A 124,415-nucleotide genomic window follows, 5' to 3' on the forward strand; every position below is an offset into this window, starting at 1 on the left:
TAAAAAAACCAATTACTACAATCCTCAAGATTCTTTAGGGGGAGAAATAATGTGCTTTCGGGACACAGTGTGTTCGCAGCTTGAACAGAAAAACTGAAACCCGGAAAAGGGCGCTGATGGCTAAAATTTGAATCTCGAGATGGAGACGAGTGCGTTCAGACCACGAGGTGGCGCACTTTGTTTACACTCTTATCTAGCAGGGGATTAAATGGGGATTTGATTTAGGCCGAGGCAGCTGTGTTTTAAATCCGAGCTGCCAAGATCTCCAGTTCACTTTAGGGCAGGAAACGAGTTTAGGGGCTCCCGGGTAGGCGGTCACACGTCTCTCTCTGCTCCCCAGAAGTGGCTGCTTAACGGTAGGGCTGATTCCTAATTGCTTATTCATGTCCATGTTGGACTCCCTCCTCCCTTTCATTTCAGTTAAAAACTATCAGAATGGTTTCTAAAACAATTAGCAAACTAAATTTTTAATGAGTTAAAAAACAAACAAACAACAACAACCCATGCAACAGCCTGACCACATAAACCTCCTAATCAGGAATCAAAATCTAACAGACGTCAGAAAATAAAAAATGTTTTCTTCTAGCACCAAAACAGATTACAAACTCGGCTTCCGTTTAGCAGATTTCCATAGCTGGGACAGCATTCTAGAAAAAAGGGTGTGTCTGTCCAGTCAGTAATATGCATCCTCAAGCGATCCTAGCTCGTAAAAAAGATATCAGACGTGTTTGTAATTTTTAAGTATTAAATGTACTTTAGGAGATCATAACTTGTTTGTTATGCCAGGAGCGAAACCTTCTTGACCAGTTACCCCTGATTCCCACGAAAGCATGTGCCACAATAGAGGCGTGGCCTTCAAGGTATCACAGGTCTCTCGTTTTTCTTAATGAAAAAGAGGAACTCCAGGTTTAGGCTAATTGTACACAAAGACAGGAATTGGCGCAGGATCCCTAAACAACTCTTCCGCCCTTAACAAAGATGGCTAACACACCAGCCGGAAATGCCTCCCATCTCATTTAGGTCCGCCTATGAAAGCACAGGCTGGTGGGCACGTGATGTTGAGTGACCACCAGATACGAAGATACATGCACGGTTCAAGAAGGAAAACAGAAATGGATTTTTATTTACAGTACTGTATTTTTAAGAGGCATTTCCAGCACTTCCTATGCCGGATCCCTTTAAAACTAGAAATGCAAGGAACAGGATAGCATGCATCCTGTCACTGAACTGTAGAGATAATAGGATCTCTCCCATTGAAAGGTACTTTGTTTTCGTCAGGTGGTTTGTCAGAGCTTGGTTTGCTTGAAATCCAATTCATTGTCTTCTTGGCTGTAAAAGTGGAGTTGCATGATTGCTCTCTCCAGCTTATATTGATACAGGAATCACTACCTCCAAGCCCTGAAGCCTGTTAGATGGACAAAACTAATAGTAAAGAGCACATGCATGCATTTATATTTTAAAGAAATGAGTATTTCATTTGTAAATATTTTGTTCAGGAACAATGAGCATAAAACAACATATTTGGACGTCAGAAAGAAGTATCACACATTTTCTCCATGGTGGGTAGACCAAGTCAAAGAGCAAATACTTCAGAACTAGGGTCTGCTTCCTCAGCTTGCTGCGACAGCCAACACCCTTACCCTTTTGCCCCAAGCCCCACAACCTTTGAAAGGAGGGGAAGGCACTTGCTAAGCTGCTGCATGAAGATCCTCCCTCCCTCTGTTAAACCTCACTGGGGCAGCCTGCCATTCCCTCATGCGTGACGACCGCTTACATTTTTATGTATATAAGGGAGAAAGTGGGAAAGTACGGCAATCCATCTTCAGTACAGAGTAGTACTTCTGCCTTTCCAGAATGCTCGGAAAAATCACATTTTCGATAAAACTTGCCATGCCGTGTCACTGGCTGAGCTACTGTGTGTTGCCTTCTCAGCTAAAGCAATGCTCCAGACCAGCCTTTGCCAGCCCATCAGACATTTTGAACTACAGCTTCCATCAGCTACAACCAGTTCAAAACATTTGGGGGGCGGGGTTCCTTAAGTTGGCCAAGGCTGCTCCAACATCCCATGTACTAGCCTTGCAATGAGAACCTAGAGGATGTTTCTAGCTTTTAGGAATCTTTAGCAGCTGCTAAGAGAAATGTTATCAGATCTTTGCGCTTTACACCCACAAACGTGTGTGCGTGTGTGTGTGTGTGCGTGAGAGAGAGAGAGAGAGAGAGAGAGAGAGAGAGAGAGAGAGAGAGAGAGAGACTGCAGATACTGAGGATCTCTAAGTCCCAACAGAGGGTTTTGTTTTGTTTTTGAATTGCCTGTTGTGTAATTTGCAAATACGCCTATCACGTCTATTTTGGTTCCTCTTATTTCCTCAAGCTGAGTTCTCCATATTTCCACATCCACATGCATTTGCATTTTTATTTTTAGCCCTCATGAGAATTCCTCAACCTTTCAGAGCCTTTTACCACTTAATATATACCTGTTCATATGCAATTTTGCCTAATATATACAATTTTGTAAATCCACTTCCCCTCATATTTGTATGCCATTTTCACTAAGAGATGCATTTGCACACACTGTACCCACTGTACCCTTTTGCACAAGTTACTTGACTGAAGACTTACATTACAAAATTCAGAGAAGTGCAAATTTCAAAGAATGGCTGTTTCCATTCTGGAAAATGTGGATTTGGTAGATACACCTTAAAACATGAACTGAATTGCATTTCTCCCTCCTCCCCAACACACGTGGGCACTGCACCCTATACTGTATGAGTTAGAGCTTCCTGGTTTTATGTGTTATGGTTTTAGTGCATTTTCATTAGGGGGGGAGAGATATATAAGTGCTAAAGATACAGGGATCCCTAAATCTAACTCCCAGTTATAAATATATTGGTAGTGACAGGTAAGTAGCTGGGTAGCGAAAACGCAGATGGAAAATGCATTGTCTGGTTGGCAAATTGTGAACCTGCTCAACCAGTTTCTGCACCCTATGGATCTGCTATGTTTCTATCTGGCTAGCATTTCTGAGTCCAGTGTTAATGTCAGCCAATTTAAGGTAAGGGACCCCTGACCATTAGGTCCAGTCGTGACCGACTCTGGGGTTGCACGCTCATCTCGCATTATTGGCCGAGGGGGCCGGCGTATAGCTTCCAGGTCATGTGGCCAGCATGACAAAGCTGCTTCTGGCAAACCAGAGCAGCACATGGAACGCCGTTTACCTTCCCGCTGTAGCGGTTCCTATTTATCTACTTGCATTTTGACGTGCTTTCGAACTGCTAGGTTGGCAGGAGCTGAGACCAAGCAACGGGAGCTCACCCTGTCAGAGGGATTCAAACCGCCGACCTTCTGATCAGCAAGCCCTAGGCTCTGTGGTTTAACCCACAGCACCACCTGGGTCCCTGTCAGCAATTTAAACAACAGATTTTTAGTAGCGTCTGCTCAACTTCCCATCTGGGACACCAAGCAGTCGCATTGAGGCCGTCCCATCCACTTAGAACAGAGGTCTTTAGTCTCTCCAAGCACAGCTTCGGCCACCCAACTCAGTAGGATTTATTGTATACACCTCTCTCTCCTCCTAAACAAGAATATGGAAATGAGATTGCAGAAGGCAGCTGGTCATCAGAACTTGTAACCAATAACTCATACCTGAGCTTGCATATTTTTAGTTCCCTCCCCGTTTATTTTTCCTTTTGTGCCGTGTATGTATGTATGTATGTATGTATGTATGTTTGTTTAAGATTGCAAGACAGAAAGTAAGAAATGCCTTTTTTCAGTGATCTGTAAGCCATGATGGGAGGCTTTTCCCCCTTCCAGCTGATGAGTGGGATAAAAATTATTTAAATAAATTGGCTAGCACTTTTCTGGACTGTACCACTTTATGCTACATTTAGGGGAGTACACTTTTGAACATTCCACCCTCTATTTTCTTTTTCAAGGAAAGACATGCCACCTGCGTCCCTCTATTAACTTCCTTAGGCCAGATAAATAAGTCAACATAGGGCATGATTCCTCAGGAAGTTCTACACTATTGATTATCTATTTTGTGGTTTTATATTTTGATTTTGTTCTGTGAACTGCCCTGAGACCTCCAGATATAGGGCAGTATATAAATTTGATGAGGATGAGGATGATTATACCCCACAAGCCCCACTGTAACAAATAACTCAAGTGCTGAACATGTGCTTGAGTTTGCTTGTTTTCCTCATCCTTCCTCATCCCCCCTTCCTTTCATGATGCATCTTGTGCATGGTAAGCTTGCGGAACAGGGATTGTCTTGTTCTTAATCAATCTTTTCTGCAAGGTCCTTTCTTGATTCCCTCCGCAGCCCCGAAAAACCCTGCCATGAACAGACGTAGCTATGCATACCAACTCAGATGTTTATTAACATTTCTCATCTTCAAGGTACAGTAACTGAAAAACTAAAATTGAGGTGGGGGTGGGAGGGAGGGAATCAAAAGTGCTGTTTCTGGACACTTGGGTGTCCGAGACTTGGGTTTAGCTGCGAGCCAACGGTGAACATGTCCATCGGGAAAGTTTTATTTCCTTGGGCCTCCAGTTTTCCAGCGCTGACCACGCACCCAAGAATTTCGACGGAGAAGTTCATAAGCAAAGAGATAGGCAGGGAAGAAGTGGCCTTTTCCTAAGCTTTCCCCTCCCTCTCTGAAAATGTGCCGCAGGTACAACTTGAAACCCACTTGCTGAGCATAGATCCCACAACCAAAAAAAAACTGAGGTGAGAACCTACCCTGTAAACTGTTTTTTTTTTTAAAAAAAAATGTGCAGGATTTTCAGACATTCAGGACCAATGCCATGCAGGCATCCAGGGCCAATGCAATGTCCACCTCACCTGTCACAGGTGCGTGGAATGTAAACGAGGCAGGTGGATTTAAGGCAATCCATTAATGGAAGCAAGCATTGCGTGGAGAGAGCCACTCCGACTTGCCCCCCCCCCAATACATTTTTTGCTGAAACCTTGCCAGAGGTTGAGAGGTGCCTGCTGTTCTTGGGAACAGTCAGAACTAGGAGAGCGGAAAAGTACACGGTTCCAGTACACGGCTGGTGGCAGCCGCTTCCGACGGATGGGTCCCAGGCGACGCAGGCCTGGTCTTGAAGGGAAGGATTCTGCACCGTGCTCTGTGCACTTGTGGAATTCACCGCAGAGGGCAGTGATGGGCGGTAAACTAAGGTGGCTTTTTTTTTAAAGGAAGCGGAGGAAGGCTTAAACACATCCACAGAGCAGGCGTGGCTAACCTGCGGCCCTGCAGATGTTGTTGGATTCTCAGCACCCACCAGCCCCATCTGGGAGCACGGCCGATGGTCAGGAATGATGGGAGTTGTAGTCCAGCAACATCCGGAGGGCCCCAGGTTCACTCTATAACAGCCAGAAAGGGATTTGTTATTTTGGTAAAAGGCATACCAGAGCAGGGGCTTCAGCTGTTTTCGTGGACTACAGTTCCCACCATCCCTGACTGCTGGTCCAGCTGGCTAGGGATGATGGGAGTTGTAGTCCAAAAAAAACACCACCAACAGCTGGAGACCCCAGTTTGGGAAATCCTGTACTAAATAAATGTGGACGTGTTGGGTCAGGGCTGATGGGAGTTGTAGTCCAAAGCACCTGGAGGGCACTCAGTCTGATCCGGCAAGGAGTCCCGAAACTTCCCCCTGCTCTTTCAACCCTGCGCCTGCTGCAGGGGTGGGGGAATTCTGCTCTGAGGGCCACAGGCGGCCTAATTTCAGAAGCTACCTGCACGCAACCATTTCAGACCTCTGGCATGAGTGATCCGTTGTGGTCCTAGCAGCCGGGGGGGGGGAGAGGAAGAGAAAGAAGCGGTGGGGGGAGAAAACGGGGGTATCCCTGCCCACCACTGGTCCGTGGCCTGTGACTTGAAGAAATGCAGCGCCACGAGGGAAGGAAAAAAGGTTCGCTATGCCCGCCGGGTCTCAGGGGCCATGTAAACATGGAGGCCGGGCTACAGAGCTTGAGAGACAGAAAAAGCAGCTCTCCTCTGCCCATTAGCATCGCCAAATCAATCCCCATTACCCTAAAAAAAAAGCTGCTGGTCCGTGGCCTGTGACTTGAAGAAATGCAGCGCCACGAGGGAAGGAAAAAAGGTTCGCTATGCCCGCCGGGTCTCAGGGGCCATGTAAACATGGAGGCCGGGCTACAGAGCTTGAGAGACAGAAAAAGCAGCTCTCCTCTGCCCATTAGCATCGCCAAATCAATCCCCATTACCCTAAAAAAAAAGCTGCTGGTGGGCAATGTCCCACAGCAGGGACAGGAAGAGACCAATAGGTCCAACTGCAAAAATAATCCACTCCACCGCCCCAAATCAAATCCCCCCACCATCCTTGGGAATGTTCCTTCCACTCTTCTGCCCAATAAACCCACCCCTCCCAAGGATTTTAGGATTGCCACCTTGGTGTGTGTGGGGGGGGGGGGGTTGCGGGTTGGAGGGGAGAGAAAGCTCCATCAGGCGTGGTTTATCTTCAGCTCTTTCGTCTGCTCCTCCACCTTTTGGAAGTCTTCTTCCACTTTCTTGTCCGGAAGTAGCACTTCGACGGTGTAACTGATTTTCTTGGCGTGGATGTAGCTGTACGTGTTGTCAAACCGCAGGACGTCTGCGTGGGCAGTGGAAAAAGGACAGCAAGTGTCATGTCAGGGCTGCCGTCGCCCCTTTCCGAAACCCCCGGGAGCCCAGAGTGCCACCCAGCAAGTACAGTCGTACCTTGGATCCCAAACGCTTTGCAACTCGGATGAAAACCTGGAAGTGAGTGTCCCAGTTTTCAAACGTTCTTTGGAAGCCAAACATCTGACGCAGCTTCCGATTGGCTGCAGGAGCTTCCTGCAGCCAATCGGAAGCCGCACTTTGGTTTCCGAAAGTTTTGGAAGTCGAACGGACTTATAATAATAATATTATTATAATAATTTATTATTTACACCCTGCCCATCTGGCTGGGTTTCCCCAGCTACTCTGGGCGGCTTCCAACAGAAATATTAAAATACACTAATTTCTTAAAGATTAAAAGCTTCCCTAAACAGGGCTGCCTTCAGATGTCCTCTAAAAGTCTGGTAGTTGGTTTTCTTTTTGACATCTGGTGGGAGGGCGTTCCACAGGGTGGGTGCCACTACCGAGAAGGCTCTCTTCCTGGTTCCCTGCAACTTGGCTTCTCGCAGCGAGGGAACCGCCAGAAGGCCCTCGGCGCTGGACCTCAGTGTCCGGGCAGAACGATGGAGGTGGAGACGCTCCTTCAGGTATATTGGACCGAGGCCATTTAGGGCTTTAAAGGTCAGCACCAACACTTTGAATTGTGCTTGGAAACGTACTGGGAGCCAATGTAGGTCTTTCAAGACCGGTGTTATGTGGTCTCGGCGGCTGCTCCCAGTCACCAGTCTAGCTGCCGCATTCTGGATTAGTTGTAGTTTCCGAGTCACCTTCAAAGGTAGCCCCACAGATTCCGTTCCACTTCCAAGGTACGACTGTACTGAGCTCCACCCTAGCCGGAGGAAGGAAGCCTTTTGAACAGCCAAACTCTGTCCCTTTGCAGGAAGCGCAGCCAGCTCTACGATTAGGCAGCTGGTAAAGACGGGACTACAGGCTTACAGGCCTTAAGGATGTCAGAAGAGCCTGCTGGGATCAGGCCAATGGCTCATCTCGCCCAGCATCCTGTTTGCACAGTGGCCAAACAGGTGCCTAAGGGAAACTTGCAAACAGTGCCTGAGAGCTCTTCCCCTCCAGGGTTTCCAACAACCGATATTCAGAAGCATTACTGCCTCCAGCTGAGGAGGCAAAGCAGAATCACCATGGCTAGTATCCATCAATGGCCTTCTCCTCCATGAATATGTCAAATCCTTTTTTTAAAGCCTTTCAAGTCTGCGGCCATTACTGCCTCTGCGGCAGTGAGTTCCACAGTTCAAAAGAAGTCCTTTCTTTCATCTCCCAACACTCAGCTTCAATACTGGATGTCCAGAGGGAGGAAAACTTTCCTTTATCTACTTTCTCTGTGCCATGCATCATTCCTACGAGTTTCCTGAGGTACGGTTAAGGATATTGCCCCATTGCTAGGTGCTGAAGTAAGATTCAACTCCCCCCCCCCCAAGGAAGAAAGACTTTGAAAAGCAGAACAGAAAAGCAAGACACGGTGTCCTTCAGCCGCCAGATTTTTTCCACAGAATAAAAATGCAACTTTAGGAATGGCCCAGTTTGCTGTTTTAGGAGCTAAAAACCTAAGTCAAGACATTGGTCACACGCACACCATACGTTTATAGCAATAGGGTATCACTTTAAAACTGCCGTGGCTTCTCCCAAAGGATTCTGGGAGCTGTAGTTTGTTAAGGGTGCTAAGAGTTGTTAAGAGACCCTATTCCCCCCACCCCCACCCGCTTCATAGAGCTACAATTCTAGAGCGGTTTAACAGCCAATCCCTTTCCACAGGGAATTGGAGGTCTTTGAGGTCCGCCACCCCAGAAAATTCTATTGTTTTATACTTTTTCTAAACTGCTTTGATTTTTTGTTACAATCAAGTGGTATATTAATCTTCTGAAATAAATAAGATAAACAAAAAAACAAACCCAAACAGCAGTAGCCCAATATGTAGTTTACACACAGACACACAGACACAGACACACACACACACACACACACACACACACACACTGTACATATATAACATATATGTTATATTGTATTGAAGTATTGTATTGAAGCTGAGTGTTGTATTGAAGCTGAGTGTTGGGAGATGAAAGAAAGGACTTCTTTTGAACTGTGGAACTCACTGCCGCAGAGGCAGTAATGGTTTTCGAATGGTTTCAGGAGTCGAACGGACTCCCGGAACCGATTAAGTTCAAGAACCAAGGTACCACTGTAATATAATATGTATAATATTATCTGGTTCCTGCATTGCAGGGGGTTGGACTAGATGACCCACAAGGTCCCTTCCAGCTCTACAATTCTATGTAAGAAATGATACACTGGGGAGGGGGGTGCTATATTGCATAAGAGCATTATTACAGCGCATGCTACATGCAGGGGGGCAGGTTGGAATTCCCCACGAAATTCTATGCAAAATAAAGTACATCCCTACAGATGAACTCAAGTCCATTCAGGAAGGATGGGGGGGGGGAGCTGGAAAGTGAGAGATCTGAGTACCACTTACAGATCCCTGGATCCGCACAGGTGACTGAGCCGTCTTCGGGCACCATGTGAGCGTTGTAGCGCTGGTTGGGATGCACTTCCTCCATTTCGCTGGCATGCTGGCGCGCCCCAACTTTGGTCTTCAGGTAGACACCAAAGCCTATATCGGCCCCGTCCGACATGAACTGCCACCTATAAGCAGGGATATCAGAGGAGAGTGGGGAGAAGTGAAGGAAGGTTAGGAATTGTGAGAAGCATTCATTCCTCCGCATTCTGAAGTGGTACAGACTCTGCCCCATTTTGCCTGATGATGCCCCCATCCCCATGATGGTTGTGCAGAGTGCATATTGTCCAGCAAAGGTCCCCTGCATCTTTGATTAAAAGCTTACTGCTGGAACAATACAGTGGTACCTCGACTTACCAACGACTCGAAAACTGAATTTTTCGACTTATGAATGGGGGTAATGGCCGCGCGCTTACGAATGTCTCGATACATCCGAAAGGAAATCGCGGCGCTTTTAGATAGGGATTTTTCGACTTACGGATTTTTAGGTAGGGTTGCTTCGACTTACGGATTTTTCCGTTTCCAATGCATTCCTATGGGAAATCGCGTTTCCAATGGCGTTTTTCGACTTACGAATTTTTCGACTGGCGAAGGTGCCTTCGGAACGGATTAAATTCGTAAGTCGAGGCACCACTGTAATGGGATTAATGATGAAATAGCCTGTTGCCTTTTAATGTCAGTTCTCGTTTGGGGAGGTGATGCCTGGGTTAGATTGCTGGAGTGGAGCGTGTCCCCTTGCCCAAAGCTGCTGAACTCCAACTCCCATCGGCCCCAGCCAGCGTGGCCAACGGCCAGGGATGATGGGAGTTGTAGTTCAGTATGGTGGAGTGGCCAGAGCGTTCAATTTGGCCCTGGAAGGCCAGAGATCGCATCCCCCACCCAGCCGTGAAACCCACCGGGTGACCTTGGGCCACAGTCAGTCACTCTGGGCCTAAGCTACCAGGCAGCATTGTCCTGTGGGTGAAATGGGATGAGAGAACCGCACATCGCCCTGAGCTCCTTGAAGGGTGGGCCAGGAAAATATTAAAATAGGTGAGCTGCCAGAATTCCACTTTCCTCAGCTCACTGCCCACGGTTTGCACCTGCCTCGGCTTACCTCAGGACACAGCCCGGGAAGAGGATCTCGTATTCCAGCTGCTGCGAGGAGCCCCGATTCACTATCACTGAATGCTCATACTGCTGCTTCAGCTGGTCTCGCACGTAGTATTTCTTGGGGACTTCTCCACCATGGTTAAGCTGCGCACAAGATCACATTGGTGATGAGCTCAGAGACTGAAAGAGCTGCTTCCCCCTATATTGATATAAGCCTGGTTGCTTGGCAGGTGGTGATGTCTGCCAGGCATTGATTTTGCATCTAGAAGCCTCCGCCTCAGCTTTCTGAGCAGCCTGGAAAAAGTCTAAGGCCTTTTTGGGTCTGGACAGCCATAGCCCTAGACCTGGCCTATGCTCCAGGGGTAGCCCATGCAGGTGCCCTACAACTCCCAACATCCCTTGATGGCAGCTCCATTAGGGCAAATGGGGTACTGCCCCTCAGCCAGCCCCCACCTGCATGGGGCAATGGTGGTGGGTGCCCTTCCTTAGTGTTGCGCTGGTAGAACTCAGAAAGGAAGAGAAAGATGGGGACAAATCTTTCTACCAGTTTGCTCCATCTGCCAGTGGCTCTGGCACCACCTACTGTTCATCTCCCGGGCTTCCGCCCTATCGGTCCAAATGGGCACCCACCACCATTGTCGCCCCACCCTGGGAAGAGGGATTGATTGTTAAGCCACTCTGGGAATTGTAGCTCTGGGTGAGGAATAGGGGTCTCCTCAGGATACTCTCGGTATCCTGAACAAACTACAGCTCCCAGGATTCTTAGGGGAAAGCCATGGAAGTGGTGCCATAATGCTTTCAACAAATGGTGTGAATGTGGCCCAACGTCTTAATTCTGTAAAAACCATTCTACTCAGAGCCAAAGTAATTGTCTCTGAATTGCTAGCTTTCTAGTGGTCTGTCTTAGTACAAGAGGTTACAGCCTAGAAAATCTTGAGGAATTGATAATTAACCTAGCAGTCAAAGAAGCTCTCCCATAAACAAAAAATATTTGCTTGTTGTTTAGATGTTGACTGGATTGTGATCAGCTCACACCAAGTTCTCTAGCTAGTGTGTGCAAAGCAGTAACATGCTTTTGAGAATTTAAAGGTGGGCCACAAGCCTTGGAAACCAGGAGGAGGCAGAGTTAGCATCCCCTCTGCATGGCTGTCTGGGTCCAGCTCTTTCCAGCTGCTTCCTGCCTTGCAATCTTGTGTCTCGTTCCTCTATCCAGGCTCCAGTCTTTTCTGCCTCCTCCAAACTTAGGCCAGCAAACTTCCCTAGCTTCTGAGGATAGACCCCGGCCCAAGGGCTAAGGACCCCTGAATGCTATCCAATGAGTGTCCATACCATAGTCTTGCATTTGGGGTCTCCATCTGGGTCTGTGAGGGTTCCCCCATATTCCTTGGGGATCTGTGAGGGGTCGATGTGCTTTTGCAAAACCTCCTTCCAGTTAGCTGGGAGAAAAGCGAGAGGGTTCGTTTATTGGACAGAAATTGATTTCCAACCGACTCAATACAACCGGCAAGCAATTTGTCTAAGGCAGGGGCCGGCAAAGTTTTTGTGGCTTGGGCCGGTTCACGGTCCCGCAGACACCGCGGTGGGCTGGAGTGCGCACGCACGCACACATGCGCAAATGCTATTTCCGGTGCTCCTTCCAGTGCAGAGGAGGCATGCGCAGCTTGCCATTGGCTGCAGGAACTTCCTGCAGCCAATGGAAAACCAGCCAGTGTCGCGCAAGGCGGTCCCTGCTCTGCTCTGCGCTGGTTTAGCGCGGCACACGGGAGCCGACCGAGCGGGCGGCGGGGATCCATGGGCCGGTTAAACGACCCCCATGGTCCGCTTGTGGCCCATGGGCCTTAGGTTGCCGACCCCTGGTCTAAGGGGATTATGAAAAAGCTGGAGAGTAACCAGCAAAGGTTAATATTCTCCAGAGCTGACATTTACTCTTCAAATATCTGAAGGGCTGTCATGTGGGAAATGGAGCAAGCTTGTTCTCTGCTGCTCCAGAGGTTAGGGCCAGAAGCGATGGATTTAAATTACAAGAAAGGAGATTCCAACAGCCTCAGGAAGAACTTTTTTTGGTGGTAAGAGCCTTTCAGCAGTGGAAGGCTTTTAAATAGAGGCTGGAAGGCTGTCTGTCAGGCAGTCTTCAACTGCCATTCCTGCATTGCAGGGGGTTGGACTAGATCAGGCATAGGCAACCCTGGCTCTCCAGATGTTTTGGAACTACAACTCCCATGATTCCTAGCTAACAGGGCCAGCTAACAGGGATCATGGGAGTTGTAGTTCCAAAACATCTGGAGAGCCAAGGTTGCCTATCCCTGGACTAGAATTGGTGTACCATTCAACTCTACAATTCTATGATTCCGCAAGCCAGTCCATTTCTCTCTCATCCCTCCTGCACCCTGCTGTTGAGAACGCAGTGGCTGAACAGGTCAGCAACCTCGCAGCCACTTTTCAGGGAACATTCCTCGGTCGCTGGCCCAGGTAGGCCTCTGAGGGCAAACATCAATCTCACTAAACAGGTAAGCAAAAGTCCCTGGAGTCCACAGTCCACCCCCCCCCCCCAAAAAATTTCCCCTTCTCCAATCTGCCAGGTTTTGTACAAGCCGCTAGCTGTCTGTGTCTTATCCTGGCCAGCATCTCGACACAAAGCCTTGGCAAGATTTGGGGTGCATTTGGGGAGTTTTGTGTTAATTAGTTTTTTTTATTTTAATACCGTAATTGTTTTGTTAATCAAAAAAGAAGAAGAAGCAAATATAACAAGAAAACAAAAAAAAAAACCAAAAAAATTAAACTACAAAGCATCGTAGTTTGGAAAGACAAATGTACACAGATTACGAAGTACTGTAGTAATGCATACAAAGATTCCCTTTATAGAGCTTTATAAAAACAAAAATATTCAACACTTGTATAAGAAAAAAAAATCAAGTCATATACAGTATTTAAAAAACAGCCATTCGAACTCTGCCCATTAGATACTTTTAGCTTTCCTAATTATAACATCAGTATGGCTTTCTAATGTTCCTTTCGCACTGTAAATACAATGTCTGTTTGTAACTGTGGCTTTTTAAATAATATACTGGCACGTTGTTCAATCACACTTGCGGGTGTCATGTGACACTGTGGTGAATGTCAACACCACTACCCCGACCCTTTTCACACACAGACGGGCTTCAGTTCGCTTTCTAACCATCCCCACCTCCAAAACAACAATACATGCTCTGTGCATGTTTTTATATTTGGTATTGACAATATTATCAGCCCTCCTCTCCCTTAACTAGCACCTGTCAACATCCATTCCATCAGCTCTGCCAAAAGACCAGCTTCATCGGGCACTTCCTACCCAGGAACTGTTTCTATTACAGTATTTTCATTTATTAAATTTATATTCCGCCCTTCATCCGAAGATCACAGAGTGGTTCACAACATAAAAGAGCAGCTGGCCGCTATACGAACAACTGTTTAAGAACTGGTGGCCTGAGTTTGCTTTTTTCCCTCTTCCCTCCCCATCCCTTTTGTGTCGTGGGCGGAGACTGTCTTGTTCTAAGACTAAGTGACTGGATGTGAGCCACTCCAAGAGCTCTCCCCCCCCTTTGGCTGAAGAGCGGGCCGCAAATGGCTCTAAATAAATAAAGAGGTGAACACCAAGCCTTTCCCGAAGCTGGTGTTGTTCAGATGTTTTTGGACCACAGCTCGCAGCCATCCCTGTACCTTTGCAGTGATTGGCCAGAATTGCTGTGCAACTGGGGCAACAATGCTGTTGTTGTTTAGTCATTTAGTCGTGTCCGACTCTTCGTGACCCCATGGACCATAGCACGCCAGGCACTCCTGTCTTCCACTGCCTCCCGCAGTTTGGTCAAACTCATGTTCGTAGCTTCGAGAACACTGTCCAACCATCTCGTCCTCTGTCGTCCCCTTCTCCTAGTGCCCTCCATCTTTCCCAACATCAAGGTCTTTTCCAAGGATTCTTCTCTTCTCATGAGGTGGCCAAAGTATTGGAGCCTCAGCTTCACGATCTGTCCTTCCAGGGAGCACTCAGGGCTGATTTCCTTAAGAATGGATAGGTTTGATACCCTTCATGGATCAATGCCTTGTCATGGCGAAGGGGCTTGAATAACTCAGAGAAGCTATGAGCTATGCCATGCAGGGCCACCCAAGATGGACATGTCATAGTGGAGAGTTTTGACTAAACGTGATCCACCTGGAGAAGGAACTGGCAAGCCACTCCAGTATCCCTGCCAAGAAAACTCCATGGACAAAGACAGCAGCGATGCTGCTTGTGTGCATTTGCTGTTTTACATTGCCAGAAGTTAAAAGAAGATAGGGATATGGCATATTTACTTTTAAAAGGGAAGCTACCATAAATGTTCAGCAAAAAAAAAAATGAGGCAGTGGTGGGTGAGTAGAATAATTGCTCTGTCTTCCTGTGGCTAACAGCTCTGCTCCTGTATATGACCAGGGGCATAGCCAGGATGAAAATCAGGGGGGGCAAGGGGCGGGGAGCAAGGGGCGGGGTCAAGGGGCGGGGGCGGGGCCACATCGGAACAGCCCGAAATCGGGCTGCTCCGACTCCCTCCTTCCCCTCCGCGATAGGAAGGGACGAGGGGGAGCCAGGATCAGCCCGAAATCGGGATGCTCCGACTCCCTCCTCCCCCTCCGCGATCGGAAGGGACGAGGGGAGCCAGGATCAGCCCGAAATCGGGCTGCTCCGACTCCCTCCTCCCCCTCCGCGATAGGAAGGGACGAGGGGGAGCCAGGATCAGCCCAAAATCGGGCTGCTCCGACTCCCTCCTCCCCCTCCGCGATAGGAAGGGACGAGGGGGAGCCAGGATCAGCCCGAAATCGGGCTGCTCCGACTCCCTCCTCCCCCTCCGCGATAGGAACGGACGAGGGGGAGCCAGGATCAGCCCGAAATCGGGCTGCTCCGACTCCCTCCTCCCCCTCCACGATCGGAAGGGACGAGGGGGAGCCAGGATCAGCCCGAAATCGGGCTGCTCCGATCCCCTCCTCCCCCTCTGCAATCGCTGGGGCAGGTGGAGGGAAAGCCCCAGAGCCGCGCAAAGCGGTTGCCTGGCTTTCCCTCCGCCCGCCCCACAGCCAGCCGGCTAGAAGGGACGTCTCCCTTCTCCCTTGCTGGCTGTGGGGCGGAGGGAGGGAAAGCCAGCCAAACGCTTTGCGCGGCTCTGGTGCTTTCCCGCCGCCCGCCCCACAGCCAGCCAGGGAGAAGGGAGACGGCACCGGGCGGGCAGTGGGGCAGGCTGGCCAGTGGCCCTGCTTCTAGGGGGGGCAATTGCCCCCTCCTGCCCCCCCTGCCTACGCCCATTTATATGACTATGGAGTGGAGTTTTAAACAGCTAAGGGCAGGTTTTCTGAATGGATTAATTCATTCATTTCTGCTGCCCAGAATACAGGGAAGCTTTATGATGTCTGCTGCAGGGTAAAAACAAGGGACTTGGAAAAAGACATACCTAGCCAGGCAGCAGCAGGAGGGGCCTCAGGCAATCTGCTTTAAATCTCCCTTCAGCCATACAGAGGAAGGATAGGTCCCGGAGAAAGGAGGAGGAACCTTTTCCTCCCAGCTTGGGACTTCAGGGTGGTGATTTACAGAGCTTCAGGGTGGTGATTTACAGAGAACTGTTTCTAAGAAGAGACGTCATGTCCAGAAAGACACAGAGCCTTGGCTGAAATCCAGAGGAACCAAATTCCCAAACAAATACCAAATAAGCTTGGCTCACGTGGGTAGCACTGAGCAGATGCCAGGCCTGCGGGATCAACTTTGTTTTGCTTTACTAGAGTAGAATCCCCCAGATCCGCGAATAGGAACCAGGAGCAAACGACAGTCAGATTTAGAAGAAGAGAAGTCCAAGCACAGAAGTTTTGCTTTTGAGCAGTAGAGCTGGGTGCGCACAAATCCATTTCTAGTCTCCCACTTGCTTTGATTCAACAGTATAATTGTCAGAGACCAGGCTGAGGAGTGCTGCTCTGATGAGGAATGGTGGAAGCTGCCCAGGAGCAGTGGAGCAGTATAGATTTGGAACAGTGGTTTGCAGAGGGGCATAGTTTTGAAGACAAAAGTTGGGAAGAACTGGGGGGTGAAGAGCAAAGTGGAGAAGAACTGGAAGAGACAGAGCTAACAGACTCTCTCTCTCGCTGGAAAGTGTCCAGCCTATCAGTCCAAGGTCACGTAGAGCGGATAAGGTGGCTACACAAAAAGCACGGTGGTTGCGAGATCAGGTTGTAAGATGCGGAAATGACTGGGGGCAAGTGGGTGGAAACCTTAATTGGGAACACCTTCATTCCGAGAAAGGATGCTTTGCTCTTTTGCTGTGATCATTAAAAGACTCTTTAAATAAGAGACTTTTTTCCACTTTGTCCTGCTTATCAACGGCCAAAGGGGGAGGGGGGAGGAAGCCAAGTCCCCGAAGCCTGACAATAATTTAGGGTGGGCGTGGGAATTCTTGTTGCTGTTTTCAAACATCTGGGAGTCACAAATCTTTGCCGATGGCCTTCAATCCATCTAAATATCAACTGGCAGTTCCCAATTTAGCTTCTTCTTACAGCTGTCGTGGGACGCAGGTGGCACTGTGGTCTAAATAAACCACTGAGCCTAGGGTTTGCTGATCAGAAGGTCGGCGGTTCGAATCCCCGCGACGGGGTGAGCTCCCGTTGCTCGGTCCCAGCTCCTGCCCACCTAGCAATTCGAAAGCACGTCAAAGTGCAAGTAGATAAATAGGGACCGCTCCAGCGGGACGGTAAACAGTGCTCTGTGCGCTGCTCTGGTTCACCACATGACCCGGAAGCTGTACGCCGGCTCCCTCGGCCAGTAATGCGAGATGAGCGCTGCAACCCCAGAGTCATCCGTGACTGGACCTAACAGTCAGGGGTCCCTTTACCTTTATAGCTGTTGTAGGAGAAGGGCTCATGGCTCAGTGGCAGAGCATCCGTCTTGCATGCAGAAGGTCCCAGCTTCAATCCCCAAAGGCAGTATCTCCAGTTTGGGCTGGGAGAGACTGCCTGCCTGAAACCCTGGAGAGCTGCTGCCAGTCAGTGCAGACAATACTGAGCTGGATGGACCAATGATCCAAGCCTGTAGAAGGCAGTTTCCTATGTTCCTATGTTTTCCATGGGCTGTGTACACTACCAGGGGAAAAAGGGTGATATGCACCCAAGGAGAAAGCTAGCAAGGTATTAAATGCAGAGTCCAAAGTGCAGGGGCTTAACACCCATTTGTATTTGCTTCGCTTGCCACATTTTATCGGGGGTGCGGGGTGCAGGTTGGTCTTTTGGGGGGAGGGGGAGTACTCGGCTTGCCCTCTGTTGTGTTTCCCGTTTCCTAGAAATGTTGGAACCAGCAAAGGCAGATCCTACTCACCTCCTAAGACCACAATCTTCTTCCGAGTGTCTTCGCTCAGAAAGTGCTTCACCAAGTTGTAAGCCACGGGGAAGAGCCTGGGAGCTGTAACAGAGGCAAAGAAATACAGTGATGCCTCGCAAGACGAATTTGATTCGTTCCGCGAGTCAATTTGTTTTGCGAAAAATTTGTCTTGCGAATCGCGGTTTCCCATAGGAATGCACTGAAATTTCTTTTTTTGCCCATAGGAACGCATTAATTAAATTTCAATGCATTCCGATGGGATGACGCGATTTGCGAAAAATTCGTCTTGCAGGACATTCGTCTTGCGAGGTACCACTGTAGACTGAGTGGCATGTGGCCCCCAGAGATTTCCCTTGAGGTCCTCAGGCTTTAAAGGGGTTTTCCACCCCAAGTTTTGCTTCCAAGGCTCACCTTTTATAACGTAGACTTGTTTAAGGGACTCAGGATAGTTCTCTTCAAACATGGCAAGAAGCTGAAAGGGTAGGAGGGGAAATGAGTCAGGAAAACATTTCAGAGGTGCTTTATATGCCAAATTATGAAGCAATTAATGTATCTAGATTCCCTAACATTTAAAGGGAAAGGGAAAGGACCAGGACCCCTGACAGTTAAGTCCAGTCGCAGATGACTCTGAGGTTCCGCCGCTCATCTCGCATTACAGGCCGAGGGAGTCGGCGTTTGTCCGCAGACAGTTTTTCCGGGTCATGTGGCCAGCATGACTAAGCCGCTTCTGGCGCAACCAGATCAGCGCACGGAAATGCCGTTTACTTTCCCGTCGGAGCGGTACCTATTTATCTACTTGCACTTTGACGTGCTATCAAACTGCTAGGTTGGCAGGAGTTGGGACCGAGCAACGGGAGCTCACCCCGTCGCGGGGATTCAAACCGCCAACCTTCTGATTGGCAAGCCCAAGAGGCTCAGTGGTTTAGACCACAGCCGCGTCCCTTTCTCTAACATTTACCTTCCGATAAAAAAATCCCCAGTTCCATCTAGAGCAGGGTTTCCCAAACATGGGTCTTCAGCTGTTTTTGAATGACAATTCCTATCATCTCTGACAACTGGTCCTGCTAGCTAGGGAGGGTGGGAGTTGTAGTCCAAAAACAGCTGCAGACCCAAGTTTGGGAAACACCGGAGAGAAAAATTTGTCTGAGCTTACTTCCCCCTTCTTTCATGGGGTGTTTGTAGCTCTGAGGTTAGCTTATTTTTTATTTTAATTCATTCTGAAGTTTTTTGATGGTTGTTTCTAACTGGGTTTTTTAAAGATACTGATTATTCCATAGTTTTATTCTTTCTGTAAGAACAGCACATTTCTTTATTGCGTTCACATCCCACTGTTTTCCCCCAATGAGCCCAAGGCTCATGGCTTTCTCCCTCCTCTTCAATCCCCACAACAACCCTGCGAGGTAGGTTAGGCTGAGAGGTAGCGACTGGCCCAAGGTTCACCCAGTGAGCTTCATGGCCGAGTGAGGATTTGAACCCTGCTCTCCCAGATCCAGAGTCCAACACTCTAACCACTACACATCAGTCAAACGGTATTAAAAATACAAAATACAGACATAAAAATAAATCAATCCATTTTATTGTGAATACTAACACTGCTCGTAATATTTATTTGATTAATTACCTGCCCTTCACACATCACAACATATTTTTTTAAAAAAAACAATATTAAAAACAGCTCAAGATGGATTACAGTCACAAGAATAAGTTGGGTCCTTAAAAAATACACATCTCAGGGGTCCAAGGCAAGGACAAAGAGATGTGTCTCCACAAAGGGGAGGTGGGAAGTCAAGGGGATTTGAGGGAATCCTACAGTGGTACCTCGACTTACAAAGGTGATCTGTTCCACGGCGCTCGTCGTAAGTCGAAACCTTCGGTTGTCAAAGCGTCCATTGTGCGCATGCACGAAGCGCAATTTTGCGCTTCTGCGCAGGCGCAGAACGCGCACACGGCGAAAAGGCTTCCGGGTTTTCCAACTTTGTAAGTCGAAACCTTCGGAAGTCGAGGCATTCGGATGTTGAGGTACCACTGTAATATGGTATGTGATGAATGTAAATTTGAATATTGAAAATCAAATAAATATATTTGGGGGTGGGGAGATGTGTCTCCGGCATATGACATACTGAAGGTGCCACACACAATTCTGTTGTGTGGAGGGAATTCTTGGGACAAATATACAGTGGTACCTCGGGTTAAGAACTTAATTCGTTCTGGAGGTCCGTTCTTAACCTGAAACTTTTCTTAACCTGAGGTACCACTTTAGCTAATGGGGCCTCCCGCTGCTGCCGCCATGCATTTTCTGTTCTCATCCTGAAGCAAAGTTCTTAACTCGAGGTACTATTTCTGGGTTAGCGGAGTCTGTAAACTGAAGCATCTGTAACCCGAGGTACCGCTGTACAGGACTAAAACTGCACTCCAGACAGCAGATACATTCATTCAGCGATGCAATGGGGTGGGTTCCCTGCCATTCTCACCTCAGAATAGGCATCCACAGCTGGCTTCCAGAGATGCTTCAGGCCCAGCCCTTCAAAATCGTAAATCATCATGACAGTTTCAATTCTCCTCCCCAGCTTTAAAGAGGGAGGGCGGGAGGGAGGGAGGGAGAGAGAGAGAGAGAGAGAAGACAAAACATGGTTTAGACAAAAACATCTACAACCATTCCTCCCCCTACCTTTTGCCACGTTGGTGTCCTCCATATGTTTATATAGAATCATAGAATTGTAGAGTGGGAAGGGACCACAAGGGTCATCTAGTCGAACCCTCTGCAACCAGGAATCCATTTTGGACAATGTGATAAAGCTGTCCTGGCTAGGGTGAAATTACAGTCCCAAAACATCCGGGTCGGCACCAGGTTGGCTATTCTTTACATTTAGCAGTTGAGATCGGATACCCCACCATCCCATGGCCAGAATGTTGGTGGGTGACTGTGCTGAAGAATTCCACACAAAATTCATAGCTGCCAAGTCTCCTGTTTTTCCACGGCAAGCCCCCGTATTTTGTTACCGTTTCCCGCTGTCATCCCGAATTGATTAATATTCCGTAAGTCCCCCGGATTTAGCTCCTGCCGGTGGCCATGTCCCGGCTCCCGGCTGTCTGCCCATGTCTGGACATGCGCAGAAGCGCTTTCTGTTGCCCAGACATGCAGACACGGGCAGCCCGGCACTGGAAGTCGCTTCTGCGCATGTCTGGACATGCGTAGAAGCGACTTCCGGTGCCGCGCCGCTGCTGATCCCGGATTTTTCAATCCGGGAGTTGGAGGGTATGACACAAAAATTCATAGCCAATGTAACAGGTGACCACAGGCAGAAGACGATGTTTTAAAGGAGAGCCTCTTAAGAACATTAAGACAAGCCTGCCAGAACTGTGGTTTGTTAAGTGCGCTTAAGAGCTGTGGGAGCTGTAGTTTGTTACGGGGGCTGAAAGTAGTTAGGAGAGACCTCGATATTCCTCCTCGCAGAGCTACCGTTCCTGGAGTTCCCTGCAAAGAGGGAAAGCTTGCCCAATACTTCTGGGAACTGTAGCTTTGTGAGGAGGTGGGGAAGAAAAAAAATGACTGTTTAAAGTCGTATCGTGGTGCTTTAAAAGTATAGGCCATCTCCGATTTGCGTCAGGGTTGTGTTCCAGGTCATCATGTGCAACGGTGGCGCATGCATAAGCCCATTATGCCCCTGCCTTGTTACGCCCCCTTTTCCGGCCACTTCTGGGCCACCATGGTGCATGCACGCACACCCTCCAAGCGTCCCTGTTTCCCAGGGACAGTCCCAGATTTACAGAAGCAGGAGTCCCGGTTTCTGATTTGATCCCGGAATGTCTCGTTTTTCCTTAGGACGCCCCTATTTTCATTGGAGAAATGTTGGAGGGTATGGAGTTATGCAACCCCTGAGCCAAGGAGATAAGGATACAACCTTCAGCAGACATCTGAAGGCAGCCCTGTAATAGCAAACTCTTTAAATGTTTAATATTTTATTATGCTTTTATATATGTTGGAAGCTGGCCAGAGTGGCTAGGGCAAGCCAGCCATGGATGTCCCTATTTTCATCAGAGAAATGTTGGATGCGCATGTGCGATCATGCATCAATTGAACGCATGTAAAATTGGTTGCTGCCTGTAGGACATGAATGTGGCAGACATAAAATCAGGCATTCTAGGCCGGGTACCAAGGCCTTACCTTCTCACTTTGCTCCACACACAGATGCCGTAGAAGCTCACAGTCCTGGAACTTTTTTTTAAGCAAATCTTGTTTCGAAGCTGAGAAGAGGATCCCTTTGGCGTCGAGAGGTCCAATGATCTCGTACCAGATGGGGCAGCCTTCCCGGTCAAAACCGCATCTTCCCCCGGCCATGTACTTCGTAATGACCTGTGGGGGTCAATATACAAGCAGGTGAGCAGGCCGAGGGTAAAGAGGCAGCTGGTTATGCGTAAGAGGAAAATTTGGGGCAGGATCAGACATATGGACAAAGCCAATAAATTAGGAACGCACCTCTGGGGCCTTCCAATCCAGGATATGATCTGCATCCATGTGCTTCCGGCATTCAATGTGCTGTTTGGGGGGGAACCAAAAAAGGGAAAGCTATTAGTGAAGAAGACAAATGGTAGGTCAGACACGAGATAGGGCTGCCCTTGAAGACAACACAGAAATGGCAGCTGGCCCAAAATGCAGCAGCCAGATTATGGGCTGGCGTTAACCTTAGAGCTCATACAACCGCTGTTCTCAAACAGCAGCACCGGCTGCGGGTTTGTTTTCAGGCCCAATTCAAGGTGTTTATAAAGTCCTAAATTCTTATGGCCCCGTTTCCAGAAAGGCCACCTCCTTCCCTACAGACACTCCTGGGTGTGAAGATCAGCACTCAAAAGTTCAGGGGGTGGGTGGGAGCCCAGGGGAGGGCCTTCTCTGTGGCAGCCCCTAAGTTGTTATATATGCAAACTAGGCCACTTTTACAAAGCCTTTTGGGAACCAATGTATTCTGTGATATGCTGGGCCTGCTGGGATGCATTATCCTCAAACCCCCCCCCCAAAATGAGGGTCTTGATGGACCACTTAATGATTTTTCTGCCTGTTGTGGACGTGGTGCGACGTTATACTAGGGGCTGCGTGATTTTTAATTGTATTTTTATTGCTTTCTCATATATAGTGCATTTTGCTGTATTACAATTCCAGAGAATGCAAAAATAAAAATAAAAATGGTATTTTATACAATAACATAAAATGCAAGGTAAAGAAAGACAAGCATTAAAAATGCAATTAAAAATCAATATGAATATGTAACACAACAGCCATGCGCTCTCCTGCTTTCAGTTGCAAATCCACAGCCACACTGCAAACTACTTGAATGAAGTGGCACTTAGACCACTGTTTTTGAACCACTGCGTTATACAAATTATCAATGTGAAGTTTATGATTTTCATGGATCTGTTTTGATAATTATAATAATAATCCTCTTACCTTCCGGAGCATGGCTTCAGACTTCTGCAAGTCAAAACACCGAGCTGCAAAGAAGATCATGAAGGGTTAGAGACCAACCTGCAAAATACCTGTGCTAAAAGGTAACAACACCTATATGTACCCAGCTCTTTTGGCTTGCGCCCTATTTGCACACATTTCCAGATGTGCTTCTGTTTGAAGGGCAAATCCTTCCAATAAACAAGCAAGGTCGCTACATTTCAAAAACGGATTCCCCACAGCTGCCATTTGTGGTAAACAAAGACTCGCCCAACTTAAAAGCGACACGCTGAGCGAGCGTCATTTGGCCCCAGGGTCTCCACTTTTATTTATTCCTGCTTTCCCATCACTCCTTCTCACATCAAACGTGACCGTTTCATCGTCAGGTATCTGAAGGGCTGTCACGGGGAAGATGGAGCAAGTTTGTTTTCTGCTGCTCGAGAGGGTTGAACCCGAACTAACAGATTCAAATGACAAGAAAGGAGATTCTCTGTCTAAATGTTAGGAATGATGCCAAGAGCATTTTAACAGTGGAATTCTTCAGCCAGTGGAATTCTTCAGCTGCAATTCCTGCATTGCATCAGGGTTGGAGGTCGGCAAACTAAGGCCTGCGGGCCAGATCAGGCCCAATTGCCTTCCGGATCTGGCCCGTGGACAGTCCGGGAATCGCCATGCGGATCGGCAGCATGCACATTCTTTCCCTCTCCCTCACACAGCGGTGGCGCCGCCTCCTCCTCCCTCCCTCCCTCCCTCCCTCCTGGCTTCTCCCTGCCCTGCCTAGAGAAGGAAGGGGGCTGGGCTTTGTTGGTGCCAGCAGCAGCAACGCTTGAGCAGCCACCGTTTTAAGCAGCCCCTCTCTGTAACCCTTTTGTGCGCCACTCATCGTCCCTCCGTCGCCGCTGCCAGCCCCTACTGCTCGCAAGACACAGGTAAGCAGCCACCGGGGCTTATCCGGTGCTGTGGGGAAGGGAGGAGAGAGTCGGGGGGTGGCTTATAGTCCGGCGTCCCGCAAGGTGTGAAGGACAGTGGACCGGCCCCCTGCTGAAAAAGTTTGCTGACCCCTGAACTAGATGAACCTTGAGGTTCATTCCAGCTCTACTGTTCTATAACCATTGATGTTTGCAAAACCATTACAAAATCCTGCAGCAGAGGTTACCATTTCACCTCTGACTTCCTTATAAATATCAGTTGTACAATTGTTTGTGCGACAAGCAGGTAGCCGGTCACTATACATTACCGCAGGAGCTGGTGCAACCTGTTAATTAGACCCCAGGGTGTAGGTGTCTGATGGGGAGTGCCTGATCCTGTTTTTATTCTCAGTGGAACATAATCAGGGATTAGGAGGGCGGCTCTTCACAGCTAGCGCCTTCAAGGATTAATTACACCTTGACAACATCTCCCTTTTCAGGATCACACCCAAGAAATGCCACTGAACCAGGGGGCAGTAGCTTGCGAGAACCAAGTTTATTTTGAAGGTGAGGATCCATCTTAAGGAGAGAGAGAAGGGGTGGGGGTGGGGGAGGGAGATGTTCTGGCCAGGTCAAGTCAGAGGCTTCCCAGCCAGAGGCAACCCCTTCCGGCAGATTTCAGGTGACAGGCAGAGCACCTGAATCTGATCTATGGACTCTTATCCTTTGGCAGGTTTCCCCCTGATTAAAACAAGACCAAAAGGGCAAGTAGGCCAGGTGGCAAGGCCTGGAACAGGTTCAGAAAAAGGCAGCCAAAAAGGATCCAGGAGCCAACCTCTGGAATTTGTTCCCCCAAGAGATAGTGGCAGCCAATTTGGATGGCTTTAAAAGGGATATTCAGGCCAATTCATGGATGAGGACCAACCTCGACGGCCACATTTCGCCTCCACTGTCGGAGAAGGAAACGCTTCTGAATCTCATGGGCCAGGAGTCTGTTTCGCCTGCTGAACAGCAACTCGAAGGGGAGAAGGCAGACTGACTCCAGCCGCAGCCAATCAGCCTCAAGGGCACAGAGGAGAAGGTGCTGATGAAAACCTTCTTAAGCAGGGTTTCCAGCAGCAGTCAGCGGTTATAAACAATACTTGTAGTTCCTTGCTGTTTTCTGCTCATCTTGACCCTTGACCCCACCTGATCATCGGATTCCCTGCCCCCTGGACCATCTGACCACATGGGTTGCTGTTTGGCTGACCCTAGGACTGGACCTGACTTTGGATGAGGACATCTGACAGTAAGAGCTGTTCGGCAGTGGAATTTGTTACCAAGGAGTGTGGTGGAGTCTCCTTCTTTGGAGGTCTTTAAGCAGAGGCTTGACAGGCATATGTCAAGAATGCTTTGATGGTGTTTCCTGCTCGGCAGGGGGTTGGACTGGATGGCCCTTGTGGTCTCTTCCAACTCTACGATTCTATGATTCTATGATCTCAGCGACACCTTCTAGTTGGCTGGTCTCCCACTCCACTAAGCTCCGCAGGCTGTTGCTCAACAATGAGACTACGAGTTGGCCACTGTGGAAACAGGATGTTGGACCACATGGGTCTTTGGCTTGATCCAGCAGGGCTCGCCTGAGGGCCTTAAACACACATTTTCACAAATATATGATGATGATGATGATGATGATGATGATGATGATGATGATGATTTAGTGGGAAGGATCATAGCTCAGCAGTAGTGCATCTGCCTTGGTCCCAGGTTCATTCCCTGGCATCTCCACTTAGGGCTGAGAGAGATCCCCGCCTTGACACCCCAAAGAGCTTGCTGCCAGTCTGTGTAGACAGTACTGAGCTAGGTGGACCTTTGGTTTGACTCGGCATAAGGCAGCTCCATACACTCCTAATAATACTAATACATACATGTCAGGGGGCCCTGGGTGGGGAGCGAGTTTGCCCAGGGACAGGAACTAAGGGGACCAGCCGAGCAAGAGGAGGGCTGGCTGGAGCACGAGCCGGAAGGCGGTGCAAGGGCTCTGAGCGAGGCGGAGGGGTCTAGGGATGCTTCCGATACACGCGCGGAAGAGGAGGTGTCCAAAGGTACTGCAGCAGGGGAGGTATCGGAAGTTGGGGAATCGAGACTGTTGAGCAGTTCGGAGGAGAGGTCTGGCCCCGCTCCCTCCCCCTGAGGTCCATAGATGGGGAAAGCGTCAGGAGCAAAGAAGGAAACGAGGCGGGCCGAGGTTGTTTTGCTGGCGTAGATCGAGACGTGCGCCAGTTCCGGATTCTGACTCGGAATAGGCGGTCATGTCTTTCTGAACTCTGAACTGTACATGTGTATATAGTATTAAAATCTGAGAAGCCATCACGGAGCCTTGGTGGTCTTTGGTTGTGGGAAGCCGTACACCAGCCCTGACAATACGTTATTAGCATCACCATTTGAGGAAGGGGCACAGCTCCGTGGTATGTTCACTAGGGTATCAGCTGAGAAAGATGGGGAATGGCTACCTATGCCTAATGGTAGGGCCGGCCCCTTGTGTTGCAACATCTCTCCATTGCAACACAGGGCTAATAGGACTTCGGGGAATATCAGGGGCCAGGGAAAGGGAGATAAGGCTGCGATAACAGCCAGATAATGTTTAATCTCGCACTGGAGAGCCTTATCTTCCCAACAGGAAGAAACTCCAGGGCAGAGTCTCAAGTGGCAGAACTGGTTGAAATAAGAGTCTGGCGGACTTGAAGAAGAAACTCTGTGGGTTTAATTGCACTTATTGCGAAGCTCTTCCCTGGCACACAGGTCAGCCCTAACCTACTTCACAGGTGTGTTGTGGGGATAAAGTGGGGAGGAGTGAAACCATGTGTGCCACTTGGAGCTACTTGGAGTAAAGCTGGCATATAAATGTAATAAAACAGAGACAGCAATGTGGTGAGCCATCATGGAGAAGGAAAGAGAGATTTTTTAAAAAAATCCAGCTTATTTTGATTATGAGTCGCCTAATAAAAATATGTTCCAAGTTTGCCCATTCCCCAACCTGGTGCCCTCCAGATGTTTTGGACTACGACTCCCATTGCCTCTGCCCACTTTGCCAGGCTGGCTGGGGCTGCTGGGAATTGTAGTCCAACAACGTCTGGCGTTCACCGCATTGACTAGCCTTGATGTAGAGCAGGCATCCCCAAACTTCGGCCCTCCAGATGTTTTGGACTACAATTCCCATCTTCCCCGACCACTGGTCCTGTTAGTTAGGGATCATGGGAGTTGTAGGCCAAAACATCTGGAGGGCCGCAGTTTGGAGATGCCTGATCTAGAGTGACAGGAAATTTCCTGAAGCGAGTGGAAAGATTCCCAAATCAGGTTAACAACCCCCCCCCCAAAAAAACTATCTGCTCCCATCAGCCCCAGTGAGAAGAACAAATGGTCAGGGATGATGGGGGCTGTAGTCTAAAGCATCTGGCATTGTGCTTCTTAACCAGGAGGGTGTATGAAGATCTCAGGGTGGGAGGGGTGAGTATTTTTTTAAAATCGTACCACTAGGGACTGCTGCCCCTGCTCAATCCACTCAACAACCCACCTGCTCCTTTGCTAGACGCTCTCCACTCAATTTACACCTCACCCACCCCCTCACCTATCTCCCCCCCCAGCTTGATCCAAGGCCCTTTCCCCTTTTAAATGACTGGGGAGCCACTTCACAAAGTGCCTCACTAAACCACTGTGTGGAGCGCCCCTGCTCCACCCCGTTCACTCGCTTGCCGGCCTGCCATTCCTCCTGTGGGACTTGGCAGCCGCACAAACTGCATTGTGGCAACAGCCTTACGTTTTTAAGTATATAGGCAGATATAAGTTTTTTTAAAAAAATCACAAAACTTCAATCCATTGTAAAAGTTAAATAAAATAATTAGAGGAACCAGGCTTAAAGGAGGAGTGTGGGATTTTTATGTTAGCTAAAAGTGGGTATGGGCTGGAAGAGGTGGGGAAATGCTGACCTGGAGCATATTAGGTTGGTGTCTCCGTTTTAAAAAGAACAGGGAAATCTGTACCAAGTTTGCGTGACCATGGCTAGCCACACACATTGTTATCTGGATTGAGCACTCAGTCACCTGGGCCCGGCCTTGGAATTCTGAACAAGATCCGCCTCTTTGTGAACCCGCTGTGTTTAATGCAAAGCCCGTGCCTGGGACGTTCTGGTTTTTGGACTTTACCAAACAGAGAAAGTGCAAGCAAAGGAATCTTGGGTGATAAAAAAAACGACTCTCTCCGTTCATCCCAGTTAGGGAAGATAAACACACACACACACACACACACACACACACACACATTCCTCTTGTTCCTGCAAAGGCCTGTCTGGCTCTCCATACCAGCTTCCAGGCCGCAGCCGATATATTTACACTTGGGAGCACTTGCAGGCAAGTCTACAAAAACCACCAAAGAACCAGAGAAAAGGTTCTTTTCTGCTCATGCAGAAAATCCCAGTTTCAATCCCCAGCATCTCCAGGTAGGGCTGGGAGAGAAAGGACCCCTGGATGGTTAAGTCCAGTCAAAGGCGACTATGGGGTTGCGGCACTCATCTCGCTTTCAGGTTGAGGGAGCCAGCATTTGTCCACAGGCAGCTTTCCGGGTCATGTGGCCAGCAGGACTGAACCGCTTCTGGCGCAACGGGACACCGTGACGGAAACCAGAGTGCACGGAAACGCCGTTTACCTTCCCGCCACAGTGGTACCTATTTATCTACTTGCACTGGCGTGCTTTTGAACTGCTAGGTTGGCAGGAGCTGGGACAGAGCAACGGGAGCTCACCCCGTTGCGGGGATTCGAACCACTGACCTTCTGATCGGCAAGCCCTAGGCTCAGTGGTTTAACCCACAGTGCCACCCGCGTCTTGCATCCTTCTTGGTACCAGCCCAAGAGGCTCAGTGGTTTTAGCCCAAAGGGCCACCTGAAATCCTAGAGAGTCACTGCCAGTTGGTGCAGATGCTATTGAGCTAACCACTACATCAAGTGTTCCCTGGCACAAAGCAAACAACCCCCAGGCCTTCTTACCTCGGAGCCATTTCAAGAGATAGTAGTCCTCTGTGAGAGGCATCAGAGGAAAGATATCCTGGATGTTCTCGCGGAACTGAGGAGAAAAATGAAAAACATGGATGTGTAAAGATTTAGGATCCCGTTACGGGAAGATTTAAGTCCTGTTGAATACTGTGGGACTTATTTCCAAATAAAATAGCTCTCTCCACTATACATTTTAAGCAGCATCGTACCACTTTAAACAACCATTGGCTTTCCCCAAATCCTAGGAATTAGTTTGTTAAGGGTGCTGAGAGCTGCAGTTCCCAGAGTGGCTTAACAATCAATTCCTCTCCCCAGCAAACTCTGGGAATTGTAGTTCCATGAGGGGGGTATTTTTGTTTGTTTGTTTGTTTATACCCCGCCATAGCTGCCAAGTACCCCGTTTTCCCCGGGAAACCCCCCGTATTTTCTTACCGTTTCCCGCAGGTGTCCTGAATGGCAAAATACCCCGGATTCCCCCGGATTACGGAGCTCCTGCCAGCGGCCATGTTTTTTTGGTGCCGCGCCGGCACCGGAAGTCGCTTCTATGCACTTCCGGACATGCGTAGAAGCGACTTCTGGCACTGTGGACATTTTGGAAATGGGCACAGCGGCATCGGAAGTCGCTTCTACGCATGTAGAAGTGACTTGCGGTGCCGCGGTGCTGCTGATCCCGGATTTTTCAATCCGGAACTTGGCACCTATGTACCCCGCCTTTCCCCCTAACATGACTCAAGGCGACTTACAGATAAAAACAAGAATCACTAAAAATATAGAAAACAACAATTAAACATTATTAGAATTAAAACTCTATACATATATAAAATTGGTTTAAGACACACAAATAATTGCAATAATGTAATTATTGTTCATGGGTGTCAGACACCCTAAGTTCCTGAAACCAGTAGTGTTAGAATTTAATCAATGTTTGGACTGTTAAAACTGGGTAAACAGACCCAGTGTGTGCTAGACACTGATGATGCTTTAATTAAGGCAAGTGTCAAGTGCGAATTAAGGCAGGCTGAGCTTCTGTGTTGGGCAATAGCCTAGGGATGTGCTATTAGGACAGGGGTTGTCAACCTGGTTCCTACCGCCCACTAGCAGGGGTTCAGGATCCTAGGTGGGTGGTAGGGGGTTCTACGGCACAAGCTGAATCCTCCTTCCATCAGGCACTGGTGGGCGGTAAGGAAATTTTACCATCAAGAAAGATGCATTAGTGGGCGGTAGGTATAAAAAGGTTGACTACTCCTGTATTAGGACAGCACAATGAATCGGCTGATGTCTGATTGGACTGTGCTGATGGAACTGGGAAGACCTTCTTTGAGTGTAACACTGAGAACCCCTGCATTGCAGGCTCAGGTTGTATATACCGTACTTTTTCATGTATAAGATTTTTTTCCCCCATTCATAAAAGTGGGGGTCGCCTTACACATGGGCAGTACATAGGGTGGGCATTTGATTGGTTGCTGCTGTGGCTGTCAGCGGCTATTGTGCGGTGTTATTGGTTGCTGCGTCAATGGGTGGTGTTGATTAGCTGATGCTCTGGCAGTTGGGCGGGTGATTGGCAGCTTCTGCCGGCGGTGACATATGGGACATATGGGAGGTGGATCTTGTGACAGGGGCGGGTGAGTGATTTTCTGCAATTCCCCCCCCCCCTAAAAAAAGCTCAACAACTCTGTTCCAACTCCCCCCATTTTCTTAAATTTGAGTCTTATTCCATCTATCCTACCGGTATAGATGGAAAAGTACGGTATGTTTAAATAAACCATGGACCCTTGGAAATTGAGCCAGGAACCCCTGGAATCTCTCACCGCTCGGAGATAGGAGCGGCTTGCAACACTAAAAACAGCACGACATCAGCCCATTCATTAAGAGCAGTCTGTTCCCCAAAGCCTGGTGGAACAAGGAGGTCTTCACAGCAAGGAGGGAGCCAGTCTAGCTTCTCTAGGGAGGGAGTTCCAAAGTCTGGGAGCAGCCACCGAGAAGGCCCTCTCCCGCGTCCCTGTGAGGGTGCCTGTGAGGGTGGCAGGACCGAGGGAAGGGCTTCCCCCAAAGATCTCAGAACCCAGGCAGTTTCGTATGAGGGAATGAGATCTTTCAGATCGCTTGGGTGTAAGCCATGTAAGGGCTTTATAGGTCATTATCAGCACTAATGTGGCAGCTAGACTGGTGACTCGGAGTGGCCGCTGAGACCATATAACACCAGTCCTGAAAGACCTGCATTGGATCCCAGTACGTTTCCAAGCACAATTCAAAGTGTTGGTGCTGACCTTCAAAGCCCTAAACGGCCTCGGTCCAGTGTACCTGAAGGTGTGTCTCCACTGTTCAGCCCGGACACTGAGGTCCAGCTCCGAGGGACATCTGGCGGTTCCATCTCTGCGAGAAGTGAGGTTGCAGGGAACCAGGCAGAGGGCCTTCTAGGTAGTGGCGCCCGCCCTGTGGAACGCCCTCCCATCAGATGTCAAGGCAATAAACAACCATCTGACTTTTAGAAGACATCTAAAGGCAGCCCTGTTTAGGGAAGTTTTTAATGTTTGATGTTTTATCGTGTTTTTAATATTCTGTTGGGAGTGGCTTGGGAAACCTAGCCAAATGGGTGGGGTATGTATAAATAAATAAACAAACAAATACATACTTCGCATTGTGCCTTGGAAACAGACAAATAGCTGGTGGAGCCATAGCCTAAAGCAGCCCCAGTCAGCTCTCTGTCTGCAGCTCTTTTGAGCCAGTTGAAGTTTCTGAGCACTTTTCAAAGGCAGCCCCATGCAGAGCTGATCCAAACAGGATGTAACTGAGGCATGTGTCACTGTGGCCAAACCAGACATCTCAAGGAACAGGCACAGCTGACGTAACCGGGGTCTCCTAACAGCACGCAGCACCCTTAACAAACTCTAGTTCAGTACTGCCACACAATACAACTTCCTGCCCCTCTAGTTGCCAGGATCCTTTGAGAGAAGCCCGGACTGTTTAACGTGGTACAATGCTACTTCAAGTGTTTGGTGTAAGTGGAAACCTAATTATATTGGTTTAATTTTTAAGTGAGTTACAAAGTTTTTGAATAAAAATCTCCAAGACAATATATCGAAAACAAGCATCTGAAACCATTATATACAGTATATAAAAATGTAGGCATTGTGTGCGCAGAGGTCACAGCCTTTCTCCGTAACCGCTGAACTGTAATGTAACGAATTTGGCCACAACATTCCATGCCCATCAGTGAGGGATCTGGCATAATTTTTTTGTCCCAAAAAAGGAAACCTTTCATACCTAAAATAATGATTAAACACAAAAAAGTGGCGCCCAAATTAGACATCACCAGCAGAAGCTCTGAAGACTCCAGTGGCATCCAATAGAAAGGCAGATCGCCCCACTGCTGCCTCGAAAGCCGCGCCACCAGGTGACACCACAAAATTCCACAGCAACCAACTGAAAACAGGCCTTTTACAGCAACAAGGGCCAAAATTGCCAAGTGGAGGTAGGGGCCTGCCTGGGGGGGGGATGGGGGGCCTGAATAGGGGGCAGGGATAGGTAATGGGTCAGAACAGGATGGGGGAAGACACAGGGATGAAACCTGCCCTCTCCACAGTATCTCGCCTTGGCTTTGCAGACTAGGCTGAGTGGATTTAGGGGCTTGCCTGCATGGGGGATGGGGGGGCGAATAGGCCGCAGCATAGAATCAACTGAATATGGGCCTTTTACAGGGCCGTGCCTTTGGGTAGAATAAATGTTATTTCACATAACACACGTGGGTAGGAGAGTCAGGGTTGGGACAGGGCAAAATCTTACAGAACACGCACATTGGGGAAATGATTGCGTGCAAAATGAACGGGTCACAGGAATAACCGGGGGTGGTGGTGGTGGTTGGACAGAGGAGAGGAGGGAAATCACAGGGGTAAGTGGGGTGGGGGGAAGAGGGGGCATAATAGGTCATGGATCAGGACAGAGTTGGGGGATTCACAGGGATGAGGGAGGGGGACGAGGGGGGAATTACAGGGATAAGCCGGGGGGGGTGAGAGGAGGAGTGGGGGAATCACAGGGATACATCATGGATCAGCACAGGGTAGGGGAAATCAGACAAATAACCCACAGCTAGTATTATATAAAACAGAAACCAAAATGATCAAATGCAGGGTCCAGCTTCAACAACCATATTCAGTGGTGAGGAACAGCCTGGGCAAATAAAATGCTTCGGACATGCTCGATTCCTCTCTGCACAAATGAGCGGGAGGCTCAAGGTGAGGAAGTGGCATCATGTCACGTTCTCTCTGTGGTGGTCCCATTCTGACATGCGAACCATTACAGTGGTACCTTGACTCTCAAACTTAATCCGTTTGGGAAGTCTGTTCCAAAACCAAGGCACGCTTTCCCATAGAAAGTAATGCAAAGCGGATTAATCCGTTCCAGACTTTTAAAAACAACCCCTAAAACAGCAACTTAACATGAATTTTACTATCTAACGAGACCATTGATCTATAAACTGAAAACAATAAACAATGTACAGTACTGCAGTCACACAATCAATCAATCAGTATCTGGACTGGGTTCCACACAGTCACAAAAAAAAGAGCTACAAAAAAGGGCAAAATAGAAAAAACAGACAGACTTCAGTGTAACATTCAAAACGGAAGTGTGGCACTCAAATCGGAAACATAACACTCAAAACGGAGCACGTTCGGCTTCCGGAAATAGTTCCCAGACCTTACTTCCTTACTTCCGAATTTGCAGTGTTTGGGTTCCAAGTTGTTTGAGTACCAAGGCGTTTGAGAACCAAGGTACCACTGTACTGGATGTTGTTACCAAATATCAACATATGTGAACCAACCCCTACCGGGCCAAGGAACTCCCTGCGATGGAGCCAGTAAAACTGAATTGCCAAATGCTCTTAATTACAAGATCTGGTCATGCCCATTGTGCAAAGGGCCACCTCTTTCCAAGGCAAACAACACTTTTCTGCGTCAGATGTCTCTTCTGCTAGGTAGACCTCTCGGGTTCAGTCTTATTGCCACATAATTCAACATTTGCAAGAATCACACATGATAGCAACCTCTGCGGTACATCGTTTTGAACACGGCATTATGCTTTGATACTACCATGACACACACACACACACACACACACACACACACACACACACACACACACACACCTGGTCCCCTTCTAGCTCTAGCGTGAATGCTGTTAATTTATATTGGGCAGGATGAAGAGATTGTAAACAATGAAAATAATGAACCCGCACACTCCAGCAGGAAATGAACCTATCCCAGCATACACAATCGATCCAGCGCTTGGAGAGATGCCAGCCAGCTTCCAGAGGTCTGCACAACTCCATGGTGCAAAGAGAGACATCGAGAAACACAACATTATGCTGGAGGCCCCCCTCTTCTTAATGAAGCTAATTAGATTATTGCAGCCAGAACTGGGTCATAATCAGCCCAGCCACTGCCAGCTGTATCGTTAGGAACAGCCAGCATGGAAGGGTTGTGCAAAGAGGAAAAAGGGAAAGGAAGTTGGGAGAATTTTGCAGAGATTTATACCACCGGCACATGCAAAAGGCATCCCTCTAGCTACAGGCCTTATCTGAGTTGGAACGAGGCTCCAGATCTATAAGCCGTACAAGACTCGGAAGCTAATCCACTTGGCAGTGTGGAAAGGTCAGTGACCCGACATATATTCTTTGCAGTCAACAAAACCTGGAGGCAAAATTCAAGGTGATGAACTACTGGAAGTATAAAATAACCGAGAGGAAGTTTTAAAACGTATGAAAGAGGCTGGTGCAATTTAAGAACCCTTTTCAAAGCTTCCGATTTGCCCTACGCAAGTTTTCCCAAACTTGTGAGAATCACGTAAAGGTAGAGGACCCCTGAATGGTTAAGTCCAGTCAAAGGTGACTATGGGGTTGCGGCGCTCAACTCGCTTTCAGGACAAGGGAGCCGGCGTTTGTCCACAGACAGCTTTCCGGGTCATGCGGCCAGCATGACTAAACCGCTTCTGGCACAACAGGACACCATGACGGAAACCAGAACACACAGAAACGCCGTTTACCGGTACCTTCCCGCTGCAGCGGTACCTATTTATCTACTTTCACTGGTGTGCTTTTGAACTGCTACGATAGATTGGCAGGAGCTGGGATTGTCACGCGGATTCAAACTGCCAACCTTCTGATCGGCAAGCCCAAGAGGCTCAGTGGTTTAGACCACAGCAGGGGCACATGTACCACACTTTGGGAAAAGCCATGCTAGCGCTGCTTCCGAAAGCAAAGATCCGGAACCCCCAAACCTGGAAAGAAAAACTTGGAAGTGCTCATAAGAAAAAAGTTGGAAAAGAAACTGGGTTACAGATGTCAGAAATTAAAGATGCTTGGCAATACACCTTGGTCTGCAGCTTCCCAGCATGTTCTCACAGGCAACACCTATAGTTTTTTTTAATGTTCTATGCCATGAGGTGGAACATTGTTCTTATCAGGTACAGCATGTTTCCCTGCAGAAGTTCACTGTAGTTTGCCAAAATTTCTATTCCACCTAACAGGATCCCAAAGAAATTACAAATGGTATCCAATGCAGATTATGGTAGATATCCTTTCCTCCCTGCCTTTAAGGTTTCTAGCTCCCATGTTTGCAGAGGAAAAAATAAAAGTGCCTGGTTGCTAGGGATGAATATTTTTTCTATGGCGTTCAATCAAAGATTTTATTGTACATGCAGCTGGGGGGTTCCTGGCGCTCTTAATTAATTTTTCAGGTACAAGGCGTTTTTTAATTGGCTTGTGTTTTGAACTGCTATATTTTAATGTTTGCTTTCAAATGGGATTTACATATTTGTTTCCAGCTGGGGAAAGTTGTTGAAAAGCAGCTTGGAAATATTATTTTATGTATTTTTAGATAGCAGAATTTGTATACCACTTAACTGGGTGGGCAAGGTAGGGGGGGGCGCTAAGCTGTTTACATAAAATGTACACTAAAACAATAAATAAAGAGTCTGAAGTTAAAAACAGGCAGACTTAAAAGAACAACAACACCAAAATATAAATAAAATTGACAGTTAGGAACATGCATTATTTTTAAAAAGGCATATGAAAATGCATGCCAGCTTTACATACCTGGGGAGGCTTGCCTGGACAAAAAAAATGACATTAACAAATACCAAAAATGATACAGCAAAGACACACGCCTAAGGTCAAGGTGCAGGGAGTTCCCAAGTGTAACTTCGTTCCCAAATGCCGAAAACCCGGAAGTAAGTGTTCCGGTTTTCGAACGTTTTTCGGAAGCTGAACGTCTGATGTGGCTGTCGGCTATTGTTTCCAGGGTGCCTGCACCAATCAGAAGCCGCGCCTTGGTTTTCAAACATTTCAGAAGTCAAACGGACTTCCGGAACAGATTAAGTTTGGCGCTTTTGTTTTTGCTATTTATTTTGTGTTTTTGTTTTTGCGGCTTTTCGGTTAATTTGTTTTTGTGACTGTGAGGAACCCGGTTCAGCTACTGATTGATTGATTGATTGTGTGACTGTGGAAATGGATAAAAGCCCTCCATCCAAACAATGACTACAGTATCATCAGTGCCGGTAAGAATAAAAAATTAATTTTAATTTTTATCATCTACAATACTTACCGGTATTTATGTTTTAATACAGGAAATTGATTATTGCTTTCATTTTATGGATCAATGGTCTCGTTAGATAGTAAAATTCATGTTAAATTGCAGTTTTAGGGATTGTTTTTAAAAAGTCTGGAACGGATTTATGCGTTTTGCATTACTTTCTATGGGAAAGCGAGCCTTGGTTTTGGAACGGATTAAGTTTGAGAACCAAGGTACCACTGCATTTGCTGCCTCACTGAAGGGTCTTCACAACGACCTTGTGCAGGAGGTCAAGCTAAAAGATGGTGACTGGCCCACAGTGAGTTTCACAGTTGTGTGAGAATTTGAAAGCTCTAGGCATGTAACTGGCATGGGCATACCCAGCGAGGGGCGGGGGGCAGCTGCCCCCCCAGAAGCAAAAAAAAAAAGTATTTTACGGACCATAACCCGCACTTTTCCCCTCCGAAAACTGAAGGGGAAAAGTCGTTGCGGGTTATGGAAATCGGGCTGTTTTCGCCCCCTCCGCGGCTGCAGCCAGCGACAGGAACATGGGAGGGGGGAGGAGCAGCCTGAGTTGGGGGGGGGGCGGACGGGAGCTCCATCCTTCCTTCCATCCTTCCTTCCCCCCTCTTTCTTTCTTCCTTTTTCTCTCTCTCTCACCCCTTCCTTCCTTCCTTCCTTCCTTCCTTCCTTCCTTCCTTCTCTCTCTCTTCCCCTCTCCCCCCCCCCCCGTTTTGATCCTGGGTACGCCCCTGGTAACTGGTACTCCACATATTTTTAAAAAAGAAAGAAAGAAATATTTATTGAATAAAGGTAAAGGAAAAAGGACCCCTGACCATTAGGTCCAGTCGTGACCGACTCTGGGGTTACACGCTCATCTCACGTTATTGGCCCAGGGAGCCGGCGTACGGCTTCCAGGTCATGTGGCCAGCATGACAAAGCCGCTTCTGGCGAACCAGAGCAGCACACGGAAATGCCGTTTACCTTCCCGCCGGAGTGGTCCCTATTTATCTACTTGCACTTTGACGTGCTTTCGAACTGCTAGGTTGGCAGGAGCTGGGGACTGAGCAACGGGAGCTCACCCTGTCGCGGGGATTCGAACCGCCGACTTTCTGATCAGCAAGCCCAAGAGGCTCAGTGGTTTAACCCACAGCGCCACCCATTTATTGAATAAGGAAGGTGTATTCCGGTTGCTAGGCAACTGCAACACAGCTGGCTGGCTGTGAGAATTGGATCCTGCCGTGAATATTTGGGAGAGGTTACACTTAGGTGCAGAGTTGCTCAGTGGCCCCTACAGTGGGGGCCACTGACCTGAGGGCCTCTAAATGTTTTGGACCACAACTCCTATCAACCTCAGCATCATACACCCACACTGGCTGGGGCTAATGGGAGTTCAAATCATTCGATGGGCCCCTATGCGACCAGTTCAGTAGCCCGTGTGACAAGTGTGACATTATTGTATGACATCTGGAGCTGATTTAGTGACATGGCAGCTCAGAGCTAACTGTGGCCAATTTACAGCAGCTTATTCCAGAAGTTGCTGGAAAGCCCCAGTGGCAACACAAATGCAATGATACAGCTTCTCTTAAAAAGACAGATTTCAGTATTCAAAACGCAGAGGTACGCAGAGGGAGAACTATAGCTTCAGGGATATATTTCATAAAACAGTAGCCTCAACTATTATGGGGGGGGGATTTATATTGGACTGAAGGCAGCAAGAAAGCCAGAAGACGCATCGTGGCTAAAGAAGAGGTTACCCTTGCTTCAGCCTTGAAAGAGGCCACCGCCACGGAGAATTATGAAAGAGAGGAGCTTGATGCCAGTCGCAAGGCCACTAAGCCACAGATAGAAGTTGCGCATGCCATGGACGAGCTAGAGGCTACTCCGAGCCAGAGCCCAGTCCGTGGGGTCGAGTCGGTGCGTCAGGCCTGCACAGTGCACAGAGATCGCCGAGGCAGTTGCCCAGGTTGTGGCGGAAACCATGAAAGGAAGAGTTGTCGTTTCAGGGATGCTATCTGCCGGACGTGCGGAAAGACGGGTCACATCGCCAGGGTCTGTAGATCGGCGGCGGCGGGAGCGACAGGAGCACCTAGACTGGAGCATCGCAGACCGCCCACAGCAACTCGTTTTCTAAAGGACTGCCACTACGTAACGGAGATCAACGGGAGGGCCGTGCAGTTTCCAGCGCAAGGCAAGGCACACGTCAAGGTGAAGATTGAGGGTCAGCAGTGCGACATGGAGGTGGACTCCGGATCCGCATTCACCATCGTGTCGGACCAGACCGCGAAGACATTCTTCCCCAGGGGTAAGTTGCCCCCTCTGGAGCCCTTTCCGGCAACCTTGCAGTCGTACTCAGCAGGCCGCATCCATGTTATGGGAATGTGTGCCGTGAGAGTACAGTTCCGGGACAAACAGGCTGTACTCAAACTGGTGATTGCGAAGGGCAGTCGCCCCAGTCTCCTGGGCACTGACTGGTTCCCTGCCCTGGGACTGAGTATCTCAGGGCTTAATTCAATCCAAACCTGCCCTGAGATGAGTGAGGTATTATGCAAGGAATTTGCTGGTCTCTTTAATGGAAAACTGGGTTGTTATAAAGGGCCCCCAGTTGACTTCGAGTTGGACCCCGGGGTGGCTCCAATCCGACTCAAACCAAGGCGAGTGCCATTTGCACTGCAACCCAAGATCGAGGCAGAGCTGGATAAATTGGTCAAGCAGGGAGTTCTCTCACCCGTGGACTCTGCTAAGTGGGAGACTCCAATCGTCACACCCCTTAAAGCAAATGGGGAAGTCAGGATATGTGCAGATTACAAATGTACTATCAATAAGGCACTCAGGGGAAACTCATACCCCATTCCAGTCGTATCACATCTGTTGGCTAAACTGGCTGGGGGCAAGGTGTTCGCCAAAATTGACCTGGCACAAGCTTACCAACAGCTGCCAGTAACCCCACAATCAGCGGAAGCACAGACTATTGTCACACATAAAGGGGCGTTCAGAGTTAACAGATTACAGTTCGGAGTTTGTGTGGCCCCAGGGATTTTTCAAGGGCTCATGGAACGCCTGTTAAGAGGTCTGCCGGGGGTCTTGCCATTTTTTGATGATGTTTTGATTGCTGGAAAAGACCCACAGGAACTGGTTGCGCGTGTCCGTGCAGTGTTGCTCAAGTTCAAGGAGGTGGGGTTGCAACTGAAAAAAGAAAAATGCAGTTTTGGGGTGCCAACTGTGGATTTCTTGGGGTTTAAAATTGATGCATCAGGCATCCACCCCACAGATGCTAAGATTAAGGCCATCATCGAGGCACCACGACCACAGAACAAGACGGAGTTGCAGTCATTCCTGGGACTTATTAACTTTTATCATTCGTTCTTACCCCAGAAAGCTTCGGTAGCTGAACCATTACATAGACTATTGCAGAAAAAGAATGTGTGGCGATGGGGGCGGGAGCAGCAGAAGGCTTTTGACTCCTTGCGAGGAATGCTGAGTAGCAGGAGCGTCCTTGCTCATTATGATGAGTCAAAGCCGCTGGTCCTGGCATGTGATGCCTCTCAATACGGTCTGGGGGCTGTGCTGAGTCATAGGGAACCGGATGGGTCGGAAAAGCCCATCTCTTTCTATTCCCGTACGTTGTCGCCCACAGAGCGCAACTATGCTCAAATTGATAAAGAGGCACTGGCTATTGTGTCCGGAATCAAAAGGTTCTATGATTATTTGTACGGTCGCCATTTCTCCATTGAAACGGACCACAAACCACTGTTAGGGTTGTTCAACCCAAACAAACAAACGCCACAAATTCTCTCCCCCAGAATGTTGCGTTGGTCAATATTCCTGAATGGGTTCCAGTACACCTTGACCCATGTGCCGGGGAAACAGTTGTGCCATGCTGATGCGCTGAGTCGATTGCCCCTTCCTGGCGGGAGCAATGAGGATCCTGCTCCGGCGGAGCACATTATGATGCTAGAAACACTTCCGGGGGCTCCTGTAACAGCTACGGATATAGCTGAGAAAACTAGGAAAGATGCTGTTCTCTCCCGTGTGCTCACTTGGGTGGGGAGGGGGTGGCCAGGTGGTCCGCATGAAGAAAAATGCAGGCCTTATGCGACAAGGCAGCACGAATTGTCCATGCATAAGGGTTGTCTCCTATGGGGAGATAGGGTGATAATCCCAGCACCACTGAGAAACAGGGTTCTTGAGACGCTTCACATGGGACACCCGGGAATGGTCAGGATGAAGTCGCTAGCCCGATGTTATGTGTGGTGGCCTGGAATGGACCAGAACATAGAACAATGGGTACGAACATGCAAGGCATGCCAAGAGGTGCGGCCAGAAGTGGCCAGAGCACCAGTCCACTGGTGGGAGCAGTCCAGGACTCCCTGGAGCCGGCTGCACATAGATTTTGCTGGGCCATTCCAAGGGAAGGTCTTTTTGGTTATCGTTGATGCATATTCCAAATGGTTAGAAGTGGTGATGGTCCCTAGCATGGCATCAGCTGCCGTAATCAAGGTGTTGAGGCAGCTGTTTGCTACCCACGGGTTACCTGAGACCATTGTATCAGATAATGGGGCAGCTTTTGTATCCCAAGAATTCAGGGCATTCTTGGCTGATAACTTTATAAGAGGGGTCACATCCGCGCCCTTTCACCCATTCTCCAATGGGCAGGCTGAGCGCATGGTAAGAACAGCCAAAGAATCCATTGCGCGCTTAATGGAGGGTAACTGGTCGGCTCGCATTGCGCGAATGTTATTTTTGCAGCATGCGACGCCGTGTACTGCGACGGGCAAGTCGCCAGCCGAGCTGCTCTTAGGTAGAAGACTGGTAACGGTGCTGGATTATGTCCACCCAGATAAAATGCCAAACCGTAATTCAAGAGCAACCCCCCAGGCTGAGACTGACACAACAAGGTATCTCGCCCCTGAAGATCTGGTCTGGGTGAGGAACTATTCACGAGGTCCGCGGTGGGTGGCCGGTGTGATCACCCGGGCTAGTGGACCTGTGTCCTATTATGTGACCTTGGAAAATGGGCAAGTTTGGAAGAGACATATAGATCAGCTGAGGCGCCGGGCGCTCAGCAGGGAGGAGTCAGATAATTCATCCCTGGCTAATGACGCACAGCTGCAAGACCAGAGTGAAAATGGTCCAGAGGTACAGTCACCAGGGGCTTCAGCAAATGAACCAGGGTCTGCTAGTCCTCATGATGACGAGGTACAGGTCGGGGACCCTGAGATGTCTGGGACTCCATCTGTTCCTGATGAAACCCCTATAGCAGCCCCTCCACCACAGGTAACACCCAATCCAGAACCTGCAACACCTGTTGTCAGGAGATCAGGTAGAAGTTGTAGGACCCCACAGTACCTGAGGGATTACGTCTGCTGTGCTCACTAGGGGGGGAGGGGTGTTGTGTATTGAGTCAAAGGATTTTATATCTGTATTATTATTGTCTGTATTTGCATTAGGATAAAGTAACTGCCTTTTGGTTCCAGAGGGTACAGCTACTATTGGTTCATTTAAGCTGCTGTATTTGGATCCTCTGTCTTATTGGTTTCCTCCAAAAGGCAGCACTGTGATTGCTTGATATTGTTCCCTCCAAAATGTATCCCTTCCTAGCTAGTCCCCTGTCCCTATAAATGTAGCTTTCCTCTCCTCAGTCTTCAGTCTTGTTCACTTTAATAAAGAGCTGTTACTAGAGAACTGTCTCCAGCATGTTTTGTCAAGAGAGCTGAAATCACAAACCCCACGTCACAACATGTGGCACATTTGGAAACCTAAGGAAATTGTTGTGGATACCAGAAAACACCCATTTCACAGAAGAAAAACTGATAATATTAGAACAGGCAAATCACCTACCCCCATAAAGAAACAGTCCAAAAAAGCAGCGTCCCGTCCCCCCGACATTGTAACATTGGGGATTCCAGATACATGGGATATGAATGTGCAAACAGTTTTGGCAAAGAAAGTAAAATGTCATATCGTTATCCCCATACTGCAGATGGGAATACTGAGGTTGGGAGGATAATGCCTAGCCTGAGCAAGGCTTGAATTGAGCACTTCCTGGCTTACTTTCTGGCCTCTACGAGTCCGAACCTCCCAGGTAGAAAAGGGGCTTGACAAAGGTGAGTGTAAGCGAAGCAAGGAGTGCCCGTTCTAAGTTCTGAATTCACTATGGCCGCAAAATACCGAGCACCGTGAAAAGAGCCTGTGCAGTTTCCCCAGTGCCCAAACCTCGTGAATGCAGCACTCTGTATGCCACCCCTTCTGCCAGTCTCCAAGCAACCACATTCCCCTGGCAAAAGTGCCAGCTCCTCCACCCTGTGGAACACCCCGCAGAGCGATGCATCGATTGCAGCCTGGTGGCGAAGGGAACCTGCCCTCGTCTGTTTAAGCGTTGCAGGAGATCATTTAAAAAAAAAAGAAAAAGAAAAAGTGGGGAGTTGCGTTAATAAATCAAACCTGCTGCCACAAGACTCTTTGTTATTTCAGAAATGCAAGCTGAGCATTGCCAATTATGCAAAAGAATGCATGAGAATGTTGCACGAGTCTTCCTGAACTTGTTCGAGGCCTACAAAAGAGAGAGCAATTAATCTGTTTTTAATTACTACTGCAATTGTTCGTCCTCCGCTCTTTGAAGCCAATCCAATAAACTTTGTGTCTAGAAATCTGGAGGCAGCCCTGTTCAGGGAAGATTTTAATGGTTGATGATTTTTTGTGTTTTTAATCTTTTGTTGGGAACTGCCCAAAGTGGCTGGGTCATATTATTATTATTATTATTATTATTATTATTTGCAACCTTTCAGGGCAGAGCAAGACCCACTTTGTAGTGGTACACATTCTGTGAAATGCTGTCTCACAAGCTACCCGCTTGGGACCATCACTTACTATTTTCCCCAGTGTCAGTCATAAACATTTTCCATCTTCCAAAGCGTTGGGGGAGAGCTTTGGCTCCGTGGTTAGAGCATCTGTCCCAGATTCAATCGCCAAGGTTATCTCCGGGCAGGGCAAGGAGAGAGGCTCCTTACCCCAAACCCTGGAGAGCCTCTGCCAGTCAGAGCACACACTACTGAGCTAGACGGACCAATCGTCTGACTCAGTATAAGGCAGCTTCCTATGTGCGTACTGGCTGGCTGTGCTCCCATTGTAAGACGCCCACTGATGCTGGAATCATAGAAGCATAGTGTTGGAACAGACCCGGTCCACCCCCTTGCGATGCTGGAATCCTGCCCACAGCCATCTCTAGGTGGGCTCGAACCACCAACCTTCTGGTTAACAGCCAGACACGCCGACCCATTGTGCCACACATTCAGGACAGACTTCTTCATGCATCACATAAACTATGGAACTCACTCCTGCAGGAAGCAGCGATGGCTTTAAAAGAGGGTTGGACAAAATCATGGAGGAGGGGGCTATCGATGGCTACTAGCCATGATGGCTAGATGGACCAATGACCTGATTTGGTCCAGGGCGGCTGCCTGTGTTTTCCAAGGCAAAGGCTGCAAGGCTTTATGCCTCTCTGCAGATGATGGCAATACCGGTAGATGCCCCAGAGTCTTGGCCTTTCCCCAATGACTTTCTTCCTCTTCAGGTCTTTAAGGGAGAAAAATGGCCTTTTCCAGGTCCTCTGTTCCTTGCATTTACAGAAACGCTTACAACAAGAAAAAAAGGAGAGAATTTGAGAGAATAGGTACAAGCCTATTTGTTACTTGGAAGTAAATTCCATTGTTTTCAGTAGGGCTTGCTCCTTAGGGCAGCGTCCCCCAACCGGCACCCTCCAAATGTTTTGGACCACCACGGGCTGGGGAGTGTAGTAATCCAAAAGATCTGGAGGTCACCTGGGTGGTGAAAGTTGCCCTAGACAAGGGAAAGTTTTCAGCCTTAAAATTCCTGTTGCCTACAAGCTTCCCGTGAGTTGGCTATATCTGTATTTTTCCATGTTCATTGAACATACATGATTATTCTTTTTTTTTGAGATGCTTTCCCACTTAGTAGCTGAGCAATCTAAGTATGAAAGACCACCTAGCATAAAAAGAAATTCTAAGCCCCAAACCCCTATTTATTTATTTTTAAAAAAAATGCCACAGGGTGGGTCAATGGAGTGCCATTGGCTCAGTTCTGTGCAAGCCTCTGCCCTCAGGTCTATTCACAACGTCCCCCTACGTTGGCCTGTTGGTATTTGGTTTTAATTTATTTCTTGCTTTTAACGTCTTTGTAACTTTTTATGATGTTATTGCTTGGTTTCATGTTTTTATATTGTTGTAAATTGCTGTGATATATTTTTTATGATGCAGCGGTAGAGAAACATTTTTAATAACTAAATACAATAAATAAAAAGGCCCACACCCAAACCAAGACCACATATATACAGTATACAAATGAGGTCCCCCATGGAATCCTGGGAAGTGTAGTTTACGGGCGCTAGGAATACTAGCTCCGCAAGGAGTCAACTACAGCTCCCAGAATTCTACGGGGGAACCAGTCTGCAGTGTGGATGAGACTTTAAACACAGCCTACTTGAGCAGTGTTTCAAAACCATCCTCTTCAGAAAATAAGAAGAGCATGCTGGATCAGGCCAATGGCCCATCTGGTTTAGCATCCTTGGACTGAGTCAGACCATTGGTCCATCTGAATCATTACTGTCTATCTACTCTCTCTGGCAGTGGCTCTGCCAAGGACTGGACCTCAGACTTTCTGAATGCAAAGCGCTTGCTCTACCAGTAAACCATAGACCTTTGCTGTAGGAAATGTTTCTGCAGGTCCGAAGGACGCCAGGCGCCAACGAAATCTATTGCCTTCATGTCCTGCCAAGTGAGTTTCTCAAGAGGACATCTGTGACGATACACCATGCTTTTTATGGGAAACAGGTGCCAGACTAGAGATCATCATTCAGCCTGCTCTCCTTATGCACGTGCATTTTTATTTTTTACAAAATCTGCAGCCTTTTTACAACTGATCAAAGGTGCAGCATCAGTGGAAAAGACCAAACTTCAAGACCAGAATCATTTGGGGAAGGGCCATAACTCACTGGCAGAGCAGCTGCTTTGCACGCAGAAGGTCCCAGGTTCAATCCTCAGCATCTCCAGGAAGGTCCTCTGCCTGACACCCTAGAGCAGGCACCCCCAAACTTCGGCCCTCCAGATGTTTTGGACATCATGCCTGACCACTGGTCCTGTTAGCTAGGAATCATGAGAGTTGTAGGCCAAAACATCTGGAGGGCCGCAGTTTGGGGATGCCTGCCCTAGAGAGAGTCACTGCCAGTCAGTGCAGCAATGCTGAGCTAGATGAACTCAGTAGAACACAGCTTCCTGGGTTCCTGTGAATTAAGGGAAGGATCACAACACAGAGGCGGAACACCTGCTTTCCATGCAGAAGGTCCCAAAGTTCAATCCCTGGCATTACCAGGAAGAACAGGGAGTATCCCTTGCCCGAAACCTCAGAGAGCTGCTGCCAGTCAGTGCAGACAATACTGAGCTGGATGGATGAATGGTCTGGCTTGGCATCTTCTTATGTTCCTAGGAAGGGGATTTGCTTTTGGGGGGGGTTTAGAGGAAACAATAAAAACAAAACAGTAGATACGGTTTGCAAAATTTGCAGCCAGAAGATATGGCAACAGGCACTAGGTTTAAAACAACTGAAGGATGAAGATTTGCAGGGCCAAGAGGTCAATTAGCCAGGAGCACAACAGCAGAGCCAAAACTCTGTGTTCACACAGGCAGAATCGCCTTAATTCACTCCAATAGCATATTCAGGTGGTGAGTGCCAGCTGGAGATGTTGAGAAAAAAACGAGGCCATTGAGAAACAAAAGAGGGAGCGACCTGAATGCACTGGCAGTCCCTGAGAGTTTGCAAAAGTGGAGAAGCAATTAAGAGACACTCAAGTGAGGAGGACCTAGCCGAGCTTCTTGCGCAAAACGTTAAGCCTGCTGGAGGAGAACTGGCTGGTTTGCACCCTGAATAGGAGCACTAAGTTCTGGGGAAAGGTAAGAATAGATTGCAGCATTTCGTTGCACTGTCCATTTTGTCCCTCTAAGAGCAAACCCAGGCAGCTGAGTGCCGATCACATCGGAAGCAAAAAACAAAACAAAACAGGACCGTCCCTAAATAAGGTAGAAGCTTCTACAGTATATACAAAGGGGACTCTTCTTGCATCCAAACCAGGACACAAACGTACACAAGTTTGCAAATTAACATGGAGGATCCCCTCTGTTTTTAGAATCCCAAAATTGTCCAGCAAAGGACCTTCTGAGCTTACACAAGCAGAAAAAAGTGGAGTCAGGTAAGGGGGTTCTAGAGCAGGCTACTTTTTTCTGGCTGTGCCCCCCCCCAGGTTCTATAAACTCATCCCCAGTGTCCCCTAGCTCACCCACTAAGAAAGACCGTATTGCAATGATCAAAATCCAATGAAAACTATTTAGTTTAATTAATTAATTCAAGAAACATGAGGAACTTGGGCCGGGGAATCCAGCAAGTCTGATAAAAATTCACGCCTCCTGTGCTCCCTGCCTGCCAGTTTCTTGCACAAGGTGACCCCACCGCCCCCCAGGTGGCAGCAGCGGTGGACCTACATTTGGGGGGCCCTGAACTGTTACGGAGAGGCCCCTTCGCCACCAGCAGCGAGGTCTGAGTGACTACCATTATCTTCTTCAGAAGGGTTCTTCCATGACAGATCACCATAATTTATTTTTTAAATTAACTACTACATGTCAGATTTTGATTAAAATCGCCATACTGGATTATCTCACATGTCGGAGATACTGGTGTGAATAATAAAAAAATCCTATGCTGGATAGTTTTTGAGTTATGGTATGTGTGTGTGTGAAAATTAGGGAAATGTTATTTACATGCAGGATGCACTTTTCAAAGCAGTTTTTTTAAAAAACATGTGGCTGAAAGTCACTTCTGGGACGCCTCCAGGGTCCCGAAGCTTTCATAGTAGAAATGAAATGGGGGCCATATCACCCGCTTTGAAAACCACTGGTGCAGAGGAACTAGAAGCTGGGCAAAATGAGCTAGCCTGCAGTTGAACATAGCAGGCAAGGGGACCCCAAACAAGGCTTCTTTTAACAGTTGATGGAGGCCTGAAGAGGAGTGCCATTTGTGGCAGGACTTACTTGCACCTCTAAGTCTCAGGTGCTGGGGGTGCGAACCACTAGTGGGAAGCGAGGGGGACAGGAGATGCTGTGATTTCCTCCCCTGCTGACAAACTTCCCCAGAAATTCACTGCCTGGCACCTAAAAAAGTTAAAGGGACCCCTGACCATTAGGTCCAGTCGTGACCGACTCTGGGGTTGCGCGCTCATCTCGCATTATTGGCCAAGGGAGCCGGCGTATAGCTTCCAGGTCATGTGGCCAGCATGACAAAGCTGCTTCTGGCAAACCAGAGCAGCACACGGAAACGCCGTTTACCTTCCCGCAGGAGCGGTCCTTATTTATCTACTTGCACTTTGATGTGCTTTCGAACTGCTAGGTTGGCAGGAGCTGGGACCGAGCAACGGGAGCTCACCCCGTTGCAGGGATTCGAACCGCCGACCTTCTGATCAGCAAGCCCTAGGCTCTGTGGTTTAACCCACAGCGCCACCTGGGTCCCCTGACGCCTGGCACCTACTGGGACGCAAAACATGGGATTAGTTAGACGGACCTTTGGCCTGGCCCGGCCAACCTTATGTAAGTTACCCACTTGGACGCTGGTTAAGCTGCCCTGTACTTAACTCCCAGGGAAAGTCTCTCACCTGCGCAGGCATTGCTGAAGAGCTTTGAGGTATGTGCCAGAGAGAGATCTCGCTTGCTATCATGACCCACTGTTTACCTCTTAGGGAAATAGGGGTCAGAGGAGGCGAGAGAGAAAAGGGAAGGAGACAAAGAACAACCACACGACAACCTTGCAAGGTAGACTGGTCAGGATGATTGCAGAGGTTCCCCTCCCCCCCCAAAAAACACTCCAACCCTGCATGTGCATAGCCCCCCCCCCAAAAAAATGGGCATTGCCAGGATTTATGTTAGGGGGGGCAGGTGGCCAGGACTAATGTGGGGCACCTGTCCATCCTCTGCCTGGCTCTGTCTAGCAGGTTCGGACTGAAACGTTTCAACAGCAGTTGTTGAAAATAACTTTCTTTTGACCCCAAGTGCTCAGGAAAAACCTGTCAAGATCTTCTTACAATTTCTACTTTTAGTTAAGTAATTTTTTTTACTTGATTTTAGCGGGAGGCAGCTACCCCTCCCTGCCCCCCTGGCTACGCCCATGAAACCCCTCCCTTAGAAATCAAAGGAGGGCGGCGGCGGCGGCAGCGGCAGCGGCGACTTCTGAGTAAACATTTCCACGGAGCCAGGCTACATGACACCTCCTGGGCTCAAGGGAAGTGGGCAGTGTTATCCCTGGAGATCGCAGGGCGTCTTTTGCAGCACCAAGGACGGGGGCGGGATACTCGAAACCGGATAAGTCAAATCAGGGCGCGGGGGTGTGGGGGGGAGAGAATCAGCCCCCATGGCTACTGCTTACGTGTGCTTTCCTTCTTAAGAAATGGGTCTACGCTGGGCTCAGAATTGGGGGATCCGACTGAGCCAGCCCCCTAAGAACTGAGTGAAGTAAACACAACAACGCGGAGAAAGAATGGATGGACGAGCTTCATGCTCCTAGTCCTCTCGGTCATCTCTTCTCCTTACCTTGGCCAGCGCCTCCTCCTGCTTGGCGCTGAGGTCGCCAACGTACCCGCTCATGGTGGCCCGCGCTGCTGCAGCTGATCCAACCGGCGAATGCCGAGCCGGTGCTCCGCTCCGAGGGCTTTCATGGCCAGCCGGGCTCTGCCAGGCTCCCAAGCCACGCCCCGGCCCGGCCTTTAAAGGGGACGTGCCTCTTTGCGAGCTGCGCGGGCGCGGGTCTCTTTTCTGCGCACCACCCGGCCAGTGCCGGATTTGCGTATAAGCTAAACAAGATGTAGCTTAGGGCCCCACTCTCTTGGGGGGGGGGGGGCAAAAAATTTAAAGGAAAAAAACACCTGGATGTACACTTCCAAAATATAAGGTAAAAAACAAATAAAATAAAAAAAACCTACATACAGCAACAGTGTTTTGTGTTGTGCATGCTCCTATGATGTGAGTAATGGGCCCCGCCTGCTAGCCCGCTCCCTAAAATATCACTGGTTTGCTCATTTCTATATATAGGGTGCCTATATTCTGCATGGACTGGTTGCATGGCAACATGTGCAAATGGCTTTAGATACCTATTAGGTCCATAAATTACCACATAGCATACATTCAACACAAAAAACAGCGACAATTTGTTGTTGGACAGCTGGACATATAAAGGGCGCGATTGCCTTCAGTAGCTTAGGGCCTCATCAAACCTTTCCAGCAAATCTTTATACATAATCCATACATTAAACAATGATTTTCTAATCATATGATTTTTGAACCCTCTGTGAGCCTTTATCTTATCATACCATACATAAGCATGCCAACCAAACACATTGTCAAAACCTTCTAAGTCCAAGAGATCTGTATCTTCTAGAGTAAACCATTCTCTTATCCAGCAGAATGTCACAGCTTCATAATAATTTTTTTATTATCATCAAACCAAATGCAGCCCTGGCACTTGCGCATAGGGCTGTCTCAAGCAGGTCAGGCGCCATGGCGCCGTGGCGCGGAGATCGCTCTGGCACCCCCGCCCTACTGGGCGGGCACAGCGTGCAGCACGGCTTCCGCAGGGCTTCACCGCACAGCGCCCACCTGCCGTCCCGGCGCCCTGGCACCCCGCGAGACCGAGACTACCCCTAGAGCCAGGCCTGCTTGCGCATCATAGATGGTGGGCGTGGGGCTGCAGCTGAGGCCTGGCCTTTCATGCTCTGTGAAGCTATGGTGTGCTCTCTAAGTGCAGGCACGCACAGGAAGGGGGAAGAGATGGCAGGGTTGCCAACTGACCGGGTAAAGAAGGAGCATGGCCTTGTTCTTTGGGAGGTGGACAAGAGCATCAGGAGAGGGGGCTGGATCAGGCCAACAACAGCCCATCTGGTCCAGCATCACAGCGGACAACCAGATGGCTCAATGCGAAAACCTTCAAGGAGGACCCGAGCACAAGAGCACAGGTCTTCCCCTCCTGTGGTTTCCAGCAACTGGGATTCAGAAGCTAGGCTGCCTCCGACTGTGGGGGCAGAGCATAGTCATCGTGGCTAGTAGCCATTGACCGTCCGTGAATTTGTCCATTGCTCTTTTGAAGTTATGCAAGTTGGCGGCCTTCGCTGTGTCCTGTGGCGGTGAGTTCCGTAGGTTAACTGTGCTGCATGAATAAGTCCTTTCTTGGATCTGCATGGAATCTGCCAGCGTTCAGCTTCATGTGATGTCCACGAGTTCACTTCTAGGGTTACAAGGGAGGCAGATAAACATTCCTTTAACCATGCTCTCCATTCTGCATTTTGTGAACTTCTGTTGTCTCACCCCTTCCTTGCCTTTTGTTCCAAACTGAAAAGCCCCAAACACGGCAGTCTTTCCTCATAGGGGAGTGGCTCCAACCCCTTGAACATTTAATTGGCTGCCCTTTTCTGAACCATGATGGGGCCATTGGCCTGATCCAGCAGGCTGCTCATATTCTGAATGGTTAATAGCCAGAGGCGATGGAAGTTGTAGTTCAATTGCACCCGGAAGGCAATTGAATTAATATTTTGTTTGGTTTATTGTGCACCCTTCAAAATTGGGTCCCTGGGTGAGTCACAAAAAATGTAAAATAATGCTATATTGAAATCGGTTGAAACAATTTAGATCAGAATAATAAGGTGGTACTAACAAATGTATATACAGAGATCAATAGGGCCAGAGGTATAAAATGTGTTTTAACTGATTTTAATGTTGTATTTTTATATTGTTGTAACCCACCCTGGGACCAGGTAAGAAATCTAATTCCTACTTGAAATGCATCTGGATAACTACTTATATTTACATTTTATTGCACTCATATTCTGCCTCTTTTTTTCCCTCCCAGGAGCTCCAGATGGCGTACATGGTTCTCTCCCTCCTCATTCCATCCCCAAAACAACACTGTGAGGTAGGCATAGGTTGCAAAAGCCAGAAATCTTCCCAAGGTCACCACCCAGTGAGCTACACATGGCTGAGTGGGGATTTGAACTCTGGCCATCCGGATCCTAGTCTGACACTCTAACCACTATACCACACAGCCTCTCTTGCATCGTTTTGCAGAATATCGCAAGAGTTTTGCTTGCCGATTGTTGCAGCCTACATTTTGGACTGCCAAGGAAGGGTGTGTGTGTAGCAAAAACCCAGAGATCAGCTGTGCTATCTCCTCCTGCTTGAACAGCAGGTCAATGTGCAGTAATCAGCATAGCTGCCAAGTTATCCCTTTTTTTAAGGGATTTTCCCTTATGCTGAATAGGCTTCCTCACGAGAAAAGGGGAAACTTGGCAGCTATGGTAATCAGTGGCAGATGTGATAAGCATTATCATGGGATCGGTGTCCGTACACGAAACTGCAGCTCAAGGTAAGGTGGGAGAGCAGAGGCAAAGTTGGCATCCTAGGAGGAGGGGTGTTGCAAAGGTGCGGCCTGCTGTCATTTGGCCTCCCCACCAGCCTGCAGTGACTGGCAGCTCTCACAGAGAGAAGAACATAGGGACTCTTACCCAGCTAGGTAGTCCTCCTGAGCCAAACAACACCCGCCCCCTGCTTTAACCTTGGACTCTCTGGGCTTTGGCCTCCCAGTTAAAAGTCACTTTCCTCCTGCCACACCACACATTTCATTGATAAACTGCTTTGATCCGGGAAAGGGAGTGGGGAGAAATTCAATTCAATTCACATTCATTTACAGTCTTTGTTTACATTTATATATATATGTATACGTTATACTGTATATATGCCACTGTTTCATAGGGAAAATATCCACGTGCTTTAGAATAATACATAAAACCATGCATTGAAAAATATATATTAAAAAATTACAACCAGACATCAACCATTGTGGCAGGATGTGTTCTTACATGCCTGTGTGTAAGCCTGGCAGAACAGAATAGTTTTCAGCAGCTGTTTGAAAAGTTGGCAGAGAAGGGGCCTGCTGAATCTCTTGTGGCAGAGAGTTCCACAGGACTGGGCCAATGAAACTAAAGGTTTCTTAAATGTATAGTCACCGGTTCCCTTTTCCATCTGGCCACTAAGGATTAGCCCCATGTTACAGATTCTTCCCCTTGCACCAGTACCAATATGTGACAAAATAGCATCTTGAACCACACCTGAGGTCAATAGACCTAGTTTGGTGGGGATACCGTATACAGGACAAGTCATGTAGCACATAGCAGTCTCTTTTCCCACCCCTCATCCCCTAGCAGTGGAGCCAGCCCTGTTCATAGTACAGTGGTACCTCGGTTCCCAAATGTAATCCATTCCATTCCAATCCGTTCCAGTTCCGAAACGTTCGAAAACTGAGGCGCAAAGGGCTGGCTGCAAATGCAATAGAGAAAATTAAAAAACATGCAGCGGAAACCGTTCAACTTCCGAGGCGCGCTTGAAAACGTTAGTCAACGGAGACGTTAGGGAACCAAGGTACCACTGTATATCCTACAACTCTAAAACAATTCAGCTATGTCTTTTTGATCATCATGTATCACAGTCCTTATGAATGTGTTTATTCAAATCCCACTTATCTCTCTGGGATATTTTCCCTTGTTATATGTCCACTGGATAAAAACTTTTAAATCAGCCAAGGCACCAGGTTTAAAAATAATTGCAGACGCAATTCCACTGGGCTTTCTGAGGGATACGCCCAAATATCTTTAGCAGAGACTTAGGCAAATGAACAGTGTTGCAGAACACAGGAGGAGCCTGCTAGATCTTGTCCAGCATCAAGTTCTCACAGTAGCCAAACACATGCCCCAAAGGGAAGCTTGCAGGCAGGAGCCGAACGCAAGAACACTCTCTCCTTCTGTGGTTTCCAGCGACTGTTCTTTGGACTGGTGTTCGGAAGCATTATTGCCTTCAACCGTGGAGGCAGAGCCCAGTCATCATGACTTAGTAGCCAGTGATAGACTTCTTCCTGAATTTGTTCGATCCTCTTTTTAAACCCATCCAAGTTGGTGGTCAAATTGGTTTCCCATTGGCGCACCTGGCAGGGGCCTTTGAGAACAGGACGCTGGACTAGATGGGGCAGTGGCCTGATCCAGCAAGCTCTTTTTGTATTCTTATGGCTGCTCAGAGGGCTCACTCACACTTTCGATTTCCAGTCCGGGAGGCTTTCCTTTCGTCCCGCCACTTTTCCCCGGGGAAAACCCGCTGTTTACTGCTGAATGGGAACCAACATCAATCCACGGCAAACCCGACTGGCCTCTCGGACCTGTGACTTGAAATCACGGGACAAATAGGAGGTTTTGGTGTGGTACTTTGTACCCCAAAACAGCCCAATGAAGACTGTGCGTGTACCATTGCCGCAGAATGCAGGGAGGGGGGGGGGAACAGGACGGAACAACCAGAATCCTGAATACTCCATGCCATAACAATTTCTTGCTGTTCTCAGTGGCAGCAGTTGCCCATTTCAACACAGGGAACGATCCACAGTGGATGGCTCAAAACCATCACAGCGTAAGTAATTCATGTGGGCGGGTGTGTTCATCTGCCTTGTTCATCGTGTTAATCTGTTGGCACGCCGCCCTTTGTTATAGCTGTGATAGTTAAACATCAAAACAACCTCGGGAAGGAGTGGCGTTTTTCCTCCCCCACTCTTGCACCCATGAACTTATTATTGTGAGTAGCATAAGAGAAGGAGCTCGATTTAAAGCCAGTCCAGATTTGAGTGGGTGGAGATTAGACAACGTGGGAAGAAGGGGCCCTTGATTTTTTTTTTAATCAAAATGGTTTCGGAAACAACGTAAAACTTTCTCTCCAACCCCGTAAGAGTTTCGTTTCAGTTCCACGTGCGCAAAACATTGTACAGGGTAGGATTTGTCGAAGCGTCGGCGGTAGAGTGTCTGCTTTGCATGAGATCATCTGAGGTTCAATTCCTGGCATTCTTAGAAAGGGCAGCGAAAGACTTTGCCTGAAATCCTGAATAGCTGCTGCTAGCCTGTGTGACCTAGACAGATCAATGGCCTAGCTCGATACGATGAAGAACCACAGCTCAGTGTCAGACCATCTGATTTGCATGCATTCAATCACCAGCATCTCCAGGTAGGATTGGGACCGACTCTTCTCTTAAAAGCCTGACATTCCTGGCCCTGTGAATTATAATCCTAAAATTATAATGCTCACGCAGCATTGGGAGTGGCCAACATTTGTATTTCTTCATCCCTTTTTTCTTAATTAAAAAATAATTTTAAAAAATTGTTCTAGCTTATTATTTTACTGACAACCCAAGTTGTGCCTTTGTTAGTTACCTTGAGAATGCTGTACTCAAAAGTAGCAGAAAGTATTTTAAATGAACGGAGGTGCCAGGAATTTTATCTGGAATATTTGGTGTACAAAATGGGCATGGTGGTCCATCCCAATTTAGGAAATGAAATATCTGAGCTGCCTTTAACAATTATACATCTTGAATCTTACTGATAATGTAATACCCCGCTGTTTACTTCACTATCTTTCCCTCTTTACCAGGATTGGGGAACTACAGGGCCTGGACCCAGATGTGGCCCTAGTCTAATGTTCAAAGACAAGAGTCTTTTTGGTTCCAACCCTCTCCACCTGTCCCTTGTAAAGTGGCCCAGGAAGAAGGAATGTAGACCTCAAGCCGAGGAAGCGTAGAGAAAGGGGTAGAGAGCCCAGGTCACCAACACTGGAATGCAAAATTGGTTAGAACGTGGTGCTGACAACAGCAAGGTTGCAGGTACTGTTGTGACGTGGGGTTTGTGATTTCAGCTCTCTTGACATAACATGCTGGAGACAGTTTTCTAGTAACAGCTCTTTATTAAAGTGAACAAGACTGACTCTGAGGGCAGGAAGGCTACATTTATAGGGACAGGGAACTAGCTAGAAAGGGATACATTTTGGAGGGAACAATATCAAGCAATCACAGTGCTGCCTTTTGGAGGAAACCAATAAGACAGAGGATCCAAATAAAGCAGCTTAAATGAACCAATAGTAGCTGTACTCTCTGGAACCAAAAGGCAGTTACTTTATCCTAATGCACATACAGACAATAATAATCCTATATAATAATGTCCATGTTGTCCCTGCGTCCAGATGTCCCGTGTGTCCCTGGGTCACTGCGCATGTGCCCCAGGGATACAGGGATTGGACAGCAGAGACTGCGCGCGCGCACTCTCCCCCCACTCTGCCTCCTCCAACCGCCGCTCCCGCCGGAGCGGCGGTTGGAGGAGGCGGGGGGGGGGAAGAGTGCGCGCGTCCTTCCTGTCGGCGGCTGGGGGAGAGGAAGGAAGGAGGAGAAAGCGCCGCTTTCTCCTCCTCCGTTCCTGTCCCCCTGCCGCCGACAGCAAGGACGGGTCCCAGGGTTCGGAGAAGCGCTGCGCAAGCGCTTCTCCGAACCCTGGGATGTCTGCTTCCTGTCGGCGGCTGCGGGAGAGGAACGGAGAAGGAGAAAGCAGCGCTTTCTCCTCCTCCGTTCCTGTCCCCCTGCCGCCGACAGCAATGACAGGTCCCAGGGTTCGGAGAAGCGCTGCGCAAGCGCTTCTCCGAACCCTGGGATGTCTTCTTCCTGTCGGCGGCTGCGGGAGAGGAACGGAGGAGGAGAAAGCAGCGCTTTCTCCTCCTCCGTTCCTGTCCCCCTGCCGCCGACAGCAAGGACGGGTCCCAGGGTTCGGAGAAGCGCTGCGCAAGCGCTTCTCCGAACCCTGGGATGTCTGCTTCCTGTCGGCGGCTGCGGGAGAGGAACGGAGGAGGAGAAAGCAGCGCTTTCTCCTCCTCCGTTCCTGTCCCCCTGCCGCCGACAGCAAGGACGGGTCCCAGGGTTCGGAGAAGCGCTGCGCAAGCGCTTCTCCGAACCCTGGGATGTCTGCTTCCTGTCGGCGGCTGCGGGAGAGGAACGGAGAAGGAGAAAGCAGCGCTTTCTCCTCCTCCGTTCCTGTCCCCCTGCCGCCGACAGCAAGGACGGGTCCCAGGGTTCGGAGAAGCGCTGCGCAAGCGCTTCTCCGAACCCTGGGATGTCTGCTTCCTGTCGGCGGCTGCGGGAGAGGAACGGAGGAGGAGAAAGCAGCGCTTTCTCCTCCTCCGTTCCTGTCCCCCTGCCGCCGACAGCAAGGACGGGTCCCAGGGTTCGGAGAAGCGCTGCGCAAGCGCTTCTCCGAACCCCAGGATTCTAGCGCCCGTTATTGAACGGGCTGAAAACCACTAGTCCTATATAATAATGTCCATGTTGTCCCTGCGTCCAGATGTCCCGTGTGTCCCTGGGTCACTGCGCATGTGCCCCAGGGATACAGGGATTGGACAGCAGAGACTGCGCGCGCGCACTCTCCCCCCACTCTGCCTCCTCCAACCGCCGCTCCCGCCGGAGCGGCGGTTGGAGGAGGCGGGGGGGGAAGAGTGCGCGCGTCCTTCCTGTCGGCGGCTGGGGGAGAGGAAGGAAGGAGGAGAAAGCGCCGCTTTCTCCTCCTCCGTTCCTGTCCCCCTGCCGCCGACAGCAAGGACGGGTCCCAGGGTTCGGAGAAGCGCTGCGCAAGCGCTTCTCCGAACCCTGGGATGTCTGCTTCCTGTCGGCGGCTGCGGGAGAGGAACGGAGAAGGAGAAAGCAGCGCTTTCTCCTCCTCCGTTCCTGTCCCCCTGCCGCCGACAGCAATGACAGGTCCCAGGGTTCGGAGAAGCGCTGCGCAAGCGCTTCTCCGAACCCTGGGATGTCTTCTTCCTGTCGGCGGCTGCGGGAGAGGAACGGAGGAGGAGAAAGCAGCGCTTTCTCCTCCTCCGTTCCTGTCCCCCTGCCGCCGACAGCAAGGACGGGTCCCAGGGTTCGGAGAAGCGCTGCGCAAGCGCTTCTCCGAACCCTGGGATATCTGCTTCCTGTCGGCGGCTGCGGGAGAGGAACGGAGAAGGAAAAAGCAGCGCTTTCTCCTCCTCCGTTCCTGTCCCCCTGCCGCCGACAGCAAGGACAGGTCCCAGGGTTCGGAGAAGCGCTGCGCAAGCGCTTCTCCGAACCCCAGGATTCTAGCGCCCGTTATTGAACGGGCTGAAAACCACTAGTACAGAGATAAAATCCTTTGACTCAATACACAACAGGTACGATCCCCATATGGGACAGCTGCATATTCCTGCATTGCAGGGGGTTGGACTAGATGGTCCTCAGGATCCCTTCAAATTCTACAATTCTATGATTCTAACTGCCACTGAAATCCTCTGATTCGGCCCTCGACAACCTGCCACCCTCCAGCAGTTTTGGACCACAACTCCCATCAACCCTCCAGCCAGCCATGCCAAGGCCATGCTCAGCAAGAAGCAATAGGAGGGGCAGAAGCTGACAGCAGGAAACATTTAACTAAAGGCACAGGAACCCCCCAAAACCCTCAGTCGTGCTTTGCCTGTCCACACTTGAGAGAACACACCAATCACATTCAATTTTTTTAAAGAAACAACTCAACAAATCATGATTTAGCACATTCTGCAAAAGGTGAGTGAACATTTGGGAAAGGTGGGTGCCAGGCTAGTTTGAAAATAACTTTACTAATGCACAGAAGGTTACAGGTAGGTAGCCGTGTTGGTCTGGATCGAAGTAAAATAAAAAAATCACCCATTTCCACCACCCTTCTGAGTGATCCCCCCTCCCCATCCCCACCCCTCCCCACCCCTTCTCTACATAAGTGCCTGGAAACTTCCATTTCACTGTATCTGAAGAAGTGTGCATGCACACAAAAGCTCATACCAAAATAAAAACTTAGTTGGTCTTTATAATGCACAGAAGAGCAGGCAGGATCTAATCCCTAGAGGAGATCGAAGAAGCTCCAGTTCAGAATTATCTAGGGTGTGTGGGGTTTTTTGGTGGGGTGGGGGGTTTCCAAGCAGCGTTGCTAGGCGATGAAGAAAAGGATAGCCTAAAAAAGAAAAGAGTGATTCAGAACCAGTTGCTAGAATTTTGTGTGTGTGAGAGAGTAAATCAAGAATTGCTTAGGATAAATTGGTAGCATTCTTTCCAATAAACTGTTCATGCTTTCACTGGAAGGCATCAAGAAGCCAGTTTGTCAAGGCTAGATGCGGGAGAGAGAGGAACCCTACTGCAAAAATATTTGCAGCTCTTTGACCGCCTGCAGCCCCAGACCCCAACACCTCTGCTCACCATCAGTTTATCAGCGTGCCACCCCTCCACAAAATTGTGCCTCAGTCACCTCACAGTTACCAAATAAACAGCAAAAAAATTAACGTGTATTGTAAACGATAAAAAAAAAAGAACCAGGTCAACAAGTGCAGAGAATATTCCATAAGTTTTTGAATCCATTCAGTTTTTGTATGAAATATGCAGAAATATTCAGAAACTTACAAGAATAATAAATCAAGATAACAAACTTTTTATAAAAGAATGGAAATGGTTTATTTAATATTACGGATACATTTCAAACAGATAAAAACACTGGCAAGATTATTGTAACAACCTGCAGTTTCATAAGAGGATATATTTAAAGTAGATAATTAAACAAGCGAATTAAATGAACTTGGATCTGCAGAAGATATTAAGAAATAAATTTAAGGAACCGCAGAAAGAGGGGGAAGGAAGTCAAACTTTGAAATGCTAAATTGATTGTAAAACTAATGAAATGTATAAACTTGAAAAGTATAAATAAAAACTTTTTAAAGAAACAAGTGCATAAAATAAATCCATAGAGCCTCATACAAAACAATGTAAAAAAGCTAACCTAATTTGACTGCTTAAAATGTAGCGTCCTAGTACCAGCAGTAGAAGAGGACAGCCTATTTAGGATATATTTGCTCGTGAGGTTCTTCCGCTGTCTTAAGCAGGCACCCCCAAACTTCGGCCCTCCAGATGTTTTGGACTACAATTCCCATCATCCCTGACCACTGGACCTGTTAGCTAGGGATCATGGGAGTTGTAGGCCAAAACATCTGGAGGGCCGCAGTTTGAGGATGCCTGGTCTTAAGACAGGTATGAGGAACCAGTGGCCCTTCCATCATCCCTGGCCCATAGCTGCCAAGTTTTCCCTTTTTTCACGAGGAAGCCTATTCAGCATAAGGAAATTTCCCTTAAAAAAAGGGATAACTTGGCAGCTATGCCCTGGCCATTGGCCGTGTTTCCTGGGGCTGATGGGAGTTGTAGTCCACCAACATCTCTCTGTAGGGCCAAAGATTCCCTACTCATGCTTTACAGCCAGAACCGTCTTTCCCATTGGGCTTACTGGCACGTTGCGCCAGGCGCCGGCCTCTCAAGGGCGCCCCAGCGAGTGGGGGAGCTGCGCGGCTTTGCCGGTGGCCTCCCCTTTCCCTCCTGCATGCACACCAGCTGCACGCACCCCACCAACTATATGGCTGGCAGACGTGCAACTTCCTTCCCAAGCCTCCGCGGGAGGAGAGCGATCCCTGCAGAGGCTTAGGATGGAAGCTGCGCCCCGCCAACTATATGGCCGGAGGGATCTTTGCACCACGGCGCCAGATATGCTTAAGACGGCCCTGTTTACAGTCCTTTTAATGTGTTGGCCTGGCGGAACTCTAATACCAGTAATACCCCTTCCTTGCTGGTTGGAGAATAAAGACAGGTGTGGGTTTGTGGATGGGTGTAAACTATCCTATGGGACAAAGGTAAAATAGACATTTATTGCTACACCTACCAGTACATTTGTTTACCACCCACCACTGGCATACGGCCCCCAGAAGCTTGCCAAGAAGGAAATGTGGCCCTCCACTTGAAAAACCTTCCTCGTCTGTTTTGTTTGGCTGTATTAATTGGCTTAATGATTAGCTTGGTTGTTTCAATATGAATAAATAATGGCAGAGAACGTTAGCAGTTAGCTCCTGTTGGGTGACTCTCCCTTGGAAACCTGCTCAGGTATCAGAATGGTTAATATCCGGAGCTGGCAGACTTACTCCCAGGGCGAAACTGCTAAGCAACCCTCATTAGCGCAACGGCACCACAAACACTTAATTTGTTCTGTTGTTGTCAGAGCATCAGACTTGCAGTCATGAGGAAATCCTTGGAAAGGAGCCCGAGAGAGATGGGCAGCCTTGTCTCGCTCAAAATGTTTCTGACGGGAGAGGAGAAGCTGTTGGCTGGTGTGAGGGCGGGGATGAAGAAATAGCAGTAGGTGCCCAGCAGGCCTGTCCAAACCATTCTGCAAGCTGGCAAAGGACTGTGTTGCAAACTGTTCCTGCCCCAGTTCCAAGCACCAAAGCTGTCAGGTGAATCTCATTTCAACAGAACAGTGGGATCCTCTGAGCTAGGCATGGACTGATCCATCGGTATCAGTTCTCTATGCTTCTTGTTTTTTCAACCTTAAGTTCATTTCTCCACATTTCTGAACCAAAAATTTATTTTTAAGAATCCTCAATAAAGCTTGACAGCATGTTCATGCGATTTCCCCCTAATATATAAATTTTTGCAAAGCAGTTTTCCATACAGGCAACTCCCCATTTATGCGTATATTGGGAACGCCACTGGACAACCCTCTAAAGCAGGCACCCCCAAACTTCGGCCCTCCAGATGTTTTGGACTACAATTCCTATCTTCCCCGACCACTGGTGCTATTAGCTAGGGATCATGGGAGTTGTAGGCCAAAACATCTGGAGGGCCGCAGTTTGGGGATGCCTGCTCTAAACCTCTGGAAACCTTTGAAAAAACCCTTTAAAACAAAAATACACTGAACTCCACCACAAACCTCCTTGCTCTCCACAGGCCTCAAATGTCAGTGCAAAGGGTCCTGGGATTGCACTTGCAAAACCTCAAGAGATTGCTAGATCCTATTTTCATGCTGCTTTTGGCATTTTTGTGCTCTTTCAGGGTTGTTTTTGCCCCTTTTCATGCCACTTCCAGGTTTGCGGCGATGCGCACGGGCGCCATCATGTGTGCATTGAACGCACATCAATGGGGAGTTGTCTATAATTAAATACATTAATGCAACTTATTAAATACATTAATGCAATTAAATACATTAATGCAACTCATTAATATATGCATTTATATGCACACCATTCCCAGAACAGTTCGACAGTCAATCCCTCTTCCCCAGGGAACTCTGAGAAGTTTAATCTCTCAAAAAAATACTGATCTCCGGCAGTATAGAGGCTGCACCCTGGAATGCCGACCCTATCAAACCTGTTTGTTGAACCCTCTTGTCGCTTTTAGTGTGTCTGACCCTGCGCTTTTGTTCCAGTGTCTGGAAAGGGTGGAGAATTTCTCCTCGAATAGGAATGCAAAGTAAAGTGTGGTGTGGAATTGTGTTAGTCTGGTCTCGGGGGCCAAAACATCAATGTGCAGGCTTGGCTGCAGAGAGAAAGAAAAATGGCTTTCGATACTTTCAACCATGGTATCCTTCTGGAGGGGCTGTCCGATTTGCGGGTGGGTGACACTGCTTTGCCAGAGCTTCCATCCAAGTAGGTCGTCTCCAGAGGATGATGCTTGGGGAGTGTTCTTCAGCCCCCTCAGGGTTAAATTTCATACCCCATGCTGTTGAACAACGACACGAAACTGCTGACTTGGGTCATCCAGAGTTGTCAGCAATATGTGATGACACACAGCTCTACTTCTCCTTTACATCTGCAGGTGTGGCTGAGGATGTGCTGGACCAATGTCTTGCCTGGGTAATGGACCGGATGAGAGCCAACAAACCGAAGCTCAATCCAAATGAGACGGAGGCACTGTTAGTGGGTGGCTCCCTAGGCCAGATGGATGGGAGGTTGCCTGCTCTTGATGGGGCTCTGATGGAGCGGGTACGTAACTTTGGGGTGCTTCTGAATCCTTAACTGTCACTTGAGGCTCAGGTGGCATGGAGTGCCTTCCATCGACGACAGCTGGTGGCGCAGCTCAGCCCCTATCCAGACAGAGATAGCCTAACTTCTGTTTTCTAGGCTCTAGTAACCTCGAGGTTAGATTACTGCAATGGATTATACATGGATTATACCTCTGAAGTTGGTTCGGAAACTTCAGCTGAATTTGGTGGCCAGGTTGGTGACTGGGGCAAGACGGTTTGGGCACATTACACCGATCCTGGCCTGACTTGCACTGACTGGCTGCCAATTAGCTTCCGGACCCAATTCAAGGTGTTGGTTTTGACCTATAAAATCCTTAAACAGCTCAGGACCGCGAAACTTCAAGGGTCCAGGACCCTGCAATCATTATCTGAGGCCCTTCTTCATGTGCCTCCTCTACGATACATTGGCAACACGAGAACGAGCCTTTTCTGCAGTGGGTTCCCATCTGTGGTCTGCTCTCCCCAAGGAGGCTCACGTGGTGCCTTCACTACATATATTTCAGGTGCCAGGTGAAAATGTTTCTCTATAACCAGGCCTTTGGCTGATTAAACATTCTGTTGCCTTTTTAATGTGTTTGTGGGAGGGGGGTTATGGGCTTGTTTTTATTTTGTTTTTTGTGTTCTCATTTTGTATTTTTATGTTGGCACTGCCCTGTGAGCTTCAGGTGAAGGGCAGTATATAATAATCATAATTATAATCATAATGGTTTTGGCCAAGTTGAGACAATGCAGGCAGACCAAGGTCACCAAGGGTCACCAAGGTCAAAGGCCATGGTACTAAGGTGGTCAGGTTATAGAAGAGACAAGGTGTGGGGAACCTTTGGTCTTCCAGATGTTGCTCAGCTAAAACTCCCATCATCATCCCTGGCCAGTTCTGACATCAGCTGAGCTCAGATCAAAGAGATGGCTCCGATGTTAGGGCTTTGTTGTTGAGGGTGGCCTTGCCTCCTACTTTGCATAGGCTAGTCCCCTGTTTGAAACATTGTCCAGTCCATGGGCGTACCCAGCATGGGGCAGGGGGGGCAGCTGCCCCCCTAGAAGCAGGGCAGCTGGAGAGGACAGGCAGGGACGCTGAGTGCCGTGGAGCATTGTGGGGCAGCACTTTCTGTGCTGTGCTCGCTGTGACTTGAAAGAGTGTGGGCTGAAGTTAGCCCAGGTCCAGGTCCAGGTCCAGGTTTCCTTCAATGGAGGCAGCTTCGCTGCTGCTACCTTGTTTTAGTCACCGCTGCCATTAAATGAGCGGGCAAGGCAGGAGTGCAAGCGCGGGTGGCTCCGTGTGCTGCCTTGCAAACGGCCCCCTGGGCGTGGACATTGACCATGCCTCCTGGGGGGATCCTGGCCACGTCATTGCCAGCTAGCCAATCGGGTGGCTGGGGGGCATGGCTGGTGTGCCCCCCCCCAGCTTTGATCCTGGGTACGCCCATGGTCCAGTCTATGTCTAGTGCGAAGATTTAATGCTCCCAGTAACACCTTCACATTTGTTTGGTCATCCGTTGTGGTTTGTCTTAGTTCCCCACCCTTACAAAATTTATACATCACTTGATTGTAAAGAAAACCTTTAAGTGGTTGGCACCTGGATCAAGCCCATCCACAGTTCACCCGGTCAAACTCTTTCCCACCACGGTGAGGTTTAATGGACAGTAATCCCACAACTTTTATTGGGTGATCGCAACCTTACACAGGCAATCGAAAAATAAATTGGGGAAATGTGGGGAAATTCAAAATAAGCGGTAGGAAAAATGTCAAAAGGAGGTGGGAGAGGGGGAAGCCACAGTTGGCATTTGCATCAACCATTGCACTCCCCCTGGGAGAATGTTTGGGTGACGTCAGAGTTGGAGAGTGCATCAGGGCCTAGAGAGAGCACGGAGGGCAAGCGGAGGTGGTCTGAGAGTGCTGGTGAGTGCTGGTTCTTTTTACATTGGGTTTGTCATGGGTTGTTTAAGGGGCTTTCCTAGTTTTATGCATTTTTGCGTTTGTGCACAGTTCCTGGAAACCAAAGTTCCGCATAAGTTGCTGGTTTACTGCGTATCTATTTAAACGGATAACAGTGGTTTCTAAATTTGCATTTGTGCAGAATTTCATTTCTCCAAATCTGCTCGTGTTTTGCAGTAGCGAGTAACTGGACATCCTGTTTCTGCAGGATACCAGCCTCGTCAGAAGGTGGCATTTTTCAGGAGATCAAATGTCTAAGCCAGGATGGTAGGCGGAGGAGCAGCTTAAGAAAATGAGGTGCCTCCTTCTGAAAGTATGGGAGTTGGCCCCTTAACCTTAAGACTAAGGGAGATTCAAATGGGTCATTCTCAGTTTCGCCCAGTGAGGCCAACACCCAAAAGCTTTTGGCGTTTCAACAGGGATTTCCTTCCCAAGAAACTGAACTAATCGGTAGAGCTACACTTTGTGGGTGTCACTAAGTAGACAACCGACTCCGCAGAATCTATAGGGCCGTGGATTCTGCCCAGCAATAATGCAGCATGTGGATCACAACACACAACCCATATTAATAGGGTCATGAACAAGAATGTGCTTCTTGGAACCAAAGGGGCAATTGTCAAGCAGAGTAAATGAGCACTGCTTTCTCTAATTGCATCATGTATCACTTTTCATGATATGGTGCCCACCAGCCTCCCCCAATCTGGCACCTTGCAGATTTTTTGGGACAGCATCTCTCATCACGCGTGAAGAGCACAGCCAACTTATGAAGCTGAATTCTTCTGATGTAGATTCCGGATGGATCAAAGAAAGGACTTCTTCACACAGCACATAGTTAAAACCATGGAACTCCCTCTCACAGGAGGCAGTGATGACCACCAACCCAGATGGCATTAAAATAGGACCTGACAGAATCACGGAGGAGAAGGCTCTCAGATGGCTATGCTCTGCCTGCACAGTCAAAGGCAGCAATGCTTCTGAATCTTAGTTGCTGGAAACGACATGCAAGAGGCAAGAGCTCTTCTGCTCAAGTCTTGCTTGTAGATTTCCCACAGGCATCTGGCTGGCCACTGTGAGAACAGGATGCTGGACTAGATGGGCCACTGGTCTGATCCAGCAAACTCTTCTTATGTTCTTGATAGACATCTTAGATTTAAGATCTGGAGAGCTTGGAGAGAAAAAAAGGAGAGAACTCTGCTTCTAAAAGAGAATTATAGCCAGGAGATGATAAACTCAGGAGAATACTTTCCACACTCAATGATACCCAGCACTGATTTTTATTTTTAAGAAGAGCTGTAGTTCACAAAAAGTCTCAGGATCAATCCCTAGGATGTCCAGGTAGGGCTGGCGGGAATAACATGCCTGAAACCTGGAAAACCAGTCAATGGTAGACAGCAGTTTCCTGGGTTGCTAATTGTTGTTCTTCAGTCGTTTAGTCGTGTCCAACTCTTCGTGACCTCATGGACCATAGCACGCCAGGCACTCCTGTCTTCCACTGCCTCCCACAGTTTGGTCAAACTCACGTTCATAGCTTCGAGAACACTGTCCAACCATCTCGTCCTCTGTCGTCCCCTTCTCCTTGTGCCCTCCATCTTTCCCAACATCAGGGTCTTTTCCAGGGAGTCTTCTCTTCTCATGAGGTGGCCAAAGTATTGGAGCCTCAGCTTCAGGATCTGTCCTTCCAGTGAGCACTCAGGGCTGGTTTCCTTCAGAATGGATAGGTTTGATCTTCTTGCAGTCCATGGGCTGCTAATTACAATACTCTTTTTGGGGGGGGTGTAGGTGAGTGATAAGAGCATCTGAGGTGCTCTACTGTTCAGGAACCCATGCTCTACATTTTTCTGATTAAGACCAGGAAGATCATTCCTACAGAAATGGCAGGCTTACCCTTTGTTCTTCGCAGTTGAACCTGCAATGTCCCTCCTTTATCCGACCAGCTCCAACAGAGTAAGACAGCTCCCTACTCCTCTTTTTTGTCCTTCTCCCAAACGTCTGCCTATTGGGTTACTTCTCTTCTGGGTTTCCAACACGTCCATCGCTTTCCCACCCTTCTCAAAATTCTTCCCACAATGCAGGATTTACACACCTGCACGATTTCTGTTGGCAGCTCAGTTGAGCGGCTGTAGCTGTGACCAGGTGGCCTCCGATTCAAAGTACTAGGCCAGCCTTTGCCAACCTGGTGCCCTCCGGATAGTTTGGAGTTCAGCTCCCATCATCAGCCCCTGTCAGTGTGACAGTGTGTGCTAGCTAACAATACTGACCCACTTTGCCGGACTGTTAGGAATACAGGGTGCTGCTTCATACTGGGCCAGACCGTTGGTCCATCTAGCTCGGGGTTTCCCAAATGTGGGTCTCCAGCTTTTTTTTGGACTACAGCTCCCATCACCCCTGGCTAGCAGGACCAGTGGGCAGGGCTGATGGGAATTGTAGTCCTAGCTGGAGACCCAAGTTTGTGAAACCTTGATCTAGCTCAATACTGTCTACACTACAGCAACTTCAAGACTTCAAGTCAGGGAACGCTTCCAGCCCTACCTGGAGAATGAACTTGGGGCCTTCCGCATAAGGATAATCAAGAGAGTATAGTCTATTGCTGTTAGCTTATAAAAAACAGCTCCCCACTTGTGATTACCAGCAACTTTCACTGAGAGACACATTGCCTCCAACCACCAGGGCTAGTACCAGCTTGCCGGTTTCTGTCTTTCCACTTGCCTACTTCGCGTGGACAGCTCATTGATTTTGCCCACTTAGCTAAATCTCACTTGTTCCTAATGCAACTCTGCTAAGTTGTTATCGCTTCATCCTGTACTGCACGCCCAAGATCAGGCTCAGATTTAATTCCCTTCCAATCCCCTACAAATCCCTCACATGACCTAGCCACTACCTGACATTTATGCCTCCCTGGGATCGAATGGGAAGGTGGGATTGTCAAAAAGGCCCCAATAGGGCATGGGAGACCATTCTTGGAACCCCTCCCCATAAAAACTCGCCGGGCACCAACACTGTCCATTTTTAGGTACCATGTAAAAACATGCTGGTTTACCCAGCAGTCTGGATATTAATTTAATCATAACTGCATATGATTGTGGACTGTTCCATCTTTTAGTTTTTATTTTTGTTAATGGATTAATACTTTTTTATAAAATAATTATAACTTTATTGAGATTAAAATACACAAGCACACAAAAAGATACAAAGAAAACAAACTTGAAAAAAGAAAAGAAAATAATAATAATAATGAATCACAGTTCAAATAATAAATAGGTTAAATCAGAACTTAAAAATTCATATCAAAACTTAAATCACATCAGAAATAAGAGCAAATCTTTGCTTCAATGTGTAAATTCAGATGTAAGTAAGCCCAATTATTAATTCCTATATCTTCTTGTGGTACTTATATTTATCAGCAATAAATTCACAATCCATAATTTTCTATGTACTCCATATGTTCATATATGTACATCCTTCACCTGAAGACCGACTTCCGCTTGTCTTTTTCCCGGGTTAACAGCTACATATCCTTTTGCATTGTTTCTTTTATTGTTCAAATTACACTCTATGCGAGGTATTAGAAGCAAATCCAAGTTGTTATGGATTAATACTTTTATATTCTTATGTTTTATTCTGTGTTAGGGTTTTTAAATGTTTGAGAAGTTTTCTGTTTTAATGGTCTGTAAGTCACTGTAAGTCACTTTGAGTCATGTTGCAAACAACAATGAACAAGTATAAATAATAAGTGACGATAACTGAATCTAAAACAATTCTTTAGCTTAATGGACAATTTGATGTCATTTTCAGCTACCAGCCATGGCGGTGCATTAAGAAGAATCTTCTGAAATTCACTGCAATTTCTTAAGATCCGTGTACATAATACATAATACCTTTAACCAAACCCAAATGTTTTATTTATTGATAAAATATTTATATACTGTCATTCATTTTAAAAAATACCAGAGCGGTTTGCAACAATAGTTCATAAAACCCATACAATAAAACCATATTAAAAAGTTAGAAACATAAACTAGCTAATTACTTCAGAACGATGTATCCTTAATTGCTTGCAGGAGCATGGCAGCAGGTATTTAAAAATCAAATCAGAAAACACCTGCTGAATCTCTATTGGCAGAAAATTCTACAGGCCTGGGACAATGACACTAAATGATTTTCTTGCTGTTGTCAGATAAGCCTCACCAATCTGGGGAATGGCCAGTGATGCTCCTGCAGATGATCTTAGTGATGGAGCTGGGGTATAATGTTATGTATTCCACAACAGCTCCATAGCAGGGAGACCCATCCAGTTAAGAATCGTATGTTAGTGGTTACCAACCCTTTGGGGCCCATGGGCACATTTGCAAACTGGATAAACTGTTGGGGGCACAGCACACACACAGCAACCAAGCAGTAGTACAATAGCATGCTTCTCTGAAGCCTAATTTCAGGAGAAGAAAGGCCATGTGGTCATATGGGCACCATGTTGGTGAGCCCTGGTATTTATCCTTCTTGATTCAGGGTAGTCCAACCTAGCTAGACTCTCTCCAACTCTCTCATTCAGAGCGTTTTAGATTATATAATATTGGTACAGTTGAATCAATGCAGTGGGAAGATTGTGTCAATTGGAACAACTGATTGATTGCTTTTGGTGGAATGGGAGAAAGGGGGACATTTAATATATATATCACTGAGCTTCTGAGACAAATTTTGAGAATAACCATTAACCAAATATTGAAAGATCATCAGCATCTCCTGGTGTCTATCTATCCCACAGCAGGAGAAATATACATCACAAATAAAAACAAACTTCATTTGACTTAGGAGGACTCACTCATAATTAAATTTCATGGTAGCTCATGGGGCTTGTTTGTTGAGCTAGGGTGCAACACCCCCATTGCTTTTTATCTATGAGATTTGTAGAAATGCTTTTTACCCTAACAAAAGTTTCCAGATCGGTTTCTAAAGCAAATAAAATAATACAAATTAAAAAGAAAAACAATCACAATTAAAATCAGAGCTATGGGCCAGTTAAAACCCCACATACCTCCACTTCCTTTGGGATAAGTCCCATTGAGGATTATTTCTAAATTTGCATTTTTAATACAGAGACAGAAAAGAAAAACAAACATATCCCCCCCCCCCGTTGTACAACTTTTGGTGACTTCCCTTCCACTCTTTTCCGGGTTCCTTTTATTTTTCGATTAAACCACATATTCCAAATTCTTCAACTTCAAATTTCTTCATCGGTTATAAATCCCATTACCCTCTATTCTGCTGGATTTACTAAAGACCTGCTAGGTTATTCACTTGTTTATACTGGTTCTGTAAATATTCAGCAAACCTTCCCCAGTCTTCCTTTATATTCTTTATCATTCTTTTACATCTCTCTCTCTCTTTATATATAATTTTTATTAAATTTTCTTTTTTACAATTTCAAATATTCATTTTACAACCTTAAGAAATCCATGGCTCCCCTTCTCTTTCCATGGTTCATTTTACGCATCATATACTGTAAATCCCTGCATACTTTCCAAAGCTATACCATTCAGTACAGTACTGTATTCCATTATTGCATCCATCAAAACTTGCTTGCACTGTGGAAATTATCTGACTGCTGCCACGCCAGCGTTTTCAGCTGTGATCTCTTTTGGTGTGTGCTTGTTTTAGTTAGGCAGCTCCCAGCACTTCACCTGACAGCAAGCAAGTCGCCTTGCAAGCACGCACGGCTTCGCTTTATGAGTAGGCAGGAAAAGGACTGCTGCTGCTGCGACCGGGTTGTGCGCATCCTTCCCCCACCGACCTAATATCGTCAAAGAGTGCATTTATTTCAGTAATGCAACTTGAAAGGTGAAACCAATATATGAGATAGATGCATGACATGCAAAGCAAGATATGTCAAGCCTTTATTTGTTGCAATTGTAATCATTTGTCGTTAGGCGGGTCAATTATAAATGGAATGTAATTAATGAAATGTTGGACCATAGCTGGACCATACAGAAGGCTGATCCCCAAATAATTGATGCTTTTGAATTATGGTGCTGGAGGGGACTCTTGAGAGTCCCATGGACTGTGAGAAGATCAAACCCTGAAGGAAATCAGCCCTGAGTGCTCACTGGAAGGACAGATCGTGAAGCTGAGGCTCTAAGACTTTGGCCACCTCATGAGAAGAGAAGACTCCCTGGAAAAGACCCTGATGCTGGGAAAGATGGAGGGCACAAGGAGAAGGGGAGGACAGAGGATGAGATGGTTGGACAGTGTTCTCGAAGCTACGAACATGAGTTTGACCAAACTGCGGGAGGCAGTGGAAGACAGGAGTGCCTGGCCTGCTCTGGTCCATGGGGACACGAAGAGTCGGACACGACTAAACGACTAAACAACAACAATAGCGATGTTTATTTTTGTATTATTGTAACTATTTGTTTTATTACTGTGGAATTTCCAAAAGAAAGCATTTGTAAAAATCAAAATAAAAGGTTGCATTACTGAAATAAATGCACTCTTCGAGGATATTCTAATTTTCCGAGTTTCACCTGTAGGCACCGAGTGGGCACCACCAAGATCTGCCCCATTTTCAGGCTACCCATCCTACACAAGCCCACCTTGGGGCGGCGGGGGTTTTTGCTTCTAGGCAGCAGCCGCGCACCGTTTTGCGCGTCCTCTTTGCCACAGTCAGAACACAAGCCCAGCTGAGCGCTATACCGGGCTTACTCCTGAGTAGACATTTCCTTTGGATTCCGGAAGCTCCCTCCCGGGCAGACCTTGCTCGCTGTGCCCGGCCTGGGCTCCCCTTTTCGGGCCGTTGCCTCCGCGAGGGAGGCGGATTCCTCCTGCTCTTCCTCCTCCTCCTCCGCTCCAAGGCGAAGAAGGGCAGGAAAGGCGGGCCTGCCCGAGGGACGACGCGATGATGGCGGCAGCGGCGGCGGCGGCTTCGGGCTCGGCCGGCCGGGCGCCGGTGCTGCTCTCGTGCCTGCTGAGCCACCTGGGCGGCCTCTTGGTGGCGGCGGCGGCGGGGCAGGCCCAGGTGGAGGTGCTACTCTTGCCGCCTCCTCCTCCTCCGCCGGCGCCCGAAGAGCAGCCAGCACAGCAGGCCGAGGGAAGCGACCCCGGCAGCAGCTACACTCTGCAGGGCGCGCTGCTGGGCAGGCCCGGCCTGGAGCCGGAGCGCGGGGAGAAGCGGCCCCAGGAAGAGGGCGAGGAGGAGGAGGAAGCCATCCGGGGCAGCCTCGTCCTGGTGAGCGGCGGCCCCACGACGACCTTCCCCATCTCGCGGTGGGGCGACCCACTCCCTCCCCCCCGTCGCCCTTCTCAATGAACCCCCCTCCCCAGATCTGTTTGGGGATCCCCCCTTCCCCGTTAAAGATCCACCCTCAGGGCCCTTGCCAGCCCCTCCACTCCCTCTAAAGCAGGCATCCCCAAACTCCGGATGTTTTGGACTACAATTCCCATCTTCCCCGACCACTGGTCCTGTTAGCTAGGGATCATGGGAGTTGTAGGCCAAAACATCTGGAGGGCCGCAGTTTGGGGGTGCCTGCTCTAAAGAATAGGAATAGGAAGAATAACAGCAACAAAATACCATTCCCTTTTACTTAATAATAATAATAATAATAATAATAATAATAATAATAATAATAATAATAATAAATTTATTTGTACCCCACCCATCTGGCTGAGTCTCCCCAGCCACTACAGCATTAAATATTAAAAACTTCCCTAAACAGGGCTGTCTTTAAAAAATGTAAAATTGCTGGGTAATAACCTGCTGTTCCCTGCAAATAATTGTAACTATAACCATTGGCTCTCTCTCTCTCCCCCCAACCGCCCCACAACAAAAGGGCTAGGTAGGAACTGGCTCCCTGTAAATAAAAATAATAAAAATAATACAGCAACAAATACCATTCTCTTCCCCGCCCCCCAATAAAATGGCTGGGTAGGAACCTGCTGCCTGCAAATAATTATTATAATTATAACCATTGTCTCTCTTCCCTCCACTGACTTATTGGTCAGGGCTAGGTAGAAACCGGCTCCCTGTAAATAACAATAACAGCAACAAATACTGTTCTCTTCCCCACCCCACTCCACCACCAATAAAATGGCTGGGTAGGAACCTGCTCCCTGCAAATAGTAGTAATACCATATATTCCAGCGTATAAGACAACTGGGCATATAAGACGACCCCCAACTTTTCCAGTTAAAATATAGAGATACTAGTGTATTTCAGCCCGTTCAATAACGGGCGCTAGAGCATCTATTATTATATAGGATTGTTGAAATCTGCAGGCCTGCCTCGTTCCATTGATGCCAGTGGGTCTATTTTGAGCCTGACTTTGTCAGATCTCAGCCCTCGATCTTAAAAGCACCAGAACGACTCGACAGGCTGAGATCTCCGAAATTGCCCCACTGCATCTAAACCACCTCAAGCAATCAGCAGCATGTAGGAGCAGTTAAAACTTCCCCATCGGAAATACTTCTGTCCGCGACTACAGTAGGGGGTGGAGAAGACACTGAATGCGGCTCCTGGGACCATTGGCTCTGCCGCATGCCCTCCTGGAGAGTGAGGGGAACGACGGCGGCTCCCCGCCTCTATGAGAGAGAGAGCCCTGAGAGAGAGAGAGAGCGCGCGCGTTGAGAGCGGTGTGTGTGTGTGAGAGAGAGAGAGAGAGAGAGAGAGAGAGAGCGCTGAGAGTGAGCACGCGCGTTGAGCGCGTTGTGTGTGTGAGAGAGTTGAGAGAGAGAGAGCGCGCGCGTTGAGAGAACCCGGCCCCCTGAGGGTGAGGAGCTCAGGACGGGCAGAGGCCAGGGATGGTGAGAGACGCTCGGGCCGGGCTGCTCCCGCTGCTGCTGTTACCGCCGCCTCCTCCTCCTCCTTCCTTCACCAGAACAACGGAGGCTGGTGAGGAAGGTGGCTCCGGGGCCACACATGGCTGTCACGGGGTCGAAGCCGGGGTGGCGGCGGGGGTGGGGATCCTCTAGGCGCCCGTGGAGGCCGGCGCTGGGAGCGGCCCGTTAGCACAGCCTCCGGCGCCGCATGAGAGTGTCCTGGGTTCTCAGCCTAACTCAGCAGCCGCAGCTGCCCCCTCCGTGCCGACTCCTCCGCATGGGGCTTGTCCGGGCTGGCGCCTCCTCAGCCACTGCTTCCTGCTCCTCCTCCCTCGCTTGCTCGCGGGTCTCTAAGGAAGGCGGGGGCAGCGCTGCTGCTGGAGGCTGCCGCCACATTGACCCATCTTCCACCTTCACCTCAGGTTGCCGCTACTGCCCAGGCAGGGAAACGGTAGGCAGAGGGGTTGGCGGAGCGGCGGTTGTCGGTTGTCTCTGCTGTCCAATCCCTGTATCCCTGGGGCACATGCGCAGTGACCCAGGGACACACGGGACAGCTTGGACGCAGGGACAACTTGGACTTTATAGATATAGATACCCGCCGTATAAGAAATACGACCCAGTGTATAAGACGACCACTGACTTTTGAGAAGATTTTCCTGGGTTAAAAAGTAGTCGTATATGCAGGAATATACAGTAATAATAATAGTACCGGTAATAATAATAACCATTCTCTCCCCCCCCCCCCAAACAAAAGGGCTATGTAGGAACCGGATCCTGTTAAATAATAGTAATAAATAGTGATAATAGCAACAAATACTGTCCCCCCACAGATTAGCAACAAATACCCCCGCCTCCATGATTAGGTAGGAATCTGTCCCCTGTAAATAATAATAATAGTAGTAGTAATATAATAATAATGACAGCAGCTCACCCTTCAGCATCAGGACCCCCAGGGCAGGTTATCCTAATTTAAAATCCGATATTGACAACAGTTAAAACAAGTCACAGGAATAGGGTGGGCCGTAAAGCTCCCATCTCATGTGTCAAAGGTCAGGGTGGACCCCTCTTTGCCTTCCACTTGCTCATTTGAGTGGTGATGGTGATCCTCCAGTATCTGCTAGGAAACCCCAGTTCCTCCCTTGGAGGTTGTCCTCTGCAACTTGTCAGTCAAATGGCATCGCCTTCCCTGCAGATAGGCCTGCTGGAGTCTGCACTCCCTGTCGGTAAGAGGGGTTTCTCCTGCCCCAGATGAAGCCTCTATTTCCCCCTGCCTCTCAGTTAAGTGATAACCCTCCAGTATCTACTGTGAACGCCCTGATCCCTCCCACCAAAAACCAAACAGCTGCTGTCTCTCTGGGGATTCCCCTTTCTTCCCCATCAATTAAGTGAAGACCCTCTAAAGCAGGCATCCCCAAACTTCGGCCCTCCAGATGTTTTGGCCTACAATTCCCATCATCCCTGACCACTGGTCCTGTTAGCTAGGGATCATGGGAGTTGTAGCCTTAAACATCTGGAGGGCCGCAGTTTGGGGATGCCTGCTCTAAAGGCTGCGGAGAGAGTGGCCAGTCATATCCCTTTCTTCTTGGCAGTGTTGGCAAGCTGGTGATGACCACGGATGGCTACAGACCCTAATGCTGAGTGCTCACTCTTTCTCTAGGTGGGGGACACTGACCCCAAGCTGAAGGATGATGACAGTTGGATTGGCGTCGTCCCAGTGGGCGAGGAGCAGGCAGATCTCACACGAGGCAGCAAAGAAGAGTCCTTTACCACTGCTGTGGTCAACAAGGTAAGGCTCCTATTTTTCCTCCTGTTGGTGTGATCCAACCTTCTTTTTGGGTAGGTTCCTAGGATGCTGCTTATACGGAATCAAGATGACTATTGGTCAATCCAGCTCATTATGGTTCACACTGACAGTCCGTAGCCCTCCTGGATTTCAAGCAGGGGAGACTTTCCCAGCACTACCTAGAAATGCTGGGGATTGAACCTGGGACTTTCTGCGTGCCATTTTAGCTTGGTTTAGACTCCCAGGCATGGCCAAACTTGGCCCTCCAGCTTTGGGACTACAATTCCCATCATCCCATCATCCCTAGCTAACAGGACCAGTGGTCAGGGATTGTGGGAATTGTAGTCCCAAAGCTGGAGGGCCAAGTTTGGCCATGCCTGGTTTAGAGCATGGTTTCCCAAACTTGCGTCTTCCAGCTGTTTTGGACTACAATTCCAAAATTGTGAGGAACCTCGGGCCTGGGGGCCAAATGTGGCTCCCAGGGGCTCTCCTACTGGCCCTTGGGACTTCACAAGGCCACACCCCTCACTGGCCCCATGTCACACCCTCCAGAAATGCTTATGCCAAGCTGGAATTTGTCCTTGAGTTCTAATCATGCTTCTTGCTTGCCTGGGTTGAGTATAGTACCGTATTGGCCCGAAGATAAGCCGCACCCGAAGATAAGCCGTACCTTTAAAATTCAAGGGCCGGGGGGGGGGGGTAGGAGACAATACCCGAATATAAGCCGCTCCCTTAAAATTCCGCAGGCACTCATACCCGTTCCGTTTTACCATATGTCTGTTTCAGCAGCGATACCGTCAAAAAGCCAATTTTTGTAAGGTCACACGAATTTAAGCCGCACTTTAACTTTTCACGGTTGGAATTTTGAAAGAAAAAAAAGTGTGGCTTATATTCAGGCCAATATGGTATATAAAAACTAGCCTACTGTATCTCTGCGGTTTCTCCCTCTGCAGATGAAGCGCGCCCTTGTCTTGGGGGCCTCGGCTTTGCTTATCCTCGCGCTGAATCAGAACGCCATCCGTGAGGTGAGCAGCAGCCCTTCCCTCTCCATTGTCCTTCTGGCTGAAGGGTGGACCTCAGATGGCCTGAAGGAGCCACCAGCCCTACCAGCGGCCCCTTTAAACTCTCGCTCTCCTCTTCCCCACTGCAGTTGGATGTCTCCCAGGTCCTCTCCAAGCCTGTGATTGTTGTCCAGACTTCAGAAAACGTTACCAAGCTCCTCGGAGCATTGCTACGGTGAGACTGGTTGGGTTTTGGGGAGGGCAGGAGATCCTACATGAGGTTCCCATTGCTGGCTCGGGCAGGCAGGTCAACGTTGGTTTGTTTTACTTTCTTGAAGGACGCGGAGCAGCTGAGAGAGAGCAATTTAAAAGCAATGGAGAATGTTGCTAAATTAAGAGATGACGCAGGAAATGACACCAATAGGCGCCATTATCCCTTCTCCCACCCATCCAATCACAGCAGCCGAGAAAGCAGAAGCCAGCTTCCTAGAAAGCACCTGTCTTGGCCTGGCAATGCAAAATGATTAGGGATGGAGCCAGGCAAGCATCTTTGGGGGAAGGCAACCCCATCACCCCCTGTGCTCACTCACAGAGAGAAGCTCTTTGCACCTTTCCTCTGTTCTGAACAGAAGGAAGGGGCGGTTTCTCTTATGCATTGAGGATTTTCCAGGGTATTTTTACAGAGACCTTTCATGGGCACCCTTTGAGATCCTGGCAGACATACTGGTGCCTGCAGGGGCCGCATTGGCAATCCCCTGATCTGACAATCCTTAATTTTCTTCTTAATTTTTGCCCGCAGAGGTCTTCGGGCAACAGCAAAGATAACATACCAAGCGGTGCTACTGGAAAACGTGGTATGTAATCCTCAAGGGAAATGGGAGCTTATCTTCCAGTTGGCACAGTATATATTTGAACCCCCAATTCCCTCATTGTTCAGCAGGGGAACAAGATATGTGGGCTGGTCATCCAATGGGTTAAATATTTGCGATGCCTGTTGTCTGCTTCCATTATTGGACTTCAGCCTGAAAACCTTCTCTCTGTGTGTGTGTTTCTCCTTTATAAGGGAGTGACCTTGACTCTGTGGTCAACCTGTGGCCTGTCCCGGGGCGGTCTCTATGGAGAGTGGCAAGGAGTCATCTGCACAGGAGAGAACAGCTCCAGAGTCCAGGTTGGTACCCCTTGCTGGATCGAAGGGGACGGGCATTCTGCTTAAAACCATATTGACCCTTGCGCCATAGCCGAATTGGGCCAACTGCTCTTTGAAGGGCCTCCCTGCCCAGGAAATGAGAGCAGCAGTCGTCTACTATAATTAAGATTACTTTGTTATACGCCAGTGGCGAAAGTACTGCACAAGATGATGTGCAGGAATTTCATTTGGTGACAGAGAGATGGGGTAGGGCTTTAGGTAGGTGTGTCTTTAAAAAGTACTTCAGCTTGGACTCTCCTGGGAAATATTGTTTCCAAGAGGATAGTGAGAGCAAAACTTGTATTCCATTAGTATGTAAAATCTGTTCTTGCATCAGCTGTTGCATGCTTTCCTCTCTCTCTCTCTCTTTCTCTCTCTCTGTTTTTTTTAAACTGGCTTTTTGCAAACATGGACCAAGTGCATTTTCAGGGTTTTTCCCTTGCTAAAAGTAAAATTTGTAAAAATGAGATGCTATTAAATCTCGCTAAAATCAATCAGTCAATCAATCAATGGAGGAGCAAGCTGTTGAGAGATAGGTGGTTGGCAAGAGCAAGATTAGCAGCTCTCTCTCTCTCTCTGTGTGTGTGTGTGTGTGTGTACAGCACACACACACACACACACTGCCCATTCAAGTTAAAATAATATTAGCTCATTTAACATCTCCTAGGCTTTGCAGATGCACACCACTGATGTTACTCTGATATGAAACCAGTTTCAGTATTGTGGCTCTCCTCAAAAGATCTCTAGGAATGCAATTGTTTAGCAGAAGTGCTAAAATTCTAGATTGAAGATCTCCCTTCATAGAACAAATTCTGGGGTGCTTTGACTAGGAAACTTTCAAATCTGCATTTGTACGGTCTGCATTTCAACGTGCCATGCGTTTGCATAAATTGCAGGCATTTTACAGAGCTTGGGAGTCCCGTCAGCACCTCACCTGGCTGTCTTCCAGGGAACTGCTGTATCTGAACAGTATTCCAGTACCCGGAAGCGCATTGCAAGGCTATTATTTTTAACTATCGACAGGTGGAGTTTTTCTTGCTGCGCTGTTAAGAAATGCCCTCGTATTTAGTGGCGGTTCTGGTGCCCCCCCCCCCGAAAAATCTAATCTAGCATCATATCCTCACTGTTGTCAACCAGATGCCCATGGAAAACATCTTGAGCTGTACAAATTGCATTGGTAGACCTGGTGCCAGGGTTAGTCCACCAACCCTTGTAATAAACAACAGTCTGGTGCCATCTTGGGCTACCTCCTTTCTCTTCTGACCTAGAACCGTAGTATGTGATGGGGCCACACCTTCTTATGCGGTGTGTGTGTGTGTGTCCTCCTTGCAGAAGTATCTCCAACAGCTGTGGAATGCCATCTTGCTCATTGCCTTGATCCTTTGCACAGGCGTTATCATGCAGGCACAGCGACAGTCCCGGCACAGCCGGCTCGACCAGGACTCTGAGGTGAGCTTGCTCTCTCTGCCCTGCTCACCCCTAGCGGAAAGCTCCCATTTGGGTTTCAGGCTGAGGCTCACCGTGGCCTTTCCTCCTGCAGCTCGATCTCAAGCAGCACATTGTGCAGAGGCTCTCAGCGCTGAAGACTCGGCGCTACCACCCCGGGAAGCTGCCCCGGAGATGGGCTCACGAGATCGACAGCTGCGCCATCTGCTTGGACCGGTTCCACAAGAACCAGGTAGCGCTTGCCGAAAGGCCGACGTGTCTCGGTGCCTTGCAGGATTTCTGTGGGAGGGCTTCTGCATCCTCTGTGTTTTTAAAGTTTGCATCTAGAAGCCCTGAGTGGAGTTGGAAGCCTATGGCGTATCTAGTCAGACGCAGTGCATGCGCAACCACAGCCCTGCATGCGCAAACTCTCGCACATCACCACCTCCCAACTAGTGTGCCTTAATATTGTGGCTGCAACCTTTCATAGACTTCGCCGCCGCGTAGATTATTAAAAGGTTATTTTAGCCACTAAAAATGAACATAAGAACATTGGAAGGGTCCTGCTGGATCAAGCCAAATACCCATCTGATCCCAGATTCTTTTCTCACATCTGTCAACCAGATGTCTGTGGCAAGCCTACAAGCAGGACCTGAGCCCAACAGCAGAAGATAGCCATTGTGGCTACCGTAGTAGCCTTTGATAAGACAGATCCTCCATGAAATTGTCTAAAACCCTTTTAAGGCCACCCAGCTTGATGGCCATCACTCCCTCTTGCAGGAGCGAGTTCCATAGTTCAGTCATCAGCTATGTGAAGAAGGAAGTGGTCTGTCCTCAATCAGGTACCCGAGATACCAGAGTTTTCAGGGATGCATTTATAAAACCTTCAGGCCGCAAGCCTCTTCCACAGTGGTGCTTGCTAGAACTCAGTGCCTGCTTAATGTAACAGCAAAACAAGGATGCTGCCCGATAAAGGCTCTTCCACTCCCCTCTAGCCATGAGCAAATTTAAAAGAGACGTAAGACGGGGAACAGATCAGACTATTGGTCCACCTTGTCCACATCTTTGACAGAGAGCATTAAGTTGTCAAAGGCTATCTGACCACTTAAATCGGGTCTGCTGCGAAGTGAACCCAGACCTTCTGCATTCAAAGTTTGTGCTCTCTTACTGAGTTACAGCTCTTCCCTTAGCGTAGTCGACATGCCCACACAATTAACCAACTTAAGATTTCTCTAATCAGGTAATGGGCCCTGCTTAATGTACATTATGTTGCAGTTTCCCCATATGGTGGCCTTTCCCTTTTTCAAATGGGAGCCAGTATTGGGGGGTGGGGGTGGGTGAGACTCTTTCCTTCTTCCCTGTCCCGCAGCCTCTATGGGTTGAGCTCTTCACAGAGGGACATGCAGCTCTTGAAACTCTCTCAATCTGCCCAACAGTGTCTCCGGGTGCTGCCATGCCTGCATGAGTTTCACCGGGACTGTGTGGATCCGTGGCTCCTCTTGCAGCAGACCTGCCCCCTCTGCAAACACAATATTTTAGGTAAGCCCCCTTCCCCGTCCATCATGGGACCAGCTGCTGCCCAGATCTTTCCCACCTCTTGCTTTTCACTAGCCACTTCTGCAGACGTGGGGCTGGGAAGGTTAAACAAACCTGGGAGCTGAAACACCATATTATAGACCTAGCTGGCTGCTCTCTCCCTTTCCAGTGCCCCACCTTGGCGTTGATGGGCAGCAGAGAATTGCCCCGTCTCGAGTCTTGCCTGGTAGTCGCAACCTCTAATCCTGGCTGCATGGGGGCTGACATACTTGGCGGCAAGAGAAAGGCACTCTGCATATTTTCAGGGGCGGTCTTTATTATTGCTTTATACATTCCCAGCATCAAAATTTGGGTTTTGATGCTTGGGTTGAGCTACCAAATGCCAACCCACAATTTGTATTTTCAATTCATGCTCTCCTGTCAGTTCACAATGGCCAGAGATTACTGCAGCTAGAAGAGCAACCTAGAATTGGCTTTGGTGATCTAGTTGCCAAGGTGGGAAACCCCACTCTGCCCTACCGACCAAACCCAGAATTTCATCTTCCCATTCAGCTGCCGGAACAGGAGGATGGAAAGCCATGGTGATGTTTGCTGTTACTTCCTCACTTCTTAAGTGTGTGTCCCTTAAAAGGCGGGAAGTGGTCTCCTTTCTCGGGTGGAGGAAGCATACACACTGTGCCTTGGTGTCTTTCTTTCTTTCTTTCTTTCTTTCTTTCTTTCTTTCTTTCTTTCTTTCTTTCTTTCTTTCTTTCTTTCTTTCTTTCTTAAAAACAGGTTTCTGAAGGCTCAAGCCTTTTGCTCTTGGGTCTTTTAAAAAAGAACAGCAAGCAAGCAAGCAAGCGAGTTCTCCATTTGGGGAGTTTTGCTCTTTCTCAGAGGCACCCTTCTTTTTTGTTTTCCGCTGCTCATGCCAACCGTTCATCCACTTCCCCTCCTGGGATATCCCCCTCTCACCTCCCCCACCCCTGTGGCCCTTAGAGCAGGCACCCTCAAACTTTGGCCCTCCATGTGTTTTGGACTACAATTCCCATCATCCCTGACCACTGGTCCTCTTAGCTAGGGATCATGGGAGTTGTAGGCCAAAACATCTGGAGGGCTGCAGTTTGGGGGTGCCTGCCTTAGAGCAAGGTTGGGGAAATTGCAGCCTTTGAGATGCTGGGACTTTTTACTCCCAGCCAGCATGACCCCAGTGGTCACGACACCTGACACCACAAGGACCACAGCTTAGCGGCCGGAGCGCTGTCTCACCAACAGGCCTCATGGCCTGGGGGATCTCTGCCTTTCTAGTAAAATACCCCTTCCTCTTTTATTTCCTTCCCTGCCTAGGAAACTGCTGTCAAGACAGTTAGCAGCACGACGATTGCCCGCCTTTACGGATCAATCTGCTTGTATTTCAAGGGAGAGAGCAATTTCCCCCAGAATGTTTGGACGCCATGGCAGCTACTCAGGACATGGAGGAAATGACTCTCTTGGAACTTGGGGCTCCTTTGAGATGGGAAGCGTGTGTGTATGTGTTAAAAAATAATGTGTTTGTTCTCTGGCCTTTTCTGTGCTGGGCTAAATCAATTGCACCATTGGTGGAGCATCTGTGCAGTATGAACCCAGGTAGGGGTGTGTGTGTGTTTGGGGGGGGGGTTGAAACTCTCTGCTTGTACCTTGTTTTGCCACCTTGCAAGGTCCCCCCTCCCCAAGCTTGCACTGTTCCTGATGGGAGGAGGCTTCACTTGCTTAGGGTTGGGAGGGTGGGGAATTTGAAATGCTTGCTTTATTTATACTAACTTATTAGAGAGAAGGGGCTGGGCAAGACTGCAGGGGGTTATGGAGGGGCTGCAGAGCCCTCTCTGGAGAGCGTCACGGCACTCGAGGCACTGCTGGGGTGTGTAAAGAGCCAACTGTACTAATAAAAAGAAGAAGAAAATCTAAGCAACAAGACGCTTGACTCGGCAGCATTCCATTGCAATCCCATCTTTCCCCCTGCCTAGAACATTCCCCTCTGTGATGGAAGGGCCACAGGTGGGGCAGCCTGACCCCCACTTGCCTTCTGTCAATGGGGGGAGGAGACAGCAGGGATCCCTAGGTGGGACAGAGGACAGTCCTGAGCACATCCCAGGGCTTCAAATAATTGGGGTTTGGGGTTGTTGTTTTAAAACACTTTTTAGAGTATGATCCCCTGCATGACAGTCCAGGTTTAGTTGTCTCATACCGATTGATTGATTGATTGATGTCATAATTTTATTGCACATGGTATTATTTTAATTATGTCCACAACTGTAATTAATGGAAGCTACTTTGTTCTTGTGAAGCACAAGTTATAAGGTTCAGAAATACTATAAAATAATTCTAGGAAGCCTCACTCCACGGGGAACGGGAGGCAGTTGATGCAGCTGGAAGGCAGAGGGGCTTAGAAGGCCCGTACTTGCAGCCAACAGCTTTGGAAACAGGCTTTTAAAAATAACAACAACATTGAGATTCCCCAAATGTTGAGCTCCATTTATGCTGCTTTTTTGCTGTGTGTTCTTGTCTAGAATCCACACGCAGCATTTAGCAGGGAAGAGTTCTTGGCCTTTTCCACCCAAGTTAAGACAAAAAGCCTTTGGCTTTACCCCCGAGGTCAGAAAAGGAGCTAAGAAAAAATTGGACAGCTGCATTACAGTGATATGCTTCTTTTCTGCAGCAGATCCTTGACCGGGTCACTTCCCCTCTGAGGATCCCCTCCAACACTGCATTTCCTGTTGGAAGATGCGGGAGAGCTAAACACACAAATTACTTTAACTAGGGAGAAGTTCCACTGGTCGCAGCCCCTCGTGGCCATCACAGTTGTGACATGCATATTGTTGAGGTTCTTACTCCTACCTTCCTAGTTTGCTTTTGGTCCAATCACACTTGGAGAACCTTCCTCACCCTGCCAAAGAATGCCTGTTCTGTGCTCAGGTGACCGTCCTACCACAATGGACTGGATTTCAGGGGAAAGAAGCTAATACCTTTTTCTCGCCTCTCTCTCATTTAAAAACTGTAATTGTTTTTTTGGGGGGGAGCGGGGTTGGGGAGCGGGGTTGATTTTTTAAAACTGAAGCCAAATTCCCCACGCTATTGTGGGTTTGTTTTTTGTTTGCAGGGAGGTTACTACACCTGGCAACTCAGAGCAGGGCAAAAGACACAGAAAGATGGTTCCTGCATCCTTGCCTTAGTGAACTCCTCAATTACCCATAAAGCCTTTGGTGAGGCTCACCTGGAGGGGTCACCATTGCAAAGGCGCATGACCGCCTGAGCACAGGAACAGCATTGCACCGATGATTATTTGCGGCCAGGGAGAGGTCCAGCCATTTGGTCTCCCTTCGCCACCAACCAATCCCCACCTCCCACTCCCTGCTTTGCTTTGGAAATGTTGGCAACCTTCTGAACTTGCTCTGCAGGGCCTTTTTTATTGTTATTTCTGGTGTTTCCTGTTGCAACGGCCCGAGTGGCTCGGGGTCCTGCTTTTCCCTTTCCCCCGGGCGTGGGCTCGGGTGGCTGGTTCCTCGGAGACGAAGGTGAATGCCGGTTTCCAGGCGGCCTCTCCCATGGACGGCTTTGGCTGCTGGCTGCTGAAGGCCCTTCGGACGGGGGAGCCGTTCTTCGAGGCACTGCGGGTGCTCTTAGATCTGTTTGGGGCCGGGCTGCCTGGGCTCCTGGGGCTGGCAGGAGGCCTCAGCATTGCTCCTTGGGCACTCGTCTGTGTGGGATGCCTGCAGATGAAGCAGATGCAAAGAGGGGGCTGAGGAAGGGCCTTTTTTCGTTCATGGTTGGAGGATGCTTCAAACCAGGACACTCACCTGGTAGGCATGTGTGTCCCGCTGTCTTGGGGAGAGGACAGATTCCACAGCTGGGTTGGAGGAACAAGCTGCAGAGAGAGGAGTTCCATATTAAATTCCGATATACCTTAGGACAGGCATGTCAAACTTGCAGCCCTCCAGATGTTTTGGACTACAATTCCCATCTTCCCCAACCACTGGTCCTGCTAGCTAGGGATCATGGGAGTTGTAGGCCAAAACATCTGGAGGGCCGCAGGTTTGACATGCCTGCCTTAGGCGATGGGTGGCACCTCTGTTTTACTTATTTATAAAACAATTTACCGTATTTTTTTTTACCATAACATGCACTTTCCCTCTCCTAAAACTGAAGGGGGAAAGTCGCTGAGTGTTATGGAGTGAAGGCACGGACGGCAGCGGATCCCTCGAGCGGAGGGATGCGTCTGCCGCCAGAGCCATAGCTCCCAGCTGTTTGGGAGCAAGGAGCAACCCGAAATCGGGCTTTCCCCAGTCCCTCCGCCAGCGGCAGAAGGTGAGGGGTGACAAGCAGCCCCAAAGTGGGCTTTCCCTGCTCCCTCCGCAGCCTCCGCCAGTGGCAGAAGGTGGGGGGGGGCCTTGATGAGCAGCCCGAAATCGGGCTTTCTCCGCTCGTTCCGCGGGCCCTGTCAGCGGCAGAAAATGGGTGTGTGTGACAAGAAGCCCAAAATCGGGTTTTCTCCGCTCCCTCCAGGGGCCCCCGCCAGCTGCAGAAGGTGCAGGGGCAAGAAGCAGCCCGAAATCGCGGCAAACAAGAGGGAAGGGGTACCGGGTCGCTCAGCTGCTTTAACGAGAGAGAGAGATCTCAAAAGATCCCACTGATGTGTGTGTGTGTGAGAGAGAGAGAGAGAGAGAGCTCAAAAGATCGTGGGCTCATTAGGGCAGTGGGAAAGCTTCCCAGCATCGCTCAGCTGTTTTGAAGTGTGTGTCATGTCAACACACACAGCCCTTGAGTTTATTCAACACCCCCACCCCTTTATTTGATTTAACACCCACCTACAAATACACACACACACACACACACACACACACACACACACACCCCTTGACTTGATTCAACACACCCCCAGCCCTTGAGTTTATTCAACACCCCCACCCCTTTATTTGATTCAACACCCACCTACAAATACACACACACACACACACACACACACACACACACCTTGACTTGATTCAACACACACACACCCCTTGAGTTTATTCAACACCCCCTTTATTTGATTCAAAACACACACACCCCTACAAACACACACATCCACACCTTGGCTTGATTCAACACCCAGGAGAGCAAGCCCAAGCTTACTCTGAATGTGAGAGGGTTTTGTATATGGGGCATCAAAAGCAGCAAAGAGAATAATAACTGGGACTAGCCCTCAAAAGTCACAGATCAGAGACTAAATCCAGCACTAAACCCTACACTGCCAGCCTCCTCACCGCTCTGCCGGCAGCCTCCCCTTTCCCATGAAGCCCCGGGAAGGTTTGGGAGCGGTGGGCAGGCTGTTTGCTGTTGCACCGCACTCAGAATATTTTTGTTTGTTTTCCTGCTCTAAAAACTGGGTGCGTGTTATGGTCTGCGAAATACGGTATATATAACCAACCCCCCCCCCATTTGCTCCCGTCGCAATGGCTCTTCCCATTTTGGAGCTACCTTAGGCCCTTCCTGCTGCGCTGCCTCTCTCATTTTGGCCACTGCGGTTCGGAGGCGCGAGTTCTCTTCCTCTAGGATGCTGATACGAATGTTGTTGGCCTGCAGCTGCTTGCCCATGTCCTCCATGACGTCCCCAGTTCCTGTGACAGAGCCAGCGAGGACGGACTGGGCATCACGGGCTCACAACATTGAAATGGGCGTGTCAAGGCCAGACCCTTAACTCAGCAGCCCCTTTCTCTTCCCTAAACTATCCCTTTCAGATTACTAAGGAGGCCTTGGCCTACAATAGGAGCACATCTGGACACAGGAAGGTTCCTCATACTGAGATAGACCATTGCCCCATCGTACTCAATATTGCCTACTCAGACCGGCAGCAGCTCTCCAGGGTCTCAGGCAGGAGACCCCTGGGAACTGAACCTGGAACCTTCTGCCACTGAGCCTGTTATTCGCTTATGTGCTTATTTAGTAAAGGAACCCCTGACCATTAGGTCCAGTCGTGTCCGACTCGGGTTGCGGCGCTCATCTCGCATTATTGGCCGAGGGAGCCGGTGTACAACTTCCAGGTCATGTGGCCAGCATGACAAAGCTGCTTCTGGCAAACCAGAGCAGCACATGGAAACGCCGTTTACCTTCCCACTGTAGCAGGACCTATTTATCTACTTGCACTTTGACATGCTTTTGAACTGCTAGGTTGGCAGGAGCTGGGACCGAGCAACGGGAGCTCACCCCGTCACGGGGATTCGAACTGCCAACCTGCTGATCGGCAAGCCCTAGGTTCTGTGGTTTAACCCACAGCGCCACCCGCGTTCCCTTATTTAGGGAAACAGTTTTTGCTAAATGACAGGCGACGCTACCTAATAGCAAGAGGTATTAGCCATGACAGCTGTGGTCTGCCTCTGGATGCCAGTGACTGGGAATCACAGATAGGGAGAAATGCTTAGGTCCTTCTTGCAGGGTTCCCTTGGGGGCATTTGGTTGGGCACTGCGAAATCAGGATGTTGGGACCAGATGGGTCCCCTTTGGCCAGATCCAGCACCCAGACTCTGATGATGTTCTTAGGTGCAACTTCTAAGCCCCTCCCCTTCCTCCCATTAGCTCCTCCCCCTGGCACAGAGGACCTCCCTTCCCTTGGCCTCCTTACTTTCAAACTGTGCCTCCGCAGGGATGTGAAGGTCCGGGAAGAAGACCAGCAGCCTCTCCCTGTCTTTCAGCTCCTCAACCAGCTCTCTCAGCTCAGAGGCGGTCGTCTGCAGCTCAGACACATGCTGCTCCAAGCTCTGCTTTTCCTTCTGCGCTCGCTCAGTCAGCTTCTGCAGTGATAACCAAACAAACAAACAAACCCCTGTGTTGCAAGAAGTGAGTCAGCAATGTCAAAGGCAACACGATGAACATGTGCAATATACAATGCACAATATGAAAATCTTTCTAGGATTTCCTCAGAACATCACACGTTCTGAAGAAATTCTATAAAGATTTTCATATTGTACATTGTATATTGCACATGGTCATCGTGTTGCCTTTGATATTGCTGAAGCTTCTGCAGCGAGACAGGAGGGGTGCGGTTAAACCTGGTGCCCTCCAGCTTCTTTGGACTACGACTCCCATCAGCCCCAGCCAACACAGCCATAGGATGCCGGGGCTGTTGGGAGCATGGCTGATGGGAGTTGTAGTCCAAAACAGCCAGAGGCCACCAGGTTGGCAAAAACTGGCATAGATTATGGCGTATAAAAGTTTAACACGGCAGAATGGCTAGAAACTTTTTCGCCGCAGTTTGATGAGAATTATCATCCTTCTCTGTGCAATTTGTCCTGCACTGGCGAGACATGGCCTGGGCATGCCAGGCATCCCTGCCCTGCCCACGTTCTACAGACCTGCTGCTCTGTCAGCTGGTGCTGGATCTCCCACTTCTCCTCCTGCATCTCCTTCAGCCTCTCCTTCAAGAGGTACTGGTCCTCCTCCCTGTCAGCCAGGCTGGTCTTCAGCTGCTCACACTCCTGGTCCAAATTATCCAGCTGCTTCATCAGAGTCATGTGCTTGGTCTGCAGGGACTTCAGCACGAGGGGGAGAGATCTTGTTAGTTTGGACTCAACAGATGCAAGGTGGAAGGCCAATGACCAGCCGATTCGTCATGTCGAAGGGGCAGGTTGTAAACAGTGGGGGATGACAGGTTAAAGGCACCCCAGTTTGCATTCTGCGGGAGGTTTCAAAGCTGCTTCACTTGCAGAAGGTCCCAGGTTCAATCCCCCAAGTAGGGCTGGGAAAGATTCCCTGCGTGAAACCCCGGAGAGCTGCTGCCATTCAGTGTAGGCAGCGCTGAGCTAGATGGACCAGTGGTTTCACTCTGGGATAGCTCCATTCGTAGAGCACGAGACTTCATCTCAGGGTTGTGGGTTCGAGCACCACCTTGGTCAAAAGATTCCTGCATTGCAGGGGGGTTGGACTAGATCAGTGTTTCCCAAACTTGGGTCTCCAGCTGTTTTTGGACTGCAACTCCCATCATCCCTAGATAGCAGGACCAGTGGGCAAGGCTGATGGGAATGGTAGTCCAAAAAAAACAGCTGGAGGCCCAAGTGTGGGAAACCCTGGACTAGATGATCCTTGTGGTTCCTTCCAGCTCTATGATTCTGTAATTCTAAGGTGATTCCTATGCACTGCAACAGGGAATGAGATCCGACCCGCCTCCTCCGTCATGGGGCTGCTGGGAGTTAGAGTCAATGTGGTGTATTCGTTAGAGTGTTGGACTAGGTCCTGGGAGACCAGGTTTCGCACCCCCCACTTGGCCACGAAGCTCACTGGGTGACCTTGGGCCAGTCCTATCTACCATGTAGGTTGGTTGCGGGGAGGAGAACTAGTATGCAAGCCACCTTGAGCTCCTTATAGGAAAAGGTGGGAGATAAATGAAATAAATCACAGCATCAAGAATAGGTTGCCCACCCTGATGCCCCTAGACAGGAGAGTTGCCCACACCTCTTTGTGTCGGAGCACACTCTCAGCTTTGGCCTTCTCCTTCTCCAGCTCAGTGATGGCCCCATTCAGCTGCTGCCTGGTACTCTCCAGTTGGCTCGTGAGGACCTCAAGCTGGCCTTTCAGCTTGTCCACCTCTGCTTTGGACACCTTCGTCTCCCTCACCTCCTGCAACAGCTCGCGCTTCGCTCGCTCTGTGGAATGCACAATAGCTCAAGAGCATCATGCCGCACACCAGTGGTTTGCCAGTTCAGATTTCAGGCAAGGAAGCAAGAGTCAGACTGGTCCCAGAGGCTGGCTCTTAAATACAGTGGTACCTTGGGCTCTTGAACTTAATCCATTCCGGGAGTCCGTTCGACTCCTGAAATGGTACCAAAACCAAGGCTCAGCTTCCGATTGGCTGCAGGAGCTTCCTGCACTCAATCGGAAGCTGCGGAAACCGTGTCGGGCATTCGGCTTCCAAAAAACGTTCGCAAACCGGAACACTCACTTCTGGGTTTGAGCCGCTCGGGAGCCAAAACGTGTGAGTACCAAGGCGTTCGGGATCCAAGGTATGGCTGTACATTCAAAGTTAAATTGCAAAAAGTGGTGGCCACAATCCAGCACTGTTACAGGGGTGCCTCGACTTATGAATTTAATCCATTCCAAAGACACCTTCGTAGGTCGAAAAATTCGTAAGTCGAAAAGCGCCATTGGAAACGCGATTTCCCATAGGAATGCATTGGAAACAGAAAAATTTGTAAGTCGAAACAACCCCATCTAAAAATTCGTAAGTCGAAAAAACCCTATCTAAAACCGCCGTGGTTTCCGTTCGGATGTCGATAAATTCGTAAGCGTGCGGCCATTTGCCCCATTCGTAAAGTCGAAAAATTCGGTTGTCGAGTCGTTCGTAAGTCGAGGTACCACTGTACTTGGAAATAAGCACCATGGCATTTCCATTCATTCTTTCACCAGGCTGAAAAAGTCTCCCCGCTATAGACCACTTTGGCAATAATATTAATATTAATAATAATAATAATAATAATAATAATAATGGTACCCCTCCCATCTGACTGGGTTGCCCTAGTCACTCTGGGCAGCTTCCAGCATATACAGAAACATAATAAAACATCAAACATTAAAAAAAAACTTCCCTATACAGGTCTTTGGATGCCTTCAAAAGATTGTATAGTTACTTGACGTCTAACAGGAGGGCGTTCCACAGGGTGGGTGCCACTACCGATAAGGCCCTCTGCCTGGCTCCCAGTAGCCTCACTTCTCGCAGGGAGGGAACCACCAGAAGGCCCTCAATGCTAGATCTGAGAGTCAGGGCTGAACGATGGAGGTGGGGGGCGCTCCTTCAGGTATTCACTTGAGGCTGAGAGGGGGCTGGCCACCCTCTCTCAGCCTCCATGTGGAAGATGGAGCAAGCTTGTTTTCTGCTGCTCCAGAGGGTAGGATCCAAACCAACAGATTCAAATGACAAGAAATAAGTTTCCGGCGAAACATTTGGAAGAACTTCTCAATGGCAAAAGGACAGTGGAACAGACTCCCTTGGAAGGTGGCAGCCTCTCGTTCACAGGGCATTTTTAACAAGGTTGGATGGCCATCTGCCAAGGTTTATTTAATTGTGATTCCTACATCACAGGGGCATGGAATAGAAGACCCTTGGGACCCCTTTCAACTCTACAGTTCTATACCTCTATGATCCCCCTTTCTTCCATCTGCAGTACAGAGAAAACGACACTGGTCTATTATTTGGGACAGTTAGAAGGACTGCAACAATATACTGTGTGTTGTTGTTTTTTACAGTCAAGCAGTATATTTTCTGAAATAAATTACATTAAATGTTCTGAATCTTGGGAATGGCCTGTATGAAATGCTGCCTGGTGTTCCTCTTACCCAGCCCTTGGATGGTGTCTTCCTGCCGTTGGAGCTTCTCTTTCACGGTGGAAATGTTCTGCTCCAGGGCAGCGGCTTCTAGAAGTAGTCAAACAATGTCACCGGTCAGCATGGACCGTAGAGGAAGACAGGAAGCTGCCTTATGCTGAGCCAGACCCATCGATCCAGGTAGCTCGGTGTGTCTGCACTGACAGCCCGTTGTTGAGACGGAAGCTGAGGCGGAAATGCAGGAGCCCTTCGGAATCTAAAGGTTTGGGACAGACTGGGGTCACATCCATACCATACATCTAAAGGACGTGGTTTCCCTCAAAGAGTCCTGGGAACTATAGTTTGTTGAGGGAGTGTAGCTCTCTGAGGGGTAAACTACAGTTCCCAGGATTCTTTGCAGGAAGCCATGTGTTCTAAAAATATTCATGTGCAGCCACAGACTGGCAGGTATCTGAATGGAGAATGGGCAACCTGTTGCCCTCCAGATGCTCTAAATCGCAGGTTCAATCCCCATAAGGGACAGCTGCACATTCCTGCATTGCAGGGGGTTGGATGAAATGATCCACAGAGTTCCTTCCATCGTGATTCTATGATTCCCATTTTCCCGGACAACTGGCTGTGCTGGCTGTAGCTGTTGACAGTCACAGTCCTTGGGGTCTCAAATTTCAGCGGTACCCTGTGCAATGCCAAAAATTCCCCCCCGCCTTGCACCATCCTGTCTACAACATATTTGTGGCACCCCCGAGGCTCCACACCCAGTGCGACTGAACCAAACCAGTCGCGCTCCCTTAAATCCGCCTGACATTTGGAGTCCAAAAACATCCACAGGACAGGTTTCGAGATAGGACTAACTATACAGTCGTACCTCGGAGGTTGAACCGAATCCATTCTGGAAGTCCGTTCGACTTTCGAAATGTTCAGAAACCAAGGCACGACTTCCAATTCGTTTCCGATTTTGCAGGCGCACAGGAAACAACAGCGGAAGCCACGCCGGATATCCGGCTTCCAAAAGAATGGTCGGAAACCAGAACACTCCCTTTCGGTTTTCGATCATTCGGAATGTTCAAATCCCAAGGCATTTGGGAACCTCGAGGTACGAGGTTCAACATATAATACGTGAGAAGTGTAGAATTTTTGTCCTGCTCCTCTCCAGCTTCTGCTTCTGCCTCTGCTTCTGAACTTCTCTCTGCCACAGACTCTCCCTGCTCACTAAATGCTGTTGCCTCTTCAGCTATTGACACCCCCCCCCCCAGTTTGCTCCCTCTTCTCCCTCTGACCACTCACCCTACTCCAATCCCCTGGGGGTTCCCTTGGGGATTCCCCCAGCTGGTGCCTCCCACCATTCCTCAGCATCCAGCCACTCTGTGACATAGAATTTCACTTCTGAGAGGAGGAGGAGGAAGAGGAAGAAGAAGAAGAAGAGGAAGAGGAGGAGTTTGGATTTGATATCCTGCTTTATCACTACCCTAAGGAGTATCAAAGCGGCTAACATTCTCCTTTCCCTTCCTCCCCCACAACACTCTGTGAGGTGAGTGAGGTTGAAAGACTTCAGAGAAGTGTGACTAGCCCAAGGTCACCCAGCAGCTGCATGTGGAGGAGCAGGGAATCGAACCCGATTCACCAGATTACGAGTCCACTGCTCTTAACCACTACACCACACCGACTCCCAGGGATCCCCTGGGAGAAGCCATGGCTATGAAAATGGTACAAATTTGCTTTAAATACACGGTGTGGATGTGAGCTGGCTTTAAAAAAAAGAGACGGGAAAGGATGCTCACTTTTCTGGAGGTCCTCCTTGCCCATCCTCAGGGTGGCCATCATCTGCAGGCTCTCTTCATTCTTTCTTTCAAACGCCCGCTCCGCCTCCTTCCTCTTCTGTTCCTGCTCCTCTCTTTCCTTCTGAAGGCGACTGTCGAAAGTCTCCAGCTGCCTCTTGAGCTCGCCCTTCTGCCTCTCGGACTCTTCCAGCTCTCCCTTCAGAGGGTTGATGAGTTCCATCAGCTTCCGGAGGTGCTTGTTGATCCGGGAGAGGTCCTTGCTTTGCTCGGACGCCCAGTAGCTGATGTCCACAGCCGTGAGCGGCTTGCGGCCCAGGGTCTCCTCCACCATCTCCAGGAACCTGCTCAGAGACGACGGGAGGTTCTGGCTGTTGCAGATGCCGATGATGGCACTGCCCACTTCCCGGAGGCTGAGCTGCGCCCTCTCGCACGCGTCGCAAGGCACCAGGGATGACTCGATGGTCTGACAGTGGGTGCTGCAGATGGGCTTGGCGGCCCCCCGGGCTGGCGGTGCCTCTGAGGAGGTGGCGGGGCAACCGTCCAGCAGCCTGCTGCTGGTCGAGAAGTTCAAAGGAGAGGACCGAAAGCTGGGCAAAGTCATATCTGACTCCGAGAAGCAGATTTTTAAAGACTCGTTCTCAGCTTTCGCCTCCTGGAAGGAAGCATTTGTGCCAACAGCATCCTCTCTGCTGCGTTTTTTCTAGGTATAAAAGAGAAAGGGCGGCATTAACTTTCCAGGTTTTTATTTTATTTTGGGAGGGATCACATGAAAGGTTTGGGGGGGGGAAGCAAGTTTGGGCATGTGCTGTGATCAGACATAGTTTGATACAAATCAAATCAATAACCTTTATTAGGCATGACAAGTTCAGAAGCTTCAGAACAAAATTATGAATAAAACATTCACATTATAAACTTCATGAAATAAAATACATATTAATTGAATTGATATTTTAGAACAATATATCAATTTTCAATTAGCATCCCCTGGTCCTCTCCACAGTGGCCCAATCTCTCTGCGTAAACAGAGCACAAAAACTCAGCCACCACTAAGGTAACTCCATCATTATTATCTGACAATAACCCCTGCATAGTTTGATACTGAGAATATAAGAAATATAAGAATGTAAAAAGAGACTTACTAGATCTTGTTTGGCATCCATGGCCAACTAGATGCCCCAATGTAAAGCATGAATGCAGGATGTATGTGAAAGAGCCCCCTCCCTACTTGCGATTCCTGGCAACTGACATTCAGAGGCGTACTGACTCAGACACTGGAGGGAGAACACAGCCATTGTGGCTAGCAGCTACCGACAGCCTGATGATCCTCCATAAATTGGTCAAACCCTCTTTTAAAGCCACCCATGTTGGTAGCCATTACCACATGCCCTTGTGACCGTGACTCGTAACTCTTCCCAAGGATTCAAATGATGGCAACTTGACCTGTGCTGATAGCAGAAATGGTTGACCCCCACCTTTCCACCCGTAGAAGTGCTCAAGGAGCTTTTCCAGCATTGAGCTTATGATGGAAGATCATTTGCCTTCCTGTTTGGATACCTGCAATGCTTTATGGTGCTGTAGTATAATCAACCAAACCAGGCGTGGATGGGGCCCTGCGACCTTCCAGATGTCGATGGAAGTCCAGCTCCCATCAGCCCCAGCCAGCAAGGCTACTGGTTGACTTGGGGATAATGGGAGTTGTAGTCCAGAAATATCCAGAGAGCCACACATTTCCCCATCCTTGCTGTAAAGGGCAATCCTCCCTGTCACTGATTTTGGCAGCCTGAGACTACAGCCTAAGTGTGTGATTGTATGTTGACAGGTGGGTATCGCCATCTCCAACTCCTCGAAAGATTCCACCAACCGTGTCTACAAAAAAATTATACCCATCACTTGGGAAGACAGGCAAACTAATGCCAGTATACTGGAAGAAGCAAAGATCACCAGTGTCAAAGCAATGATTCTTCAACATCAACTTTGTTGGACTGGTGATGTTTGGATGCCTGATTATTGTCTTTCAAAGAAACTGCTTTATTCCGAACTTAAAAATGGAAAGCGTAAATGCTGGCAGTCAACAAAAGAGGTTTGAAGCCTCTCTCAAGGGAAATCTAAAAATATGTAGTATAAACACCGACAACTGGGAAACACTGGCTTGCAAGCACTCCGATTAGAGAACGGCCTTTACCAAAGGTGTCTTGGACTTTGAAGACGCTCAAACTCAGGACAAAAGGGAGAAACGAGCTAAGAGGATGGCACGCTTGGCAAACCCTCACTGTGGTCAACTCCCGCCCAGAAACCTACGTCTCCACTGTGGAAGGATGTGTGGATCCAGAATTAGCCGGACTCACTGTTAAAGCAGTGTTTATGGAAGACAATCTTACTCGGCTATGAGCGATCGCCATGGAAGAAAGAAGATTGGATTGGAACCTCAAGCACCTGTACAGCCAGCCCTGCATCTCCTGGGGGGTCTTTCAGCAGTAGACCTCCCTGGTCCTTTCAGATTTGCATGGAAATATTCTTGGTACTTTCCCACTGCTTGGTGAAGGGAGATAAAGCACACCTATCTCCTCCCCCATCGTTCTGCCCGGACACTGAGGTCCAGTGCCGAGGGCCTTCTGGCGGTTCCCTCGCTACGAGAAGCTAAGTTACATGGAACCAGGCAGAGGGCCTTCTCGGTAGTGGCACCCGCCCTGTGGAATGCCCTCCCACCAGAGGTCAAAGAGAACAACAATTACCAGACCTTTAGAAGGCATCTTAAGGCAGCCCTGTTTAGGGAAGCTTTTAATGTTTGATGGATTTCTGTATTTTAATGTTTTGTTGGAAGCTGCCCAGAGTGGCTGGGGGAACCCGGCCAGATGGGCGGGGTATAAATAATAAATTATTATTATTATTATTATTATTATTATTATTATTATTATTATCTGGCCAGAGGAAAGTTTGCTCAGTGTGCATGCAGAAGCAGACCAGCCCACCTGGGCAGCCTACCTCAGGCGCCAGCTGCTGGTAGAGGGATCCCAATTTCAGCATGCTGTTCCAGTACTTCTTCACAGCCAGCCCCACAGACATGCATGGTCCTGTTGTTCTTGATGGGGGCACGGCTTGTTCACTGATTAGGCTCTCCGTGTATCTGGTGAAGCTTTGGAGCAGCAGCAGCAACCTTCAGAGGACAGAAAGGACATCCTGCTTCAGTTTTGTAGTTTGCGTTTGAACCCCAATTTTCTTTCCGAAAGGAAGCCCAGAGCAGCTACTGGCAGCAGACCAAAAAACGTTCTCAAAACCAACCACCGCACCCTCCAATGTGTTCTGGGGCAGGTGAAGTTTCCAGACAGGATTGTAGGAAGCTGCCATTGGTCCATCTAGCTCAGTACTGTCTACACTGACTGGCAGCAGCTCTCCAGGGTTTTCAGACAGAGGTCTCTCCCAGCCCTACCTGGAGGTGCTAGGAATGGAACCTGACACTGCTCTGCCACTGAGCTACAGCCCCTCCTCTTTAAAGAAAACCCCATATATTGTGGGATGTACAACACTTCCTGTTTGCCTAGAGTGGACACAGACGGGGATGTTGATCCAGCCAGTGGAACTTCCTGTTACACCTGGTCTGGAGCATCCTCCCCCTGCATGTGACCGGGTGTGACCCTTGGAGATCCCACAAAAGGTAAAGTCACGCAGCTACCTTCCTCTTTTGATGCCTTTTCTTCTCTTGGACTGCACTGCGTGCTCTCTGCCAGCAGAACATGGGCCCATCCTTACAAGGATGTAAGCCACACTGTATCTGTAACTACAAGCTAAAGCCTGCCTTCAGGGATCCAACTGTGAACTGAATGTGAGTAAACTTCTTGTTACTTTTAAAAGAAGCTTCTTGTGTCTTTATTCTTTTTAGGAGGGATAAAGGGGGTCTTACCAGGAATATACTCCAATCTGAACAAAGCCAGATTGGATTGCTTAAGTAAAGAGATTCAAACAAATCTACCAACTAGCTTTCTGCTGTGTAAAGAGGAACGAGCTCTGCTATATATATATGTATATGTATGTGTGTGTGTGTGTGTGTGTGTGTATATATATGACTCACTAGCTTGAATTAGGAAGGATAATCTATATATATAAATGTAAAAATTGTGAAAGTGTGGGATCCACTTTTCTCCGTAACCGCTTGACCGATCGTCCTGAAATGTTGCCGCAACGATCCAGGCCACTCCCCGAGCATTGTTAGAAAAAAAGAATCCCTCAAATCTCACACCTCCGCAGGTACAAATCTCTTTTTCAACAAAGTAAAACAGCGCCCTCAAGTGGATTTCCTCCCACAGTACACCCCCTCCCTTCCTGTGAAATCTACACCACACCCACAAACCCCACCTCCACCACGAGATCCACCACTCACATACATCCATCCAGCAGGGTGTTGAAGACCAAACCAACTGAAAACAGGCCTTTTCCAGCAACAAGGCCCAACATTGCCAAGAGGAGGTAGGGGCCTGCCTGGGGGGGATGGGGGGCCGAATAGGGGGCAGGGACACGTAATGGGTGAGAACAGGGTGGGGGGAGACACAGGGATGAAACCTGCCCTCTCCACAGTATCTTGCCTCGACTCAGGGGGACTCTGAGGCTCAGGGGGATCTGGAGGGGGGCTATTACCCTCCATTTCACAGACTAACGCACAGCAACGCATGCAGGGCCAGCTAGTATTTAATAAATATATCCTCTCCTAGTATCCACAACATTCTCACATATATAATGGATGCAGTAATCTAATTCAAAACCTGTGCCTCCTGCATTCAATGGGGTTTACTTCCATTCCAAGTTAAGAGTGGCTCAACAAGGAATCATTGCAGAACTGCCGGACCTACCCTCACCTGTCAATCACTAGTTCCAGAAGAACCACGTGGGAATGATGGGTAAACTCAGGGTCATTCTGTGCAAAGTCGTAGTGCTCAAGCAAAGCAACCAGGTCCAGGTCACATGACAACTTATCAGGAAACTTCCAGGACGGGTAGCGCACGGCCCCGGCTCGGGTGAAGACGCTGAGGATGGTTCCCTGCAGATCTGTAATATCCTTCCGCAGACTCTCCATGTAGTTTTGGTTAACCAGCAAGGTCACCATGTTGCCACGCTGATGTCATTCCACCAACCACCAACCGGGTCTTAGGGCAGATGTTCCTGGGAAAGGCACAAGCAAGACCACCTACCTTCATCAGGCTAGTCAAGGCAGGGGGAAAGTCTCAAGAGGGGGAAGGTTAAGTTTCCTTCCTGAGTTCCCTACAAATCATGCCCCAACCGTATTACAAGCATGGTGAACCTTAGGCCTCAGGTTTGAATGTAGCCTTTCAGCCGCCATTTATCCATCTCTCAAAACATTCCCCAGGCCACATTCCTCCCTAGCCCTCATTTCACTAGACTGTACAACCAGAAAAATTGTGAGCCACTAGAGTTTGCAGCGGCATAAATTTCCCCAATAAGCACTACAGTACCGATATTTTTCTCCGTTACTTTAAAGCAGTGTACAAAACACATTGTCTTATCGCCAGTCTCAAAAACTGCCTTGCAAAGTAGGCATGATTAACTTAATTTGCTCCCCGCTTGCTAAATTTGTGCTGCGGCTTGCAACCTGAAGAGACGACCTCTTAAAACTAGCTTTTGGCAGGCATGCTACTGCATAAAATGGGATCCTCCTACACACATTTTATTAGGAAGCATCCTGCATACAAGGAAACTGACTCCCAGGACACTGTGCATACTAAAGGTAAAGGTAAAGGACCCCTTGGCGGTTAAGTCCAGTCAAAGGCGACTATGGGGTTGGGGCGTTCATCTTGCTTTCAGGCCAAGGGTGCCACCGTTTGTCCACAGACAGCTTTCCGGGTCATGTGGCCAGCAGGACTAAATCACAATGGAACGGAACACCATGATGGAAACCAAAGTGCACAGAAATGCTGTTTACCTTCCTGCTGCACCAATACCTATTTATCTACAGTGGTATCTCGGGTTAAGAACTTAATTCATTCTGGAGGTCCGTTCTGAAGGTCTGAAACTGTTCTTAACCTGAGGTACCACTTTAGCTAATGGGGCCTCCCACTGCCGCACGATTTCTGTTCTCATCCTGAAGCAAAGTTTTTAACCCGAGGTACTATTTCTGGGTTAGCGGAGTCTGTAACCTGAAGCATCTGTAACTTGAAGCGTCTGTAACCCGAGGTACCACTGTACTTGCACTGGTGTGCTTTCGAACTGCTAGGTTGGTACGGTAGGAGCTGGGACAGAACAATGGGAGCTCACTCCATCGGAGGGATTTGAACCTCCGACCTTCTGATTGGCAAGCCCAAGAGGCTCAGTGGTGTGAGCACAGCACCACCCACGCTTTGTATAGCTTTGTGCATACTAGGATCACATTTCCTATAATTGCTAAATATGATTTGATGGGATTGTTAACAGCAGCCCTAACCTAACCTTGCTCGCCTACATGGGGTGGGGGTGGGAGGAGGTGGAAGGAAGAAAGGCACTCTGCACATGCTCAGACACACACTTGCTGAAGTGCCTTTAAAGGGTCCATATTGCGGGGGTGGGGTGGGGAATGGATCTCCACCAAGGAGGGTTGATGGGAGGAGGGTCCTGACTGGGGTGTAGGCCCAAGATGACTAGCAGAAGCAGCCACGAGTAGCCCAGGCTGGCGAGGAGCCTCAGCCGCGGGGGAGAGGAAATCCCTGTTGCCAATAGACTTCCTCACCTTCCCGCCCAAAGGAGGGACGAGGTGGGCAAGACCCACCTGCCAAACAGCCGCCGCAGCCGCAGCCGCAGCCAGGTTCTTCCGCTCTTCCCAAGCCTCCGCTGCCATGGCAACCCCGAGAGCTTCTTAGGCGCGCCCCTTTGCAACTTAGCGTATAAGCCCCGCCCTTCTTCCTTTTCTATAGAGATACGGGTAAACATGCGTTTGACAAAACGTTCGGTTCGCGTTTCACCAGTCGCTCTATGCAGAGTGGAGCCATGTTAGGAAAGGAATCCGGGAGGCCCGGGGGAGGGGGATGCCCGACACTTCGAAGACCCAATATATTTATTGTGGCACTTTAGAGACATAAGGGATATACCAGGCATCCCCAAACTGCGGCCCTCCAGATTTTTGGCATACAACTCCCATGATCCCTAGCTAACAGGACCAGTGGTTGGGGAAGATGGGAATTGTAGTCCAAAACATCTGGAGGGCCGAAGTTTGGGGATGCCTGGGATATACATACTGCGATAGCAGAGTTTCCTTGATCAGATGCATTAAAGTTGGATTATTGGGCTGTTAGATCAGAACGAAATCCGGGTGGGAGGGGCGGGATGTGAGAAAGAGAATGCAAAAACGGGAAAAGTCCGACAAACTGTTTTTAAAAATCAGATGCACGCAAAAAAAGAAATCGCACTTGCCCCCGCTCACAACGATATTGGCCAGGATTCTACAGAGTACTGGGTGGAAGGAGGTGTTCCCTTGACATCCCTCAGGGTGAAACTAATCTATACTGTGCTTGATATTAGAACAGGATGAGACTTACTTTCGAGTAAACATGCATAGATCAGGTGTATCCTTTATTTTATTTTATTTTAAAATCATGTTTTCATTCGCAAGGACATAAACAAATAATGGGCTCGGGACCGGAAGTGCAGGTTAGAGGCTCTGGAAGTATTTCCCTTAACTTTATGTGAAGAATCAGGGGAGCCACAGACTCCATCGTCTCCGATGCGTCAAACGGGCTCGAAGAGGACAACGCGCATGCGCTAAACACCCCCCCCCCCACATTTATACCGCTCCTCCTTCCTTTGACGTGGCCGCTCTGCATTGCGCGCGCAGCCACGGCCGACGGCGACGACATTTTGTCGCCGAGCTCGGTGTTTTGTTGAGCGCCGCGCGTCTAACGTCGGAGCGAAGAGCCGCCATGCCGGCCGGGCCTGTGCAGGCGATGGCCCCTGCCCAGCCAGCGCCTCCTGAAGCCAAGCAGGTAATTTTCGGCCTAGTCCGTTTAGCAGAACCCCACTCTCTGAGGGTCCTTCATCTTTTCCACCCCCTCCAACCCCGGCCAAGGCCTCCTGAAGGGGGAAGATCCTCCTCCCAGGATGCCTTGCGGGACGAGAGCGGTGCATGCTGGGAGGCGTAGTCTGCAGCCCGCGGGTGCGTGGATGTATGGGAATTTTGTAAAGTGGGGAATGGGGGAACCTATGCCCCCCACAGGTTGCGTGACTGCCAGCTCCCATCATCCCTAAACGGCCTTGGTCCTGTATACTGTACCTGAAGGAGCGTCTCCACCCTCATCGTTCAGCCCGGACACTTGAGATCATAGCTGTCAACTTTTCACTTTTCCCTATTCAGCATAAGGGAATTTCCCTTTAAAAAAAAGGGAGAACTTGACAGCTATGCTTGAGATCCATCGCGGAGCGCCTTCTGGCGATTCCCTCATTGCGAGAAGTGAGATTAGATTCCAGACAAGAGGGCCTTCTTGGTAGTGGCGCCTGCCCTGTGGAACACCCTCCCATCAGATGTCAAGGAAATAAGCAGCTATCCTATTTTTAAAAGACATCTGAAGGCAGCCCTGTTTAGGGAAGTTTTTAATATTTAATGCTGTATTGTTTTTAACACTCGATTGGGAGCCGCCCAGAGTGCCTGGGGAAACTAAGCCAGATGGACGGGGTATAAATAATAGATTGTTATTATTATCACCCCTGGCCATTGGCCGTTCTGGCTGGTGATGATGGGAAATGTGGTTATTTATTTATTTATTTATTAAATTTATAAGCTGCTTTTTTTTGCCATGACGGCTCAAAGCCACTTACAAAAATGGGTTAAAAACAAAATTAATGCACACATTAAAACATCCTACCCACTCTAAAAGGCCATAGATAATTAAGAGCTAAATGCCTGGTTTAAGAAGGAAGGCTTTTGCCTGGCGTCTGAAGATCTATAACAATTGTGCTGCCACCCTCCAGACTACTACTACGATGATGATGATGATGATGATATCTATCCACACACACAAATACAGAGCATTATTTCCCAGACCAGGACTCAAGGCAGTGTGAACAAATTAGAACACAGATAAAATGCAGAAGATTAACAACATATAGAATATAATACTTAAGATAAAAGTTAAAAAGTAATTAAACTATAAAAGAATTAAAACAATATAAAAGAAGATCCATTGAAAGACATAGTGAAAATAACACAGCACTACTAAAAAAAAATCCAATTGCTTTAAAAACAGCCCCCCCCCCCAAAGCATGTTGGAATAAAACAGTCTTCATCCGCTGGCAGAAAGATAACAAAGGGTGGGATGGGGGCCTGAAACTGAGATGATAGCTACATTTCTAAGGCCATCCCACTCAGGAGATTTAAACAAGGGGTTTTGATGTTTAGCTCAGTCTTTCACAGCAGAACAAAATATTCCTGCAATAGAGACTATTGCTCTGAGGGAATACTTGATTTTCCCCCTCAGCAAACTGGTTTTTGAAAGATCCTCAGTATGCTTTCTTTTTATGCCATATTCACTTTTAATTTCAGCCAGAAGATGAACCGAAAGAAGAAGCAACACCAGCCAAGCCCGTGGTGGGAATTATTTATCCTCCTCCAGAGGTTCGGAATATTGTGGACAAGACAGCCAGCTTTGTAGCCAGGTAGGTCACCCTAGACTGGACTCTTGGAATAGCAGCTTCTTGCAGAGATAAACTAAGAGGGTGGTTGAGGCAGCCTCAGCATGCATAGCTAATCAAATGTGTAAAGGGACTAAGGCAGTGAGGACTGCTTGGCAGGGGGTTGGACTGGATGGCCCTTGTGGTCTCTTCCAACTCTATGATTCTATGACTCAGGGTTGGCAATTTTGGTTTAGTGCTGATTTTTGCTATATAACCTTTCCAGAAATGGTCCTGAGTTTGAAGCCCGTATCAGGCAGAATGAAATCAACAACCCCAAATTTAACTTCTTGAACCCCAACGATCCTTACCATGCCTACTATCGCCACAAAGTCAATGAGTTCAAGGAAGGGAAGGCACAGGAGCCCTCGGCAGCCATTCCCAAAGTCATGCAGGCACAGCAGAGTGCACAACAGCAGCTTCCCCAAAAGGTAAGCAGTTCCTCTCTTGTCTTCATCTGTCTCTTATCTTTCATGGTGCTTCAGGAGGGAAGGCCAACTGCCAACAAGTTTCTCCTGGCCTTTTCCTTGCATTCATGCCTCACTAGCAGAAGTGAGGAACTTTTGGCCCTCTAGATGTTGCTTACCTACAACACCCATCAGCCCTAGCAAGCAGGGTCAGTGGCCAAGGGCATTGTAGTTCAGCAACATTTGGAGGGCCACAGGTTCTCCACACCAGCTCACTGTGGAGATAAGAACAAACTTCACCAACCTGATGCCCTCTAGATGGTTTGGAGTGCAACTACCATCAGCCCCTGCCAACATAGCCAAGCCATCTGAAGGGCACACGGTTGGCAGAGGCTGGCTAGCAATGGTTTCTAAACCACAGAGCAGCAAATACAGGGACCACCTGACCTGGGCACCTAAGTGAGTTTGGATATGAGCGGTGATCTATTTCTGTCTTCCTTCCGCAGGTACAAGCCCAGGTGATTCAGGAGACTGTGGTTCCGAAAGAGCCTCCTCCGGAATTTGAGTTCATTGCAGACCCTCCCTCAATCTCAGCCTTCGACTTGGACGTGGTAAAGCTGACAGCCCAGTTTGTTGCTCGGAACGGCAGGCAGTTCCTTACCCAGTTGATGCAGAAAGAGCAGAGGAATTACCAATTTGACTTCCTGCGCCCGCAGCACAGTCTCTTCAACTACTTCACCAAACTGGTTGAGCAGTACACTAAGGTAACAAGTCTCAGATGCCGGGAGCATTCATTTGAGCAAGCTTGAGGACAGTTCTATTTACGCAGAGCAACATGTGAATTTCAAAGTGACAGACTTTGAAGGCTTGCTGTCTGGGTTGAAAAGAAATGCTTGCAGGGATTTTGAAGGGGAAAGTAGGCACACTCCAGGCATTAAGGTGCCCTAATACTGATTGCACATTCTTTGTATGAATATGGCAAGATAAAAACAAAATCTGTTCCATAGCAAACAGGAGAAGCAGTGGAAATGATTTGTTCTGCTTTTGTTAAAAACATAAGAATAGCCTGCTGGATCTGGCCAGTGGCCCATCTAGTCCAGCATCCTGTTTTCACAATGGCCAACCAGATGCTTGTGGGAAGCCAGCAAGCTGAACATTAGCATTCTCCCCTCCTGTGGTTTCCAGCAACTGGCATTCAGAAACACTGCTCCCTCCAAATATGGAGGCTTTGTCTAATAGGAGCTGGCTTGCCTAAGTCATAGCTATACCCTTTGCCAATTATGGCAAATAGTTGCCATCTTCCCTGCATCATGTGCACATGTACTGTTCCTTAAAGTGTTCCTACTTTCAGCAAAGACTGGGAGAGCCCCCCCCCCCCAAAGCACAGAATTATTCTTTTCTTTGAAACTGACAACTCAACAAACAAGTTTCTAGTCCTCATGGCTGCTAAGATATGCTTGAAAATGTGGCGTTTCCTGCTGATATCTCAGAAGCTGAGTGGGTGTTTGAATAAGACCTCAAGTGTTGCACATACCTCCCAGCCCATTACTGTGACTTGCAAACCTGGAATAAACTATAAAAAATAACTGGCAGAAGTTATTTTGCATAAATTATACATACTGCAAGCTTTTCTTAATGCAGACTATTGATTGCTTGGGCAAGAAGAAAACCCTTAATTGGAACTGATGTCTCAGTAGCCTGTTGATTTTTTTCCCCCCAGATCTTGATTCCACCCAAGGGTTTGATCATAAAACTTAAGAAGGAGGCAGAAAACCCCAAAGAAGTATTGGATCAGGTAAGCATTTCAGAGTTTTTTTACATGACTGCCCTTTGCTAGGTTTAAATAATCTGAAAGCACTCTTCTGAGCTAACCATCTTATATCACTTTGAATTTCTGCCAATACTTAGTGCAGTCCTATAGAGGTATATATGTTACCCAGGTGTAAGCCTTGCTGAGTTCAGTGGAGCTTCCTCCTAGGTAAGCAAGTGTAGAATTGCAGTCTTACATCTCAGTGGCCTTATTTGTAATAAGACCTTTTATTTTATTTATTGCATTTCTATTTCACCTTTCCTACAAAGGGGCAAACTGTGAGGTAGGTTAGGCTGAGAGGTAATGGCTGGCCCAGGTCACCCAGTGAATTTCATGGCTGAATTGGGATTTGGACCCAGGACAGAGTGTAGCACGCTAACCGCTACACTGCCTCTCAAAATATGCCACAATGTGTAATTTTCAAATGAGTCTACCATCATCAGATTCTTAAGTGCAGTGATCCAATTAATCTGAACTAGCCTTGGTAGCCAGCAAAATCTGCATTTACCACCAACCCAGCTCTTCCCATGACTGAAGTGGGAGGATATGGCCTAGCCAGTGCCTTCAAGCTGAGTTTTGGGGGCACTTGAAAGCAGTCGACCTTGATGCTTTTAAGAATGTATCCAAAAACACAGTTACTGTTTTTTTAAAAAAGTTATTTGATGCTTTGGGCAGGCGTGTTACAGAGTGGAGTGGGCCAAGTTTCAGGAGCGAGAGCGGAAGAAAGAAGAGGAGGAAAAGGAGCGAGAGCGCGTTGCTTATGCCCAGATCGATTGGCATGATTTTGTTGTGGTGGAAACCGTGGACTTCCAGCCCTCCGAGCAAGGTTGGGTCATTTACTTTGCTTGACCTCTCTCAAAGCCTCATTGAACCAACATAAGAAGGCTCTGTGCATATGTCAGGAAGGGAAAAGCCACTTTGACTCAATGAAAATACAGTCGTACCTCGGGTTACGACCACCTCGGTTTGCGAACAGTTCGGGTTACGAACTGCGCAAACCCGGAAGTGTTTTCGCCGCGCGTGTGCAGAAGCAGCGCTCGCGCGATCCGCGAAAATCACGATCTGCGCATGCGCAAAATGGCGGCGCCCATCACGTTCGGGTTATGAACTATTCGGGTTACGAACTGCGATCTGGAACGGATCGCGTTCGTAACCCGAGGTATTACTGTATCGAATAACTCATCTGCTATCCCTCCAAGGAAGCACTATATGGCTACTTTCCAACAAAGTCCTCTGGCAACTGTCTGTATATTACTATATTATTATCACCATCATCATTATAGTTATTATTCTAGTTAGCTGCTTGTTACTCGAAGGTCTCCAAGCAACTTACATTTAAAAACATAAATATAAACACATTATGCCATAAAAACAGAACACATCAACCCACAAAACAGCCACAGGAAACTTGGGCAGTAAACTATTAACATCTCAAGTCTATCAAAAGCCTTAGTGGGGGGAGGGAAATATACATCTTTACGTGGTGTCAAGTAGATATCACTAAAGGTGGACCTTACTGGGAAAACACACGCACAGAGCCACAACTGAAAAGGTCCTTCTTTCCCTTGTTGTCATCCTCTGAGCCTCCCTCGGAAGGGGAGTCCTGGAGAAGACTGACTGTAATATACTTGAAAAGCAGGTGCAAATAAAATGGAAGCAGCAAGCAAGATTAGCATTTGAACTCTGTTTCTTGAATCCCACAAATATCAGAAAAAGTGAAGCTAGCAAAAGCCCCCACCCCCGGCCTGCCCAGCCACTTCCCACTGAGGTGGCCCCTTAACAAGGAGCTTGTCTAGGGAAGACACACGATGCTTTTCTCAGCTGTGTAACTTAAGTTTCACCAAAGGTATGACCCCCCTTTTTTTGCAGGGAACTTCCCACCTCCCACCACTCCCGAGGAGCTAGGTGCTCGAATTCTCATCCAGGAGCGCTATGAGAAGTTTGGCGAAAGTGAAGAAGTAGAGATGGAAGTGGAGTCAGATGATGAAGATGAGAAACAAGAAAAGACTGAGGAGGCACCATCTCAGCTGGACCAGGATACCCAAGTGCAGGACATGGATGAGGTGAGCAGTTAGTCTGCGGGAAAGCCTTTTCGGTGTGGTGAAGCTTGAAAGTAGTCTGAATCTCTTAATCCCCGTACTCAGTAAAGTAATGTTCATAATAGTTTGTTTCTTGTGCTGCATAGCTGGTGTGCTGGACCTTAATGTTCTGCTGAACTTAAATTGGGGCTCCGGTTTTAATGTCTGGTGGTGGGGGAAAGGTTCCGAAAGTTTTAGAAGATCTTTGTCCTTTAGCCGTAAACTTGCAAGGGATGAGAGAGGGTTCTGAAAACAGTCTAGTCCAAGCCCCGTAAGGATCCTTTGCTTAACACGCTGCACATTCGTATTCCCACAAGTCTGTCGATGGTTCAAAGTGAAGCCTTTCACAAGCTCAAGGCTTAAACAAGCCAGCTCCAAAGGTATGATAGAGTCATAGAGTTGGAAGGGACCCCGTGGATCATTTACCGTAGTCCAGCTCCTTGCGATTCAGGAATATGCACCCATATGGCGATCAAACCCATGACCTTGGCATTATTAGCACCATGCTCTAACCAATTGAGCTAACTGGTGCCAGCTTAAATTGAGGAAGAGACTTGCTTAAGCCTGGTTTGTCTTCTTACTAAGAAAGCTGAGTTGAGCCTTTCAAGAGAATCCTGCTTCATGATCCTTCACTTTAAAAAAATCTTTTGAAGGGCTCTGATGACGATGATGAGAGTCAGAAAGTTCCACCACCTCCAGAAACTCCGATGCCACCACCTCTTCCTCCTACTCCAGACCAAGTCATTGTCAGGAAAGATTATGACCCTAAAGGTAAGCTTGGGGTTAAGATCAGGTGGGGTTTTGTGACTGGTGAATGGGTTGCATTCCAGATCCAATGGTCACGTAAAACATTTCTAACTGTATATCTCTCTTCTCTCTCTCCCCTCTCCAGCATCTAAGCCTTTGCCACCAACTCCGGCCCCAGATGAGTATCTTGTCTCCCCCATCACGGGGGAGAAAATCCCTGCCAGCAAAATGCAAGAACATATGCGGATTGGGCTTCTGGATCCCCGCTGGTTGGAGCAAAGGGATCGCTCTCTCCGGGAGAAGCAGAGCGATGACGAGGTCTATGCCCCAGGTCAGTCCAGCAAGGTTCTGAGTGGTCTTTTATCGACATATTTTGTTCTTGTGTTAACCTTGATTACATGTTTATACGTGCCTGAAGGAAACTAGTCAGATATTAAAGTGCTCTTCTGAAATATTTAGAATCATTCAGTGTTAATAAATTAATAGATAAATGAATTACGTTGGATTAACTTTAGTTTTATAAGAGGACAACTATCAAGCGACAGGTAGTTATCAAATTTCAAAATGCGTTTTGGGGGCAGGTGTGTTTACTACACTGCAACTCATTTGATTCTGTAGTATTTTCCTCTCCAAACGGGGATGTTCAAAGCAACTGATAAATGTACAGTATATAAAAGAAAAAAATGATACCTAGTTAATAATCCAGAATGCAGTAAGTACAACTAAATGACATGCTAAAAGTAGTATAAGTGACCAAGAGAGTGCAGACCAGGGATACTGTAGAGTGGTGCCTCGCTAGACGAATTTAATTTGTTCCACGGGTCTTTTCTTATAACGAAAAATTCGTCTAGCGAATCCCATAGGAATGCATTTAATTTTTTTGAATTTTTTTTGCCCATAGGAACGCATTAATTGAATTTCAATGCATTCCTATGGGAAACCGCGATTCGCTAGACGAATTTTTCATAAAATGAATTCGTCTAGCGAGACAACCTCCGCTCGAAAAATCATTTCGTTAAGTGGAAATTTCGTTAAGCAGGGCATTCGTTAAGCGAGGCACCACTGTATTCTAAACAGAATTAAAATCAATGACAGTTACACATTTGAAGATCAACCACATGTCACCTGCTCTTGAGTTTTTTGATGAAACAGTGGGCTCTATAAGCATAAGAAATATGTATATAAAAACCTGTGTCTGGTTTGGGTTGTCCAGAACCCTGACAAAGTAGTGAATGGAGAAGGTAGAACACTATCTTGGCGGCCAAAATTTTCAGATGGCTACATTTTTCAGTGCTTCCCATTTCTGTTTGCACATTTTATGGGAGTAGCGACAACAGATGGCTTAGAACCTATGAGCAGTGGCCTATCTTGAAGGACAAAAAAACACACAACCCCAAACCATGGCAAACTCTCTCATTTTACTCATACTTTCCAGGCTTGGACATTGAAAGCAGCTTGAAACAGCTGGCTGAGCGCCGTACCGATATTTTTGGTGTTGAAGAGACAGCTATCGGCAAGAAAATTGGGGAAGAAGAGATCCAGAAACCAGAAGAGAAGGTATGGCAAGAAGCCAGGCTAAAAAGCACTCTGCTACCGGAAGTGTGAAGGAAAGAAAGCCTCCTCCTCCAGAGGCTTAACTTTTGTTAGTGTGAAAGCAAGAGGCACTAAGACTCACCTGTTTTATGTTTTACTAGGTGACCTGGGATGGCCACTCTGGCAGCATGGCCCGAACTCAGCAGGCAGCTCAGGCCAACATTACCCTTCAGGAGCAGATTGAGGCTATCCATAAGGCCAAAGGGCTGGTGCCAGAGGATGACAGCAAGGAGAAGATTGGTCCGAGCAAACCCAATGAGATGCCCCAGCCCCCACCCCTCTCATCAGCCCCAAACATCCAAACCAGCGCTCCGCCAATTGCATCGGTGCCTCGCCCGCCCTCGGTAAGCCCCTCTTGTTCCATAGGAAGCTCCTCTGCTTAACAGAGGACTTCTTCTGGCTCCCTCTGCCAAATTGGTTTTAATTTGCGTCTTGTAAGATGAATTTCCTTGCTTGTGGAAGGGTCATGTCTCAGTGGCAGAGCACATGCTTTGCATGAAGAAGACCTCTGGTTCAATCCCCAGCATCTCCAAGTAGAGCCAAGAGAGATTCCCTGTCTGAATCCCTGGAGAACTGCTGCCAGTCTGTACCAGCGATACTGAGCTAGATGGGCCAACATGGCCTGGTTCAGCATAAAGCAACTTCCTGTGTTCTTACGTCTTCTAGATGCCACCACCTGTCCGTACAACAGTTGTCAGTGCTGTTCCCGTCATGCCTCGCCCACCAATGACTTCCGTGGTCCGCTTACCTCCAGGCTCTGTCATCGCTGCTCCGATGCCACCGATCATACATGCCCCTCGGATCAACGTGGTTCCGATGCCACCTTCGGCCCCGCCCATCATGGCTCCACGGCCCCCTCCCATGATTGTGCCAACAGGTCAGTTGCTGAACAATCTCGCCTCGAGCTAAATATGTTTTGGGAATTGCGGAAGCCCATCAGAATTGCTCCTGGTCTCTGAATTTGCTTCTCTTGGTACATTTTTCTCAGTGGTCCTATAGCTTCTGCATTAAGCAGTTGTACTTTACCTGCAAGTCTTTGAACAAAAGTTCCTGCAGGCTTCATTGGGATTCTCCATACTGAAAAACCATTTCTGCAATGGAATTAAGCCCTGGAGGTCAACCCACTGCTAAAATTTAGTCACTGCATTTGCTAAATGAATTATAGCAGTTGTGTAGAAATTGGTGACATCTTTTCTTTTGATACGATGCCACAGTGACAGTTTTGCCCTATGTATTGCTTTGTGATGATCACCATGTGTCCTTTTTTAAAAAAATATATATCTGTAGTTGGTAACAGTTATACAGGTGACTCCTTTCTCCCAAAAGTTCGAAGTCTAGAAAAGAAGAGGGAGGAAATGTTGGGCAGAAACAGAATTCCTCCTATTTGTTCTAAATTGATTGTTCCCCTCCCAAAATGAACTCAGAATTTCATCCTCATTTTCCCTGGCCTTCCAATTCCCTTTCTCACATGAAGGGTTAAAAATTGTTGCATAGTCTATTGTTTATGCTCCCTGACCTTTTCCTAGCCATAGCCCCTTTTCCACAGAGAAACTGAGGCAGACTGCTTTCAATTTCTTCCATGGCCGAAGATCATTCTTCCCACCATCTATGGGGATGAGGGTAGACTAGATCTTGCATTTTCAATCCTCTAGGATGCTTCACTGATGTACAAAGACTGTCTCTGGTGCTGGCTGCATTTACACAGGAGCTGGCTTGCAAGTTTTCTGTTTAAATCAGAGACCCGTTCTTCCGGATAGGTATGCAAAAGCACACACTGCCAACCCCAGTTCTTGAACCCAATAAGTTGAAAGTGTGCTCTGCGACATTACAGTATATTATTGACCATTGTATGGGACAAAGGAGCGCCCTGGAACCTTTGTGCTTTCCTGTAGAGTTTTCCGTTTTAAATAATGAAATCTAAACAGGCACTATTTTATTATCTCATAGGTTTCAGGTGAGCTAAGCCATTGACTAATTGTATTTAATTGTTACAATATAGGATACAGACAGGGACCAGTCAGCAGTCCAGGTAACTTCTTAAGTGTCATTGTGACCTCGGAGGTAACTCAGCTAATCACTAACCTTCAAGTCGAGCTCTTAATTTGCATGCCTTCACTTCTCTTGTCTGTCCAGAGTGGTACCGGGGATTCCTGGCTGTAGTGTGCGTCTCTGTGTGTCAATAGTTCTTGACCTTTTGTAGACTACTGGGCCTGATTGTCGCCGCTCTTCAGAGGTTCTTGTGGCTGCATGCTAGCTTGGGTGCCAGTTCTCCAGACACTGTCGTTTTGCAAGAGAAACAAAGGCAGGAATAGAGGAAGAGCCACTCGGTGCCCTTGGAAAGAGCCAGAGTCTTCTGTCTGTGTTTCAGTTGCTTCACACCCACCACAGTTGTTGCAAAGTAGCTTTAAGCCCCCCCCTCATCTCGCCTTTATGTGTGGCTCTCCCTCTTTTCAGTGACTGCCATCCAGGTTTGAGATAAGTAGCTCAAGGTACATAAATAAGGTGCTATCGAGTCACTTAGATCCCTGGCTGTCATGTGGAAGTGTTCTTGTCTGAAATTTCTGAAATTCTCTTAAATGCTTAATACCCCAGTCATTCCAAGCCAAAGAGTTCACAGTGGAGTTGAAAGATCTATGATTTTTTATTAAAAAACAACAACAACGTGGGTGGAAAGTAGTCGCCAGACCTAAGTATTTGAAACCCAGGGAACAGAGCAAGGCCAGATTCACATACTGCATTTTTAGCTGTACACTTCTGGTCAAGCACATGTGCAGTTGCAGCCCAGGATAGTTCATGGGGACCCTTAAGGAAACAAGGACTACTGGTATTAACTTCCTACACAGCTGAAGCAAAGCCTAGGAAAGGGACTTTAGCCTACTCTGCGATAGCAGGTGCATCACATGTGTTTAGGTGCGTTCATCTCTCTCCCCTTCCCCCATTTATTTAACCTTCATTTTATTGCTACAAAGCAGAGCTTTCTACATTCCCACATTTTCCTTACTTGGAAGCACTGAAGCTTAGACTTCTAGCAGGTGTGATGTCCTGACTTTCGCAGTGCTTGGATAGGAGAAGCTGACAACTTTCCTAGGCTTTTTAGCTCAACTAATCTCATTTTAACACAGCTTTTATGCCTTGGGAGTTTCTACTTACTCTTGCTTTTCTTTTTTTCTTTTGGTCTCTTTTCTTTCCCCAAAGGCAATGGTGTCAAGTGTAACTCTTTCAAGAGATTTCCATTCCACCTTCTTATGACCAGGAAATGTATTTTAGGATCCATACTTCTCTCTGGTGCCACGGACAGACACCAGTGGAGATTGCAAAGGCCACTGTTCCCTCTAAAGTCATTAATTTTTTTATTTTTTTTTTAAAAAAACTCTGCTATTTTTATACCCTGCCTTTCTATAAAATGGTTGCTTACGTTTTAAAAACACACATATAAAATGCTTTACTATTTAAAATAACCAAAGCAGCGTTCAAAAGAATAAAAGGCATTTGATACATGAGAAGTAAAACATTTTTTTTTAAAGATACAACTTCACATCTTCACAGTGACTAGTACTATGCATAACCAATAACACCATTGGTGAAGTGCTTTCGTGAACAAAACGGTTTTTAGCATACACCAAAAACTAAAATCACCTTATTTCTAAAGGCCTGGAGGAAGGGAGCGGAGACACAAATGCAAGCAAGCTCATAAGTGAGTTGTTTTCCCTTGATTAGCATTGGAAGATGCCTCTGCACATGCTTCCTGTGCTACCTTCTCAAGCAGAAATAGAGATGGGACTATACCAGGCTTTTCCTACATTTGACACCACTGCTTTAGGGTTCTGTCCACGTCTTTTGCTCCAAACGCCGTTAGTGATTTTCCTGCAAAATAAATACCCCCCCCCTCTTGCTTCAGCTTTTGTTCCAGCTCCTCCTGTGGCGCCAGTGAGTGCTCCGGCCCCTATGCCTCCTGTCCACCCTCCACCTCCCATGGATGATGAGCCAGCCTCCAAGAAGCTGAAATCTGAAGAGAACCTGATGCCGGAAGAGGAATTCCTGCGCAGAAACAAGGTGTGCACTTAAATAAATAATGGTGCTTTGATCTTAGGCCAGAGGAATCTTCTGGCGAGTTGGGTGATCAGCAGCCCTTCACATTCTGATTAAGCTGGGTTGCCAGCCTGAAGTTCTCCACTTGCAATCTGAATGGGGGAATTTGCAAGGGAAAGGGATTCAAAACTTGGAAGGGCAGCCTTCCAGGAAGAAGCAGAGGTCTATCTGTTTTCTCATTGGTTCTCCCTTCTTCTTTGTCAGATTAGACAAATTCATGGAGGAGATGGCTATCAATGGCTACAAGCCACAATGGCTATGCTCTGCCTCCACAGTCAGAGGCAGTAATGCTTCTGAATACCAGTTGCTGGAAATCACAGGAGGGGGGGAGAGCTCGAATCCTGCTTGTGGATTTCCTACAGGCATCTGGTTGGCCACTGTGAGAACAGGATGCTGAACTAGATGGGCCATTGGCCTGATCCAGCAGGCTCTTCTTGTGTTCTTAAGCACACACCTCTTAACAGTGTAATTCTGCTTACTCCCTTAGGGCCCAGTCACAGTCAAAGTTCAAGTTCCTAACATGCAGGACAAGACAGAATGGAAGCTGAATGGCCAGGTGCTGGTGTTCACCCTCCCTCTCTCTGACCAGGTATGTGACCCAAGCAATGGGTGGCCAGTTTCTCTGTTCTCAATGACTGCTTTGCTCTTCAGACAGTTATCTGGGGTTTGGAAAGAGTATTTTGCTTCATAAAACGATCCCCATCCGGCCAGGTGCCATTAATAAAACCAGCGCAATCTATAAATATTGTCTTACTACTTGTGGAGTGCAGGTGTTGCAGCAGAGAGTTACATAAAAATATGTTAGATTATGTGGGGCGGCCCTTGAAGACTCTTCAGGAACTGCAGCTGCTGCAGAATGCAGTGGCCAGATTAATTGTTGTAGCCAGGTGATTGTATCTTTTAACACCTGTTCTGGCTGCACTTTACTGGCAGCCGTGCATTTCCAGGCCCAATTCAGTGTGCTAGATTTAACCTATAAGGTTTACACAGTTCAGGGACCACACTGCTTAATGGAATGTCTCTCCCAATATGAATCTATCCATGCATTAAGATCTACACCAAAGTCTCTCTTCATTCTGGAGAGGTTCAGAGAGTTGCTCCCTGTTTGTAGGGGGGGGGGTGAAACTCCACAGCAAGACCCACCTGGTACCGATACTGTCTTTTTTGGCACCAGTTTAAAACTTTCCTCTGTTCTCAAGCATTTGATGTCATCTAATGGGCTGCTTTTCCTGATCATCAGTTTTTAATTTTGGGGGGAGAGACTATATTCTTGTATATTCTTCCAGTTTTATATTGCTGATTTTAATGGGGTGTATGTGTTTAGTATTAAATATTGGATCGCTCTTTTATTGCCGAGTTTTAAACACTGTATATTTGCATGTATTTTATATTTCTATAAGCCAGCTTGGGAAAAGCACCTCAGAAATATAATATAATACAGTACCGTAGTAGTAATAATAATAATATAGTACAGTACTAGCATGCAAAGATGCACAGCATGCATTAAAAGAGAGAACAATGCTTGGCTGTTTATAACCATGAAGCAGCAGGCAAAGCTTTTACCATTCCTGGGTGTAAAATACCTGACCAGATTTAACTAATGAGTCACTGTTTGGCATCCCTGCTCCCTAATTCATTTCTCTCTTGCTTGGTACAGCTTTCCTTTTATGACAATTCATTGCAAACCTTTTCCTATCTATCATGTTATGTTTCCCAAGCATGTGCTGTACAAGTCCCTTGCATAGTGCCCAATTTCATTGAAGGTGTTTGTGTGTTTCTTCTGGTTCCTAGGTTTCTGTTATCAAGGTCAAGATTCATGAGGCCACTGGAATGCCTGCTGGGAAACAGAAGCTCCAATATGAGGTATGTGTGTGGTCCTGTTGGCCCTTAATTAGTTAGTTTGCCGTTTTTCATTCATAGATCTCGGGGTTCACAACATAAAAATACAAGATACAAAAGACATAAAAACAAACCAATAACCTCTCTCCTCTCCACCATCTCCCACAAACACATTTAAAAGGGTATGTAGCATGTTAATCAACTAAAGGCCTGGCTGAAGAGAAACATTTTTGCCTGGGGCCTAAACATATATAATGAAGGCACCAGCTGAACCTCCTTGAGGAGAGCATTCCACTTAACCCTGAGTGGCTTAAGATCCTAGCCCTGTACCTTATCTGTTCCCTTGCCTTTTTCAAGCTTAAATCACAAATTCCATGATTTGCATTCCATGCTTAATACATGAAGGAAGGGCTATAACTCAGTGGCTTTGCATGCATGAAATCACATATTCAATTCCCAGCATCTCCAGGTAGGGCTGCCAGTCAGTGTAGACATTGATGAGCTAAATGGACCAATGGTGTGACTTTGTGCAAGGCAGCTTCCTATGGTTTCCTTCCAGTGCAAAGCCACTTCCAGGTGTGGGTGGGTGTTGTTTTCCTTACCAAGCACAAAGCTTAGCACTATTGAGACCCTCTCGTGTCTTGTCTTTTCAGGGCATCTTCATCAAAGATTCCAACTCTCTGGCTTATTACAACATGACCAGCGGGTCAGTGATCCACTTAGCACTCAAAGAAAGAGGAGGCAGAAAGAAGTAGGACTCCATTGGCAAGGCAGCTGCCACACAGCATATGGCACAAGACAAGCTGCCAGAATCTGCCAGCTCCTGAGTAAAATCCGCATGGCGTTCCCACATGGGCAGCGCTTTGTACCTTCAGCTTGTATCTGGTAATCCCTTCAGCTGGAGAAAGTTGTTCATGCCCTTGGAGTTACTGTGAATTTTTTATTTTTTAAGTTGATGTGTGTATATTTCAGCAGCTTGTGCTATATATTCACAATGTTATCCGAATCGCTGCTTGGCTAGCATTTCTTTTCAATGTTCTTCTGTTTTGATTTCCTGCAACATTTTGCCTCTGCAGCCAAGATCTCTCTTAGCTTTGATCAGATCTGACCATGTGCATTAAGCTTTTGGAAGGGGCTTGCTGGCATATAAGAGAATGATACCTTCTGGATGAAGCATTTCAGTTTAACTTCCTTATTTCAAATAACTAGTGTAATAAAAGCATTTGTGATTTTCCATGTGAAATCTCTGAACTCTGATGTCTTTTGCAACGACCTGGATTTCCTGGGAATGGTCAGACAACAGAGATGGAAGAAGCTGGTAACACAGTAAACGTGCAATGTGAGCTCTTGCTCAGAACAGTGGAATCAGTTAAGATTCTTGGAAGCGGCTTGCATTAGTCCTGTATAATTCTCTCTCTTCCCCCCCCCCCCGATTTGGAGCAACTTACCTCCTCCATTGCACTACTTTTGAGTTGAGAGAAAAAGAAGTCACTTTGTTCTTGGCTCCTGGCCTTCTGTATTAAGTGTTTGACCACCAACACGTGAGCTTCAAGGGGCTTGCGCGAGATTCCTCAGAACCTAGCCAAGATTTTACCCTCTTGGTTTGGGAGATTACTCGTCAAACAATATGAACATGACAAAAGTGTAACGTACTCTCACTGACTTCAATACAAAATTTGGAAATAATTATAAATCTATGTGTCGTCTTTGAAAATTGCTCCTTGTCTTTCCACCCAAGACGTACTAAAGGCTGAAGGCAGCCTTCAGAGGGCACTAGATTTAGATGCTGTTCAAGTCTCTGTCTTTGCCCCCTGCAGTGCAGCCACACTTGCTTACTGAGTCTGTAGGTATGTGCTTTTAATAATCGAAGGCTGTAATTTTGGTGGCGGAGGCTTTTGGAGCCTTTCCTACCATGTCTAAAGAGTTCTAAATTAGCCTGTCCCAGGCTGCTGCCCTAGAGATGTTTTGGACTACAGCTCCCATCAGCCCTAGGCAGCATTGCTACTCTAGCTGGGACTGATGGGAATTTGAGTCCAAATCATTTAGAAACTACCACCCTAGAGAAAGCTGTTTAAATCGTTGGGTCTTTCAAGTGTTGAGGCAGTTTACTATGCAAATAGATGGTAAAAATATTACAAAGCAAGTCCCAAAGTTCATGCTTGGGCCAATGTTGGGTGCCAGGTCTAGAAAGTCTGCTGCTCTAAATGCTGCGCTACATGATCCAAATCCCCCTTGCAGCTTTGGCACCTATATAGGTGCTCACAGCTAGAGGCACCCCCTTCCAGCCTTTTCCTGCTTCCCTTAAGAGTGTTGTTGCTTGCTTCCCTTAAGAGTGTCCAAATTAAATGGCCATCACATAGCAGTGTTGCTTTTTCTCTCTCAGCTTTCCACAGGGCCAAAGCTTAGTGGCAGAGTTCCTGCTTTGGATGCAGAATGTGAAGAATCCCCAACACTTCAAGATAGAGCTGAGAGTGCCTCCTGCCTGAAAAAGGAGTTTGAGCACTGTTGGGCTAGATCAGGCATCCCCAAACTTCGGCCCTCCAGATGTTTTGGACTACAGCTCCCATCTTCCCCGACCACTGGTCCTGTTAGCTAGGGATCATGGGAGCTGTAGGCCAAAACATCTGGAGGGCCGCAGTTTGGGGGTGCCTGTGCTAGATGAACCAGTGATCTCACTTGGGTATAAGGCACCTTGCTGTTTAAGCCAGCTGTTTTGTAACAATCATGAGACTTCAGAGGAATGACCTCATTCTCTTGGCAGAGTGTCTCCTTTGCATGCAAAAAGTCTCCATTCTGCAGGTAGGGCTGGGGAAATGTACCTTGCCTGAAATACTAGAAAGCTGCTGCCAGTCAGTGCAGACAGTTCTGAACTAAATGGACCAATGGTCTGACTGCATTAGGCAACTTCCTGTGTTCTCAGCTCACTTCCTTGTTCTCTGCAAAATCAGCTGTACTCATACTGTAGACTAGATTGACTTTTCTGACTCCCTGGTCCATGGCCCAAATGATTGTTCTTTAACCTATCTGTGCATGACTTTTGGGGTGGCAGTTGATGTCCCAGACTTAGGGTCTCATTAGGCTGGAGGATTTATGAATGGGCATAGGAAGGCCAGGAGGAGAGAGGTGGAAGTGGGTCTCCTAACATGGGCTGGAATGCAAGCTGCCAAGAGTGAAGGCACCCCAGTTTATGGAAGTCTTCAGGCTCTGCAGTCTCACAGCTTGAGCAGACCCTTGGGAACAAATGTGGCTGACGTATATATGATTGTGCCGTGCCTGGGGAATGGAACAAACCCGGCTGCAATTGAGCTTTGAGAGGCAGCTGACTGGGTTCTGCCAAAGCCACCCAGAAACTTTTTATTTGGAAGCCTTGGTGATAGATTCCAGTCTCCCAGAACAGTCTTGTAACCATGTTTGGTTCCATCTGCCCTGTTGCAGTTCTTCAGCTAATTTCAGACAACTTAATCACTTGCAGGTCTTTTCTGAAAAAATACATTTCTCTGCTGGCTGGGATGTATGTAGCAGATTTCATTTTTAGTCAGGCTGTGGCCCATCTACCCTGCTCTCGTTGCTGTGGCTTCCCTCTGGGGCAGGTGTGGGGGACCTTCGGCTCTCCTGATGTGGTTGAATTACAAATTGCATCATCCGTGGACATTGACCATGCTTTCTTGGGCTGGTGGGAGATGTCGTTCAGCAACATCATCTGAACGGTCCCCCACACCTGCTCTGATGTTCCAGATGCTGAGGTCTCTCCTGAAATCTCATGGGTGTCCAGTCATGACCGACTCTGGGGTTGTGGGGCTCATCTCATGTTATTGGCCGAGGGAGCCAGCGTACAGCTTCCAGGTCATGTGGCCAGCATGACAAAGCCGCTTCTGGTGAACCAGAGCAGCACACAGAAACGCCGTTTACCTTCCCGCTGCAGCAGTACCTATTTATCTACTTGCACTTTGACATGCTTTCGAATGCTAGGTTGGCAGGAGCTGGGACCGAGCAATGGGAGCTCACCCCGTCGTGGGGATTTGAACCGCCAACCTTTCTGATCGGCAAGCCCTAGGCTCTGTGGTTTAACCCACAGCGCCACCCGTGTCCCGCGTCATGGCTCATAGATGGGCTTTTTATCTGCAAAGCATGTGGTTTACCACTATGCTACATTACTGCATTTAAAAAACAACAAAGCACTTAGCAAACGTGGGACACTAAGAGGCCTAACTAACAAAGATGATTAAGAAACTCTCTCTCTCTATTCTAATCATCAGGCCCCAAACTTCCATCTATATTCCAGCTTTCTGTTTTGTTTTTTTATGTGTTCAACTGTGTTTCTGGAACCTCACAAACAGGATCTGAAAGTAGCAACTTATTGGAAAGGGCAGCATAGGTACAAGAGAGCGGAGAAAGGGAGATAAATTGTCTTGTGTTTACAATTTTATTCATTACATTCATATACCATCCCCCCCCCAAGGAGCTCATGGTTGTGTGCATGGTTCTGCTCCTCCCCATTTCATCTTTGCAATAACCCTGTGAGGCAGAGCAGGCTGAGAGAGGGTGACTGGCCCAAGGTCACCCAGTTCATGACTGAGTGGAGATTTGAACTCTGCTCTCCCAGGTCACAGTCCCAACACTCTAATCATTACATCACACAAACTATAAGATTTAAAAGAGGATTAGGCAGTGGCTACTCAACCTGATGGATATATATCGTTCTACCACCGTGTCAGAGGCAGATTGAGGGTTTCTCATAGGCATCTGCTTGACCACTGTGAGAACAGGATGCTGGACTAGGTGAACCATTGGCCTGATCCAGCAGACAAGTTTTTGGGAGGTGTTAATAAAGGTACTGTCACAAGCACTCTTAAAATGACTGCTTTAAATGACTGCTTTAAATGACTGCTTTTTCAGCAGTATTCAAGAACGGGCTTTTTTTTTTGTTTTGTTATGGTGAACCACCATGGAAATCCTTTTATTTTAGGGTGCTAAGGACACCTTTAAAATGTAACCCTAAGGAGTGCACTCGGGGAGCGTTGCCGCTGGGTCTGCTTTACCATATCCTGCATTGACTTTTGAGTTAACAATTTGCTTCTTCTGCCCGAGCATTCACACAAAGGTGGGTTCGACTTTCTAACACACACACACACACACACACACACACACCTGCTGTTTTCACAAGACTATTTGCAAAAGAGCCAACTTTGTGGCTGATGTCAGGTGCAAAATAAATAATCTGAAATCTGCTTAGCTTCTAGTCTAGTGCGAGGGAGTATGGTCAACCGCTGGGCGTGTATTGTCCGTCCCAATCCACCCACAAAGGATGTGCTGTTCCCTGGTTGGTTAGGCCTTTTGGATGTTAGCCCACAACTACCCACACGCAAGTTGTGGGGTTCTTCCCAGCCCAATTAGGAGACTGGAGATAAAAATCTGGAAGAGATACTTATCTATGCAACAACATGCATCTCTGGGAGACGCACCTGTGTATAACAGCAAATAGTGCAGATAACATTGGCAAAATGTTGTTTTGAATAGAGTGGGAGCTCCAGACAAAGCCCTGAAGCAGAACCCAAGCATGGTTCCTACATGTCTCTGATGTAGTGTGGCTGGAAGGAATGGAGTCATTTTTGCAACCCACCCATCACCTTGCCTTGCCTTGCCTTATTGTACATGTACTTTGTATATGCTCTGATGGTCCCTGTTTATTTTTGGAGGCAGTGATGCTTCTGAATAACAAGCCACAGGAAGGGAGAGTGCTCTTGTGCTTGGGTTTTTCTTGAAGGTTTCTCACAGGCATCTTGTTGGCCACTGTGAGCAGGGCCGGCTCTAGGTAGAGTCCCGGTGACGCGGGGCGCCGGCAGGCAGGGCGCTCCGCGGAGAAGCCGCGTGGAAGCCATGCTGCGTCCTGCGAGGGCGGGGGCGCTGGAGCAATCTCCGCCCCTCAGCGCCAGGGCACGCGACCTGCTCGAGACTGCCCTGACTGTGAGAATAGGATGTCAAGACTAGATGGGTCATTGGTCTGATCCAGCAGGCTCTTGTCCTTGCCAGTGGCAATCTCAGGCTTCTGGTCTCTGTCATTGACCAATTCTTCTCCTTGCTTGCTTTTTGAGGCAATTCTGGGATGCTTTTTCAAAGGTGACTTGTTCCTGTTGTTGTTCTTCTGCTGTTAATCCCTTGCTTCCCTTTGCAGTTTTCTTAAGAGCTAAATTTTGGGTGGCTGAAAATGTGTGTGTGTGCATTTTTGCCCCAAATGCACAACTATATAAATGGCACACACCCACAAACACGATAGCATGATGTAGTACACCGGCGGTCATTTTCTAACAGAAGTTTGCCATGCTTATTTAAAATACTTTTCTACAGCTTTTAAAGGTCAAAACATTCTCAAGGCAATTTGCAATGTAAAACCTGAAACTGTGTGTGTTCGTGTGTTTTTATTGCAAGTATCTAAAACGACAGTATTAAAACAACATTCCAAGTTGAAACGAAAATAAAGTAAAAACTGTACAAACAGCGAGCATCAATTAAAAACAGACAGAAATATCCACGTCTACAGGGCCTGTGTAAAAATAGGAAGGGACCCAGGCATAGCTCTCTCGTGGAAGGCCATTGCAGCGCATCATGACCAAAAATATGTGCCAGATGCCCTGCACATGTTTTGAACTACATCTCTCCCAGACAGACAGACAGACAATGGTCAGAACTGATAGGAGTTATAGTCCATAACAGAGGATTCCAGGTTGGTGAAGAATGAAAAAAAAAAGGATTTTCTGGCCAGCTGTACAACTGAATGGGGTGTATCAATGTGAAGAAGCCAGAGTCTGCATATGAGCTTTCTAAACATTTTTAAAGACACAAGTATTTTAATCTGTATTAAATATTTTCATGAAAGTAACAAATTGAAAGTAACAAATTGGTCATCACGCCTGAGACTTTGCAGGACCAGGATATGCGATGGGATGTGTGTTTCGGTGGCTTCATTCCTCCTGAGGAATTCCTCTTGCACATTTTGCTATATATTTCTGATTTTAAAAGGTAAAGGGCCCCCTTGACCGTTAGGTCCAGTCGCAGACGACTCTGGGGTTGCGGTGCTCCTCTCGCTTTACTGGCCAAGGGAGCCGGCGTACAGCTTTCAGGCTTAAAAACTGACTCCTTTTTAAAATAATAATATATTTATTGAAAATTTTCTCAAAAATACAAAACACAAAAAGAAAATACAAAAAAATACAATGCTACAAAAAATACAAAGAAAGAAAGAAAGAATTCTAACTTATAACCCTTATTTCCAATCTATTGTCTTCCTCATTCCTCCTCCTCCTCCTGCGATTCTTTACATATCATCCGTAGTAAACTCTAAATCTTATATAATTTCTAATTATTACTTTAATACTACCTTATTTCCCTATCTTTTGCATCTTATCCTTTTATATTCTATCTAAATCTTACTTCTTAATTAAATTATCATAAACTTCTAACGTTAAAAACTGACTCCTATCCTTGAGAAAGAGCTCAGAAAATACAGGAAGGAAGTTGAGGGGCCCAAGGCTACCACCTCAGCTGTATTCTTGGCCCAGAACTCGTGACATGATAAAAGATAAAAGACCTTTGAAGATACATTTTATGAAGGCCTCAGTCCAGGTTCAAGCTTGGGGCCACTGGACACATTATGGATTTTGAGAGGGTGCCGTGGGCTCCAGTCACAAAATGGCCGCTGGGCGGGATGTGGCAGAATACAGAATGGCTGCTGCATCTGAAAGAGAGAAAAACAAAACAAAAAAACAGGAGCACAAAATGGTCCCTACCATCAGCAGCCCCATCGGTGGGTGGGTGGGGAGGCACGAAGCCTAACACAGTGGCTTCCAAGCTTTCTACCTTCTGACATCCATATCATACCCTCCAACTGCCTTGAAAATGCCGGGATTCTCATGAAAACCTTGAAGCCACACTTTTTTATCCAGAGTCCCAAATTCCCAAGGGCCTTTCCTCCAGGACAGCGTTTCAGCATGGTATTGGAAGTTCAGATCCGTACGTCCCTATAGCAAATTTATTAGATCCTGCTATCCTTTCCCCCCCCTCCCCAACCCCAGATCAAATCAGAAACTGAGATGTCTTCTTTAAATCTGGGACTGTTCCTGGAAAATAGGGACACTTGGAGGGTCTGGAATTCCATAGTTTAACTCTGCACTTCAGGAAGATGTGTGGACAACAAACATGGCTGCCCCATTTTGTCTAGTTTGGCCTACAATCTAGGGCCACTCAATAAGGACGTGAGGCAGACCTGTGGCGCTTCAGGTCCACCCTACTTAAACCTCGCAGGGGACGCACGTCGCCCTCTCCTGAAGCAAAACATGACTGGGCTGGGGGGCTGGAGAGCTCTATAATGGTGGGAAAGCTGTTTCTCGTGGAAGTCTGTTGGCCATTATGGGCCTTTGTGAGGAACCTCCAAAACCACTCAGCTCACAAATATCTCTTACGTACATGCAAACACATGAATAATACACGCACGTACACACAGCACACACATAATCCCACGAAAGTGGCCTTCGACTCTGCAACGTCCTTTGTCCCTCATGGCTGGCAATAAATTGTCACCCTTGCTCGCGCAACAATGCGCCCCGGCAGCATATGGAATTTGTCACAGCCCAGCCGTCGGCCTGCAACTAATTTAGAGCACAATAGGACGGGCTATGCTCTCCGCGCGACCCCCCCCCCACGTCTCCCCGCTTTTCTTTCCTCGCGCTCGGTCCGCCGTAATAAACACCATCTGCTTTCCCTTCCTTCTTACGCCGATTTGCAGGAGACTCGACGAAAAGAAAATAAGATGAAAGGACTGACTCCTCGCTGCACCTTGCCCTGTTTGCAGAGCTCAGCTCTTCCAAAGAACCTCCCGCAGCAGGGTTTGTGAGAATTTGCTTCTCGACTGGGGTGGAAAGGAAAGGAAAATATAAAATACATTCCATAGGGGCGTGAAACGGCCGAGCCTTTTTAATATTGAAGCAAAAGAGAAGGACCCATGCCCCATAAATTTGGCAGAAACAGGCCCATACACAAGGATAGCGGAAAAATACAGGCCAATTCAGTGTGTATGGACTACAACCTTAGTGCGAGGCAGGGCCCAGCCCTAGAAGGCTGTTGTTCACATTGTGTTCTGCAGGAGATAAGGGGTGCTTGCTGATCTGTGCAGTCACAGAAGATGGTTGGGGAGGTGCTATTCTAAGACAGCCTTTGCCAAGCTCAACTCTCCAGATGTTTTGTGCTATAGTTTCTGGGCTGGTGGGGGGGGGGGTTCTGGGAGTTGTAGTCCAAAACGTCCAGAGGGTTGGCAGTTTAGTGCATGGTGTGGATATTTTTGTTGCATTGATTAGTTTGATTTACTTTAATAAAATAGAAAAAAGGGGGAGAAGCTACTGTTCCCAGGGTTCTTTGGAGGAGACAGTGACTTTGATGTGGTATGAAACTGCTTTAAAACTATCGTGCAGATGGAGCCTGAGTTACAGCCTTTCCCCAAGAGAAATATCTTCCTCCTAGGAACACAGGAACACTTGCCTTATACCGAGTCAGATCAATGATCCATCTAGCTCAGTATTGCCAACACTAACTGGCAGCAGCTCTCCAGGGCTTCAGACAGTGAGTCTCTCCTGGCCCTACTTTGAGATACTGTACTGGGGATTGAACCTGGGACCTTATGCATACAAAGTAGGTGCTCTACCACTGAGCTACTGCCCTTCCTCTAAAAATGAATTAAGATGCCAGTCTAAAAAAACAGACCTGGATTTAAGAGGAAGCTGCCTCCTATTGAATCAGACCACTGGTCCATCTAGTTCACTGCTGTCTGCACAAACTGGCAGCAGCTTTCCAGGGTTTCAGAAAGGGAGTCTCTCCTGGCCCTACTTGGAGATGCTACTGGGGGTTGGACCTGGAACCTTATGCATACAAAGCAGCTGTTCTACCCCTGAGCTATGAACCTTCCCCTCTCCGAGCAACCATTAAAAAAAGGGTAGGAAAATAAATGAAGGACTCATTGACTGAGATGCATCTGCGATGGATGTGGGGCGTGAGATGCTCCCTTCACTTGTCTGTGAGCCTATCCTC

At 48.0% G+C, this 124,415-nt stretch overlaps 4 protein-coding genes and 2 long non-coding RNA genes across 13 annotated transcripts; 4 read left to right on the forward strand and 2 right to left on the reverse strand.

Annotated features, from left to right (window-relative positions):
* Positions 1 to 6,058: 6,058 nt before the first annotated feature.
* On the reverse strand, positions 6,059 to 49,370 carry SEC14L2 (SEC14 like lipid binding 2). Of its 3 annotated transcripts, XM_060269936.1 has the most exons (13): positions 49,223 to 49,359; positions 39,507 to 39,764; positions 29,008 to 29,083; positions 23,085 to 23,128; positions 22,122 to 22,181; positions 21,810 to 21,998; positions 20,116 to 20,211; positions 18,056 to 18,116; positions 17,642 to 17,725; positions 11,614 to 11,720; positions 10,289 to 10,428; positions 9,151 to 9,320; positions 6,059 to 6,615 (listed from the first exon to the last, which is right to left on the reverse strand). In XM_060269936.1, exons 3-13 carry the CDS (start codon positions 29,048 to 29,050, stop codon positions 6,467 to 6,469), a joined length of 1,143 nt encoding a protein of 380 aa, XP_060125919.1. In that variant the 5' UTR covers positions 29,051 to 29,083; positions 39,507 to 39,764; positions 49,223 to 49,359; the 3' UTR covers positions 6,059 to 6,466. The 3 variants fall into 3 exon arrangements, with proteins under 3 accessions (XP_060125919.1, XP_034953660.1, XP_060125920.1); XM_035097769.2 differs by lacking the exon at positions 39,507 to 39,764 and having other exon boundaries at positions 49,223 to 49,370; XM_060269937.1 differs by lacking the exons at positions 39,507 to 39,764; positions 49,223 to 49,359 and adding an exon at positions 38,336 to 38,513.
* Positions 47,957 to 53,027, forward strand: LOC132591391 (uncharacterized). The gene is made up of 3 exons (XR_009556945.1): positions 47,957 to 48,226; positions 51,531 to 51,593; positions 52,957 to 53,027. It is a non-coding gene; the product is annotated as an uncharacterized LOC132591391 (long non-coding RNA).
* Positions 53,028 to 54,121: 1,094 nt separating this feature from the next.
* LOC132591366 (uncharacterized) lies at positions 54,122 to 57,805 on the forward strand. Its single transcript, XR_009556936.1, has 3 exons — positions 54,122 to 54,712; positions 55,136 to 55,364; positions 57,704 to 57,805. It is a non-coding gene; the product is annotated as an uncharacterized LOC132591366 (long non-coding RNA).
* A 13,190-nt stretch (positions 57,806 to 70,995) lies between these two features.
* On the forward strand, positions 70,996 to 82,038 carry RNF215 (ring finger protein 215). Its single transcript, XM_035099310.2, has 10 exons — positions 70,996 to 71,539; positions 74,783 to 74,911; positions 75,862 to 75,933; positions 76,059 to 76,144; positions 76,709 to 76,763; positions 76,973 to 77,077; positions 78,428 to 78,544; positions 78,636 to 78,773; positions 79,957 to 80,059; positions 81,383 to 82,038. Exons 1-10 carry the CDS (start codon positions 71,210 to 71,212, stop codon positions 81,403 to 81,405), a joined length of 1,158 nt encoding a protein of 385 aa, XP_034955201.2. The 5' UTR covers positions 70,996 to 71,209; the 3' UTR covers positions 81,406 to 82,038.
* Positions 82,039 to 82,269: 231 nt separating this feature from the next.
* CCDC157 (coiled-coil domain containing 157) lies at positions 82,270 to 98,969 on the reverse strand. 6 transcript variants are annotated; one of them, XM_035099056.2, is made up of 11 exons: positions 98,849 to 98,969; positions 96,987 to 97,290; positions 95,122 to 95,293; positions 92,140 to 92,839; positions 90,374 to 90,451; positions 88,496 to 88,686; positions 87,400 to 87,576; positions 86,670 to 86,838; positions 85,529 to 85,668; positions 83,869 to 83,936; positions 82,270 to 83,781 (listed from the first exon to the last, which is right to left on the reverse strand). In XM_035099056.2, exons 2-11 carry the CDS (start codon positions 97,232 to 97,234, stop codon positions 83,484 to 83,486), a joined length of 2,241 nt encoding a protein of 746 aa, XP_034954947.2. In that variant the 5' UTR covers positions 97,235 to 97,290; positions 98,849 to 98,969; the 3' UTR covers positions 82,270 to 83,483. The 6 variants fall into 6 exon arrangements, with proteins under 6 accessions (XP_034954947.2, XP_034954948.2, XP_060125277.1 ...); XM_035099057.2 differs by having other exon boundaries at positions 82,271 to 83,781; positions 98,888 to 98,969; XM_060269294.1 differs by lacking the exon at positions 85,529 to 85,668 and having other exon boundaries at positions 83,549 to 83,781; positions 98,888 to 98,969.
* Positions 98,970 to 99,937: 968 nt separating this feature from the next.
* SF3A1 (splicing factor 3a subunit 1) lies at positions 99,938 to 116,034 on the forward strand. The gene is made up of 17 exons (XM_035098659.2): positions 99,938 to 100,097; positions 101,651 to 101,763; positions 102,005 to 102,209; positions 102,692 to 102,949; positions 103,906 to 103,980; positions 104,671 to 104,821; positions 105,865 to 106,058; positions 106,727 to 106,844; positions 106,966 to 107,151; positions 108,256 to 108,377; positions 108,515 to 108,757; positions 109,080 to 109,290; positions 110,413 to 110,442; positions 112,312 to 112,466; positions 112,990 to 113,091; positions 114,294 to 114,365; positions 114,995 to 116,034. The coding sequence occupies exons 1-17, from the start codon at positions 100,035 to 100,037 to the stop codon at positions 115,094 to 115,096; spliced, it is 2,400 nt and encodes a 799-aa protein (XP_034954550.1). The 5' UTR covers positions 99,938 to 100,034; the 3' UTR covers positions 115,097 to 116,034.
* The last annotated feature ends 8,381 nt before the right edge of the window (positions 116,035 to 124,415 follow it).

Source organism: Zootoca vivipara, chromosome 17 (assembly GCF_963506605.1).
Source record: "Zootoca vivipara chromosome 17, rZooViv1.1, whole genome shotgun sequence".
In the NCBI taxonomy this organism is placed as follows: Eukaryota; Metazoa; Chordata; class Lepidosauria; order Squamata; family Lacertidae; genus Zootoca; species Zootoca vivipara.

Coding starts and splice junctions, on each gene's coding strand:
- SF3A1 (XM_035098659.2), top strand. CDS start 100,035: ATGCCGGCCGGGCCTGTGCAGGCGATGGCCCCTGCCCAGCCAGCGCCT. Junction 108,758..109,079: donor CGGTGCCTCGCCCGCCCTCG/GTAAGCCCCTCT, acceptor TACGTCTTCTAG/ATGCCACCACCTGTCCGTAC. Junction 114,366..114,994: donor AACAGAAGCTCCAATATGAG/GTATGTGTGTGG, acceptor TTGTCTTTTCAG/GGCATCTTCATCAAAGATTC.
- SEC14L2 (XM_035097769.2), bottom strand. CDS start 49,276: ATGAGCGGGTACGTTGGCGACCTCAGCGCCAAGCAGGAGGAGGCGCTG. Junction 18,117..20,115: donor CTGTGGATGCCTATTCTGAG/GTGAGAATGGCA, acceptor CTACCCTTTCAG/CTTCTTGCCATGTTTGAAGA. Junction 6,616..9,150: donor CTGTGCGGATCCAGGGATCT/GTAAGTGGTACT, acceptor CTGCCCACGCAG/ACGTCCTGCGGTTTGACAAC.
- CCDC157 (XM_035099056.2), bottom strand. CDS start 97,234: ATGGTGACCTTGCTGGTTAACCAAAACTACATGGAGAGTCTGCGGAAG. Junction 85,669..86,669: donor TGCGGAGGCACAGTTTGAAA/GTAAGGAGGCCA, acceptor GCTCTGTCACAG/GAACTGGGGACGTCATGGAG. Junction 83,782..83,868: donor GGGACACACATGCCTACCAG/GTGAGTGTCCTG, acceptor CTTCATCTGCAG/GCATCCCACACAGACGAGTG.
- RNF215 (XM_035099310.2), top strand. CDS start 71,210: ATGATGGCGGCAGCGGCGGCGGCGGCTTCGGGCTCGGCCGGCCGGGCG. Junction 75,934..76,058: donor ATCAGAACGCCATCCGTGAG/GTGAGCAGCAGC, acceptor TCCCCACTGCAG/TTGGATGTCTCCCAGGTCCT. Junction 76,764..76,972: donor CGGTGCTACTGGAAAACGTG/GTATGTAATCCT, acceptor CTCCTTTATAAG/GGAGTGACCTTGACTCTGTG.